The 144179-nt window shown below is 36.7% G+C and overlaps 1 pseudogene; it reads left to right on the plus strand.

The window, feature by feature from the left end:
• The first annotated feature begins 13177 nt into the window (after positions 1–13177).
• LOC133101704 (serine/threonine-protein phosphatase 4 catalytic subunit-like) lies at positions 13178–103117 on the plus strand (annotated as a pseudogene).
• The last annotated feature ends 41062 nt before the right edge of the window (positions 103118–144179 follow it).

The raw sequence follows: 144179 nt of genomic DNA on the forward strand, positions 1-144179 counted from the left end.
GCTTGTATCCAATGGAAACTGTCCTCAACATCATCTGCTCTTCTGTTAAATCATTTATTCATTCATTCCTTTATTAAGTGTGGGCTGCAAGACAGGCACTGCCCAGAATGCTGGCGATAATATAACTATAAAGAGACACCATTTCCACTTTCATGCAGTTTACAGGCTTGTGGGAACATAGTCATAAATCAAATAATCATGATAATGAATCTGTCATTACAAATTGAGATAAATGCTCTGAAGGAAAGGAACAAGGTTCTAGGAGAACATAAAACAGGAGGTTTAGATTGGGGATGGAGGGAGGGTTTCCCCAGTAAAGTGACCCTTGAGCTGGAGTTAACTGGGAGAAGAGTGGAAGAAGGGAGAGCGTTCCACACAGGGGGAAACACTAGTGTATAAAGGCCATTTGTCCAGAGGAAGCCCAAAGCCATTCCTCCAGAGCTGGTGGATTACAGCCACAGGAGAGTGCTCTGCCAATGCTAATGCTGCTTCTACTTGAGGATTCAAGGTTGAATCCAGGACAAGGAAATTTCTAGTTGAAGTGAGACAAGTGGCCTGGCCATGTACTTGTGCTCTTCTCCTACATTCGCCAGGAAACCCCTGACCTTTGGCCCTTCTTTGATAAAAACAATTCTTTCTTATTTATTTATTTAGTTAAATTGGGGTATAGTTGCTTTACAATTTTGTGTTAGTTTCTGCTTTACAATGAAGTGAAACAGCTATATGTATACATATATCCCTTCCCTCTTGGACCTCAAAAAAAAAACTTCTTATTTAAATGACAACAGCTAAACAACATGTAATCCCTCAAGCAGAATTGTTGAAACAAATGGAACAAAAATTTTAAATAAGTATAATAAACATGCATAAAAAGAACATTAATAATCTGAAGGAGACCTTGATTCCTTCATGCTTTTTATAGACTTTCCTTCTTATAAGCTCCCCTCCTTTTTCTAAGCCTTTCCCCACCACTCATATGACCCTTATCTATGTTAGAACAGGAGGACTAATCTCACTATGGTGTGTAACTTCTTTATAGCAGCCACTATATTAAATCCCAGGTCATTCTATATCTCCTATAATTTATATCTCTTTATGCTTCCTTCTCTGACCCATCTCCCACCCTTTCCTAGGTCCTGAAACCTTTCCACTGGGCCCTCCAGATGTCACAATCAGTCCTCAGCAAATCACTCATATCCTTGGCCTTTTTGCTACACCCTCTCTTTACCTTCAGGTTCTACAAAAACCTGGATTTCCCCTGAGGACACCATTTCCCCTCAGTCTTCTCAGTGGGTGACTATTTTCTCTCTCACACCCCTCTTACTTTGGAACCCAGAGACACTGCAGATGTCTTCCTAGCATCTTCTTGTTGCTTCTAGTGCAGTCCCTGTCCCATTCCCCGACACTTCCAGCTGTGGTTCTCAGGTCAATCCTCTGTTTCTTTTTGCTGTAATCATCTACTACCCCTGCCATTCCTTGAAGATCTAGCTCCTGGCTCCTGTCATTCTATCCAACACTTCTCCTGTCTTAAGTCTTAGGTGACTTCCTTATCCATAGGGATGATGTTCATGGCCTTCCATAACCATGACCTCTCTCTTCAGATGAGGAAGGTGTCCTCACTCTACCTCAGTATTCATGCTGGAGGCTTTCCCTAGACCTTGTCATTACTGGTAACTGAAACCACTTCATAACCACCTTGTAATCTCAGTTGCAAGCTCCATATTTTAAGCTCTTTCCAGCTCAATCTCATTCCCAAATTCCTTTAATTCACCAACCCTACAGGGAGCTACAATCCATTTTCTACCACCTTTTCAACTACCATCTATATGCCCTCATTGGTCTACTTAACTAGCTTAAGTCTTAAAGAAAGGAAAAAAGAAGATTAGATAAAACCATATAAAATATAAAATTATTTAACAATACTAAACAATTCTTGAGTTCAAAAAGGAAAACATAGAAAAAGTTACAAAATGTTTAAACTTAAATAACAATACTTATAATACATTCCTAAGTGTGTTGGATTAAAATTAAAGCTCTATTTCCATTTAAATACACTATTGCATTTAAATATATTTATCAGGAAATAAAAGTTAAAAGTAAGTAAGTGAATCATTCAACTCAAGAGGTTGTAAAGAAAGCAGTAGTACAAACATAAATAATACAGACATAGGACAAAATAAATGAGATGAAAAGTAAAACTAAAATAGAGAAGATTAATATAACCAAATGCTGGTTCTTTGAAAAGTTTAGTGAGATAGATCTCTGGTGAAACTGATAAAGAAAAAATAAGATAAACTAACAATACAGAATGAAAAAGGAGAGACAACCACAGACTTAGTAGAAACTAAAAGTGGTGAGAGTATTATGAATAACTATATGCTAATAAATATGAATACCCAATGAATATAAATACCCAGATGAAACAGATAAATTTCAAAACTTAAATGAGTCCATTTGTAGAAAAGTATTAAAATCCAAACCGGCACAAGAAGTACTCCAGCTGCTGATCGAAATTAACAAAGGCATGCCTAGAGCATGATATTTCTCTAAGAAGTGTATTTGCTATTCAAAAGAATTGGTAAAAATTGCTGTAAAAGAAGAATTGGTCTTTACGAGCTAAGTAAAGTTGATGTGAGTTTACAGCAAAAGGAGGACAAAGAGGAAGAGGAGATGGAAAGAAAGGTGGGAAAGAGGGCAGAACAAAGTCCAAAGACATTTAAAGATGCTGAAACAGCAATCAAATATATCTACCTCCAAAAAGCTTCAGCCCCAGGTAGTTTTGTAGGTAAATTCTACCAAACATGTAAAGAAGATTTAGTCCTATTTTGTAAAAGTTACTTCAGATAAAAAGTAAGAGAAAGCTACCTAACTCGTTTTATCAGACTAGCATAATCTTGCACAATGGAATAAAGACAATAAAAATGACAGAAAAAGATTATAGGTTAATTTCACTAATGAACACAGATGAAATTAACTTTCAGGTTATTTAAAAATTAATACAGTTCAAATAGGAATTATAGGATAATCATCAGACATTCTATCACTGTAACCAACCACATTAACAACCACGTGAGAAAAATTATATAATTATCTCAACTATCTAAATATTGATAGAATGTAATGACTGTGGTTAAAACTCTCAGAAAACTAAGAATGAAAGGGGATTTCCTTAACTTGATAAGATTATATACAAAACACCAAGATTAAACTTTATAGTTAATGGAGAAAACACCATACTTATTCCCTGTAAGATCTGGAACAAGACAAAGTTGCCCACTATCACCACTACTGTTCAACAGAGTAGGTCCTGGCCAATACTCTAAGGAAAGAAAAAAGAAATGATAGGTATAAGCATTGAAAGGGAGGACATTAAACTGTCATTATATACAAATTATCTGATTATCTGCCTTGAAAACCCAAAAGTTTCAACAACTATTACAGTGGTAAGAGTTCAGCAAGGATTAAAAAACAAACAAACAAACAAACAAGAAACTCATAAAAAGCACTAGAATTTATCTACATGGATAGAGATCATATATCAGGATTAGATACACACACCCTCTATCATATAACTTGGCAGTGCCATCCTCCAGCCCCAATTATGGACAGAGTACTTAATGTACTTAGTATCAGGAAAATACTCAATACTTCTTTCCAAAGTGATGGTGGCCTTGACTATGCTTTGGCCAGTGGCCTGTTAGAGGACTGAATGAGAACAAAAGCTTTAAGCTTGCCTGCATGGTTCAGTTTGGAAACCATCACCCCCACCACCTAGTCTGTGGAAAATTGTCTTCCATGAAACCAGTTCCTGGTGCCAAAAAGGTTGGAGACCGCTGTCCTAGAGAACACTGAACACTAAGAAGAAACTATTGTCATATAACATACTTATACAGAACAATACAGTATTTATAAAGTGAGAGAGAAATTAAGTTTTCTTTTTGATCAATTACATATTTTCCGAAGCAGAGACCATTAAGAAAGAAAAAAAAAGTAGTATCTCATTTTGTTTTTTTTCTCCTTAAATTTTCTCATTCTATCTTTCTATGCATGACTATTCATGGCTGGCTTTTCAGACACCTGGCTCTCTTCAAGTAAGAAGCACCGATAATTTCTACATCTGTACATGTCAACAATCATCCTCATAATCAGTCAAATCCATGTGAATGATCTTTGAGGACCGCAATGCCTACTTTCTACTTAGAGTTGGATTGCACTATCTATAAATGCCCCACACAGCTGCTTAGTGGGAAGAAATATGTGCTAATTACTTTTGAAGTTGAAAAAGGATGTGGAGATAGGCCAGTCAGGAGGAGTACGGGGCGATCTCCTTCTAATTCATGCCTCCCCACCATTTGCTCACTCCTGGATCTGGACCTTCAGGATGGAGTGGGTCCCTGGAACAGAAATGAGAGGTGGGCAGGGACGTGAGGTGGGCCCTGGAACCCTGGTCACACCACTCTTGCCTTTCCCTGGGAATCAATTTGCATCTGCCTTGACTCAACAGATATGTTCTCCTTGAAAAGTTACATATTAGCAATAGGCACAATTTAATGTATACATTCTCTGTACTCAGCCCAATGCTAGGCACTCTGCTTATATTAATTCTCCTCCCAATAATCCTGTTTTTTACAGATAAAGAAACTGAAGCTTACAGAAATTAAAACAATTGATCTGAGGTCAGCAATTAATTAAGAACTCAGTTCTGTCTGATTCCAAAGATCCAGCTCTTTTAGCTAGAGGATCCCGTCTCAGACTACATAACTGGTAAATGGCAGAAACCAGATTTAAAGTGAGGTCTTGACTCCGCATTTTGGTTTCATCACTCAATGAATTGCTGTTAAGCTTATGGACTAATGAGTGAAATGATCAAGCAATCGGTATTGTTTAAAGTGAGATGATGAATTTTGGGAATGAAAGTTAAGAAATATGCTAATATCATACATCTTTATTAGATTTGAGTAATAGTTGTTATTTTTGCTAGGGGTTAAAGGCAATTGTCTTAAAACAATTGACTCAGAGTGGGAGTTGAAGTCAGTAAGGTAGGACCCACAGTCGAGACGGAAAGCAGGACACCAGAGGCAGGTTACAACGTAATCCTAACATATAACCACTCTGTTCTAGGAATTATGTTAGCTGGAGTTAGAAAGATGAAGAGGAATACTCTAATATTAACTATACTTCCTGTGCCTCAGTTTCCTTATCTGTACAATGGAAATAACAATAATACCTATTTCAGAGTGGTTTTGTGAGGATTAAATGAGATAATACAGGCAAAGTGCATGGAACACATTAAGAGTTAGCACCTAATAAATAATAGCTGTAATTATTATTAATATTGTCTGAGTTCCTGCTTTTAACGAACCAGCCGGGGCCAGGGACGTGCACCAGCTGATAGTGCTCCCCCAAATGGTGGTGGATGAGTCACATCCAATTAAGAAAAGAAAAGCAGAATTGTATCAACTCCAAAAAATGTATATTTTTCCAAAATTAAATGTGTACACCAAAGATCTGTCTCTAAGAAACTAGTTTTAAAATACCTAACAAAAACCTAAAATGTGTCTCTATTATTTAAATTCAAACCTCTTAAGCAAGGAGAGGAGTGGCTGTATCCAGTCTCTGTGGGGACAGTGGGTCTTAATGACAGTTCTTTTTAAGGTTCTGTTCCACATTACCTTTCTGTGACCGGAAAAATGTCACTTGGTGCCATTTTTCTCAATCAGATCAACTGCCAAACTGGGTAAAATCAGCTCCTTACAGAAACCCAGATGCTGCCTCTAACCTAAACTGTGCTCGGTGAGTACATCTTCACCTCCTGCTCCCTCTCTGCAATCAAGGAAATAGCAGTTGATGTCTTAACTGCTGCTACCTGGCAGAAAAAGCATACACCTGTTGACAGATTGGCTCAAAACAACTTTAAAGGGAAACTTCAAAAGTATGCCAAGATTCTTCTCCGGCCAATGCCACCTCAGACAGGCTACTGGAGGGAAGGTCCAGAGCCCCAATTTGATAGGATGGTGTTTCCAAGGAGCACAGGTGCAAGTCACCATCCTTTCTGACTGACATGTGGTCATCACCTACTCAGACGATGTTAGAACAGGAAAAACAGGAAATCCCGCAGATACCTGCCAGAAATCCTCTCACCAGGATGAGTTCCAGTTTTTTAATAATGCCTGGATAACATATTTATAAAACATGTTGGAGATTTTCAACCTTGGCAAATGATATATGTTTATAAAATCATTCTTAAGTGTTCACGTATTGTAAACAGGCAGGTTAGCTTAACAGGGATCGCCTGTGAAGTGTCTTTAATAAATATACAATTAAAGAATCAGGCTTGACGGCTTTGCTAGATGGAATTTTGTTGTAAATATCTTGAAATCTTATAGCTCAGGTTGTATGTTGAAGCTTCTTCTGACCTCAGGAGAATGACTGTATCCCCTGACTCTAACCTCAAGCATTTATCTCATTCTGTTTTCTTTCTTGGTTTTCCTAAAGTCTAATTTGGCCAGCTCTACCTACATGTGTTCAGCTTTGCAGTGATTTATTTCATATGTTCCCTCTTATTTTGATTTGGCATGTGTTCCTATCATTCCCATATGTCAACAGGTTACTTTGAATTCCACTGTCTTATGTAGTCCCCCAAGATGACCATGATTTTCATACCACGGACAATGGTTATAGGAAAATAACCTCTGTGTTTGAATGAGCTAGTTAATTCCAAAATGCTCATTTCCCGTGGATTCTTAACTCCTGTACAAATGAAACTTAAGAAACCTCTGTCCTCATCTAGGCGCTACTGGGATCAACTCCTGCTCCTCAGGCAAACCTTCTGCTTTCTTTTCTGACCAACCCTAACTCTCCTCTGAAGTGTGATGATACTGAGTGCTTCATTAAACACCATCAGCCCAAAGTGGAAGCATATGCTACTCAGAAGCATTTATCACCAAATTATATAGATCCGCTTCTCGACCCAGTTCTCCTCTGTTTATGGATCCCAGAGCCAGCTGCACTCATTCATCTCCTTCTTATTAAATGCTACTGTTCATTCAACTGTTTGAACAAATGAAGGAATGCTTTGAAATGCCCCTTTAAGAAAATGATACGAAGTGAGAGAGTGGCATTGACACATATACACTACCAAATGTAAAATAGATAGCTAGTGCGAAGCGGCCACATAGCACAGGGAGATCAGCTCGGTGCTTTGTGACCACCTAGAGGGGTGGGATAGGGAGGGTGGGAGGGAGATGCAAGAGGGAGGGTAATGGAGATATATGTATACATATAGCTGATTCACTTTGTTATACAACAGCAACTAACAACAATGTGAAGCAATTATACTCCAATAAAGATGTTAAAAAAAAAAGAAAATGATATACTGTTATTTTTTTAAAAGACACATCATATTTCATACTTAGCATGAAAATGTATTAATTTTGCCAAAAATTCCCTGGAGAAATGATGACTGATCTTCAAAAGACGTCGTTCTTACCAAAGACAGAAAGCTAGCACCCTTGTGGGCGCTCAATCAATGATGCATTTGGCTGATACAAAGTACCAAGGCTGTGTCAACACAGAGTAAGAACATCTGGAGGAAAAGTGAAAAAGTCAAGCGTGATGCTTCAGTAGCTGACACTGAGTAATCACGTTTCCATAGAAATGTTTCTCTCTTAACTAAACATTTTGTTATCCTAGTATCTATATAGGTAAGTTTATACGTTTGGTATAAAGCACTTTCTAAATCCTTTAGTTTCCCCTAATAGGTTTCCTGACAAGGTGACATAATACTACTTCCATTTGACAGGTACAACCAATACCTATAGAGACAGCTACCTTTGATTGCCTCAGATTCAAGACCAAAGAGCTATATGGCTTTAGCCTGATTTGTCACTGTAGCATTTCAATTTAATTGCAGTTTTACAAACAATGGCTATTTTGTACAGGATTGTTTTGGTGGCCTCTTCTTAAACAGGCATTTTGGCAGTATACTTTAGAACGAAGTCATTTTTTTCTGTGGCCAGGGAAGCTTTGCAATCATTTTGATTTCATCCTGTTAGGTTTTTAGTTCTTTGAAAACAGCAGACAAACACTGCATTTGGGTTTTCTGTGTTGCTGGTGAGCAGTTACTGAAACGGACCTGCTTTTTAATGCAAACATTATGCATACTGCAGCCAGACAATGGAAAGTCTGTTTGCAACCTGAGCAGGGCTGGATGCAATCTTTCCCAGTGGGTATCTATCATTTCAGGTGCTGCCGAAGAATTCGTTATAGAATTTTCATTTTTCAACTGTTTGTTCGAATCACATACCAAGTCAAATTTAATTAGTTATATTCATCCAGCAGATGGTACATTATTCTATACTAAAATATAAATTCCTTTACTTAATTGAGTAATGCATTTCATATGATCTCTTTTACAAATTTCAAAACCAATTCTCTTCAAACAGGCTTGCACATTATTTGGATGCAGGCCCAAACAGGTTAAAATTGATTTAATGCTCTCCCCCCAACCCACCCCCGCAAGAACATTATGTAAATGAAAGCAAGTCTGCCCTGAGTGTCTTATTTTAATGTCCTCTTCTACATAAATTACACTGGCATTTGGGAGAAAAGAGGTGGCATTAAACTTAAATTATGTGGGAATGAGTTTCTTAAACTTCAAAGGCTAACATGTCACAAAGATGGTCATATTGAAATGAATTCAATTTGTTTCACACTGGAAAAACCGAACATCCATGATCAGTTTGTTAAAACCAAGTCTTTGATAATATTAAATAGATTCCTCATAGATACATGGATATTCCTTCCAGGATAGCCAGTTAACCTAAACATTAGAATTGAGACAGAAGGGCTATCTATCTCTATATGTTAGTTATATACTGTTATAGGCATCTGTAGCACTCAAACACAGTTTTTGGACAACAAAGTGTGCAGTGGAAAATTGCATCCTTGGTAGATCTTGGATTGCTGCTTCTCTGACCACCCAAGACTCAAATAGGATTTCATTTCTCCCCTAAACATTGTATCATTGCTTCAGGCATCTGCCTATTTTTTTCTTCTGGTGGAATTTGAAACATGCTGAATTTTCCCAACCTGTGTCAACAACCTATTAAAGGGTACAAACCGATTCATTGAATGCTGGAAGTAAAAGAATTTTTATCCATTTTTTTATTCCATAGATGACATATATTCTGCATATATACAGAAACAGCCAACTCCAGTGCCTATTGTAGATGTTAGCAGTTAATAATGACACGTGTGTCTTCTAAATCTTTGACCAAACCCTCCAGTTATGAAGTGAATACTCTTGATATTTGCCATCTTCTTCTAGTCTGACCCTTTTATTATGCTGATAAGGAAATTAAGGCACAAAGACTTGTAATAGAATCTTTTTTAACTTAGTCACAGAGGTAACTAAAGTTCAGGTCAAGACTGATAAGTATCTCAATTCCTAGGCAGATATTTCTCCCACCACATTATGTTACCTCTTGAGTGAAAAAAATCTAGGGTATAGACTGAGGCAGAGGAAAAATAATTTTCCTTTACTCTTGTTACTGAACCAAACTTCCGTCTGCGCAGTAAAGCCAATCTTTGGACACAGGGTTGTGGTGAAGGAAAGCACAGCATTTATTGTAAGGTGACAGACAAGGAGTCTGAGGCAGCTAATGCTCAAAAGACCCAAACTCCCTGATGTGTTTCAGGGAGGCATTTTTAAAGGCAAGGTGAGGGAGGGGAGTTGCAGGGTATGTGTTCAACTCGTGCACAATCCTCTGATTGGTTGATGGTGAGGTAAGAGGGCAGTGTCACAGGGGTTAACATTATCAATCCATCTGGGAAGACCCCACAGGGGAATAAATATAATGGAAGGCAACGGTTATTTTAGTAAGGTTTTTTTCATACAGATTTATCTCTGTGTGACTCTGTCTCTGCTGATAAGTCAGTCTCCTCTTCCTGGGCACATTCCACAAAGGAAAATTTATGCCCTCATTTTAGGCAGAGCAGAGAACTCTTCGTGTATGTGTTGATTCTCAGTTGCCTTCAGCTCAAAATAATCCTTATGCCCAAGTGGCATATTTGGGGGTGGCATATCCTGGTCCCCTTCAAACTGTCAAGAGTGAAGATATTACAACTATGGTTTCCCATTGGGTAGCTAATTTGATGAAGGCACTAAGCAACTCCCCCAGGCAGTTCGCCAGCCACCCTCCCCCATTTAATATCTGGGTGTTCTTTCTAGGACCTGCCACTTGAAGTTTCTGCATTACAGCTTTACCAGTCTTCTTTAAATTATCCAATATTTTCAGCAGCTCTTTTAGTTTCTAGATAGAAGAGATTCTACTTGTCTGAGCCTTATGCAGGTCTCTTATGGGTGCCATCAAGTTCAAGAAATTAAGTGGTTCCCTTATTTCCAGTTTACTGGATTAAAATGTATCAACAAATCTCTGAGAAACCCTAGTGAAGGGAAAGAGTGTATCTTTTGAATCCAGTTCTTGCTGTGCTAGCTACTATCAGCAAGACCTTAAAGACCTTTCATTATGGAAACTAGATTTCAATGCATGTAGGTCACCCAGGACAGAGTTGAAGCTCAATAAACAGTAGTTCTGATGATGATAAGGATGATGATGACTGGTGGGAATATACTCCTCTGTTTTGTATAGTTTTCTTCAAAAGAACCTAGTTAATTCTCTACAGATTTCTACCCTCCTCCTCCTCCTTTACCCCCATCCTTCTCCCTTACACATACATCAGACACAATCATACTTAAAGATTTGCAATGTTCATTTACTTGGAAAAGACAACAATATACTGGCTTAGAGAGACTCCATTAACTTCATTACATGCTAAGATTTAACACTTAAAAATCTTAGACAAAAGTCAGGTTAGATGTCTCTTCCTTCAGGCATTGGTCCCTGACGAGGTAGATCCACCATCAACTGGTACTGAAAGGCTGTACTGATCTCTGTTGCCTATTGATTCATACCTCTTTCCTCTAGACTATAAACTCCTTTGGGGGAGAGTTAGTGTTTAGTTTAGTGTGTCTTGTATCATAGTAGGTAATTATTTCTGAAAAGATAAATGAATTACTGTTATCTGGGATGGAAAGTAGGGAAAAATAAGGAGGTCAATTTCCCAGTCCTTATGATTTGGGGATAATAAATATTTGGAAATTATCTGGACAAAGAGATAGAAGTTACTTAATTTACAGTGATTAAATTGAAGCTATTTAATTAACCCTTTTCCCTTTGAAACACAAATAGCTGATATAACAGGTTCACATTCAGATGCTGTAAAGCAGAAAGATTCATTTTCTTTTTCTTCTTCTTCTTTTTTTTTTAATGAGAAGCCAAAGCACTGGATGATTCATATATCTAGGAAAATATTCCTATAGGCATTTTCATCTCTGAATATACATTCACCTTTAAAAGTATGTTTTTAATAAAAAGTAAGACTGTGCATTTATTTTATGATGTTTCTTGGTGAATGATCTGCAGATTTTTTTTTTTTTATTAATTCTATCTGCAGGGCCCACTCTAAGCAAACACATGTCATACAGAAGCTGGTCTGTCCTTTTCTATAACAGGTTCTAATCAATCCCAGCAATAAGCAAAGGAGAGATCATGATTATGCTATGACTGAAGAGATATCAGGATGGGATACAATGAACTTCCTGACATACTGAACTGCTAATGGAAATTCTACCATTAGACCTTCATCCTTTTGACAAGCCATTTATGTCCCTGTTACAATGCAAGCAGCCTTGTCCTGGGAGGGAAATATTTATTATGTCTTTCTTAGTAAACAACATTTTGATTGAGCGAAAGTTCAAAAAGCATGCCACAGAGTGAAAGAGGATATTTCTTATATATTCAATAAATGGCTCATATGTAGAATGAATACATATCCTAAAAATGATTAAGAAAACAGTAGATAACCCAACAGAAAAACAGACGAATGACTTGGATAGACATTTACAATACAGGCTGCTCTCATCATGCCCATCACAGCTTAGCAGGAAACCTTCAAAAGGATTAAACTTGTTTCTGAGTGAATAACTGAGTCCCAGGAAAAAAACCCCAAAATAATTAGAGAAATGCAAAAATATCCAGCACTTAACAAGTTAAAATTCACACTACCTAGCATTCAATAATAATAAAAAAAAGATTACCAAGTGTGCAAAGAAGCAGAAAAATATCCAGAATGCAGACAAAATTAGTCAATAGAAACAGACCCCCAAATTACTCAGATGATAGAATTAGTAAAAACCAATATTAAAACTACTCTTATAACTACATTTCATGGTTATGAAGGTAGAAAAAGACATGAGTATGTTAATAAGAGATATGGAAAATAAAATAAAAATGAACAAAATAGAAATTACAAAATTCTAAACAGAAAAAATTTCAGGGAACAAAAATAAACCAGATGGAATTAACAGGAAATTAGATGTTGCAGAAGAAACAGAAAACGTGAAGATGTAGCAATAAACTGTGCAGTATTAAACACAGAAAGAAATAAGAAAAAAAAAATAGATCATCAGTGAGCTATGGGGCAACTTCAGACAGCTTAACATATATGTAATCAGAGTCCCTGAGGGAGAAGAGAGAGAGGGAAGCCAGAAAAAATATTTAATGAAATAGTGGCCAAAATTTCTCAAATTAAATAAAAATAATGAACCCACAGTTCATGAAGTACAACAAAGTCCACCACAAGAAATATGAAGAAATAGAACCAAGACACATCAAATGACTTAAAACCAGAGAAACAGAAAAATCTTAGAAGCAGCTAAAGGAGAAAAAAAGGAACATGTACATGGGAACAAAGATATCAGTGGTTGTTCTGGGGGAAGGGGAGAAAAGGAGGGACAGAATGGAGCAGGTAAAAAGGGGTATGAGGAAACTTTTAGGGGTGATGGATATGTTAATTACCTTGATCGCAATGATGGTTTCACAGGCATATACATTTATCAAAATGTATCAAATTATATATTTCAAATATGTGCAGTTTATTGTATGTCAATAATACCTTAATAAGGCTGTTCATAACTTCATAATGACATACTGCTATGGCCACAAAAATAGATAAAATCAAAAAGCAGGCAGTACCAAGTATTAGCAAAAGTGAAATTTTCACACACAGTTATGAGAGGATAATGCGATAAACAACTTTGGAAAATTCTTTGACGATGCCTCCTAAAGCTGAACTTGTACACGATGTGCCAGCAGTTATATTCCTAAGTATGTAGACAGGAGAAATACCTGCATGCTTACCAAATTATATGCACAAGTAACATTGCTAGTAATAACCCGCTCTGGAAAATCTCAAAGTCCAACAAGATTAGAGTGAAGTATGGTATATTCATAAGATAGAAAACTATAAAAAAGAAGGAAAAACTGCTAAACAACCACGTGGATGAATCTCAGAGGCATAATGTTTAGCAGTCCCAAAGAGTATATATCACATGATCCCAACCATATAAAGTTCAAAATAGGCAAAACTAATTAGGTATTAGAAGTCATGATGCACAGGACTTCCCTGGTGGTCCAGTGGCAAAGAATCCACCTTCCAATGCAGGGGACCTGGGTTCGATCCCTGGTCGGGGAAAAGATCCCACATGCCTCAGGACAACTAAGCCTGCTCACCACAACTACCAAACTCGGGTGCCTCAATGAGAGAGCCCGTGTGCTGCAAACTACAGAGCCCACACGCTCTGGAGCCCGAGTGCCACAACTAGAGAAGAGAAAATCCACAGGCCACAACTAGAGAGAAGCCAGTGCGCCACAATGAAGACCTGACGCAGCCAAAAAAAATAAATAAATAAATATTAAGAAAAAAAGAAGTCATGCTGTGGGTTCCCTTGATGGGAGGAAGTGACTGGGAGGGGACATTAGGGGGCAGTTGTGGTGCTAATAATGTTATATTTCTTGATCTGGATGCTGGTAACTCACGTGTTCGTTTGTAAACATTCTTCAAGTTGTACATCTTGCATGTTTCTCTGTATATATATCATAGTTCAAAATATATATACTTTCATAAATATAGTTTGGGGTAAAAGAGAAACAATGATATATGTATAAATGTAAATATATATAAATATACAACATTGTTTATGTGAATGAAAATACATGCATACAAAAAAGTAATATACATTTATAAAAGAGCCCCAATACATTAAACATTTAAAAATTTTTGTCTATGGTGGGGAGATGAAAGAGAGTGGGGAATGGAGATAAAAAGGGGTGGAGGGAAGGAAGGAAGGATAGAAGGAAGGGATTTAACTATGGTTTGTCTCCTTATGAAAAATAATTGCTTATATTTATAAAATGCACTGCTGAGTATGAAGTCATATGTGCCAGCCATTCTTAGTTTTTTGGGCTCAAATCTATCTTTACCTAAACCTCTATGCCTGCTACACTCCTCCCATCCAATCTTTTTACTAACATCCTTCCTATTAACAATAACAAAAAAAGTCAACATTAATTAATTATTTGGTGGTAAATTAGATAATAGGTATAGTTTCCAACACACTTTAAAGGAGTCCTCCAACTAAGACGGCAGTATCCCTAGAATTTCCATATATTTAATTATATCACTGTGCTCAAAACCCATGCTTTCATACCCATTTTTAATAAAATGCTGGAGCTACCACAAGTCTCTCAACTTAGTATTTCTTTTAATAGGCAGCCCACTAATTAGGAAAACCTAAAGAGAATTTCAAATTCCTGAAGAAAGTTTAACTGTGAGCCACTTAAAATCTATAAAATGTACAATGAGAAAAAGGGCTCATAAATCCTAAATCTAAATGGAAATTTCCAAATGAGGAGAATGGAAATATTTATAACCCCTTACATCTCTAAAATATTCTTAAATGTTCAGACGTGGAAGATTTAGTTGTAATTTCTACTTTATTCTCTCCTTTCCCTACGATTCAGCTTCAGGAATGAATGGATAAAGGAGATGTAAGATTTCAGCCATGACAGAGAAGGAAATCCTGCCATGTAAGACATCATGGATGGACCTTGAGGGCATTATGCTAAATGAAACAAGTCAGACAGACAAAGACAAATACTGTATGATCTCACATGTGGAATATAAAAACGCGAACTCATAGAAACAAGTGTAGAAAGGTGGTTACCAAGGGTTAGGTGATGGGGGGCAGGGGGGATGGTGAGATGTTGGTCAAATGGTACAAACTTCCAGTTATAAGACACATAAGTCCTGGGGATCTAATGTACAGCATGGTGACTATAATTAACAACATTGTATTATATGTTTAAGAGAATAGATCTTAAATATCCTCACCCAAAAAAGATATGATAATTATGTGGCATGATGGAGGTGTCAGAGCTAATGCTATGGTGGGAATCATTTTATAATATATAAGTGTATCAAATCAACACATTGTACACCCTAAATTTATACAATGTTGTATGTCAATTATATCTCCATAAAGCTGGAAAAAATTAGGAAAACCTAGATACAAATAGATAAATAGATAATATGTGATACATTTATATGATGGCAGATTATACAGCCCTTAAAAAGATTAAACTGTAAAAAATAAAATATTATGGATTATCAACTAGAACAGTGAACAGGAAGCTAGAGTCAAATAATGATAGAAATTTTTGCTACGTAGAAATTCAGCTGTGAATTTTTTTTTTTTTAAATTGCTGCATTTTGTTGACCCTCTAAAGGTGTTCTTTCTTTTTTTTTTTTTTTTTTTATAAATTTATTTATTTATTTTTGGCTGTGTTGGGTCTTCGTTTCTGTGCGAGGGCTTTCTCCAGTTGCGGCGAGTGGGGGCCACTCTTCATCGCGGTGCGCGGGCCTCTCACTGTCGCGGCCTCTCTTGTTGCGGAGCACAGGCTCCAGACGCGCAGGCTCAGTAGTTATGGTTCACAGGCCTAGCCGCTCCGCGGCATGTGGGATCTTTCCGGACCGGGGCACGAACCCGTGTCCCCTGCATTGGCAGGCGGATTCCTAACCACTGCGCCACCAGGGAAGCCCTGTGAATTTTTTTATTATGAGCATCATATTAGAGTAAAAATGCTTACAAGAAGAAACTATTATATCAAAGTTTGAAACAAGTGAGAGCAGGCTGATACACTCTGACAGAATCAGATTACGTATTACAATATCTTTACTCCCCTAAGGAAAGACGAGAAGTAATTTTAAAGTGTTTGTGCAGAGTTCAATGGGAAATTTAACTCTCTAGTAATAGATTTTTATAATGGAAAAACATTTTATTAAACTACTTGCAGTGTTTACTGCCAGGCATGTAATATATGTTTAATAGTATAAAATCAGCTTAAATTTGTGTAGTACAACATTCCAGTATGTAGAAAATATAGATGTTTCTGCCTTTGAATCTAATCCCCCTGTATAGATATCTGCCATCTACTCAGGCTTTAGATGTCAAGTGTAACTATTTCAAATTTGTTAAAATGAAAGTTTACCTAGTGGTGAAGGAGGCAATTTTGTCACTTTTCTTCCTTGTCACTGATAATTAAAAGCTAAACTTCTTGCAAAATGATACTTTAAAAATGACTTCCTTACCCCCACACGTAACACTTATTAATTCATCTCAGGACAATTCATAATTTTATATGAGCTCCAAACCCTAGCTGTTACAGATGTAATAACAGCATAAAAACCTATGCTTTAAGCAGTGTGTAGCAAAGCACAATTGTTCTCTCTTTGGCATTTGCTCCTTACCTTATACATCTCCTAATCCTTGGTGTGCACATTGAAAATGTCACCGTGAAACTAATCATGTTTTCACATTTGAACCAGACAAATCTTGTTTATTTGCCTGAATCTCACATCTTTGGGAAATTCCAAACTTCAGAAAGTTTCTTAGATTTGTATTGTGTCTAGAAAAATAAGACAAAAACACATAAACTCATCCTGGTAGAAACAGCTTTCTATTAGAAAGTCAGAATATTTTCTGGTAGTCTAGCAAGAATTCTTTAAAGTAAACATACTTTCCCCACATATTGCAAAAAATTATTAGACTTTGGTTAGGTTGTTCTTTTGTTGGAGTGTGATAACATATCAAGGAATTAAGGTCTCTGAAGGCAGAGCAATAAGAAAACTCATTAGTAAAGAAAGATCGATACATACTGACACTCTCCTATGAGGACGTTATGAGAATGAAGATGGAAAAACAAATTTAGGATCTAACCATCAATCTCCTTCATCATTGCACATTCAGATCTAGCCAAGACGACAAGAGAAGGGCTGTGTTCATCTTCTCTTACTTCTGATGTTATGAGCATAGTTCACTTTTACGCTGTAATGTATAGTTGAGTGCTAATTTATTCCCTCTCTAAAGAACCTAATTTACATCATGATTATTTGTTATGCTCTAAAGATAGATAATTGTTCTCACCTTTTCCCTCCCTTAACTCAGCTTTTTAATACCTTTTCTAGAGTCTGCATATATGATTTTGTCATTGAAAAAAATACTCTTTCAGGAAATCGTCTATATAATTTGCAAGTTAAAGTACATAAAACCTGTGTTACTATTAGAATTTATAGAATTATTTTGCCTGTATTTGACTGGCATAAATTTTGCCAACATTTATTGACATTGAATGTAGACCATCCCAGAAAAATGGCAAGTGCCCCCTTGGGTCCAGGGCATTGCAGATGATAGATGCCTGCACATGCACACATACACCCTGTTGAAAAAGTTAATCACAATTGTATAAAATTACTTTCCAGAATCAATTTCAAATCTCTGAAATTTTTAATTACCTATTAAACCCTCTTCCTTGCAAACTAGTAATTAGGAAAAGAAGAATGTATATACAATGTGTCATACTTTCTATTTTTAACATTCATTGAAAAACATGGCCAAACTCATTAATTTAAATGAAAGGAAAATTTCCATGCCATTGTTTATTTTCAAAAGAATTCAAAGCCTTCATTTAAATTCAAAAGACAATACAAAATGAAGTTTCACCAATTACATTCACATTTTTACTATAATTTTACTACCTTATTACCCACTTAGGATCATCTATGTGCTTTTTGTTTTCTTGTTACTTACATGAAGCCATTTATCATGGAATATAGTCCTCCACAGTATTTGCTTTGAGACAAGGTATTACATGTGTTCCTGAGATTTAATAGTGGTAGTTTCCACGTGTTTTGGGTGCATTATATTGTAAAGTTAAGAGCATAAGTTCTGAAGTAAAAATGTCAGAGTTTGAATCTTGGCTCCAATACTTATTGGTTATATAGATTTTGGGCAATATCTCTGGGCTTCCATTTCCTTATTTATAAACTGGATAAAATACTGTCTAGATCAAGGTATTTTTTAAGAGGATTAAATGAGTGCATTCGTGTAAAGCACATAGAAAACTATTTAGCATATAGTAAGTTCTCAGTAAAAGTTATATTTTTATCATTTATATATAACATTACATTTTTATTAAATATAATTTTCCTATGTAGGTAGGCATTCCTATGTAGGTAAACAGTTTTTAGAGAGTTAACTTTTTATTGGGGGGAATATTTTGAACAAGAGGTGCAATGTAGGACAGTGAATGTGAACTAATAACAGAACAAAAAAAGAAAAAAGAAATCGCCAAAAAAATTCTGAAGAAGAAATGAATGGAAATCAAGAGAAATGGGGAAGGCTACAGATAAGAAGGGAGAAAAGCTACAAAAAAGACCCAGGATGAAAGACTGAGTAGCAGAGCAAGGGGCCAAAGCAGAGGGAAGGAGGAAGGCAGGGACCCTGAGAGCTGGAGCCAGAGTGGGAGGGGCGCAGACCTGTGTGCACCGCAGCCCACACTGACCTGTGGGGTGGGGAGGGGTGGACCACAGCAAAGGTCTGCAGCCTGGACCAGCAGATCCAGCCGCTGCCATGCTGCAAGATCATCAAGGGGAGAGAAGTCAAGGCCCTGCGCACTAAGGCTGGAGAGCAAAGTGCAGAACCAGGACCTGCCAGTCACAGCACGTGGCTGCAGCCAGGGACAATGCTATGACCTCAGGGAGCTGTTCAGAGAGGGTGGCCACAGCCCTGAGACCAACTACTTCTTCATGGGAGACTTCATGGATCATAGTTTCTATGGCACTGATACAATCCTGCTGCTGGCATTTAAGGTTGGCCATCCTGACCGTATCACCCTGATCCCAGACAACCATGTAGCCTCCAGATTGCCCAGGTCTATGGCTTCTCTACTGAGTGCTGGTGCAATGGCTCCGTCACCATGTAGCACTACTGCTCCGAGATCTTTGACTACCTCAGCCTGTTGGCCATCACTGATGACAAGATCTTTTGTGTGCACAGGGCCTCTCCACCTCCATCTAGGCCCTGGACTAGATGCAGAAGATTGACCAAAAGCAAGACGTGCCCCTTGATGGACTGTGTGTGACCTGCTCTGGTCCGACCCTCAAGACACAACAGGATGGCGTGTGAGCCCTGTGGGAGCGGCTACGTATTTTGCAGTAATGTGGTGACCCAGTTCCATGCAGCCAAGGACACTGACATGATCTGGGCCCACCAACTGGTGACAGGTTATGAATGGCACTTCAGTGAAACTGTGCTCACTCTTCAGTTGTCACCCAACTATTGCTACAACTGTGGGAATGTGGCAGCCATCTTGGAGCTGGATGAGCATCTTCAGGAAGATTTCAGTATATTTGAGGCTGCTCCTGAGGGACATGGGGCATCCCCTTCAAGAAGCCAGTGGCTGGGCTTCCCTGGTGGCGCAGTGGTTGAGAATCTGCCTGCCAATGCAGGGGACACGGGTTCGAGCCCTGGTCTGGGAAGATCCCACATGCCGCGGAGCAACTAGGCCCGTGAGCCACAACTACTGAGCCTGCGCGTCTGGAGCCTGTGCTCCGCAACAAGAGAGGCCGGGATAGTGAGAGGCCCGTGCACCACGATGAAGAGTGGCCCCCGCTTGCCACAACTAGAGAAAGATCTCGCACAGAAACGAAGACCCAACACAGCCAAAAATAAAAAATAAATAAATTAATTAAATAAGTTTAGAAGACTTTAAAAAAAAAAAGAAGTCAGTGGCTGAATACTTCTTGTGAGCCTTTGGGCCCCTGCCCCTTCCAGGCCCTCTGGCCCTCAGACCACTATTGAATCTGCCCTCTTCTCCAGATGGAGGCTGGGTATAGCGCTCCTTTCAAGGGAGCACTTCAAGCACGAGGATTTTCTCTGGAGGGCCTCTGAGCCTCAGATCCAGGCTCCTCCTCTCCTTTCTCCCCACTGGAACCATGAAGTTTCCAATAACGTTTTTGTTTTACTTTTTTTCTTTTTTGTTTGTTTTTAGATCAAAATTTTGAGAAAAATGTGTTGATTGATTAAATTAAAAACAGACAATTTAAAGGAAAATATTAGGTAAATAATAGCTCAGGAGTTATTTAGATACAGAAAATCATAAAAATGTGGCTCTAATGATTACAGTTTAGAAAACACCCTTCTATTCCATACTTCTTTCTTCCTTTTTTTTTTTTAAATTAATTAATTAATTAATTAAAAAAAAATTTTTGGCTGTGTTGGGTCTTCGTTTCTGTGCGAGGACTCTCTCTAGTTGTGGCAAGCGGGGGTCACTCTTCATCGCGGTGCATGGGCCTCTCACTGTCGCGGCCTCTCTTGTTGGGAGCACAGGCTCCAGATGCGCAGACTCAGTAGTTGTGGCTCACAGACCTAGTTGCTCCGTGGCATGTGGGATCTTCCCAGACCAGGGCTCAAACCCGTGTCCCCTGCATTAGCAGGCAGATTCTCAACCACTGTGCCACCAGGGAAGTCCCCATACTTCTTTCTGATCAGGGTCCCTGCTTTAAGTTTCCCTAGCATATAATTTATTCTAGAGTTATTTCTGGTAACCTATGTTATTATATCTCAATCAGTCTATCAGGTGGGTTTATTTAACATTTATGTCACATTAGGGATAAATATTTCAATTATCAGCATCATGATAAACCCTGGTAAGAAGGGGTGCCTGTTACGAGAGATGAAATAAGAGGATCTATACAGTGCTTACATCGACTTACTCGTTCTCATCTTTGCAGCTCATGAAAATGTGTGCGCAATTAAAGAATGAATGATCTCCTTACTTTTGGTACATGTGTGATGTTTGAGTATACAGTTTTATAGATGACTCTGCTTATATGGTGCAGTGTTGAAGTATTTCAGAGCCCCTTCATGAGCAACAAGTTAGTTTCCAACGGCCTATTTTTAAAATCACAAGTGTAACATCAAGATTCTTCTTAAGGTAACTTCAGTACTCAAATCCAATATTCATATCCACCTGCATCCTTTCTCAAAATATAGTTTTTCTAGGCTGGGAGGCTTTGTGACTGCAACAATGCCTTTTAACTCAAGTGCATTTTGTTGGGGGAATCAATGAAATTCTGCTCTGGAGCATACACCGTGGCATACTGGAATTCAGTTTCTGACCTAATTAAGCTCTGAAGCTGGCGGCTGAAGTTTGCACTGCTTTACTGTGATGTTCACTAGTTTGCAGACCTTTGAGATCTATGCTAGAGAATAATTGCATAAAAAATAAGAGAAAGACCATATCCTTACCAAAAAAGAGTTTACCAAGGCTGGCAGGGTGACATGCATATAAATGTTGTAGAAATCGTGTGTACATAGAGAATCCTACGCTTAGGTTATGGATTCAAGAGGAAAATTCTTTATTACTCTACACAAATATAAAGACAATTCTGAGAAAGGACAGCCAGCATAAACCAAAGGAAAGAACAAGAGCCTTGGAATAACACAACCCTAGGCTCACATCTTAACTGGAATTTTAATTTTTCCTAGGATCCTTGTTTTTTCTTCTTTTACAACAAACACTTGATAGAGATAAACTATTACATCTCTGCTTATCCAGAGTGCTGTACGGCATTTCCTCTACTCTCTTATTAGGGCCAGGACAGCTCTGTAAGGCTCTAGGGTTTCTGGAAGGGATTCAGTTCCAACTTCTGCCTCCACATGTTAGAAGAACCATTTCCTACGCCCTTTTGGATGTTAAAACTCTAGTGCCCAAGATGTAGAGGAGGTCCCAACTCTCCTGTAAGCAGCTAAAATGTAAATGTCCTTACCCTTTTGGCTCAGATGTTTTTTTACTTGGTTTCTTCCTTTTGAATTAAACCATGTAATTTAAATGTTTTTCATTTAAATATTTTATTCTACTGATTTTTTTTAAAGTGTTGCGGTAAAAAGCAGAGCATCTGATTAGCTTAGTTTGCCATACTGACAAGCATCTCTGTAAGAGATAGTTTGAGGTCTCTATATTTATAGGTGTATACCTCTGCTTTTAGAATGTTACTGCTGTCTTGTGGTAAGCCTGAAATATACAGTTTCATAGTGAATGTGTGTAATAAATTGGAATCTGTCTGGTTTGAAGTGAATGAACCCATTGCTAGGAAAAGAAATTAAAGCAGTATTTAGACCCAGTTGTTTTTAACGTCACTAAATAATATTGCCTGTACAGACAGTCCCTGATTCATGATGCTTTGGCTTAATGATTTTTTTAACTTTACCGTGGTGTGAAAGTGATACACATTCAGTAGAAAACATACTTTGAATTTTGGATTTTGATTTTTTTTCCTGCACTAGCAGTATGCAGTATGATCCTTTCTTGTGATGCTGGGCAGGGCAGCAGCTGCAGTTTCCAGTTAGCCCCGCAATCACAATGGTAAACAATTGATACACTCACAAACATTCTGTACCCACAGAACCATTTTGTTTTTCACTTTCAGTATAGTATTCAATAAATTACTTGAGATAATCAACACTTTATTATGACATAGGCTTTGTGTTAGGTGATTTTGCCCAACAGTAGGCTAATTTAATTCTGAGCATGTTTGAGGTAGGCTAGGCTAACCTATGATGTTCAGTAGATTAGGTGTATAACATGCATTTTTGACTTACGATGTTTACAACTTATGATATTTTCAACTTACAATGGGCATAAAAGGATGTAACTCTATCATAAATCGAGGGAGATTTGCATTGCATTGATCAATGAGCCTAAGAAATTTACTATAGAATATTAATAAGGAAATATGTGTTCCTTAAACTAAATATTGTCTGGTACAATAAATGATAATTTTGAGGGTGAACATGAAGATGAAGGATCTTTTTTAAAAGCTTCATGAATAAACCAATTTTTGGAAAAAATTATTTTATGATGGAAACACAGATTGGGAAATGCAAAATCGAAAATATATATTTCCAATGATTTTGAAATTCAGTTTGTTACTACAGCATATAATCTATTATTTTCTGGAAAATATTATTATTTTCTGGAAACAAAAATATTATTTTCTGGGAAATTCCTTTCAACACCATAGAAATATAGAATTAGTCATTCTCTAAATAGAACATAGCATTTTTTCTGGTTGTATTTTTCTTGATATTTGTCTGAATTGTTTCACTCTTATCTGTGTTTATTCCATGTCAGTAACATCTGTTTGAAAATGGGAAGACAATCACTTCTGTTTATATCCCAAACAATAGTGAGCTGAATTTATGAACAAATTGACTAACCATTTTGGCATTCATGGGACTACCTACTTCAATATGTTGTATTAACTACCTGTGAGGCTCAGCTTTGATATTGTTAGTAACAATAGAGTTTAATGAAATCTTTACATCCTATTTTTAACTCAAACTTCACAAATTATAGAAGCTCTTTTTTGCATAACAGTTGGGGTTGTAATGACCTGATTGTCTAAATCATATCACAGGTTAGAGAAGGAGCTTTGCACATTCTTCACAAACTTGTGACACCATTTAATGTGTAACTATGCAATTATCCTGTGAATTTAGAATGTGTAGAAGATTGCTGAAGCTCTCAAATATATACTGATTTCTCTCTGCTCCAGGTTAGTTGTATGTATTGATCAAATAATTAAAAATATTTTCAAATATCCACAACATTTAACATCCCGCATGCCGCAACTAAAGATTCCACATGCCACAACGAAGATCGAAGATCCTGCGTGCCGCAACTAAGACCTGGTGCAGCCAAATAAATAAATAAATATTTTAAAAAGGAAATTATTTTTTTAAAAAACTTGACTTCAGAGTAATACATATCATTTAAAAGTAATACACTAATTGTGACTTGCATGGTTATGGTTGTGTTTTTCTAGTAATGGCAGTTGGTTGTACTAATGCCACCACATTCCTTGCTGTATTTGTGACCAATGGTGTGCATTTGTAAGGCAGAGTTGTCCTAGTTAGTAGATATGGAAGTGTTTGCTTCTTGAGATACTAACTAGCTCTTAAGGCAATTTTAACCTGCTGTGTGTATTTGTTTGCCAAAAGAGTACTCTAAAATTCACCTTACTCACCAACTGAGTCAATGAGCACATAAATCCCCATACCTTATTAACTATGGAAGATAGAAGTTTAAATTGCTCTGTTTTCAGTGTCTGCATGTACCCGGTGCAGGCATAGAAATGTATTGGAAACATAACCCAGAAATTTATATTCTCAGTTTTGTCATTGATAGTTACCTCATTCCATTTTATTTGAATTTGTGCTTGTATAAAATGGGAATCTGGTTTAGAATGTGGAATAAGGTCATCTGAATGTTAATGTTCTGGCTGCCTTGTCCCCATTTTTACTTGGGGACCATAGGAGGTCATGGATGGGACTGATGGGCTGCAGGTGTGTTATAGACTGGTTCTCTCAAGGCAAGAAGACAGTCAGGTCCAAACACAAACCAAGTTCAAGAACCAGGAAGTTCAGCCCTGAGGTTAGGTTTCCAAACAAATGGATAACCTAAAGATGCAAAATTCAAATGAAACAATGGAGAAAGAGCTTAATGTTAGAAAACGGACCAAGAGTAGATTATGGACACTTCAAAAGCTGGCAGGCATCTATCTTAAGTTTTCATTCAGATGTTGGCTTATGGAAGAGTAAGGACATATTTTGGGCCAAAAGTATCAGTGGGGAAAAGACACTGACTGTAAAATACTAAGCTTCTGATAAATAAAAAGACACTAGATTTCAAACTAAAAAGCCCCAAATGAGACATTCTTCACTACTTCTTTTAGTTATGACCATAGATAATTTTCATAGGTTATTTGTACTATAGTGTCTGTAATTCTAAAGCCAAAATAATAAAATAACTTCTTTAACATGTGACAATAAAACTAGGATAATGTAATTAGTCTATAACAGTGCTCAGCAAATTATTTTTAGCTATTTATTTGTAATATTTTTATTTCTCAAATTGTCAGGTTTTTACATACAACAATAAAGGTGTTAAGCACATATATTACTTTAATCAATTAGTGAAGTAAAATTTTTCCTGTAACCTAATGAGAATAGAATTTGACCATAATTATATTGACTTTTCCATCATTGCATCCTTTAGTTTAGGGCAGTGGTTCTCGACTTTGATGAATAGAATTACTATGTGAGCTTTTAAAAAGTATCCATGACCAAGTACTACACCAGAATAATAAATTCAGATCTTGGGATGAGACGCAGTCATTAGTATTTTTTTAAAGCTCCACAGGTGTTTTCAATAAGGGTTGACAACTACATTTAGGGACACTAACTGATTAACCCAGTTGATAATCTACTTGTCTTAGCTGGGCTGGTCTACCACAGTTTTGTCAACAATGTCTTCTGAAAAAAAATCATCTACTGAGGGATAAGAATCAGGAAAAGACAGCTCTAATCCTTTGAAATTCACTTTGGAAAATGTTATGCCAATCTGATGTTGCCAAACCTCATGAGGCATCCAAGATTGGAAAATTCTTCTGATATTAAATTAAAACTGCATTCTTTTCTCATTTTTGGAAAAGGAGCTTAGAAATTACTCATGTAGCATATAGTTTACCACAAAACTCTAGCAAAAATTCAGCCAAGCTATGCAAAGAAGAATTCTTAATCTACACACATTTTTCTAGAGACATAAAATATTTTTAGAGTACTCTTTCGGCAAACAAATACACGGCATCGATATACAGCCATCTTCTACTTTCTGTACACAGACAACATTCAAATAGATCCATTCTCTACCTTTCAATCCAGGCAGAAACTCTGTGTGATGAAGCACATGGCTGCCTATAAATTATGAGCATAGTATGCATATGCTATTGCTTAATCACCAGAAGACTTGCTCTGGTCTTTGAACACCAGCTGAGGCTGAACAATGGGCAAGGCACTAACAATTCCCCAGACAATTTGGAGTAAGTGGACCCTTCTGCATAAATCACTGAAAGAAAGTTGTTTGCAAAGCTTGAGAAAAACCAAGCTGGAAGAGGTGACTGAGGGGGCCACCCTGAGTAGACTAGTAACTGTTTTGGGTGAGAGATCAAGGCATGAAAAATTATCTATCTGCATAAATATAATCCTCTAGGTCAATGTTACTCAGAGTTGGTCTAGAGACAGTTGGTGGTCTAATAACTGTTTGTTGCCAGTTAAAGTACAGAAACTGAAAGTCAGCACTTAGAAACTTTACAGAAACTTGACAAAGTAATCTTATATCTGTTAAATCTAATAACAAAAAAATTGGCTTGTATTTCGCATGTCTTTTCTCATTTCATTTTTCTTATAATTACTTGTAATTATATTTTACATAAAATGTCAGTGAATGGCAGATTGAAAATAAAAAATAAAATGGGTCCTTCACCACAGATAGTTCCAGAAGCACTGCTGTAGTTTACCTCAAAAGGAAATTTTGTAAAATTATTTTGCTTAAACTACAATGTTATAATAAAATGAAAGATAGATTTAAAATATGTAGTTATAAATCCATCATGCTGCTCTTGAACTTTAAAGTAAAAAAAAAAAAAATCATTTATCCTGGTCATTTTCTTTACAAGTGTTAAGTGTTAATGCCTATACCATAGTATGGATATAAAGATTAAATTAGATGACATAAATTAAAGTAGTGCAGTCTTTAGCAGAACATATATGGTCTTTATGATCTGGTCCCTGGCTATCTTCACATCCTCATCTCCTGCCCTTACTCCATATGCATGTGAACTAAAACTATAGTCACCTAGAAACAGATTTTAGTTGTTTACTCTGTGCTTTCTTTTAAAAATATTATAAATAACAACATAAAAGTGTTCAAAGTTCACCAAACTTAAGAGAAATACAGTCATTTTTCAGATTCAAGCAACCATAAAGTAAAAATACACCAATCGTGCAGAAGAAGAAAGATTTTACCTGACAGTTAACACCAGAAAGCAATTTCTTCCATTATAACCTATACAGAAAATACTGTAGTGTGATTGTTAGATGTTTTGTAATGTGTCGAATGTGGAGATTTAAATAAATGGCAACAAATTCTTTGGCACCCCTGTTATGAAGAGATGGGGTTTAAGACCTGTTCCTTCCACTGGGACTGTGTCAATCAATGGAATATGAAGCAAGTGGCATTCTGTGACATTTGAGGCTAATTCGGTAAAGAGTAGGCAGCTTCCATCCAGTTCTTTGGAAAGCTTGTTCTTAGGCCTTTTCCTCTGAGGGCACTCCCTCTAGGAACCAGCCTCTACTGGGAGAAGCCCAGGAAACCTAGAGAATTCATGTACAGTCATTCTCAGTATCTGCAAGAGGATTGGGCTCCAGAAGCCCCTGCGGAGCCCCAAATCCTTGGATGTTCAAGTCCCTTATGTAAAATGGGTGGTAAAGTGGCCCTCCGTGTCCCCAGGTTCTGTCCACATCTATGGATCAACCAACCAGGTAGATGTAGATATGGAAGGCCAACTGTGTAGGTGCTCTGGCTTTAAGACCACCTCAGCCTTGGTGGTACACATGTGAGTGAAGGAGCCTCCGGGTGACTCCAACTCCCAGCTATTTAAGGCACCCCCAGCAGTTCCAATCTTCCCAAGTGAGTACCCAGTTTCATGAAGCTGAGTCAAGCCCTCCCTGCTATTCTTTGTTCAAATTCCTGGCTTACATCATTCATAAGCATAAAATGGTTGCTGCTTTATGTCTTCAGGTTTGGAGTGAGTTGTTTTGCAGCAATAGAAAACTCCAACAGGAAATTATATTTTCACAACAGCCTTACGCTTAGAGACGGTGATCATTTTTTTTCTCTTATTAAACCTTTCAGTAGACTTTATTGCTCCTGTGTGAAACAAAGCATAATCCACATCGATGAAAGTTTATGAATGCAGAGATGCTACATCTTGAAGATAAGATTCTTTTCAATGACTCCAAGCCATTGCAAATACTATCTTTCTGCCTGGACTGCCCACAACTCCACCTCCACCTTCACCTTCAAGCAGCAGATCTTTCAAGGTCCACTTTAGATGTTTCTTCTGTGTTGCCCCTTGAAAATTCAACCCTACTCCAGGCAGAATTAGTGGCTCCTTCCCCTCTGCTCCCAGAGCACTCTGTATTGTAGCACTCATAATGTTATAATAGAGTTTATACATCTACCCTCCCCCATCTCCAACTATTCTGAGGACTCCTTGAGGGTGAGGATAATACTTAACACTTTTCTTCTTTGGCTTACCTGTTTTATCAGGTTATCTGGTATATAACCAGTACTTTAAAAATGCATGTTGTATTGATTGATCATGAAATATATAAGGTTCCATAGGTTCCCTAAGGTTTTGATTCCTGGATTATACACAAGCTAACAATGTTCTATACTGTCACACAAGGAATTATAAACCATAATAAAAAGACCAGTAAACACAGATTTACCATACAGAATGCCTATTCAGTTAACCATTCTTTGCCATAATGGCTCTTGAAAAATTGACATTTTCCAAACAACTCTTTTTTTTTTTTCATATAGTGACCTGTATTTCCCAAAGCACATAAAGCAAACGAGCATAAAAATGATATTTCGACCTTGTAGTCTTTGGAAAAGGCATTCTTTTTTTTTTTTTAAGTCTTTATTGAATTTGTTACAATATTGCTTCTGTTTTATGTTTTGGTTTTTTGGCCGCAAGTCATGTGGGATCTTAGCTCCCTGACCAGGGATCGAACCCACACCTCCTGCATTGGAAGGCAAAGTGTTAACCACTGGACCACCAGAGAAGTCCCAGCCAGGAAAATCATTCTTTTTTATATGACTCAGTTGTTAGTCATCAAATATCAGATGAAACAAATTTGAACTGTGCACCATGTTTGAATAAACTAAAAGTCTTTTATTTTGCTTAAGTGTGCTTAGTCAGAAAGACGAAGCGGTAACATTTTTGGTGACTTTTCACTCTATGTACTAAATAAACTTTATTGTCTTTCCGAGTGCTCTCATCTATAGATATTATTTTGACTAAAGATATCTTTCTATGCTATAACTTTAAATTTTAAGTGCACTTTGAGTGCAAGATAAGCACGATCCTTCAAATTGTTAAAAACGTTAATACAGAAAGTTGTTCAGAGGGAAGAATGTATCTCACAAAGAACAACTACTTTCAACACTCCTCCACTAATACCCTCCATCACGTCTTTTCCTGCTTTGGTGAGTACAAAACTTCAAGTCATTACTTTTTGTGTACAAACTATTTATTTTAAATTCCATGTTACTTACTTACATAATGTCATAGCGATTGGCAATATTTTGATTGTTCAATTAAAATATTTTCCTTTCTATAAACATTTTTGGGGTATCCTGGGTTGGAATGAAATTCGTCATAATTTTTCCATTAAAACTCATGAAAAAAAAAAATTCATGAAAAAGCTTTCCCATACAATAGCTTTTCACTTAGCAGCAGGGTTTTTAGAAACAAATTAAGGTTGTTAATCAAGGGACAGGTCCGTTATGGAAGCTTGGCTAATAAACTCTGAGATTATTCTCACTAATGTATGGAGGAGAAAAGGGTAGAACAGGCAGACCCATTAGGAGACTTCTTCAGTTGCCCAGAGAAGAAATCATAATTTCTTGGATGAAGGTGGCAGCAGTGTGAGTGGTGAGTAATGGTCAGATTCTGGATATATTTTAAAGATGGCCCCATCAAGTTTTGCTGTTGAACTAGATATGTAGTGTGTGAGAAAATGAAGAGTCAAAAATAACTTCAAATTCAGAGATATCTAAAGCTTACCTCATGCCGCATAAAGGATAAACTTGAATTAGAACTAGGATCAAGGTGTTTTTTGATGTCCATTCTGGAGCTCTGTCCACCCTCTCCTGCTACCTAAAAGGAGAGCAACTTGTATTTGATGTCTCCATAGGTGCTTCGGGACAAAAGAGCAGGAAGCCTTTTTAGTTACTGTTAAAAGAAGGTCTTTTTTCAGGAATTTTTGCATGAAGAACTTCAAATATCTATTCTGGAACACTGAGGACCTGCAGCTGCTTTGAGGATTTGCTCCAAAGCATTCTAAATCCTTAACCAGTTATCACTGAGGTCAGAGGAAGAAAGAGCATTATTTTGATGTTCTTGCAGATTTGGGGGTTGACTCAAAATAACTTCTCATGGAAAGAGCATTCAACTAGGAAGCACACCAGTTTTTAGTTTTCAGCAGTACCACCAATTGGCTAAGTCACAAACTCTTTGAGATCCAGATTCCTCGTCTCTAAAGTAAGGAGCTGTGATGAGTAGAATTTTTCAACTAGTTGATATAAATCTTGTCAAGCATGCAAAGCCCTCCGTGAGAGCTGTCTTTCTTTACAGTTTCTGGGCCTACAGAAGTGCCTCAGACACTTGTCTTTCTGGTAATCTCAAGGTTCTGAGGACAGAAGTGGTAATTCCTGTTGCTCTTAAAATGGAGAAACCTTTGAATCAGTGGTTCTCAAAGTTCCTCTAGTTTTCAAACTTTGATTTGATAGTGTTAGTCACTGTGTTTGTCTTAAAACACTTTCTGAAGTAGATAAAGTGTTGATTATAATTTTGTAAAAAGGATTTTGAAATAGGAAAACTAGTGTTTTTGAACTTATATTTTGTGTCAGGCAGTAGAATAGATACTTTAATTATATAATTATATCTTCACAATAAGTAGGTTGTATTATTTCCTGTTTATTAGGCAAGGACACTGAAACTTAAGGAGGCCAAGTCACTTGTCCAAGGCCACACAGTGGTGGAGTCGGGGTTCAAACCCAGGTTTGTCTGGCTCCAAAAACTTTTATTACACCAAGCTTATCAGTAATGATAGCAGTTTTCATCATCATCATCATCATCATCATCATCATCATTATTGCAAAATACTATCAAAAAAGAAAAGGAAAATAATTTGCAATTACATATTTTTATTACTCACAGAGCACCTTCATACAATTGGTAGGTGATAGGACATGTGGACCTTGCGTTAACTCCTAGGAGATAGGCATGAAATCTGTTCTGTTCATTCCTCCAAGGCTATGCGAATTGTTCTTAAAGCCACACTCAATCTTGGCCACAGCAGTTGGGCAATGGTCCCTTTCTGAAAGCCAGATGCCTGATGTGTGACAGTTTCCAATGTGAAGCAATTGATTGGGTGGGGAAACTTTATTGCAACTTACAAGACTAAAAAAAAATTACATTTTATAAAATTGTATTTTATACAATTACATTGTATAAAATTGTATATACAATTACATTGTATAATTTTTTTTACAATGTAAAAAATACATTGTATTTTTAAAAAAACTAGGCAAAAATTTCCTATTTGTTTTTTTTTCCTTTTTGTCCTTTTTTGGCTAAGAATTGATAATTATCTACTTGTTAAAAAAAGGTAAAGAAAAATTTCCAAAACTCGAATGAAATATTAATTTAAAAGTGGAAAGTGATTTTGTTTTTAGAATTCAGTGAGAGTTGACTGCATAAGGGCATGAAAGAGACAACAGTCAGCTAAGATCCCATTAAGACATAAAATTAAAAGCCAGAAAATTTGCTTTTGAAAACAGTTTTAGGGAAAAAAGGGCAATGAAAAATGAGCCAAAACAAGGTAAAAATGAAGGAAATGGGCAGTAAAGAGAGGGGAATTTGTAGTAAAAATAAGTGTAGAATTATTTATTTGGGTAGGGAGATTGGGGCCATTTCAAAGTACAACAATGAGAGAATTTTCCCACAGTTTAGAAATAAAGGGAAAAAAAGGTATTGCTAATTGGTAAAATGGCACAAAGCCTAAAGAATTTTTATCTACATTTGACTAAGAATGGAAGTCATATTAATTTTACATTATAATTTGCTGCATAATAGTTATGTTGGCTGTACAGAGACCCAGCCCATAAAGTTTAGCAATATTATATTTGAAAATTAGTATAATCTGATTGAAAAGTATTTGAGAGGTAAGCTAGTCACTGTTCTGGACTAGAAAGAACTATTATATCATAAATAGTGGTTAATTATTCTTTATTTTACCTGGAGAAAGAAAAGAATAACTAACCTTTAATGGCGGCAGCGGGTTTTGAGTTTGGATGAGAACAGGGAGATAAGTGCAACCCAGAAACATTCATTAAGGCAGGTATGAAAATCTTCCTCCTTGGAGAACAAGCTAGACATTCATATGGAATGGTTTAGGCGACAGCATTAGAGACCCTGTCAGGACTTTCAGGCACAGTGCTATGGCAGACCGTCCAGAGGACTTGGTCATATATGCTATTCCTCTTTAATTCCTCATTCCTTCACTGTACCTTTTTATTTGCTTTCCCCAAGTCAGTTTTTTTTTGGATCAAAGACTTACTTCCAGTCCTCCTTTCCAATTCAGTGTTTGATTTTTCTTTTGTTCCCACCTTATGTTAACTCTTACTGGGGGAAAAGGAGAGGGGGGAACAGAAACTGCATCCTGGCATCAAGAATGTTCTTCCAGGCTAAGTGCAACATAGGGAAGAGAAATGCTTCCCACAAGCTGGGAAATTTCCAGCTCACCAAAGCAGATGTTGGATGTGCATTTGCTCACCAATGAAATGTTATTTATTGCTTACTAAGAAATTAAGCTGGAACTAAATTATTTGGAACGTGTTTCAACTTAAAAAGATATTGAGGGGATTCATTACTTTGAGACTTGAAAAAAACTGAATGTTGAACTTTTTCCAACGACTTTAGTGAAAAAGGGATGAACCTAATCTGTTGTGGAAAGAGATGTTCGACAAGAAGCAGATTTCCAGCTTTCTAAGGGCTATAAAAGTCTTTTGAGATGGAATGCAAACCAGACCCCACCCTTTCAATTATGCATTTTTGCAAGAAGAATGTAATACTCTGGTCACCAAAATAACACCAACACTTCTGCTTTTTAGTTAGTAGTTAGGCAAGATTATTTAGAATGTTAACCATCTCTTTTATTACTTGGCAGCTTTGGGGTATCTGATTTAAGCCATGAATAATCCCCTTTGAAAACAAAACATCTCCTCCAGTGGGATAATTAGACTATTACTAAGGACAGACTATCCAACATCAAAAGCCTAGACCCTAAGAAGTCAGGCAACAGGCGGTCTTCTCCCCAAATTAAAAGCATGCTTAGCATTAGAGGTCACTGCAATAAATAAAGGGATGTAAAATAATTACTTACAAGTTTCAGTCAAAGAACTACAGCACGAACTATAATAAAAAGTGACTGGCTTCTGAAAAACGAATATGTTAATTATATTCAGTGTTTGAATCGGTGCTTGGAAGCCTGTCCCCCATTCTCTGATTGAGTCATTAATCATTCCTGTGAGGCCACTATTATTCCAAGGGATCCTCAGTAACAGAATCAAGGATATTGTTGCTAACAGTATTAGAAATGGAAGTGGGGGGAGTCAATGGAAGGCCCAGATGGTAATAATTACATTAAGACTACCACCCAAATTATAAGACTATTTTCTCTCAAGGTCTAGATGTGCAATTTTTTTTTTGTACACAAAGCTCATAACCAAGTGACCTATTATTAATCACAACACCAAGTCCACATCCACTTTATTCATCAGTTGAATGATGATAAAATAATTGGCTCTGCTCATGGCATTTTTTTAAGTTGGCTGCTAAGTTATCTACAATGCTCCATTCTTTTAAAAATTACTAATGAATGATCAGAGCGTGGTAATTTTTAATTGAGTATTTCCAAGCTCACCCGACTCAAGGAGTCTTTTATAGCATCAACATTAAATTATTTGTGACAATGGAAGACGGTCACTTAGTAAATATTTTAGCTTTCCTGAGGATTTTATTTAAACTACTATTTGCATCCAACCATTTTGGGGATCTGATAGTGCATGAATGCTTACTGAATTTCTTCTCTCTTTTCCTTTTATCTACTGGAGGAGATGCTAAATTATAGTGAAATCCTCAAAAGGAAGATATTTGAAGAGAGGAGTAATTATAAAAGGCCCTGGTCAAGGAAACACTGATTGCAATACTTCCTAAAAAACTATTCAGGCAAAATTATAGACACAGAGAACTGAACAGTGATTGCCAGGGAGGAGGGGGTGGGGATGGCTATAAAAGGGCAGTGGGAGGGATCCAGTGGTGATGGAATGTTCTGTATCTTGACAGTATCAATGCCATCCTCTGGTTGTGATATTACACTCGAGTTTTGCATGATGTTGCCATGAGGGGAAACTGGGTAGCTCTGTATGGTTTCTTAGAACCACATGTGAATTTACAGTTATCTCAAAATAAAAAGTTTAATTTAAAAAAAGCTATTCAACTGAAAATTGTTCTTATAAATTAATTGTTATCCATAATGTTGTTATGAACCCTAAAACTGAGTCAACTATTTGAAAAGTAATAGAATTAAAATGTATTCCTCATTCAGTGGAATGTATTTGCTCTACCAAACTTTGTCATATTAAGGCCCAGAAATTTTATGAACAAGACTTATTGGGCAGCTACACCCAACTCCACCCAACTCCACTTGTACCCTCTTTGCTTCAGTTCACTTATCTATAAAATAGAAATAACAATAGGGCATTTCTTACAGGTCTTTTTTTGAGCATTAGAAGAGATAACATAAATCAAACACTTAAAACCTGGAATATAGTAAGCAGCAAATAAATAGATGTTCTTGGTGGTTATGCAAAATTTAAGAGTAGAGATTATCTGATGTGTGTATTGACCTCAGTTTTTGTGCCACCCCAGATCAGTTCAACCTTGCCAACTTCCTGGTGAGAGTGACTCTGGAGATGGCTCATCCCATCCCCCTTAGTCATAAAGTTTCTGCCACCCACTGAGAAACTCCTCACACTCAGCTGTCCCCAGGAGCTGCCTAGAACCACTCAATAATACAAGGCCAATGTTCAGAGGTGATAATATTCCTCAGGCTGACCAGTGAGACATATGAGACTGGAAATAACCAGCAGATAAATGGTTTACCCCTTCTTCTCCTATAATGGACTGTTCTGAGGTACAATATATGGCCTCTCAGTTGCCCCATCAGACAAAAGCAGTCAGCTGTGTCTTTCGTGACACTCTGGTCACCCTGGTAACAGATTCTCTCTCTCTCTCTCTCTCACACACACACACACACACACACACACACACACACAGTCCTCAACTACATCCAGAAACTCACTGCAGTGCTCCGCTGTCTCATTTCTCCACGGTCTTGCCTTTTGGGGGCTATTATGGACCTCTCTGAAGACCTACTCTCAGCCGGTGATTGGCAAAGAAGTTGTCACTGTATAAATAGGGTTATCATATGAAGATGAGAAGTTAATTTGATTTCATTTTCTGTTCAACATAGACACAGATAAGAGCCATTGCTCTGGAAATTTCCACACTCCTCATGAATTTTACTTTTAAAATCATTCTTGTTTTCTTATTTGTACTTGTTTAAGTGTAGTCCCAAATGCAATTTTATGCATTATTAATTTTACTACTAAGCAGTTGATAGTTGAACATTTGTTAAATAGATGATAGTTTAAATATTTTTTCTCTTCCCCTCTAATTCAGTTACTCTATACTGATTTGGCATAGTGTACAAAAACATTACAAATAAGGTTTTGATTTTATGGTTTGTAAAGAAACGCAAATGCCAGATACCAAGCAGTAAAATTCCTTTACTGAGTAAATGAGTGCAAACAGCATCCTTTGTAATATTAATTATCCCTCCTCCGCTGTGTTTAATGAAGATATAGCCTGTGTTCATTTTCTTTTCCTGCAAAAATGTATTCAATATAAGCACAAATATAGGCAAAGGAAGTCCCCAGCTCACAAATTTTGCTCAGAAAATTTGCTAATAAGGCTATTTGGAACTTGCATAGAAATGATGTTAGAAAATTATGATTAGATATTCAGATAAGCTCAAAAATTGTACTTACTTTTATATGTGTCTAAAATATGTGTGTGTGTGTGTGCATGTATGTATGTGTTCACCATTTTTCCTAGTCCCCAAACTTGCTAACTCTCTGAGGCTGCATATTGCTTAATACAAGGGTATCTCTCTCCAGGAGTCCTCTATAGGCATAGCTATTTCTTTCTTTTTACAAAACAAGAAAGCTATTCTACCAGAGGTTTTATGTTCAAATCTAGAAGCAGCTACCTTAATCCCAGGGTAGGTGAAAAAATAGGCCAACAGGTCCCCAGCAGCTGTTCATTTGAATTTTTTATTAATTTGTACCCCATTATTATTCTCAAAATGGTTTAAAGCTTGTCATGGATTTGGATTCACTTCGACATAGCAGGATAATCTGTTTTTAAAATAAAGAAAAAAAATGGGCAAAAGAAAAATAGGATAAAAAGAGTTTAGTAGGACGAGGAATTATATCAGTGCAGATCATCTGATGACACGAAGTCTCTTATGATTGTTAGAGTTGGGCCACTGTCTATAAACTTACTATCCGCCATCAGAAAAAAGAAATTTGATCAGTTATATGATTCACGGTCTTCACAATATTAAAACAAAAAACAAAAAAACAGACACTTAAGGCATACAACCAATACTGATACTGAAACTAAAGAGGAATTTTTTGTTTGATATGTGTAGTGAGAACTTTGTGTAACATAACCCACATCTTATTCTGTTGCAGGGAGTTTTGTAAGATTGTCTCTGCGATAGGCACGTCTGTCAGAATTCAATACGATGCATTCTAAAATGTGTAATTCCAAGATTGACTTGACCAAGAGGGAGAGCTGTGAGTTTCTAGATGATGGGATGGGTGTTTTCTAGGATGTCCTCCACAAATATTATTTCTTTCAGCTGAGCTTTCATAGGTATTCACCTTGCAAGTAGCCGGAAAGCAGCTGTATTCCCTTGCCAGTTGAGTTTAGGCGTTAGCAGCTGAGCTGCGGGTGGGATTGACATTCTCCCTTAAAGACTGAGAAAACAAACAAGTAGAAGTCCCTGAGTGGAAGACCACAACTGAGGCACTTTATGGTGAGTTAAGGAATAAATAAGCAGGGCAAGGCTACGCTCAGAAAGTCATATTCGGACCATTCTAACAGAAACAAATGAACCAACAAGAGGGCACACTGGACTCCATAAAGTATTACTGCAATACTTTTAACCAGGAAATATGTAAAAATCAAATACTCCTAAAAGTACACCTTAAAATTCCTATGTATAGACAGTGGGAGATTATCTCTGACATTTTTTCCTGAATTTTAATGAAAATACTTATGAAATGTGCCACCTATCTCCAGGTTATTCAACAGAATGCATAACACATATATTAAACTTTTAGGTTAATTTTTAGGAAACTTGTAAAGAAAACTTATAATAGTGAAACTGATCTCAAAGATTACTGAGATTCCTTTCCTTATTTCTATTCTAAACTTTAGAAATATATAGCTAGAGATGCAAATGTAGATGATTTGGGACGTTGGGTGGAAGAGGTGCCAATCCTAGAAGACGTCACGAAATATATAAACATTCCTGACATCAATTTACTTATCAATTTACTTAACCTCTTTCTTGAAAAACAAAGGTTGGATCCAAATATCTGTGGTACACTAAAAACGGCCAAAAATTCTTTGCTTTTCCTCCCACTAAGTGGTAGAATCTAATGATCCTTCCTTTGAATCTCAGCTAGCCTTAGCTATTTGGTTGACAACAAAATGCAAAGGACGTGAATCTTACAGCTTCTGCCTCGGTATTTTGTAGCACTTGCTTTTAAAGCCCTGGGCTCCCTGTCAGTCCAACTACTGTGAGACCACCCTGCTGTGAGGAAGACCAAGGAAACCATGTGGAGAGATGAAGTGATGCTGGCCAATCCCCCGCTGTTCCAGCCAACTCAGCGCAGGAGCCAAGTATGTGAATGAAGTTCTTGTGGACCCTCCAGACAAGGCCCGCTCCCTCTGGCCCCAGTTGATACTATGTAGAAAAAAAGAACTACTCAGCTGAACCCTGCCTGGATTCCTAGCTCACAAAAATCACATGATATAATAAAATGGTTCACTGTCTGGCTTACTTCACTTAGTGTGATAATCTCTATGTACACCCACGTTGCTGCAAATGGCATTATTTCATTCTTTTTATGGCTGAATAATATTCCATTGTATATATGTACCACATCTTCTTTATCCATTCATCCGTTGATAGGCATTTAGGTTGCTTCTATGTCTTGGCTATTGTAAATAGTGCTGCAGTGAACATTGGGGTGCATGTATCTTCTCCAGTTAGAGTTTTCTCCAGATATATGCCGACATCTTTATTCCTGCCCTGCAACTAGGTTCATCAGTACCATTCTTTTTTTTTTTTTTTTTAGATTCCATGTATATGCGTTAGCATACAGTATTTGTTTTTCTCTTTCTGACTTACTTCACTCTGTATGACAGAATCTAGGTCCATCCACCTCACTACAAATAGCTCAATTTCATTTCTTTTTATGGCTGAGTAATATTCCATTGTATATATGTACCACATCTTCCTTAACCATTCATCTGCCGATGGACATTTAGGTTGCTTCCATGTCCTGGCCATTGTAAATAGTGCTGCAGTGAACATTGTGGTACATGACTCTTTTTGAATTATGGTTTTCTCAGGGTATATGCCCAGTAGTGGGATTGCTGGGTCATATGGTAGTTCTATTTTTAATTTTTTAAGGAACCTCCATACTGTTCTCCATAGTGGCTGTACCAATTTACATTTCCACCAATAGTGTAGGAGAGTTCCTTTTTCTTCATGCCCTGTCTAGTATTTATTATTTGTAGACTTTGATTATGGCCATTCTGACTGGTGTGAGGTGATATTGTACCTTTGATTTGCATTTCTCTAATAATTAGTGTTGTTGAGCATCTCTTCATGTGCCTTTTGGCCATCTGGATGTCTTCCTTGGAGAAATGTCTATTTAGGTCTTCTGTCCATTTTTTGATTGGGTTTTTTGTTTCTTTGATATTGAGCTATATAAGCTGTTTGTATATTTTGGAGATTAATCCCTTGTCAGTTGTATCACTTGCAAATATTTTCTCCCATTCTGTAAGTTGTCTTTTTGTTTTCTTTATGGTTTCCTTTGTTGTGCAAAAGCTTTTAAGTGTATCATATGATATAACTTATATGTGGAATCTAAAAAACATGATACAAATGAACTTATTTACAAAACAGAAATACATTCACAGACATAGGAAGCAAACTTACGGTTACCAAAGGGGAAAGGGGGTGGGGGAGGGATAAATTAGGAGGTTGGGATTAACACATAAACACACTACTATATACAAAATAGATAACCAACAAGGAGTATAGCACAGGGAACTAAACTATACTTAATATTTTGTAATAAACTATAAGTGAAAATAATCTGAAAAGGAATATATATATATTTATATATATATAACTAAATCGCTGTGCTGTACACCTGAAACTAACATGATATTGTAAATCAACTATACTTCAATTTAAAAAAGAAATAAAAAATAATTTAAAAAAATTTTTTTAATTTAAAAAATTTAAAAAATAAAATGGCTCATATTTTAAGCCACTAATTTTGGGGCTAACAAATAAAGATAATTGGAACATCTGAATCACATGGTACATTGTACAGCATGACTGCTTCCCATATTTCATGAATCAGTTTATTCATTTGCACAATAAAAACTTCTTTAGCACTAGTGTCATGCCAGGAAGCTTGGTAGAGATAGGGATGCAATATTGAGCCTGACATGATTCTCATCCTCAGGTAGCTTTCTCTCTGGTGGGGCAAACAAACAACTAAGTTAATAGTTATGGTTTAATGATATAAGCAGGGCCACACTCCAGGGGTATATTTGCATTGCAGCCTCTGCAAATGATGCCCACTGGAGCTGAATACACACAGCTATTCACAAGACCACAGTGTGAACGTTTCCCTAACGCTGGGTAGCATGGTGGCTCCGGGGATAAGCATTAGGCTAGAAGTATGCACAGAGTACTAGAGTAGCACAGAAGAGAGAAGGAAAATGATGGATTTACCTGGAGATTTTTAATTTTCACTATTAACACATAGGGAACTAATGAGCCTTGTGATGTTATTGATTTTGATAATGTAGTTTAGGAATAGTAACATTTATCCTAATGTGTATAATATAGTGGGGCTTAAATAATTAATTTAGATTATTGCTATACACACATTTTCATACTCACTTTAACATACATGGAAACCTCTATCGAGTAATAAAATAAAAGAGAGCTTAAAAATTTGTTTGAAGAAAAATCTTGGAAAAAGTAAGATCATACCTTTATAGTGGTTGTTTTCATGATTCCAGGTGATCATTCTTAGTGAAAAATGTATTGAAAATGGGCAAAATATTACATTACACTAAATTGTGAAGAAAACCCACTAAAAATTGAAGAGGTTGGTATCAGTTTGAATTCTGACAGATGAAAATAACAATTCAATTGACTCAATTAGGGAGCTGGATTAATATCTGGTTGGTCAGGGCCTAGTTATTTTCAATGAGTTCATATATTTTTCCTTCATTTATTTCTTCTCCCTCTCAATAAATATCAGGGGAGGGAAGAAAGATGGGCACCTTGTTAGTTTTTTAGTGTAAACCAACAAATGATGAGTTCTAAGACTAGGTCTATAAGCTTATTCAAATATCTTAATACAACTTTAAAACAAAAATATTTGGAAGTGGATTGCAATATTTTTCCTTGTGATTATATTCATTTTAGTATTGCTTTAATTCTAAATGGTTAAACAAAGCATATTTGCAAATTTGAGAGAAGCCTCTGGGTCACATACTAAGGAAACCAAGAAATTCCTATCTTTCCTATTTTTTTTTTTTTTGAGATGAGAAGTTTATTCAGTTTATGTTTCAAGGCAATTATATAACTGTTTATTTTGGTTAGCATAATATTTTGTTGCACAATTAGTGCTATTAGTTTATACCACCTCTATACAATCTGTGGGGGGTTTTTGTTTGTTTTTAATTTTCAACTTTTTATACAATTTTGAAAAGTTACTTTCCATATTGGCTATATTGTCCATGTTGTACAATATGTCCTTGAACCTCTCTTATACCCAATAGTTTGTACCTCCCACACCCCCACACCTATATTCCACCCTTCCCAACCTGGTAACCACTAGTTTGTTCTCTATATCTGTGAGTCTGCTTCTATTTTGTTATATTCACTTGTTTGTTGTATTTTTTAGATTCCACATATAAATGATATCATACAGTATTTGTCTTTCTCTGTCTGACTTATTTCACTTAGCATAATACCTTCCAAGTAAGTCCATTCATGTTGTTGCAAATGGCAAAATTTCATTCTTTTTTATGGCTGAATAAGTCCCATTTTGTGTATATGTGTGTGTGTATATATTTCACATCTTCTTTATCCGTTTATCTCTTGATGGACACTTAGGTTATTTCCATATCTTGGCAATTGTAAATAATGCTACTATTAACATTGAGGTGCATGTATCTTTTTGATTTTAGTATTTTTGTTTTCTTTTTCAAATATATACCCAGGAGTGGCAATGCTGGGTCATATGGTAGTTCTATTTTTAGTTTTTTGAGGAACCTCCATACTGTTTCCACAGTGGCTGCACCAATTTATATTCCCACATACAGTGTAGGAGGGTTCCCTTTTCTCCACATCCTCACCAACGTTGGTTATTTGTGTTCTTTTTGGTGATAGCCATTCTGACAGGTGTGAGATGACATCTCATTGTGGTTTAGATTTTCATTTCCCTGATGATTAGTGATGCTGAGCATCTTTTCATATGCCTGTTGACCATCTGCATTTCCTCTTTGGAAAAATGTCTATTCAATTCTTCTGCCCATTGCACAGCAAAGGAAACCATTGACAAAATGAAAAGACAGCCTACTGAATGGGAGAAAATATTTGCAAATGACATGACTGAAAAGGGGTTAATATCCAACATATATAAAAGACCTCATACAACTCAACATCAAAAAACCAATCTGATTAAAAAATGGGCAGAAGAATTTTTTTTTCATATTTTGAGTAAAACAACATTCCTTTAAGTCTTTTTCCTTAAAGTGAGTTGTTAATATTCATAATATATGGAGGAGCAGTAGTTTCACCAGTTGTCTATCTTATTCTACTGTTTAATCATATAGGGTCACCAATGGTTCATATTAAAATGTATCTGTGTGTATAATATTGTTGTGATATTTATATTTTTGTCCAATTACCTCTCCTTTCATCTCAAAACACAAGAGACATATAGGAGAAGGAAATAAAGTCAGATTGCCCATTGCTATTAATATATTCAAAGATGTTATAGGAATCCATATTCACTAAACTATTTAAGTCAGCTAGTACACCATTTGGAAGAGAGGATTAGATACTTAGTTCAAAAGAACTAAAGTGTAGTCACTTCTCTGTCATCCACACCAATGAAACTGAGTCATGGTTCAAATAAATAAATAAACTTTTCAATACAATTTAATCAACTACCACATACATTTAAAACTTCCCAGATTTTTATCACAGTATATTCTTAATACAAGACTAATAATATCAGTAGCTTATCATCTCTTTACCTCTGATGCTGTAGAGTCACCTCAAACTCAACAACTTTCTTGTTTTTATTTCTCTCAGCTGCCCAAGACAGAAATGTCATGGCTTCTACTGACTTGTCCCTTTTCTTCATATCCTGTAGTTAAGTAGTTTCCATGACTGGTGAGTTCTGTCTCTGAAGTCAGTGGTTCCTAAATTTGCTTGCATATGAGAAAACATATAAGCTTTTAAAATGCTTATTCCTGGTATTGAAACCTGGAGATTCAGTGGTGTTGAACCTGTATTCTGTGTAATACTCCCAGATAATTCTGATACACAGTCCAGTTTGAGAAACATCACCCTCAAATTTCAAGTTCTTTTTATTCTCTCCATCCCTATTGGAATTACTTTCCTTGATTTTTCTATCTCCTTCCTAGACTGTGTAATGGTTTGCTAAATTTTTTTGCCCTACTCCATTAATCCCTTTCTATTTTGGTTGATCCTCTACACTGATTGTCTCATTCTCTTTTTAAGCCTTTTAATAGGACTGGGGTGACTTTTGCAGGGAGGTAGTATCTGGAGGGGCAGAGGAGGATTTCTGGGTTGTTGGTAACATTCAGTTTTTTATTCTGTCTTTTGGCGACATAGGCCTGCTCTCTTTGTGAAAATCCACCGGCAGCCTCCTTTAGATTTGTGCCTTTGTTCTATTTTTATGTTCTATTTTAATAATATGAAACTCATAGGGCCTCTTCAGGTACTTCCCCACTATACTTTTCCAACATGATTCTGTGCTTTAGCACATGCTGGTCCCTCTCTTTAGAGCACCTTTTCTGCCTTCTCTCTCTAGCTTACTAATCTGTTTTTATTGTTAAGTTTTTGTGTAATGTTTCTACCTTAGTATCCCAGGTTGTAGAGTGTCTGTCCTACTCATATTTGTGGTCCCACATAGAGACCAGCAGTTGCAGAGCCCAGAAATTGGTAGATAGTATGGGTTCAACAGTGCTGTTTAAATAAAATGAATGAATGCATGAATGTATGCTGTAGTTTCATTGACAAATCGGAAAACTTGGCATCAAAAAATAAAGGAGTGAAGATCAAATCCTGTTGTGAGGGTGTGAAGCTATGCCTCTTAGGCACAGGTATTTTGATTTTGGATGAATCCAAGAAGAAAAAAATAATGAGTTGAATGTCATGTATCACAACCACAATCATAATCTGAACTAAGTCCCAGCCTAGGAAACGAAAGACCTGGGTTATAGTTGAGGCTCCAACACCACAGGGCTTTGGGCAAATCACTTTATCTTGCAAGGCCTAGTGCTTTCCATATCTAATTTTTTAAAAAGTTTGGGGGAGGGGGAGTAGATGATCTCTAAGTTCCTCTGAATCTTAAGCATTCCATTGTGTCTGAATAATCTACAAGAAAAAGAAGCCTTCAGTATTTCACAATTCTTCATGTAAACCACCAGCTAAGAAGCATAAATGTGGTTCTTTTGATCCTTGTTTTTTCCCATTTCTGCTCTATTACAGTATATCAGTCATGAGATGAAGAAATTCTATCAATATATGCTAACAGAAAAGACGTCAAGTAATTTTAAAAAATGTAATGTTTTAGCAGCTACCCTTCCTAAGGATTTTTAAAACAGCTTTATTCACATGTAATTCACACAGCATACAATTCACCCATTTAAAATATATAATTCAATGGTTTTTAATATATTCACAAAGTTGTGCAACCACATCACAACAATCTTCACAATTTCAGAACATTCATCACTTGCCACTCTAAAATCCTGTACTATTAGCAGTCAATCTCCCAATTCCACCTCCTTCCACTTCTACCAGGCTTAGGCAACCACTAACATGTTTTCTGTTTCTATAGTTTTGCCAATTCTGGATATTTCATAATACAAGTGGAATCATACAATATGTGGTCCTTTGTGACTGGCCTCTTTCACTGAACATAATATTTTCAAGGTTCATCCATGTTGTGGCTCCAATTTTTTTAATGGAAAATAATATTCCATTGTGTGGATAAGCTACATTTATTCATTCATCCACTAAATGAATTTATCAGTTGGCTATTATGAATAATGCTTCTATGAACATTTGTGTACAAGATCGTGTGTGGACATATGTTTTCCTTTCTTTTAAGTATATAACTAGTAGTGAAAATTCTGTCATATGTTGGCTCTGTTTAACCTTTGAGAAAGTGCTAGACTATTTTCTAAAGCAGCTGCACTGTTTTACATTTCTATCAGCAACGTATGAGAGTTCCAATTTCTCAGCACCATTGCCATCACTTTTTATTAACTGTCTTTTTTATTTTAGCCATCATAGTAGATGTAAAGGGGTATCTCACTATGGTTTTGACCTGCCTAAAGGCTAATGTGTTCAATACCTGTTCATGCATTTATAGGCCATTTATATCTCTTCTTTGGGGAAATGTTTATGTAGATCCTTTGCCCATTTTCAATTGGGTATTTATATTTGTTTATTAAGTTGTAAGAGTCCTTTATATATTCTAAATTAAAATCCCTTATCAGATATATCATGGACGTGCCACCCATATAGAATGAGTCAGAAAGTATTCCCTCCTCATCTATTTTTTGGAAAAGTTTGTGAAGAATTGGTATTGCTTCTTTAAATGTTTGGTAGATTCCACCAGTAAAGCCATCCAGGCTGGGCTTTTCTTTGTAGAAAGTATTTTTTTTTAATTGAATTATAGTTTATTTACAATATTGTGTTAGTTTCAGGAGTACAGCATAGTGATTTAGTATTTTTGCAGATTATATTCCATTATAGGTTATCACAAGATATTGGGTATAATTCCCTGTGCTATACAGTAAATCCTTGTTGCTTATCTATTATATGTATAGTTGTTCATATCTGTTTATCCCATACCCTTAATTTGTCCCTCCCTCCTCCCCTTTGGTAACCTCAAGTTTGTTTTCTATGTCTCTGTGTCTGTTTCTGTTTCGTGTACACATTTATTTGTATTATTTTTAAGATTCCACACATATAAGTTATATTTGTCTTTCTAGTTCTGACTTATTTCTTAAGCATAGTATTCTCTAGGTCAGGGGTCCCCAACCCCCGGGCTGCAGACCAGTACCGGTCTGTGCCCTGTTAGGAACCGGGCCACACAGCAGGAGGTGAGTGGCAGGCGAGCGAGTGAAGCTTCATCTGCCGCTCCCCATCGCTCCCCATCACTCACATTACCATCTGAACCATCCCCCCACCACGAGAAAAATTGTCTTCCACAAAACTGGTCCCCAGTGCCAAAAAGGTTGGGGGCCGCTGCTCTAGGTCCATCCACATTGCTGCAAATGGCAGAATTTCACTCTCTTTTATGACTAATATTCCATAGTATATATATATATATATATATATATATATATATATATATATATATCTATCTCACATCTTCTTAAGCCAATCATCTGTTGATGGACACTTGGTTTACTTCCATTTCTTTGCTATTGTAAATCGTACTGCTGTGAACATTGGGTTGCAGGTATCTTTTTGATTTTAGTGTTTTGGGTAGAATTGCTGCATATGTATGATAGTTCTACTTTTAGTTTTTTAAGGAACCTCCATACTGTTTTCCATAGTGGCTGAACCAATTTACATACTTTGTAGGAAATTTTAAAATTACTAATCAAATCTCTTTATTTGTTATATTTATTCAGATTTTCTATTTTTGAGCCAGTTTTAATAGTTTGTGTCTTTCTAGTAATTTGTTCAGTTCATCTAAGTTATCTAATTTATTGACATATGGTTCCTTACAGTATTCCCTTATAATTAATTTTATTTCTGAAAGGTCAGTAGTGATGTTCCTTCTTTCATTATTTTAGTAATTTTTGTCTTCTCTCTTTTTCTTGGTAAATTTACCTAAAATTTGCCAATTTTGCTGATCTTTTCAAAGAACCAACTTTTGGTTTCATTGATTTTTCTATTGTAGTTTAAACTTCAAATTAATTTATGTCCTAATATTTATTATTTCCCTTCTTCTACTGTCCTTAGGTTCAGTTTGCTATTCTTTTCCAATGTCTTAAAGTGGAAACTAGATAATTGATTTGAGATCTTTCTTTTTTAATATAGGCATTAAGAGTTATAAATTCCCCTCTAAGCATTGTTTTAGCTGTATCCCATGCTTTGGTATCTTATGTTTTCATTTTTATTCATTTCCTAGTATTTTCTAATTTCCTTTGTGATTTCTTCTTTGATTAATTAGTTATTTAAGAGTCTGTTTTTTAACTTCAACATTACTGTGAATTTTCCAACTTTTCTTCTATTATTGGTTTCTAATTTTATTCCACTTTCATTGGAGACATTCTTTATATGATTGAAATTCTTTTAAAAGTATTGAATCTTGTTTTATGACCTAATATGGTCTGTCCTGGAAAATTTTCATGTGTGCTTAAGAAGACTGTGTATTCTGCTGTTGCTGGGTGGAATGTTCCAGACATTTCTATTAGGTCTAGTTGGTTTATAGTGTTGTTTAAGTCTTCTATATCTTCGTTGATCTTTTGCCTAGTTGTTCTATCCATCATTGGAAGCGTGGTATTGAAGTCTTCAACTATTATTTTCAATATTCTATTTCTCTTTTTAATTCTATCAGATTTTCTTTCATGTATTTTGGGATACTGTTGTTGGATGCATATATATTTATAATTATTGTATAATACCTGACAGATTGACAATTTTATCATTATAAAATGTCCCTTTTTTATCTCTAGCAACATTTTTTTTGTATATGAGTCTGTTTGCCCAGTAATAGTATAGCCACTCCAGCTTTCTTATGATTGCTGTTTTTATGGTACATTTTTTTCAAACTTTAACTTTCAACCTATTTGTATCTTTAAATCTAAAATATGCCTTCTGTAGACAACATATAATTGGACTTAAAAAAATCTAGTCTCACAATCTTTGGCTTTTGATTGGGTTATTTGACTCATTTGCACTTAATGTTAATATTGATATGTTTGGATTTACATTTGCTATTTTATTTTTTGTTTTATATATGTTTCATGTCTTTTTTGTTCTTCTGTCCCTACTTTCTTTCTTTCTTTTTCATTAATTTTATTAATATTTCATTCATAATTTTGGTGTATCATTTTAATTCCTTTGTTATTTTGCTATATTTTTAAGTTATTTTCTTAGTGGTTGTTCTAGGCTTACAATAGATGTATTAACTTACTTTAAGAATCTATATCAAACTTACACTAGTTTAATTTTACTGAGATATAGAAATGTACTTCTATATAGAACTATTCCCTTTTCCCTCTTTTCATGCTATTCCTGTTACATATATTATGACTATGTTATGAACACAGTATTGTAATTATTCTAAAGTTCTAATTATTACTTTATATAATTGTTATGTCTCTTAAGAAGTTGAAAGAAGAGAGGAGAGCAATTATTTATTTTAATTTCTGTAACAATATTTTCACTATACTTTTTTGAGTTACTTTCCTAGTGGTTGTTTTAGAAATTACACTATGCATCTTAATTTATCAGAGTATACCTCAGATTTATAAGATGTAGTTCCACTGAGATATAGAAATGTGACTGTTATAAATGTTATATTTCTTTTTCTCCTCTTCTGTGCTACCAATGTTTTACATTGTTATACATATTACATATACACTATTATATTTTTATTTTGTATAATTTTATGTCTTTTAAAGCAGCTAAAAGAAGAAAGGAGAGCAATTATATATTTATAAACTTTGTTATATTAACCTTCTTATTTACCATTTCTATTTTTTTCATCTTCCTGTAGATTTGAGTTACGATCTGGTACCACTTTATCACTACAATACAGCTTTGCTCTCACCCACTTCTTTTGTGAATATATTGTATTTCTGTATGTTATAAGCACAACAAAATAATTACATACATATTGTTTTATACAACCGCTTTTTAAATAAGTTAACAGAAGGGAGAAAATATCCAATTATAGTGTCTTTTGTAATTACTTACATAATTACCTTTACAAACACTCTTTGTTTCTTCATGTGGATTTGAATTACAATCTGAGATTATTTGTCTTCAGCCTGAAGAACTTTCTTTAGTATGCCTTGTAAGACAATTTAGCTAACAAAAAATTATCACAGTTTTGTGTATATGGGAAAGTTTTACTATGCCTTCATTTTTGAAAGATACTTTTGATTGACATAAGAACTTTGATCTATAATAGTTTCTTTCACCACTTTGAATATTCACTGTCTTCCAGCCTCCTTTGTTTTGAATAAATCAACTGTTGGTTTTATTGGGGTAATCCCAAGTCCTTGGCAAGTCATTTTTCTCTTGCTACTTTCACAATTTTCCTTTTGTTTTTGGCTTTCAACCTTTTGACCATGATGTGTTTGGATGTGGATATCTTTGTGTTTATTCCAGGTGGAGTTCAGTAAGCTTCTTGAATATGTAACTTCATTTTTTTCCATCAAATTTGGGAGGTTTCAGCCATTGCTTTTTGAATAATTTTTATGCTCCTTTCTTTTAAAAATGTTTTCCTGTATTTCAGTCATACTTAATAGTATCTCACATTTTTCCTAGGCTCTGTTGATTTTTCTTCATACATTTTTCTGTTTTTCAGATTACATAACCTCTAATCATCTATCTTCAAGTTCATTGAGTCTTTCTTCTGCCGATTCAAAACTACCATTGATCCCCTCTAGTGAGTTTTCATTCTTCATATTGCTCATCATACTTTTCACATTCAAAATTTCATTTAGTTCTTTTTTTATAACTTCTATTTCTCTTTGCCGATGTTCTCTATTTGATAAGATATTGTCATCATGTCTTTCTTTCATTCTTTAAGGATGTTTTTTTTTAGTTCTTTGAACATATTAATTATAGCTATTTTGAAGTCTTTGCTAAATCCACTATTTGGGTCCTTTCAAACTTAGTGTCTGTTGCTTGTGTATGTATCACACTTCCCTGTTTCTTTGCATTTCTTGCAAATTTTTGTAGTTATTGTTGAAAACTTGATGTAACAACTCTGGATACTGGTCCTCCTGCCAACCTAGGGCTTACTGTAGTTGTTGCTTGTTTAGTTGCTTAGTGACCTTGGGGAGTATTTCAATGAATCTATTTCTGCTTTAGTGTAAGACCTTTAATGTCACTGCTCAGATAGCATAGCCTTGGGCAAGTGCAGTCACCCTGATATCCATTTTGCCCAGGGATGACAGTGGTTTTAGCTGAGCTGTCTTTGATTTTCTCTTTTCCTGATCTTCATACTAAAATTTTCTAGTGTTATCATTAGTGTTCTCTAGTGTCTTCATACTAGTCTTCTCTAGTGTTATTATTCCCCAGCTGTTAAACTGTAATAAATGTTAGCTGATTGATTTTTTTCTTTTTTCTTGGAAATGCCCAAGAGCATAAATCACTCTGCATTCTGAACCAATTAAAGTCAGGTTTTCTGCAGGGGTAGTCTTTTAGGCCAGTCTCTGTGACTTGGTCATACCCCAGGAGAGCTCTTCTTAGCTTCTCTTTCCTTCTTTTTTTTTTTTTTTAAACTAGACTACTAGCTAATCTACCATTTCACTTGTTGCTATCATGGAGCTACTAGCTGTTCCTTAACTGCTCACACCAAAAAGTCTCCTTTTTTCTTTTAATATAGAATCTTTAGGCTTGAAATTCCTCACTCTGTTCCAAATAAACCCAGTTTCCTTGGGATGAGCTATAGAACTCTCAGTGTTTACAGCCTGCTTCCCTCTCTAAGCAAAACCTATGTAATTGTCTGCTTGTCTCCAAGGGACATCCCTACTCTCTGAGTATGGTACTGAGTGGGGGCAGTAGCCCTTGGTCTTCTTGGCTTTTCTCTCCCAGTGTGGAATCTCTGCCCTATGAGCAAACTGGGGTTAATGCAATCCCTCAGTCTATGATTGAGGGTTTGGTGGAATAAGAGAATCCCAGACTTCCGTGCTTGGCTGACTAGAGCTTCTGCAACACAGATTGGAGAGAATGAGAAATGCTGGTGGCCTGTCCCTCACTGAGAGAAAATATAATCCTAGACAATGAGCTGGGGGAAGAGGCAGATTTAGTTGAGGGCTTGGTGGTGGGAGAATAGGTCATGACTCAAATGAAACAGACTCTCACTCTTCTGAGATTTAATAGATTTTCCTAAATAAGTGTTTCTCCATTTGCTGTGTGCTCTTAGGGCAATTTCCAGAGACTTTAAATGGTGTTTTTTTTTAATGATTTTCACTAGTCATGATTGTTTCACCAGGGAGAAGGTAAGCAGAGCTCCTCATTCTGTCACTCCAGAAGTACTTTTCCCCCCAGCTTTTTTTATTACTGAAATCACAGAAAATTTTAGTATTGTATTCCTGCCAAATGGACCAGAAAACAGATTAGTCTATATGAAAAGAGTAATTATTTGAGTTACTATGAACTTTAGTTAATTTTTTCAAACAAGTATGCAAAGTGTTGATTTAATTAAGAGTTCAAATTTTAAAGGATTAAAGAGGCTTCATTTTTTCGGCAAAAATAGTGATTTGATACTCTGAGATCTTCGAATACATAACATCTAAAAATGTGGGCTTAAATGTAAAAATCATCTTTTTAAAATGCATCAATAACCTGCCAAGGATGTAATGAAAATTGTCAGAGCAATGTCTTTTTTTCTTTACAGATGTTTCTCTACAATGATTTTACCAAATAAGGGCTTATTTTTTCCATTAACCAGAAGTACAGAGATTAGCAGTCATAGCCAATACAGCAGCTCCATCAATGGCCCTGCATCCTTTTATCTTTCTGTTACATCATTGTTATTGTAGGTTTTTCACCCTCATACTAATATTTCATGGACTCAAGATCACTGTTCCATCTCTAACCTCATATCTGTACTTCAGGGCAGTTCAAAAGCAGGGAAACATCCAAAGAAGGGCTGGGACCTATAAGACAGATGAAAAACTTTAGAATCATCCAACAGATTTTGATTACATCTCCTTGGCCAGAACTAAATCAAACAGCTACCTCTAGTTAGCAAAGGAGGCTGGGAAATATACTTTCAGAAGTTAGACATGTTACCACCAAAAGAAATCTGGCTTCTATTTAGTAAGAAAAAAATGGCAAATGGGTATTAGATAGAAAACTAGTAGTGTCTGCCACAGCAAGGTTGTGGAAAATGGGAATACTCATACACTTCTGTTGGGAGTATGATTTGTCACGACTTTGAAGAATAGTTTTGCTATAGCTACAAAAGTTGGAGAAAAAAATGAATGAAGTAGGACTATTGATAATAACATGGTCAACACTCATAAACAATTTTTAAACCAAAAATATCAAGTTCTAAAACAACGTGTAGAATAAGATGCTTTTTGTATGCACTTTTATATACTACAGTAAGTCCCCTACATACAAACCTTCAAGTTGCGAACTTTTAAAGATGTGAGCATGCATTGCATGTCCGATCACACAAGTTAGTTCACGTGTCTGGCGTACATTGTCACGTGCGTGCATCCTCTACAGGTGGTTGTGCTTTTGTGTACTTTACTGTACGGTACTGTATAGACTACAGTAGTACAGCATCTTTATTTCAAAGGCAGGATGTCTGGAAGCAAGCATAAAAGCAGTGGTGATGTAGCTGGTACTGCTAAGAAGCGCCAAGGAATAACGATGGAAACAAAAGTGAAAATAATTGAGAAAATGGAGCGACAAGAGGAAGAAGAAGTAACTGAAGAACAGAAGAGATTCACGATGCAGGTAATGGAGAGGGGATTTTCTTTATTTGAGGTGGCACTGTTAGTTTTTGAGGCACAGGACCCTCACGTAGAACAGTACACAAAGGTTGCAGCAGCCTTTCAAAATGCAATCCAATGCTACCATGTCAACTATGATGAGAAAAAAGAGCTACTACCCAGACGTCACTGGATCATTTTTTCAAGAAGGCAGATAGAACTGAATCCAGCAAGGAACCAGAACCTCTGCAATCAACATCAGGCGTGAGTGAAATTGCAGCCTGCCCTCTGTCTCCTATTGCCGACAATCCTTCAGCTCTACCATCTTCCACCTCCTCTCCCTCCTCCAGTCAGTAACTCTTCTTTCCTGTTCACTCAATGCCAGCCCCTGTATGCCAGCTGTTGTACTGTACTACTGTACTTTTCAAGGTACTGTACTGTAAGATCAAAAATGTTTTCTTTATTTTTGTGTTTGTTTTTATGTATTATTTGTGTGAAAAGTATTATAAACCTATTACAGTACAGTATATACTTACTGTACATATAGTATAGTACTGTATGTGTACTGTATGTGTGTGTGTATATATATATATGTGTATATATATAGCCAATTGTGTTAGTTGGGTACCTAAGCTAACTTTGTTGGACTTATGAAAGCAGTCTCAGAATGGAGCTCGTTCCTATGTAGGGAACTTACTGTATATGAGGACTATTTTCACCAAGAAAAGACTTTATTTTATTTATTTTTTAATTGAAGTATAGTTTATGTACAATGTTATGAAAGTTACAGGTGTACAATTTAGTGATTCATAATTTTTAATTGTTATAAAAATTATAACAATTAGACTCCATTTATAGTTATTATAAAATATAGGCTATATTTTCCATGTTGTATAATACATCCTTGTAGTTTATTTTATACAAAATAGTTTGTACCTCTTAATCCCCTACTCTTCCTGCCTTCCCTGTCCCCACTGGCAACCACTAGTTTGTTCTCTATATCTGTGAGTCTGTTACGTTTTTGTTATATCCACCAGTTTGTTGTATTTTTTAGGTTCCACATATAAGTGATTTTTTAAAATGAGAAGAGTTTAGTTACATTATTTAAATGCATAGGTGGCCCACAGGTGAGCAAGAGAGATCCATGGGGAAACAGCAAGTGGAATCACAGGGGTGGGTGGGGGCAAGGTTGGGGCTGCAAGAAGAGCTGTGGGGCTGGCTTTCCAAGGCACTTGGAGTTAATGAGCTGCAGAGACAGCAGAGCCCAGAGTCCACCTAAAACCAAACACTGAAGGACAGTATTAGTCCTTCTCTGTCTGACTTACTGAACTTAGCATAATATCCTCCAAGCCCACCCTTGTTGCTGAAAATGGCAAAATTTCATTCTTTTTTATGGCTGAGTAGTATTCCATTGTGTGTGTGTATGTGTGTGGTGTGTGTGTCTGAGATAGATAGACAGATAGATAGATATCATTCATTTATATATATATAAAGATGTGATATATATATATCTCACATCTTCTTTATCCATTCATCTGTTTATTGACACTTAGATTGTTTACAGTGTTTCACTGAGATTCTGGAACATTGTCCCAGATAGCATTATTTTAAAATTTATTCCAGAAATTACAGCATATAAAAATTAAAGCAGATCCCATTTTTGGAAGAACCAAACACTATTTCAGGGGCACATCTTGCTTAATCCTAAGGTTTAATGGCAAAAACATGGGTTTGGGAGCCAAGAGTCCAAGCTTTAAATCACTGTTCTAAAACCTGGGAACTCTGTACCCTTAAGCCAGTTGCTTTAATTCTCTACCTGTTTCCCCTTGTAAAATCACAGCAAGAATTCTTACCCTCCAGGATTGTTGTGAAGATTAGAGACAACAATGTGTCTCATCTAGGTCTGATCCTTATTATGTGCATAGTAAATTGTTGCTCTGGTGCATAACTTAGTTCCTCAGTTTCCACGCCCTGCATGATCTCATACACAGACTGTGGTATCACTTGAAACTACTATCAGAAACCCCCAAATTGCTTGACCGAGCTTTTTGCATTCCCATTACTGTTAAGTGCTAAACTATTCTTCTCAATGACACACCCAGGACCAAATAAAACAGAAAATAGAAACTGAGTAGCTTGTTGAATAAACTTAAATCAAAGGGGACATGATTTTTAAGGCATTTAAACAACATTTAAAAAGTTTACCTTTTTTCAAGAGAGAGAAAATACTGCAAGTGTTTGAGTGTTTGTTGTAGCTTTTACCTTACTTAGTTTATGTTCTTGAAATTATAAGAGTTTTTGTAAATCTAAGACTCTTACCAAATTACAGGAAAAAGAATGTTCTTTATATGTATTATAAGCAATGTTATTATGGCTCATAGTTCTTTTAGAAGATGTTAAGAGAAAAGTTATGGTGAGAGGTCAATTGTTTATAAAAAAATTTTTCAAAAAGAGGTGCCAATATAAACACACACGTTGGACAAGGGCCACTTGGACCAAGAGTTAATGCTGAGATCTTATGTATTATGTGATAAAATACCATATTTCAATCTAAATTCCTCATTCTTTCCCTAATGTAAGGGCAACATATTCCTCTATGGTTACTTTAGGGGTTACATTTTGATTGAAATGTTTCATTGTTTGTGCAAAAAAAAATTTTGGGGGCATTAATAGATGCTATCTGATAATAGATTCTTTAAAATTGACGATATTTTCCAGTTCTAAAAAAAAAGAACAAAAATCCAATGCAGAAACATGTTGATGAATACTTTTCATCAACATGATAAAAGTTGATTAGTACTTTTCAGTCTTAAAAGAGAGACAAGGATAAATCATCTGAGGACTAAGGTATTTGAGTGGCAGGTCTAGACCCATGATGGTACAGAAGAGGCCATCTCTGGAGGTGAAGACATGATTGCCCTGCTGCTTGGCTGCTTCTTTTTAGAAGATCCTTCTCTTCCACTTATGAGAGTGTGTCAACATCTCATATTACTTACTCCTTTAGGATTAAGCAATTTTAATATATTATCAGCCATCAATAATGTATTTTAAATTATTTGACAAATGAACTTCTCTTGAACTTGAGAGAGTGAGATTACTAGCCACACTGCATCTGATGATGATGATGGGGAAAGAAAGGCCCAGTGTCCCTGAGGATTGTCAGAGTGGGGACATTTTGAAGGAAGGGAAGGTGAAGGAAGAAAGGAGGGAAGAGAGAGCTGGCAACAGAATTGATATAATTTTTAGTCATGTCTGAACTTTCGAAAGAGAAAGAAGACAGGTAGGAGAAGTAATACTAAAGGCTTCAAGAGTGTAGGGTCCTGTCAGACTGTGTGCCCTCTTGAGCCTGTGTACTGAAGACTTGAACCCAAACATTGGGGAAGAAAGAAAAGATTATATTCTTGGGAAGAATATAAATACACACATGCCCTCTGCATTAGTCAGGTTTTCTCCAGATAAACAGAATCAATAAGATGTATCCTATAGGATAATTTATATATATATATATGATTTATTACAAGACATTGGCTCATGTAACTATGGAGGAAGAAATCCAGCTATCTGCCATCTGCAAACTGGTGACCCAGGAAGACTGTGATATAAATTCTAATCCAAGTCCAAAGGCCTGATAACCAAGAAAGACAAAGTATAAGTACCAGTTGGAGGACAGGAGAAGACTGGTGTCTCAGCTCATGTAGTCAGACAGTGAGAGTAAATTTATTCTTCCTCCACCTTTTTGTACTATTCAGGCCCTCAGTGGATTGGATGATGCCCACCCACTCTGGGGAGAACAAACCACTTTACTCAGTCCACCAATTCAAATGTTAATCTCTTCTGGAAACACCTTCACAGGCATACCCAGAAATAATGTTTAATCTGGGCAACCCATGTCCCGATCAAGTTGACACAAAAAATTAACCGTCACATCGTCCGTCATCCAATCAGTGTTATGTGGCGCCTCCCACTGGGGCTCTGAAACTTGGGGCTATATTTCTCAGCAGAGGAAAGTTGAGAATGTCTGAGTGCAAGAAAGACAGAGAAAAGAATGACTTTTGGAAAGATAGAAAATCTTAGGGATGAGAAAATGGGACTAAATCACCCTTTAGCTAACATACTGGGAAAATCACTAAAGAAAGCAAGCCTTTAACTGGCAGATTAAAACATAGATTTTTATCTTTCTTTACACCTCTTTATTTAAACATTTTAGTGGAAGAATTACTCAAAATTGGAAATATATGGAGCCCCATGAAAAGAGGTTAGAGTTGTTTTTATCTTTTTTAGGAAAAACAAAACATAGACATTATAAGCAACCCAAGTTATCAGTATGATTGCCCTATATACATTTTCTTCCAAACATAAAGCTCATCTGGCTACCATTATTTTCCTGTCTTGATGGGATATCCTCCATCTATTCTTCCATTCATTTTTGTTTAGAGTGAACATTGGGTGTGTTGGTATAATCACTTGAGCCCAGTAACAAGCTCTACATTATAAGCTCTCACATTACAGTCTCAGGCAGGGAGAAAGTTCTGACAACCTGAATGCTGCTATTCAGACAGTCTCCCTGGAAGGAAAAAATGCCAAGGGCATGTCTAACCACAAAGAGAGCAGAAACCTTCCAAGAACCACAGGAGAAGAGACAAGCTTCCCTCTCTCAATTCAATTTAAGGCAGCTTCAGTTAAGAGGTATTTTCAAAAGATTTTAGAGTGATGTATTGGGTTTTTTCAGCAATTCCGAATCAGAAGGTCCTGATCTATTAAAGTGATATAAAACATAATGTTAGTTAAATTTTTGGTCAAATGTTTCCTAATAATATCTAATAATCTTAGATCAAATATCATCAAATGAAGAAAAAAAGTCTGCCCTTTTTGTGTGTGTGTAAACTTTTTGCATTAATCTAAATAGAAGTTCTTTCCTGTTTATTTGTTACCTAGCTCTGGAAGTGCTATGGTATACTAGAGTTTGAAGCCAGCAAAACGAGGTCCAAACCCTGCCTCCGCCCTTATTATCTGAACATGGGCACATTATTTCACAATTCTGACACTAGCGTTTCCATATATAAAGTGAGGATAATAGAACCTACTTGATGAGGTTGTTTTATGTATTAAATAATACACATGCCAAGATGTAGCACAGGGCTTAGCACCTGGATACCACTCAATCAAGTGAGGGTTGTCCATTTTTCTTTTTTTTTTTTTTTAACATCTTTATTGGAGTATAATTGCTTTACAATGGTGTGTTAGTTTCCCCTTTATAACAAAGTGAATCAGTTATACATATACATATGTTCCTATATCTCTTCCCTCTTGCATCTCCGTCCCTCTCACCCTCCCTATCCCACCCCTCTAGGTGGTCACAAACCACCGAGTTGATCTCCCTGTGCTATGCGGCTGCTTCCCACTAGCTATCTATTTTACATTTGGTAATGTATATATGTCCATGCCACTCTCTCACTTTGTCACAGCTTACCCTTCCCCCTCCCCATATCCTCAAGTCCATTCTCTAGTAGGTCTGTGTCTTTATTCCTGTCTTACCCCTCGGTTCTTCATGACCTTTTTTTTTTTTTTTTCTTAGATTCCATATATATGTGTTAGCATACGGTATTTGTTTTTCTCTTTCTGACTTACTTCACTCTGTATGACAGACTCTGGGTCGATCCACCTCACTACAAATAATTCAATTTCGTTTCTTTTTATGGCTGAGTAATATTCCATTGTATATATGTGCCACATCTTCTTTATCCATTCATCTGTTGATGGACACTTAGGTTGCTTCCATGTCCTGGCTATTGTAAATAGAGCTGCAATGAACATTTTTCTTAATTGATTTGTGTTGCCTGAAGTATTTTTCACTCTATAAGACATGAAACAATGGATGAAGGAATATTTGACATTATTTTCTATACACAAAATTTTGAGCCAATTTTACATGATTAATTAAAACCTGTGATATCTAAAATTTAAAATCTCTCTTTTTTTTTTTTTTAATAACAACAAAATATACAGAGCTAGAGAATCTACCCAGACAACACTTACTATACTAAGCATTTACTCGCTGGTAGGTCTGTGTTATATTTGGGTGCTAGAAAGATGATTAAGGAATGGCTAATCTCCCCATAATTTGGTGAAAGGTATTTGGATTAAGGGTTTCATGGGACTTGCTGACATCTGTGATCCTTCATTATCAGGCCCCTGCCTCTCTCTCCAGTCTTAGCCATCCCTCAGCATCCTTGCCTCACCCTTAACTCCAGTGCACCAAAACCTCGTTCTCTGCTATTTCTTTTATGGGTTCCTTTGCCCAAGCTGACTTCTAGGTCTGGTTTTCATCTAGATATCCTTGGAGGTTCAACCCAAGTATCATCACCTCCTCAATTTACCTTGCCTTCTTCTCCTCACCCATCCCATGACCACCCCCCCCACTAAAATGGGTTAGGTGCCACTCCTTGGGGTTCACATAATACTTTTGTTTATTTCTATCACTATAATTCCACATTGTTTGACAACTGTAAACTCTTTAGACCGTAACTTACTCACTTCTGAATTTCTTCTTCCCAGCACAGAACCTGGCATCTAGTAGATACCCAAAAAAGATTAGTGGGATAAATAAGTGGATTAATGATGTCATGTTAGAAAAAATTTAATAGTAGTTGCTATAGACTGAATGTGTTCCCCAAAATTCACATGCTGAAACCTAATCCCCAGTGTGAGGGTATTTAGAGATGGGGACTTTGGGAGATGATTAGGTCATGAGGACAGACCTCTTGTGAATGGGATTAGTGTCCTTATAAAAGAGGCCCCAGAGAGATCCCTTACCTTTCTTCCAGGTACGAACACAGTGCAAAGACAACTATCTATGAACTAAAAAGCAGGTCCTCACCAGAAACAGAATCTGCCAGCCCCTTGATCTTGGACTTTGCAGCTTCCAGAAATGTGAGCAATAAATTTCTGTTATTTATAAACCACTCAGTCTGTGGCATTTTGTTATAGGAAGCTGAATGAACTAAGACAGTAGCATTAGGGACAAAAACAAGGTCCCTGGGTTAAGATCTACGCTCATCAGATCACCCAGTGTTGCAATTCCTTGGGGAGTTCTGGACACTGTTAATGTATTGTTCTGTTTTTCAAATGGAAAGATTTAGAAATAAAATGCATGATTCATCATGAGTCAAGAATCTGGCTTGAAATAAAGTCCATATCTCTAATTTCTCAACTTGGGTTCCTGTAATTCAACTGTGCACCCTTTTCCAGAATAAAAATTCTAATAAAACTTCCTTGGCATCATTATTCAGTAGCAGGAAATTGTGACATGATACCCTAAAATAAACGAATCTAAGCACACCAGGTTTCAGTTGAGTTTGGATGATTTTAACAGAAAACCAAAATTCCTCAGACATTTTTTCTGTGACCTTGCAGGCTACCTCAAGTCTGAGGCTATATATGTCCAGAGATTTGACAGAACTGTTTACAAATTCTTATGATTTTATTGATTACACGATGGAAAAAATTTGGAGTTGGTCTTATATTGTCATTGGCATTAGTGAGGTTGAAAGTTTTTGTTTGATCTCCATTCAAGCTTTTTAGAAGCATGGAAACTGCAAAGTGAAGCAATTCAAATTTATGCAGAGTTTGACAGTGAGTTAATTAACAGAACTATGCAAAATTGAATTTTGAGAAAACAATTCTGGCATTTTTGAATAGTTGTATGTTATGAATGTACTTCTCCATAAGCATATGCAAGCTATCTGTCAACTAGCTGGCTCATTTTGAAGACATGTCCACTTAAGAGAAAATATTATGTTTCAAAGAGTCTTATGAAGCATAGAGAAAAGAGAGAAAAGACTACAAGTACTTTGCCCTTTAACTTTGAAATGTATGAAGAACCCCAAACTAGAGTTGAACTCATAATAACTGAACTCCCAGGCACCATACTTGTTAAAATAGATACAGACACTAATCCAAACAGGCAGGGTGGTCTCTTCTCAAATATTCACATTCCACACCCTGTCACAGACATACTCAAATCAGAGCAAGCCTTAACACAGAAACAGAGGAGACAGCCAGCTCTGCAGTGTGATTTCAAACATGTTCAGGTTGCCTCCAAAATACATTCCTTTACCAGCTGAAATTTCCCAATTCGAGATTTATTTTGTGCCATAACAGTTTGAATACTGTAAAAGGGAACTTCTCTGGAATATATGGATGAATAATGAAAGATGGAAAACAGTTTTAAAATTACTTTTCCCTTTGTGTAAATAAATGTATAAGGTGCTTTCCTGAAATTGGTTATGATAAGGAGAAAGATGAGCACATGAGTGCCTAGGCACCAAAAAAGAAGATTGTACCTCTATAAGTTAGGGAATAGATAAAAGGAAAGAACAAGAGCCTCAAAGGCAAACTTCTGATTTTGATGTCTGCCTAGTAGGGGGCTTGGGCCCTACAATTTATATGGAAAAGGATAACAAAAGCAGGAGTGGGGGTGGAGGGGATGATGTTTTTCTTGCTTGTCACCCTATCTCTTCAATGAGCCACATTTTCCATCTGAAAGTTTACATGTTTGTTTTCGAATTCTCAACATGGTACAGAGAATGAGCCAGGAATCATTTGGTTGCAAGAAACATACACCCACTTACACTATGCAAATTAGCAAGTTTATTGAACTAGAGAATCTCAAGGAAATAAAGCGCTTGCAGGATACCTGGTTCCAGTTGATCCGAAAGTCATCAGGCAGCCATCTTGCCTCTTTCCCTCTGTAGCCACATCCTGGTGTGCTTCTCTCTGCATGTCTGCCTTGTTCTTAGCCTGTTTCCTGGGAAAGGCTCTTTAGTTTTGGCTTTTCCATAAATGTAGCCTTTATTGTCCTTGACCAGCTCAAAGTCCAGCTCTAGCTAATTGTCCAGCTCAATATTCACAACATACTGACTCAATATAGGAGAGGGAGACAGAGAGAGAGACAGAGAGACACAGAGAAAGAGAGAGAGAGACAGAACGAGAGAGATTCCAACTTGAATGAAGTTTCTACCTCAGATCCTATAATGGCCAATAGAGAGTTCCCTGGTGTTTATCTGCACACCAGGTTTAAGTTTTTCAGCAGACATTTAATGGGAGATAAAGTATCTTAGAGCAATGTGTGAGAACAGAGATATTGACTAGGCATTTCTAGTAAACAAGTGTTGCAGAGATAGACGGATAAATAAAAAGGGATTAGTAAAACTGTGTAAATCAGTTTTCCTCATCTCTTACGCAGGTAATTTGAGTTCTGAACCATCTAAAATACAATGTGCATGACCCTATTAGCAGTAATAGAGTGAATGATTCCAAAGATAAGTCCCAAAATGTGTAAGCCAGGTATTTTCCAAAACAGAAGTTTTATACTTATACCCAGTTTAGGTATAAAAATTTGTTTATTTGACATACATAAGTGGAATGATTAAGTGGTGCTTTGCCAATAAGTAAAGAAACACACAGCAGGAAAAGGAAGTGAATTCTAAAAATTAGGAACTTCTGAATAATTTTAGTAAATAGAACATTTTGGAATACCCAAGGCAGAGATTGAATAAGAGATAAGAGAAATGTGCAGAAGCAACTGAGCTCACAAATAAAATCTTTTTTATGAATTGTGGAAATTTTCCAAGAGCCTTTTCAGTACCCAGAAAAAAGAAAGTCCTTTTCATATGATTTCTTCTCCTTCCTTCTATATTATGCAGTCCCCATCTCCCTGGACCTAAAACTCAGGCTATAATAACATGGTATTTGTTCAACTTCCATGTTAATGAGGACTTTTTGCAGAATTTTGTGAAGCTTATCCATTTCTTATCTTGAGCGACAAAATATGTTTTAGGTTCCAACTTGACAAGCTTACAAATAAACTTCAACAAACATTTTTTTCAAATTGTGAGCTGCCTCTAGATTTCATAGAAACTCTAAGACTTCCACTTAACCAGCTCACAGATGAACAAATGTTGCCCATCTCTGTCCTCATGGCTAGCAAGTTATTTCTGTCCTCATGGGTTCAGCTATGTGTCAAGCAAGAGTCAAGGTTTTATTCTTAAGCTTCTTTATGCCAGTTTCACTTGTATTTGTAACTATGTAATTAAATTAAATATTATATAGACTGATGATACATGAGTGGAAAAGGAAAAATGTGTTATTTCTCTGATAACTAAGTTAAATACTTTGGAAGGGCTAAATAAATGTGAGTTGCAAAAAATTTCAGTGTAATTAGAAGTTATTCACACCTGTCATTCATTCAACATTCAATGAATATTTATTGAATCCTTTCTATGTGTCAGCCTTGATTCCAGACATTGAAAATAGAAAGATGAATAAAGCAATATTTCCCCTCTCAATTTGCTTATAGTCCTTTGTGTGAGACAGACAAACAAGTGACCAAATACTCTCTTACTGTCCTTCCGTAGCTATATAGGTATCCAGTAGGAGGGACACACAATATAATCTTGGGAGTTAAGGAGAGCTTTCTGGGGAAAGTTACAGCTGAGCAGAGACCTAGAGGACAAGAAGGGTTATCCAGAGTTTGGGAAGCAGATGAAGAAGGGAATTTTAGCTAGAGGAAGTAATGCTAGCAGATGCCCAGGGGTAGGGTGAACCTAGCATATTCTGGGAATTGAAATAAAAGGAAAAATATATATATATATTTTCAGTTTTATATATACATAACTGAATCACTTTGCTCTATACCCGAAACTAACACAACATTGTAAATCAACTATACTTCACTAAAAACATTTTTTTCTAAAACGAGAGAAAGTTAATTGATGTAATTTTAAAAATAATGAAGAGACTCATGACTCATACGTTTTGTAAGGAGTTTGTGGTTTACAATATCTTGAGAGAAATGGAGAATTGTTGAGGTGTCTTCAGAGAAGTAAGTTAATTAGAATAACAACTTTGAGAGATCACACTGACATTACTATGAAAAGAATAAACTGGAACTGAGTAAGACCAGTTAGAAACCAGTTGTAAACAGCCTAGTGGAAAACCAGTGGTCACCTAAGCTGGGACAATATGAATTACCAAAACTGACACAAAATAAGACATAAAACCTAAGCAGAATATAACCAGAAATAATTGATAATTTTGCCAAAGGAATGTGTGCTCCTCTAAATCACAAAGCTCAGATGGTTTTACAATAACGCTACCTGAAAATTTCTTATGCTGGTGAAGTTGTTTCCAAACAACATAACTTTGGTAATGATATAGCTGACAATTACTTACATCAATGAACTCAAAGAAATAAATAACAACCAAAAATATCTTAAAAACCAATTTATTGATATATTTACAAAATCTCAAATAAGTCAAAGTCCAGCTAAATGAAAAAATATATTGATAAAAAAATCATGACCCCGTGAGACTTATTCTTGGAATAAGTCACATAATTTATCACACTCCTATGTAAAGAAGAAAAACCATATGATCACCTCAAAATGCAATTGTGGGTCCTATTGGTAACATGCTAAATTTGTTCCTATTTTAAAAAACTCTTCTTAGTAAACTAAGCATAAAAGTTTACTTTCTTAATATAAGAAAGGTTTCAAACTATCATCTAAAATTATATGTAAACATTTATTAAGCACTTAGTATATGCTCTATATGCCTTCCATTATACAAAGTAATCTCAATCTGTAATCTCATTTAATGTTCTTATAGTAATTAACTTCCCACTCCACTTACTCATTCCTACCTTTACATCTTGACCTGATTTTTCTATAATTCTGCCTTCATTTTTATGTTTTAACTTAAATGACACTTTTCAGAGAGGAATTCCTTCAGCCTCCAATCTAAATTAGGGTTCCAATTATTTTCTCTCATAGCATCCCCCTTTTTTTCATTCCTAACACTTATCACAAGTTATAACTGTGAGACCATATCTCTATAACCTTTTAAAATCTTTATGTCTCCACTAGACTTTAAATTATATGACATCCAAAATGGTGCCAAATTATTTCACCACAGTACCTAACACAATGACTACACGAGATAGTTGCTCAATAAATATTTATGGGCCAAATGAATCCTAATAAATGGCGAAATACCAAGGGCTTTCCCATTAAATTCAGGAGCAAGAAAATGATTATTTCTGTAACCTTTGTTATTCATCATTATTCAGAAGTTGTAGTAACTGAATAGAAGAGGGAAAAGAATGAGAAATATATTCCAGAAAGGAGGGATGAGATGGTCATTATTTGCAGAGGTATTTTTTATCTGAACCACTGCAGATAACAAATTTCAGCACGGAGGCCAGAAATCAATACAGAAAATTTAAATAGATTTAATTTATGTTGGCAATAACTAGTTGGAAAATATTATGGAAAAAAATCTCCTAATAAGAATAAAAGAAATACCTAAGAAAAAACTAACAAGAAATATGGAAATGTGTATATGTTAAGAAGCAGAAAGAGGAAGGGTAGATGAAGAGGACCACAGTCCTTTTGAGGTCTTCGACCTTAATCATGCCCTTGACTGTTACGCTTTTTTGGTCAATATGGTCACACATTCTCCAGAGTCATTTCAAACTGTTCCACAATTCTTAACCCTCCCTCCTTTCTCTCAGCAGATGAACTTGACTGCTGTTTCATAGAGAAAATAAAGCCATCAGGTTAAAACTCTTTTAAATTTCTATTATCTGCAAATAAACAGATCTGTTTCTAAATCTTCCTTCCTTCCTGTTACAATGAATTAAATGACTTTCCTCCCACCTAAACATAGTCTCCTTGGAGAACCTCACTGTATTGATATTCTTCTCCCTTGATTCCATATCTTCCTCCAGCTACCATCCTCTTTTTCTCTTCTTCACAACAAACTTTTTGAAAAAGTGATCTGCTCACACTATCTTCATTTCCTCGCCTTTTGTGTACTTTTTATCTCACTCTTGTTTCTTCACTGAGTCCACAAAACTGCTCTCTTCAAGGCCATTGAGAACTTTACTGAAACAAAATTTTAAAAATATCTTTTTAGTCCTTATTTTACTTTACTCTGCAGCATTTAATACCATTAACCCTTCGCTTCTACTTGAAACTCTTAGTTTGGCTTGAATGATCCCAGGCTCTCCTGGCTTTTCTTCTACCTCCCTATATCTTTCTTCACTCTTCTTTCTCTTCCCACCATTAAAGGTAGTTGTTTCTCAGCTGCAGAATACTGGTCTTTCTTCTCTTCTTATTCTTCACACTCTTCCCATTAGAACTTGCCAATTTCAGTTGTTTCAGTTACTAACTGATAATGCCAGCTGCTCATACATCTATGTATTTCTAGCCCAGATAAATTTACTGAGCTCTGGTCCTAAATATCTAACTTCCCCCCGGCATTTCCGTTTGATTTCTCTACCTATACTGGCATTTTTAACACATATAAAGTTTATTGGATCATCTTCTCTATGGAATCAGTTTCTCTTTATGTTCTTTATCTGAGAATGGTACCTCCATTTACCTTTTTACTTTGATTTAGTCATTGACTTTGATTCTTCCATCTTCTTTATCCCCCACATCCAATCAATCACCAAGTCCTATTGACTCTACTTTAAATACCTTCCAAATGTGACTTCTCCATGTCACTGGTATTATTCTTTTGTAGAGCTCTATAGCTAGATCATATTGTATCAGTTAGAATTCTATTTTGCTGCATATAGTGAAAAGCCAAAATATTAATGGCTTGCCCCAAACAGAAATTTACTTCTCCCATGTAAAAGAATTTAGGAGATAAGGGTCCCAGAGGCTGAGGTATCTTACTCATCCAGGTTCTTTCTATATTCCGACTCTGTCATCTTAGCTCATGCTTCCATCCTTGAGATCAGCTCATGGTCCAAGATGGCTGCATTCCATACAGAAAGAAAGAGAAGGGATCAAGGACTAAAAGCCTTCCTCCCATATGTCAGCTATCTTAAACAGCTTTCACTGAAGATGCATCAAGCACTTCCACTCAACACATCCACTTATATATCTCTGGTCAGAATATATGGCCATTAGTACCAAAGAAGGCTGGGACATGTTACCTTTTAGCTGAGTTCTTTGCAGTCCAAAATAAAATCATCATTCTTTTAAAAATGAAGAAAGAAAAAGTGGATATCGAGTGACAAGAGGGTGTCTTGTTAACATGTTAGATTACATTGCATGATCATAGATGTGTAGATATTTATTTACATGTCCAGGCATTAGCTGCCAATTGCACACCCTCTGATGGGGATAAAAGAGAAAACCATTACCGTAATCAACAGTGTTTGATGTTAGCAAACAAAATTTTATTTGGTGCGTTTTTCCAGTCAAAAACCACTTGTAGGTCTAGCCTTAAATGTAACTTGTTTAATTCAATTGAGTTCCTCCTTAGAACTATACAGTTTTATAGTGGAAAGTGATCTTTGCTATTGCCTAAACTCCCCTACTTGAGAGAGCAGGAGAAGTCCACAGGGTGAATTATTGTCACTATAGCACAGTGATTAAACACAAAACTCTGGAGTCAGACCACTTGGACTAGAATCCTGGTTCCCCCTCTTGCTAGCTGTGAGTTAACCCTACTGGGCCTGCTTTCATAAGCCGCATGTAAACATAGGCCTGTTTTTAAGAATTGAATGAGTTATCACATGACAGGGGCTAAAAAGAGTGCTTGGCACAGATGAGCACACCACAAGTCTTGACCAGAGCTGTGACCCCAGTCTCTTATTTCCAGCCCAATGCTCTTTCTAGTCCTACCATACTGCCCCCCTGCCTACTGGCTAGGAGTAGAAAGCTGGGAGAATGAGAACCAAGATGGTTAAGGTTCGATGGATACAAAGAAAGAAGGATAACTTTGGAGGCAAGAAAGGAAGGTCCAGATTTAGTGCCTATGACAAGAGTTCAGGACAACCAGGGAGCAATACAGGAGGCCTCAGCTCCTAGAAGATGGCACTGAAAGAGAGGTGGGGGGATACGATTGACAAGTTCCTCCTATTTCAAAAATTGCCAAAGGATCGCCCTACCTGATCATAACAAAAGGTAATAGTTTTTGTTTTTAAAATTCAGGATACCATGGGAGATTACATAATGTCCTTTATTCTAGATTCCAATGGATATAGAATTTTCCTCTCAGCCTTCTTAAAACAGTTTGCAGAACAATATTAAGAAGCCAAAACATCAAATGCCAAGAAAGGACAGAAAAGGCTAATGCTTTGAGAAGCAAAATATATACAGGATTTAGGCATGCAAATTGCTTGTGAGATCTAGATTCATAATTTTCATCCTGTCTATAAACATCCCTTGAGAAGTATATAAACAGGACTTTTATATCATTAACGGTTTGTTTAAAGATTTAGAGCTATGCCTAATCTGTTTCCACATAATAGCTTTGAGGTGTATTTCTCTAGTTTTTGTTAGGAATTTGAAACACTGAGTGAGATTTGTATGAGCCAGGATCAGACAAAGGATGACAATGCTGTGTTATTGTAGAATGTTAATGCTTAGGAGATTCTATTATGCTTCTGTCACTCAAAATAAGCTGAAGCACCAAGTGCTTTCACATGTGGATTATCTTTCCATCATCACAGATAAAAGAATGTTGGTGCTGTTACTTTCGCTAAACCTTTCACATGGAGGATTTTCTATCATTTTCTGTGGATAAACAATGCACACACGAGAAAGAGCAGAATGCTGACATAGGAAAATAAATAGTACTTTTCTAAACTGAGTTTAAAATATGAATAGATGAACAAGTAATGATTAAGAAGAAAAAGTTGAAGAACATATTGGTTTCTTTTTTAACTCAGAGGAAATAACATTTCCTTTAGTTTATGAGATGCCATGAACTTGTTCAAAGAAAGCCCATGAAATCTTAAATAGAAAAGTATTGATTATTTTTCCACCTCAAGGCCCAACTTTAAGTCTATGTATGAACTTGCCTGCATATCCAATAGATAGTAGTTTTGTTCAGGGAGTGTTCTCATAGTTACTTTTCTTTAAAAAAAGGAAGAATTTTCTGGAAAATAATTTTCATTCAAGATGGACTGCTGAAATTTCCTTGAAATTTTATGACTCCATTTGTCATTCCATCATGGACAGGAAAAACATGGTTAAAAAGGCCAGATGGCAACATAAATGACAAACTTAGTAGAGTTTTCAAGGAATCCTTATTCATAAGAATAGTAACAACAATAATAATAATTACTGCCATCGACTGTGATAGATTTCTTACAAGGACTATTACATTTAATTCAACAATCGTATGGGGAGCAATATTATCCTACTTAACAGATAAGGTAATTGAGTCTCAGAGAGGCCCAGCAACTAATACACAGTCACTCAAATTATAAACAGGTGTGTCCAGGATTTGAATGCAGATCTGTCCAAACTTTCCTGGGACAATCCTGCTGTGTTCTTCTCATTCTTCATGCTACCCTTCTTTCCTTTATTGTGAAGATACAGATGACCATGACTCCATAGTCCAATATCAACCACTTCCTCCTTATGTTCTGGCCTAGAACATTTCCACATAGAACTCCCTCCTTCATAAGATGAGCCAGGCTCATGAATTGGGAACCAATGGGTGCATGTATGGGCAGACAGTGACAGACTCTGTATTACCCTGTCATACTCAGTCTTTCCTCAACCCTGTTGTAAAGGCATTATTTTCCCTATTTGCAGATTCAAGAGCTGAAGCTCTATGTTAAATAATTTGCTCAAAGCTAGACACATAGTAAACATATATTATCATTTAATACAGCGCCTTGCACATAATAAGTGTTCAGTAAATATTTGCTAATGGATGAAGGAATACAAGTAATATCATATCTGGAATGCTTAACCCAGTTCTTTTTATTTTATTTTATTTTTTATTAAAGTATAGTTGATTTACAATGTTGTGTTATTTTCTGCTGTACAGCAAAGTGATTCAGTTATACGTATGTATGCATACATTCCTTTTTATGTTCTTTTCCATTATGGTTTATCACAGGATATTGAATATAGTTCCCTGTGCTATACAGTAGGACCTTGTTGTTTATCCATTCTATATATAATAGTTTGCATCTGCTAACCCCAAACTCCCAATCCACCCCTCCCCTAGCCCACCTCCCCCTTGGCAACCACAAGTCTGTTCTCTATGTCTGTGACTTTGTTTTTGTTTTGTAGATAGTTTCATTTGTGTTATATTTTAGATTCCACATATAAGTGATGTCATATTAACCCAGATCTTTTGACTTAAAAATCTCTGATTTTTTTTCTTATATCTCACTGATTCAGGCCTGGAGTAAACTAAATAAGGTATTGGATATTAGTAAAAATTAAACCGTTGAGTTCTCTGATTATCCTTTCTTAGATTCCTGATTATAAACATTTTTCTAGATACCACAGATCTCTCCAGAAAAGAATTTGTATATATATCACACACACACATATATATAAGAAAAGACTTGGACTTACTCTATTATTCCCATAAAAATATTGGACAATTCTCAGGAATCTTTCTAGATTTATGAAACAGATGTGCTCTAGTCCATGGAAACATCATGAGCTTAATGATTTGATTACTAAAATTCTTGGACAAAAAAGTAAGAAATTACAAACATAAAATTTAAATGATGACTTGGCCTCTGTGTTCCCCACAAAGAATATGCTTAAAGTTAATAACTACATAATTTTGCAAAGATTTTTGTAAGAGATTAAAGATCTGCAATAAAGAGTATATGTGTAATTACCAAAAAAGATGGAATGTATCGATTCATTTAAAACCTTAAAATTTCTGTCACTTTATTAGGAACACCTAAATTTGTCATAAAAGTTTGGTTTCTTTTTTTTGTAATGAGGAGACTAGTAAAAGAGAAATGACAGAATCTTATCTGCGGTAGACAAAAACTTTCTGCTTTCCAGTCTTGTGGGTTTCATTGTATATTTATTTCTGAAAGTATCATACAAAAAGAATCCTTCCAGGAAAAACTGTCCAAACTGAATTGCTTTAGAACAAAATGGTAGAAAAGCATATACTAAAAGGCAGCCATGAGAGGAGGATGGAAGCCTCAGCACGCTTGCATTCCAGGCACCTAGCATTGGTCTATGAACAATTCTACCTGTTTGTGTACACCATTGTGGTCTGATTCAAGAAGTAGTCAATGATCTTCTGTCTCATGAAATAGCTTTTTAAAATTGATCCAAGGGGTGTGAACTATCGTCTTTGAAATCCCTCCTTTGTGCAAAGCCATCCTCTTCCCTGTGTTTCTTTGTGCACTGGCATCCATACACATGTTCACAAGAATTCATTTATAGTTTTAGCTAGCTCTTACCTGCTGAGAATGAGGCTAGGAGAAATGAGTCCACTGGGCTGCTAGAAAATGAAAAGCCAGAGAAATATATATATATTTAATGCGGAAAATGATTTCCAAATAGGTTTCAATCAAGAAGCGAATGACTCACATGCTTTTAGCTATGCAAGAATTAGTCTTATAGAGTTGGGATGTTTTCCAGTGAGAAAAAGGTACAAACAGATGCCTACAGCTTGCTATGTCAAATACCGCAGGTGGTTAGAGTATGGGAACAAGAGGACATTAGGAAGACACAGTTCACTATAAAAAAAATTCCTTATTCATAGTATTGCCTGGTTAGATCAGATCTTTAACTTTTACTTTTTAATGATAATTTTTAGACACATCCTTAGAACTTTTTCTTTTAATGGCAGCAAAGTTTTGTCCCTTGTTCTTTACCCAGATGCTAGAAAAAATAGAAGTCACACATGGATAGGAAAGTCTCTTATTCTATAAAAAGACTCTAGTCATAATTGAAATATTTTTTTAAAAAATCCAAAAAGTCTTAGAAAGCAGACTTTTTTTAAATTAGAGAAATTCAAGGAAATTTATACGTTTAAAAAATTAACACTCTAAATATTCTGTAATGATAATATAGAAGTGACATCATTTAAAAGACTCATATGCATGATTATAACTGAGTGACAGAAGCCAAGAGCTTCTGTCTTTCAATGGCTCTGTGTTTCTTTGGCATATGTCATATGACTGCTTAACAAAAGGATTTGAGGTTGAAGGGGGCAATGTTGACAGAGCAATCCAGCACTCCCCAGTCAGATAGGATAACTTTACTGTGACTTGGAAGACAGAGAAGGTGGGTTTGGAATAGATTGGGATTTGGGGAGCAATAGAATTGATGGAGTGATAGTGTGCTGTAAATAGTTCCAAATGGATGTTTAATCAATGATTTTCTTTCCAGTGACATCTCGTGAGGCTATTATTTCTTTCCATTTTAGTTGATGCTCCCTGCTCATGTAATGGAGCCCAGTATTCCTACATATTCCTGTCATCTGTGCTTTAAGAAAGAAAGTGCACTCAATATAGTCCTATAATTCTGGGCCAGATTTCTTTAGGTCAAGTGGTTTTGGAGACAAAGGTGTGTCTTTAGTAAAGGGGCTAGTCTCTTGGAAACAATTAAATTTTATATGAATTAATGACAGATGGACAAAGAAATATTATTAAATTATACCAAAGAGACTATTCTAAGGTAATTTTTATTTTGAAAGAAAAACATTTTTTGTATATATGATACGGATTAGGAATGGTAATTAGGTAGGGATCCAAAAGGATCCCTAACTCAATATGAGACTTCATCCATTCTCAAACTTCAGTTGCCATCTCTGTGTTGACAATTCCCAAGTCCATTTCTGTTCCAAACCTTTCTTCTAAGCAGCAGATCCTCATTTCCAACTCTGCAGAACAAGCCGTACACTACTTGACCGAAACTGAACTCATGATTTATTGTTATTCACCTCTCACTCTTCTATATTTGTTCTCATTTTGTCTAGTCTTCTAAACTAGAAAAAATCAACATATACTCCTCAATTTCCTCATTAATAGCCCTAAACAATTGCTCACCAAATTTGATTGATTACATGCCAGGAAATCTCTCTCAAATCTGACCCCTCCACTCTATTCTCACTGCCACTATTAATTCAGACCTTCCTCATCTCGTCCGTGGATCACTTCAATAGACTTCATATCATACTGGTCTCTGTACTAGTCTCTTTTCTTCCCATTACATCCTTGATACTTTTGCCAGTTATACTCCTACTTATTCTTTCCAAATTCTCTTGGAACCTCATTCTTCTGTTTGAAAGCTCACCTTCTCTGTATCTCCTGAAGGATAGATTCTAACATTGCACTTGTGATCTTCATCCCTGACCCTAGCTTACTTCTCCAGCCCTATCACTTGCAACAACCCTCCATCCCGCCCTTCCATTCAGAATGCACCTGGCTTTTCATGTTCCTTAAACTGCCGTATTTACTTGTATTTCAGCACCTTTACACATGTTCTTTCTTCTGTCTGGAATGCCCTTCCTCACATTTTCCACCTAGCAAACATCTACTTGTCCTTAATTATGCCATTTAAATATTACTTCCTATGTGTTTCCTGGAGTTTCCACAAGTAGGCTTATTAACAGCTTGCTCCTCTGTCCTCCCATGAAATTTTGTTCATAATTTTATTGTAGAGCTTATTTTATTGTCCTGTAATGACCAGTTTTCAAATATGTTTTACTTATTTATGTATTCTTTTATTTATTAATTCAGTCAGTAAATAAAGTTGTCTGCTATATGAAAGGCTCTGGAATATAATAACAACAAACTGCTATCATACTGTTCATATGTATTTCTTATTTAAACTTTGCCACCCCTTGTGAGACAGAAATTGCCATTATGTTCATTTTTTTTTTTTTTTTTTAAATAAATGGCTGCCTACTTTTTTTTTTTTTTTTAAATGAAGGTCTTTTTTTTTTTTTTTAAACACTATTTTATTTATTTGTGGCTGTGTTGGGTCTTCGTTTCTGTGCGAGGGCTTCCTCTAGTTGTGGCAAGCGGGGGCCACTCCTCATCGCGGTGCGCGGGCCTCTCACTGTCACGGACTCTCTTGTTGCGGAGCACAGGCTCCAGACGCACAGGCTCAGTAATTGTGGCTCACGGGCCTAGTTGCTCCGCGGCATGTGGGATCTTCCCAGACCAGGGCTCGAACCCGTGTCCCCTGCATTGGCAGGCAGACTCTCAACCACTGCGCCACCAGGGAAGCCCGCCATTATGTTCATTTTAAAAGTGAGGAAAGTAAGGTTTAAAGAAAGTAAGCATGTGCTGATGATTTGCAGCTAGTAAATGGTGGACCACAATTTCCACACAGATCTGATTTATTCCAAAGGCCAAACTATTTATCCTGTCTCTCTGGGCTGTGTACTCTTCAAGGTATGGCGCCAAGTTGGGCAAGATATGGTATTCATTTTTCTATCCCCAGTGGTTATCAGAATATACTGGGCATTTGACAAATGTTCTTGAATAAATGAAATAATGAATGAGTTAATGAATAGATAGATGTGTATTTCATCTCACATCATGTTCTCAGCAAAGTCGTAGAGACATAGGTTTTGAAAAACAAATCCTATTTGAAATATATTAGAGTATTTTTCTAGAAGTTCTCATATGGTGAATCTTATTGCAAAGTTTATTTTAAAATTCTATCTGGGTTGTCACATAGTGGGATTGCATAAAGCGAGATGTAGCCACATGGGTAGAATGACATCAAGCTCATGTTATGTGCCTCCAGGGAAGTAACTTCCCGTTTAGTCAGCACTGCTTAGGAGTCTATACTGCAACACTCTGACCACGGGGGGCCCACCCAAGGAAGGAGAATTTGGAGCAGATCCAAAGAAGAGCAATGAAAATGATTAAATGGTTGGAAAATTGTCTCTCTGAAGAAAGGTCACAGGAACTAGGTCTATTTAGTGCAGAAATATGAAGGGGCAAACCTACCAACATATTTCAAGGATGTGAAAAGGAATGGCAGAGGTAAGCAGCTGTTTTTGATTTTTATTTATGATGGTAAAAGCACAGGACAGTGACGTCCAATGCAGCATAAAGTATAGGTTAGTCCTTATAAAGTATTTATAAAACAATAGACTTAATTAACCCCAAAAGTTATGGTATTTCTTTCTTTGGGAACTTTTGGGAAAAGAGTCAACTTCCATAGAAAAGAAATATACTGTGCTTAGACTGGACTAGATAGAAGAGAGAGATATTTAGGAGTGTGGTTAGAAAGAAAGGGCCCAGCTAAGATTCATGCATCTGTGTAATACACTTGGAAAAAAAAATTGTATCCAGCAAACTTGGTTGTTATGTAAAGTCTTAATTTTTTTCTCTTTATGCTTTTTCCTATCATTTTGAAGATTTGAAATCCAAGTATCTTATGAGTAAACTATTTTGGAAAATCTATCAGATATTCAGTGAAAGACTTTTTGGCAAGAAACATTGGAGTCATGAGCAATTTAAGCAACAATTTATGAACAATTATCCAGAGAATGACAAACTAATAATGCTAAAGAGGAGAGTGCTTAGGGTTATAAAAAAGGCACAGCTCACAGAGTAACTAGTCTGAGTGTCTGCTTTCCTTATCTCCGGACAGCAGTGTTGGTGTTGATAACAAGACAGTTTATACAACTCAGAGGCACCAAGAACACTGTCTATTTTGCCTTTACACAGACATAAGGTCTGTGAGCTGGAGTTGACAGTAATGGTTTTGGTCCTGTGGAGCCATGTGAAAGTCTTAGGGGGTGAGCAATGTTTCTGTTGGATCATATTACTGCTGCATTGTTCTAATGTAGTATTAATGTGATACAGATGTATTAATTTATCATGGCTTTATAGATATTGAAATATATTGGCAAAAGAAATGTGTGAGAAGAGTTATCCAGGTCTGCTGAGACTTCTTCAATGATCCAAAGAAATCAATTCCCAGAAAGAAGCCTAGTTACCAGAGAGCAACCACACTGTCTAGACTGCCAAAATTGGTGGTATGGGAAAAAAATGCTGAAAGCAGATCATTGAATCAAAATGGCATATACCTGCCATTTGGGTCGCCAGGAAAAATAAAAATCCTATTAATTGTAAATGCCAGTGATCGAAAGTGTGGTTTGACTCTCTTTTCTCCCCCAGAGACTATTGTCTTCAATTCAGTTCTTTAATGGAAAAATAAATTCAAAAGGCATCCTCACCATACAAGGAATTCCTTTGTTCAGACTGGTTACTGACATTCCAAACAAACTTACACTCAAGATAAGGTTATCGTCTCTGAGAACTCAGACACTTTTTTCTTCCCCATCATCAGGTTGCCAATATTAAAGGCAGTCTCCACTTTTAGACACAGAGTTTGCTGTAAATGCAACTTACAGAGGATGGCGGCAAGGCCAAGGCTGGCTGGTCTTGTGTTACATCAAATTATGCATGAGCTGTCGGATGTGAGGGGAAGCCACCAAATGAGTAGCTCAGGTTGGTGAAAAGTGAAATATGAGTCTTTATGATTCAATGTCCAATAAGAGGTATGGTGACAAGCAGGTCCCCCAAAATGAACTGATGAAAAGTGAAAACTATATGCATCTTCCCATAAAATAAGCAGAGACTTTTCTTCAGAACATTGTAAGTAGTCGCTTTTTATAATTGCTACTTAAACTGTGAAACAGAGGGCATCTTTAGATCATCTTTAATTTCAAAGCAGACTCACTTCTCCACTCTCTTTACAAGTTTCCCATTCTCATTAACAGAATATGTGGCAGTTAGGTTCATGCCTTGAGGGACCATTTATGAAGTTATTGAATTATAAAAAACATGTAGTTGTTCATCGGGCCTCAATTTAAGACCTGAATTTGGAGCTGTTTTTCCTGAAATGGCAGGAGGAAAAAGGAAAGTAAGAGAAGTTTCATGGAAACTACTTCCCAGAAAGTTGTTATTTAACAGCATTTTTGGTCACATCAAAAATATGGAACACCAGTTCTCCAGAAAGAAAGATTCTCTTGAGTTTTCTCCCAAATTTTGTGGAGTCAGCTGCTTATCTATTTCATAAAAGCCTAAATAACTTCAAAACTCTTTCCTCCACACAGTGTGGGCAAGGAGGTGAGTATGGATGACATGGAGATTATTTAGATGCACATTTTGCCATCTCCCTTCATTTTATAATAAATATTCCATGGTTCTTTGTTAGAAGGAAGAAAAAGATATTCCATCCTTATGTTATGTTAATCCCTTATGCCACCAAAAAACCTATAGTGAAATAAATGTTACCCTATATCTATGAATATGGCAGAGTGATTCTGACCATGTATTTATCTACCTATATCTATTATCTATCTATCTATCTATCTATCTATCTATCTATCTATCTATCTATCTATCTATGTAATTTCTCCCAATTACGTATTAATCAACTACTTACTTTGAACCCAGTGGTGATATGTCTCAGATAGATAGGTAGATATAGATACTCGTAACACATCCTTTTCCTCCATAAATTTTTAATAATTTTACAAATATTTTCAGGAAAACCCAAAGTCACAACACAGAATGTGGCCATTTCTTAGTCACAAATACTAAGAAAGCTAAACTCTCTAGTAGCAAGATGCTTTTGTAGTTCAGAGAAAAAATATTAGAAGAGAAATAGAATGGAAGGTCCAGGTTTGAGAGATACTTTCTGGCATAAAATTAATCAAATTTGGTGAGCAACTGTTTTAAGTTATCAGTGAGAAAAGTAAAGAAGTATTTGTTGACCTCTTTTCTAGTTTAGAAGATTGGAGAAAATGATCATGAATTTAAGAGGAGGTATATGTTTGGGGAATGAGAAGTGGATAAAAATAAAGCATGAGTTCAGTTTTAGGCAAGTAATTTAAGGTAAGGTACAAGAGGAGATGATGCTAAGAGCCCAGATAGGAGCCAGTTCATGAAGGGTCTTTAAGTTGTACTAAGAAACTTAGGTTGATTCAGTAAACGATGAAGAACCATGGCAACATTAGAAGCAGGAAAGTGACTTGGGCAGATGTGGATTTCAGATACAGCACCCAGACTGTTCAAAGGGCAATGTAATGTGGAGAAGCCAGTCAGCAATCAGGGAGAGCAGGGGTTTGCTTAGGGGAATATTCCAGGTGCACAATTATGATGGACTGAACTGGGAGAGTATAAGAGATTGAGAAATAATCATAAGATAAAATTAGTAAGGTTGGCTGGTTGATTTTATGTGGGGGATAAAGGAGAGGAAGTGGCTTAGGTTGACTTTAAATTTCTGGCTGGAGTGATGAGTGAATAATGTTGCAATTAATTAACGTAGGAAACATCGGAAGAAAGAGTGGGTGTGGAGAGAGGGAGAAAATTCAGATCCACTTTGAACATGTTGTATTTGAACATGATGAGTAAGACACCTAAATGGATTTCACTGGAAGGTAGTTAAATATATGAGTCTAAAGCTCAAGGGAGTTACCAGAACTGTAAACCTAGATTACAAAAAACAGGATATAGCGGTAGTTAAAATTAAGAAAGTGAATGAATTTATCCAAGGAAAGTGAAGATAGAATGTCAGAAGACCAAAGACAGAATCCAAGGAAACAACCAAGATTTGAGAGTACAAAAAGAGTAGTAGTGCATAAGGAAGACTAAGAAGAAATATTCAGGAAAATATAGAAGAGTCAAAAAAGAGTCTCCTCATTGATGTTAGCACAGTAGAGACTGTGTGTGTATGGTTGATAGTGTCAGTACTGAAGAGATGTCCAGTAAGAAAGGAATTGCAATAGCACAGGTAATTTATCAACAGTTTGGCTCTTCCCATATACGTATCAGAAGGTGACCCTGTATCCCATGTTGTCATTCAGCTAAAAGACACCTGTCCTCTGATCCCTTCTCTTTCTTCCCAGCACCATGGAGTCTGATTGTCACCATCTATATAACTAGATTTTTGCCTTGATCATCAGTCTATATGTAGTCTGTTCTGTGACCTTGCTTTTTATTCTAGGACCGTCCCAGGAATTTTACCTAATAACTGCATCCAAAATGCCTTCCATGTCTCTTGCTTATCCATTTGTCTATATTTGTTTTATATTTTCCATGTATCCAACTAGGAACCAAGGGCTTGTTAAGTATAAACAGCTTCCTACACTTCTACCCTTTTCCCCAAATCCCTGGAACCATGCTTGTAATAATGTTTTAGACCTACTGGTTTGCCTGAACTGTGCATAAAATGACCATGTCCACTGGACTCGTGCCTTTGGGACATTTCCCACTGATGTGGCTGGGGCTGACTCTACAGACATGTTAACTTTCTGTGTGCCCTCACCCCAGTTAGAGTTCCCGTCCTTCCAGAATTCAACGTGTCCCAGATCTATATGATAGCTGGGATCATGTTGAATTTGAGGTGTGGCAGGGGATTCAAATAGAAGCACTGGATAGGCCATTTGAAATATGGGCTGCAGAAGAGGTACAAGGCCAGAGTTGAGATATGACTTTAGGAGCAGGACAAAAGGATGACAGTGAGAAATCTTTAAAATCTAATTATTTCTTGATAGAGTGACTAAAGAGAAAATATTACAGGATTTATGACAACACTTCAAAGGACAACCAGAGAGGAGAGAAGAAGTCTGAGACACGAAAGGAGAACCAGAAAAGTGGAAAACAGAACATAAGACAAAGTGAAGTAAACAAAGAGAATGAGGACAGAGAAAAGATCTAATAAAACAAAAAAGCCATCATTTTATCTTAATCCTTGAGAGAATGGCATCAATGGAAGCAAAGCCAGATGTAAGCGACTTCTAAGGGAATGGTTAGAATAAAAGGAGAGCAAGTGAGTTTAGCACCACACTTGAAAAGTTTTCAAAGAAAGTAAAGAGTTTAACTGGTATATAGAAAAGATAGCAAGCACACAAAAGTCTTTGTACATTGAATCTTATTTCCTTGCATCCCAGACACCTACAAAAGTGCCTAAATAGAGCAGCAGTTCAATAAATATTTGCTGAATGAATGAGCTTTGGTTTTGCTTTTGTTTTTATTTAAAATGCATGTGTCTACAGATTGGGTTAGAGTGAAGATGTTAGAGAAAAAGTAGATACTTGTGATACTAATATCCTGAAAACACTGGTCATGTTTGGAGTCCAGAAGATTGAGAGAGAGGTGAAGTTTAAATTGGAGAAAAGTGGAGGAGAAAGGAACATAGGGGAATAAAGATTAGAGTTGGCAAAAGTAGGTAAACCTGATGTGTTTTTCGCCCTAAAATAGTGGGGTCTCATGATGGTGTTGGGAGATAAAAGGAAACAATATTTCTAAATTGATTGCTAAAGCTCAATTAAGATGCAAATTTTCAATGTTAGGGAATATTGAAAACATTCTGTAGACTCAAGAATAGAATAAAATTAAATTTAAAAGACAGGGAAAGCAACTGGTGGAGGTCATCCAAGGTTGAGAGTTGATGAGTCGGGCAGAAAGAAGAATCAGAGAGGCCAACTGAAAAAATTGGCTGTGGATACAAGGCTGGCTCAAAAAGGAGAGACAAGAGTCACCATTTGAGCATGTACTGGTGCCAAAGAGAACAGAGAATAAATGTTGAATTAAATGGGTAAAGAGGCAGGTAAAAAACTGGTAGAAGCAGGTAAGTGCTGAATTAAAGATCTCAGAAAGAAAAATGTTGACTTAGGCTGATAAAGTTCACTCTGTGTCTCAGGAAGAAAGGAGCTACTGGTCCACAGAGTCAGGAATGGAACGGAATCAGATCAAGGACTCTTCAGGGTCAAAAGTGTAAGTTTTGAAGTTATTGAAAAAGATTGCAGGGAGCACATGGAAAGGGAAGTTTTGTGCCAAACAGTTTATATAACCTGAAATAAATTGCAGGGTGTGGAAGAAAATAGCAGCGATGTTTTAAGGAAGGTCACATAGCGGGAAATAATGGCCTTAAAGTGATAAAAATAAGAGGTGTTTCAAAGGGCAGTTTCCTTCCACTCCAACTGTTATGTTATCACGTGAAAGTAGAAACATGTAAAAATAAAGTAAAATAAAATAAAATGTTCCTCTCTTTAGTTTACACCATACTTGCTCACACAGCTTGTTCATTGATCAAGAAATGGTGTACAAAGGAAAGACAATTCTCATACAAGCCTACCTAATCAAGGCCAGTGGGAGATGAGACCTCCAGGGAAAATGATAATGGGAACTAAGATTCTTAGTGAGAGATCAATGTTTACATTAGATGAAAAATAGGCATGAAAAAAGATAATTTGTCTTACAGAGAGAAGAGGTAGGTGCATTCCACTAGGTACAATGGAGCAGAATAGTTAAAGGAAAAACAGTTCAAGTTCACAATGCAAAGAAGTAGGCACAGATGCAGACATAAAAGTACATTGCACAATGCCAAGCCCAAACCCTACCTTGTGAATGGAGTGTCTTTGCGGTAGAGTTTCTATAGACTATCTCATTTAGCCAACTATTTGGAATGTACTGGTGTTGATGTTCTTCCAATAAGGTCTGCCTGGGAAGCATCGAGGAACAGGACCAAATGGAGAAAGGACTCTCTTAACAGTCCTTTTTTTCAGCTTTGTAGACGTCTGTACTACCCAGCTTGCAAGAGAGTTATGGCTATACTAGTGCTTGGAAGAATTCTGCTATCAAGCATTCAGAAGAAGTTTAGTTTTAGCCAAAGAGAAGCTATAATTAAAAAAGAATCTGGCTGGATATGTTTTAACATATCTTAGAAGATACCTTGTGGATTTTATGTCCTTAACCCAGACAAAAAAAAAATATATATATATATATATATAATTAATTATATGATATAACATCATATAATTAATTTCCTCCTCCTTATCATATGATTAATTTCAAGCTGATCTGACAAACTATGAGAGCAGTCAGAAAAAAATATATTTTAAAGTAAAGGAAAAAGGATCCTACTGCATATTTAATCATATATAACTGTATTGTCTTCTTGTTTGCTTGAATTAATCAAGAGTTAAAATGGTTGTTTCACTGCTCGGATATGACAGAGTAAGTTATTCGTATGCATCTTCCACTCTAGGGCTTTGTGGTAGAGGTGGTTTTCTGTATGGCTTTTGAAGGAGGGGAAAGGGGGTAATTCAGCACATGGGGACTGTAAGATTTTTCGTTCATGTCTCATATACAATATGAAGTGAACTATGAGATTAACCAGCCACAATTCTTTGCAAAGGTCAGCTGGTCTCAACTGATTTCATGTTCTTGCCACAAAGTACTCTTGATCTAAAATAGATTATGTGGAAAAAAATCAGATGCAAATTAATTCATTTCAAATATCTGCTTCAGTTCCAGGATAATAAACACAACCTTGACTAAGTCATTCTTTCCCAGTTGTAATCCATACTCAATTATCTATGTTGACCTTATAAATGCATTATTTTTATTCATTTCATGAACATTTGAATTTTTTGGTGTGTTTTTCTTGTTATGTTTTTGGGGTTTTTGTTGTTGTTGTTGTTTGTGTTTTTTTCCTCTTTTGGGAACTTTTTTTTGTTCATTTGTTTTTGTTTGTTTTGGCCAGAACAGTGAATAAAGGATAGATTTCAACCTGGCAGGACACAAATATGAGTTTGCCAAGTAAATTGTGAGCATGAATAAACCCACTTCTTCTTTTCCAGTACTGTACATAAATATATATTAAAAAAAAAAACCAGTACAATGACATGTATATTTTTCTGATCATGCAGACGGAAAACAGTCAATCAAACAGTATTTATTAAATACCTAGAATTTATTTGAAAAACAGTTATCTGGGGATTCTATATGCTCAACATTGTTATAATTATCCTGGTAAATACAGAGAAATAAATAGGGATATGGTTTCAGCCTTCCAAGTATCTCTCCCCTTGCTCAGCTGAGAAGATTAAATAATACTTGAAATAACAAGGAACAATTTAAGATAGTGGGCAACTAAGTATTAATCCCAAAACAGGAGGTCAATGTAGGTTAGGATTAGAGAAAGCTCAGTGAAGGAGGTAGAACTTAAAAACTAGAGAAATGACCATAATGGTTGGGTAAGACCTATATAGCTGCAGTGGGAAGTAAAGGCAGGAGGAAGTAATGAGAATAAGTAACACAAGAAGCAGTAAAAATAGTAAGAAGGAGGAGAAGGAGGAAGAAGGGAGAGGAGGAAAGAGGACTTTCACTGAATGTTTATTATGCTCTAGGAACAAGGATGGGTGTATTATAGAATCTATTATATGTGTGATATTGCATTCTAAACACTTTCATCTTACATTTCTTGACCTACAGTGAAACATCTTTCAGTATTTCTCCATTGCGATGATACTCTTTGAGCCACCCATATCCCTTCCTGGGTCCTGTTTCCAGCCAGCACCACTCATTGACAAGAATAACAGACAAAAGGAAAGGAGAGCAGAACTGGGCATCTCTCCCCTTGGCACTCTTCTGTGCTCTGTTTTGTATTATTTGCATCTTTCTGTAATCAGGAAAACCAAGTCCTCACTGCTTCTCCCAGCCCCATAAGATAACCACTGTTTCTCTCTTTTGAGACTGTACTATATTTGTTCCTGCCTTCTTGCCCTTCACCACAGCTTACTTCTCCAGAGTTGCATTCCCTCACATTTCTGTATGTTGGGAAAATTTGAGGGTTGGTGGTATCCTAATATTTGATGGCTTCTAAATTATGTTTACACTTTAAGAGGAAATCTCTTACTTAAATCCAAAAGAAAGAGTAAGGTGAGGCTGTCAGCAACAAGAATAAAGACAATGTTGCTTATACCTTTCTTAGAACGGAATAGAAAGAGAACATTCCTATGCCTCTCAAATCAACGAGATAGAGTCACACAATTACCTCATCATAAAGCCAGTTAGGCCATGGAAAAGGTTATCTCCATGTTGTTAAAGATAACTGGACGTCAGTGGGGATTGAACCTATGACCCAGATGCTTTAGCCCTCAATTTTAATGACGAAAAAAAACTATAACCAGGGGTCAGCTAAATCTCGTATCTATATACTGACTGCACAACTCTCTCTAGAGAGCAGCAGACATGATTACCATTTGGATTACATCTCTTTCTCTTTTTGAGAAGGATGTGAAGGTAGGAGTTGGGGGTAAAACAATGAGTTAATATGTGGGATAGTATTATGGGCTCTGTTCTACTTACAGATCCAGTACTAATTGATTCATGACTTGGGTCATACAGCTATGTTGGTCTAGGTGAGGATTTTTACCCAAGTATTGGGATATAGTAGACAAGCCTAAGACAAACTGTACAGAAGGGAAAAGTGGATGTTCCACTTCAGATATGTTACTGAAACAGGAGGGAAGGAGGCAGAGCACCACTTTTGAAAGAATGACATAGCCTGAGGACATGACATAAACTGATTAGAACCAAATGGGTCCAAGATGGCAGACAAGTCGACTTCCTCCACCACACCTTGATCCTCAGTATACGCTCACTGTAACACATCAGCAAGCTAAATGACACACCCACAGGTGCCATGACAGTTCCAAGACCAAACATAAGGATCAAAAAGTGGGTGGTGGCCCAATTCCTGGAAATCTCTGCCCCCTCCTGAAATAGCTAGAATACTCCTCCCACTCACTAGCCTATGAAATTACCCACCCCTATAAAAACTGACAACCCAATATCCTGGTGCCTTTCTCACCTTCTGAGATGGCCCACACTCTGTCCATGGAGTGTGTATCTGTCTAAATGAATCCACTTCTTACCTATCACTTTGTCTCTCACTGAATTCTTTCTGCCATGAGACATCAAGAACCTGAGCTTCATTAAGTCCTGAAACCAGGTGTGTGATCTCAGTTGGAAGACTGGGTTTTGGCCAGGTTCGAGCTCCAGCCGCGTGGGTTCAAGTCCCAATCTGAGATGCACGGTTTCAGCTGATGACCATGAAGGGACAGTAATAAGATAAGACAATGTTGAGGGTTAAGTCTTGGTCCTAAAGAGGCCCATGGGATGCCGCAAGCCAGACATACTGGGGAAGACGCTCTGCCAATGTCTGCTCATTTTTGACTGGCGGGTCAACTCCATATACTTATGCACATCCAACAGCAGGTCCAGGACAGAGGATATTTTAACTGACCCACCCTATAGGGCCATGGATCCCAAATGAACGTGGATTTCTCCTCCCAGGAGGCACAGGCCCTTTTGGCTATGCATTTCATAGCCTAATCTGCCCCAGACATCAGGTGCAAAATTCAGAAAGCATCTGCTGGTCCTCAGACTCCAATGAATGATTTGTTCCAATTAGCTTATTAGGTTTTCAGTAATAGGGATATGGCCAAAAAGCCTGAATGCACCCAGAGAAATATGCAAGAGGTGCAAATGATTGCAGTGGCTTTGTCCGCTCAAAGACACCAAAGGGAGAAGTTAGCTTTTCTGGGCCAATCTGGCCCTGGTAGACCACAAGGCCCACGGGTACCCATACAAGGCCATTGCAACCTGTGCAGACAAAAGGCACTGGAGGGAAGATTGTGATCAATGTGCCCTTTGCAAACAGCCAGGGCATTGGAAGAGAGAATGCCCCAGATGCCAGAGAGCGATGGGGGCCCCTCGGCCATTGATGGTTTTGCAATCAGAAGACTGAAGGGGCCCAAGGCCAAAAGTGGCTCTGCCTAGAGATACCATCTACATAACTAATGTCGAGCCTTGGGTGGTCACTGATGTGGTGGGCCACTTGATAGAATTTCTTATAGACACTGGTGCAGCCTTCTTGGTCTTAACCCAAAGGACTGGAAACCTTAACAATCATAAGGAATACATAATGGGGTTGTCAGGGAAGAGACGGGGGCACGCTTTCTTAGAACCCGTTTGTGCAGGATCAAGGGCCAGCTGTTTTTACATTCTTTTCTGTTTGTGCCTGACTGTCCCATCCCTTTAATGGGAAGAGATTTATTAACTAAGTTAGGGACCACTCTGTTTCTCAAGGGGCAAGGGAACCACCCTCATCACCAAGTGGTTCTAACAAAAAGCAAAAAGGAACAGATAAAATCTGAAGCTAAAATAAAAGACTTAGTAGACCCTAGAATGTGGAATATCAAGGTTCCTGGCTTGGCCAAAGATATCCAGCCAGTGATTATTAAGTAAAAAGGGTATATAGTATCTAAATATAAGGTACAAATTTCTTAAACCTAGAGAAGATCCTCAAAAATGTTTGTAAGTAGATTACCAAAATAGGAGGCCACTGGTCTGACTAAACTGACCATAGCTGATAATCAGAGCCTGATAGGAATTTTGGAAGAGGCCTTCTCCCCTAAGCTAAATGAGGAAAAGTAAAACTTTCCAACATAGGTGAATGGGTATGTCAATCCCTCAATATCATTGAGGTAACCACCCAATTCTTTGAAAAAGAAAACAAAACTGTCCTTGTTTTACAAATATAGTCTTTACAGGACCAGAGGTGTGGCTCCAAAAATAATCCAAAACCCACCAATCCTTCTATCGCTCCCCAAACCTTCCCTATTTATCTTAAGAGGCCTGTAAATATTAAACAAAGGGGAAACAAAGTCATCCTAGGAGGAACTTGCCTGTACCTTTGAGATGTAATTGTCCTATCTGGTCTTCTCAGGAACCCTTATCTCTGCCATCTTTTTAAATGCAAATTTTAAAAAGAGGGTAAAGTCATTTAGAACTTGACTTGTCAAGGATAAATAGAAATCTTAAGTGTCTTTTCTGTAAACAGTAGTAAAAAGGGTTTAGCCATCTAGGTAGGTGACCTTGATTTGTTCCATCTGCTAGAAACCCAATTTGAGTCCAACCCCTTGTGGCTTTTATGTGGTACCTGACTCAGGGCTGAAATTTTGGAATGGGAACTATGAGGCCTCTGTGTTTGTGTGTTCATACGTATCCATATGTGCGTTGTAGGTGTATGGTATTGCCAAAAATTAATTCGTAAAAGAGCTCTACTTAATTGGCTTTTTAAAAATTTAAGCACTTATATAAATACTCAGAAATAAAAAACAATCTGGCCAGAATGAATTTCAGGTTCATGTCATCTGAAAAATATTCAGTACTAAACTGACATCTGGTACTGAAGGTGGCTTTAAGCTTGTTGGTTTGATTAATACAGACATGTTAGAGTCATCAGTGATCAATGTCAAGTATAATACTTCTGTTGTACCTAGGTTTATTAGAGGTCAAACAAGACCTTACTCTGTTACAAATTTGTCAACAAGAAAAGTAACTCAATGTGAAAAAAAACTTTTAAGAAAAGTAAAATATGTGTTTTTAGTAAAAGAAGGTGTGAAGAATGAAAAATACTGAAAAGAGTTATGCATGATCAGGATTTTCTAAGATTGGATTGAATTTAGTTGGGTAAATGGATTTTGTTAGGAATGGGCTAGAACAAGATTGGATTTGGTTTCTCCCTCCAAAGTAGTCTTGAAATGCTCCTTTTTTTTTTTTTAAATAAGATTTTTTTTAAATTAATTAATTAATTTATGGCTGTGTTGGGTCTTCATTTCTGTGCGAGGGCTTTCTCTAGTTGCGGCAAGTGGGGGCCACTCTTCATCGCGGTGAGCGGGTCTCTCACTACCGCGGCCTCTCTTGTTGCGGAGCACAGGCTCCAGACGCGCAGGCTCAGCAATTGTGGCTCATGGGCCTACTCGCTCCGCGGCATGTGGGATCTTCCCAGACCAGGGCTCGAACCCGTGTCCCCTGCATTGGCAGGCAGATTCTCAACCACTGCGCCACCAGGGAAGCCCCATGAAATGCTGCTTTTGACAACAGATTGTGTGAGTTTCTTTGCCTTTAAGTGACTTGTATTTGCTTTCGAGATCTTTTGTAACTTTGGTTAAGGAATAAGTATTGTCTCACAGTGACCTCCGATCTTATTTGACCAAGTGTTTTAAAACTTTTTGACAAACTTCCCAAATATCAAATTTTAATTAAGTTTCTTTCGATTTTCAGCTAACTTTGGGGTACTTTAGAGGTCCTCTGAGGTTTTTTTTTTTTTTTTTTTAATTTATTTATTTATGGCTGTGTTGGGTCTTTGCTTCTGTGCGAGGGCTTTCTTTAGTTGTGGCAAGCGGGGGCCACTCTTCATCGCGGTGCGCGGGTCTCTCACTATCGTGGCCTCTCTTGTTGCGGAGCACAGGCTCCAGACGCGCAGGCTCAGTAATTGTGGCTCACGGGCCCAGTTGCTCCGCGGCATGTGGGATCTTCCCAGACCAGGGCTCGAACCCGTGTCCCCTGCATTGGCAAGCAGATTCTCACCCACTGCACCACCAGGGAAGCCCCGGGAATCCCCCTCTGGGGTATCTTAAAGAGAAATACTTAACTAAGATTATTTAGTATGTTAAGTTAAATGTAATCTTTCGTAATTCTGGTATTGTAACCAAGTTTCTTTATCAATTATACTCTAATCAGATGTTTACCCATGCCTTTTAAGTCTTTTGTCATTTATAGATATTTTTGTACTCTGATGCTGTTACAAAAAAGTGCTTCATCATCAAGGAGATTCATAGAAAGGCTATGGAAACAATTACAACAGTTCCACACCAAGATGATGGCTATGGGAGGATTCCAGCCCATACTGACTTAAAACAAGGAGCTGCCCTGCCCCTTGGGCCCCTAGATCAGGCACCCAGAGATTTTTACTCCCTGACAGGCAGGGTTGATGCCCTTACTCAGCCTTGAAGCAGCTACAGAAGACAGACCATCACCCTTCTGCTTCCCATAAGAATATGGGAGTAGGGCTTCTCTGGTGCCGCAGTGGTTAAGAATCTGCCTGCCAATGCAGGGGACATGGGTTTGAACCCTGGTCTGGGAAGAGCCCACATGCCGCGGAGCAACTAAGCCTGTGTGCCACAACTACTGAGCCTGCGCTCTAGAGCCCGTGTGCCACAACTACTGAGCCCGCGAGCCACAACTGCTAAAGCCTGCACGCCTAGAGCCTGTGCTCCACGACAGGAGAGGCTACCACAATGAGAAGCCCACACACCACAACGAAGCGTAGCCCCTTCTCGCCACAACTAGAGAAAGCCCGCACGCAGCAACAAAGACCCAACTCAGCCAAAAATAAAAATAAATTAAAAAAAAAAAAAAGAATATGGGAGTAAAATCTCTGAGGGGGGAATGAAACAGGAGGGAAGGAGGCAGGGCACAACCTTTGAAAGAGTGACATAGCCTGAGGACATGACGTAAACTGATTAGAACAAAATGGGTCCAAGATGGCAGACAAGTCAACTTCCACTAGACCTTGAGCCTCAGTATACGCTCACTGTAACACATCAGCAAGCTAAATGACGCACCTACAGGCACCATGACAGTTCCAAGATGGAACATAAGGATCAAAAAGTGGGCGATGGCCCAATTCCTGGAAATCCCCGCCCCTTCCTGAAATAGCTCCCACTCATTAGCCTATGAAATTATCCACCCCTATAAAAACTGACAACCCCATACCCTGGTACCTTTCTCACCTTCTGAGATGGCCCACACTCTGTCTGTTTCTCTCTAAATAAATCCACTTCTATCACTTTGTCTCCCACTGAATTCCTTCTGCGATGAGACATCAAGCACCTGAGCTTCATTAAGTCCTGAAACCAGGTGTGTGATCTCAGTTGGAAGACTCTGGGTTTTGGCCGGGTTCAAGTCCCAGCTGCAGGGGTTCAAGTCCCAATCTGGGTTTTGGCCAGGTTCGAGTCCCAGCCGCATGGGTTCAAGTCCCAATCTGAGGTGCACGTTTTCATTGTCAAGCTACATATTTTCTTTTGAAAGATGTGCCTACCTCATGGATTCAATTTATCAATAGCTACTAAAATACCTTACAAACATTTTAGAGTCGAAGAAAATAATATTCTTTGTACAAACGAATGATCTATAATGAAAAAGAATTTTTTGAGAGCCCCCAAGAATGAACTGCAAAGAGGGTTAAAGTCACTGTTTTTGTTTAGACTTTGGGAAACTAAAGGAAAATCTTTAGGGAATCGATAATACATACCAACAGTTACATACTGAAGACCCTGTCTGAGAGCCAGACTTAGAATCCCTGATTTCAACTATTGTGGATATTTAATGATTGGTTAGAGATATTTTAGTGGTGTTTTGTCATATTTCTGGTTCTTTTTATCCTCTATTTTTGTGTTCTTGCCTTGCCAAATTCAGCTGTTCTAATTCCAGAACAGGTGTGGGATGGCTTGGTCTTTCATGGCAGCACCCCCTGAGGATCCTCACTGCCTTTGCCTCAGCAGTAATATCATTAAAAAGACAGACTGAGAGGAAATGAAAGGCAGGAGATTTTTCTCCTCTGTAGCTATTGTTGTTCTTGGCAGGGTGTTACCAAGGCGCCTAGATATATAACACTTAAAGCTTCAATACTACAGCTCACTATACCAGAGAGCAGTTTAAACACAAAAGCTCAAGTAGATTATGCTCCTTCATGAGGTGACTCATCTCGTGATAAATAGGGTGTGCCTCCCCCCCACAAAACCAGACGTGGCAGATATGTCACCTATAGATGCAGTGCTTAACAAAAGCTTCGAGGCTACAGAGATTTGGTTCCTAAAATAATGCTTCACATTTCCACAGCATTTTCTTCCCAAGTGTTCACAGCATTTGGGATGGGAGTGAGGGGAGGACATATCATTCCAAGTAAATGATCTGAGGCTCAGCTGAAAGAAAAATGTCCACCAAGTGTACAGCCAAAAACAACTGCAGTGGAGAACCTGAAGATTCGTCCACCCAGGGTGGCTTCATTCAGGCCTGCCAACAAGAGGCAGGATGTATCAGGTGATTCTTGAGGCTATTTTCATTCATCAGATGAAAGGAGACATTTGTAATGAATACCCACAAAAAAATTGTTTACCCAGTTAGTTTCACCAAAACTTATAAAAGCTCTAGAATCTGAGGAAAAGGAAAAACTTATATCCATTATATTTTTCTTTTTACGTTACTCATTTTTATATTTATATTTAGACTTTTCAGGAGAAAAGAAATGCTTATCTATCTAAGCTGACTTAAGTCTTTACGGTGGCTTTGGAGAAGCTGTGATCTCCCCAAGAAGCTCCACCTGCCACTGTGTAGCAACTGCTTCTACTAGTTGATTTGCTGCCATAGTTAAAACATGGTTAGATATTCCCAGGCATCCAGGCTCAAGCTCTGAATCCCACATCCCAAAGTGAAATCTACAATCTTTGGCAGGCATATTCCATTCTCGGGAATCAGCCCTTACCTGAGAATAGGAGGATATTCAGGACAGCTTTTACTGAGCAGTGGAGAGTTCAGAACAATGGCTTCTATTACTTACAAACCTATCAGAATTCTGTTCCAGGCACCTCCCCTCCCCTACATGCACTGTGAACTCTCTGCCATGCTTTTCAAATAACCAGGTCTAAACGATGATTAAAAAAAGTGCTTTATAAGTTTCCATTTCGAAAGTTCCTGGATGTTTGCATGGTAAGCTTCTACCTAGTTTTTAAGTCAATATTTTAAAAATTTTCTAGAAGAGTGCTCCAAACTATTTCAATAATGACCCCAGTAGATGTATATTAATTTATTTATAAATTGTATGTGTAATATGCACAAACTAGAAAATTTGAAAGGATGAGATAAAGATGAAACAAACATACTTGATGTTTTGCTAACCATGGTGGCTTTATAGTTTAGTATATCAAGGAATACTATATTAGGACAAGGCTCATTGTTAACTAAAGTGGACATAAATCTTTATTTTAAATAGCTTTTCTGGTAATTTTATTTTTTTACCTAGTTTCTTGGATATTATTAAGCTGCCATTTTCTTTATCTACCTGGGAAATAGCTCACATTTGGAGAAGAACTGTCAGATCCTTCACTTTCTTGTAGCGCCCAAATCCTCTCTCTATTAACGTGATTTTCAATTTAAACTTGCTTTGCAAGAATATTTTAAAGACATTTATCCATTTTTGTGGAGATTAGTTTGATAAAAACTGGATAATAATCATTCAATTTATTTAATCATGCACACATTAAACAATAATGCATAACAATATCTTGAAAGTAAAGGTCAAGTGTGTGCACTGCAGTAAAGCACACCATCCAGCTCTCCCTCCCAATCCTCTCTCCACACACACATTTTCCGTACATGGTAAGTGACCATCTGACATGTACGTGCGGTGAGGATGCCAATGCCGTTCCATAAGACAAATTAATAGTGCTTCACCATTAAGAGAGTGAAAAGACCAGCCACAGAGATGGAGAAGATATTAGTAACACATATATCAGCAAAAGATCAGTGCAAAGAATTCTTACAAAACATTAAGGAGAGGAGCCAACAACCTAACCAAAAACAAAAAACAAAACAAAACAAAAAAATCAACCACCATCAACAACAACAAAAAATTTGAACTAGAAAAGTATATCTAAATGGTCATTAAGCATTTAAAAAAATGCTAAAAGTCATTAGTCATGAGGGAAGTAGAAGTTAAAACCACAGTGCAGTGTCACTACACACAAAAGAATTGCTGTAAAAAATTAACTAGATCATGTGTTACTGAAGGTATGAAGCAACTGGAACTCTCATACAATGGCTGTTGGGAGTATAAACTGGTACAACCACTTTGGAAAACTATTTAGCACTATCTGCTAAAGCCTAATATATTCATACCCTAAAAAAGAGGAATTCCATTCCTAGGTATTTATCCAACCAAAATGTTGGTAGATAATACAATTTATTGCAGCACTATTTGTGAGAGCCAAAAACTGACAATAACAAAACCCAAATGTTCACCAATAGTAGAATGGATAGATTGTGATACATTCATGTAACAAGGTAATAGGCAACACTGTGAAAATGAATGCACTACACCTACATGTAACAATAGAGATGACTCTTATAAACATACTGATGAGTATAAAAATGCCAGATACAAAATAAGACACAAAAAGATTCTCTTTATGTAAAATCTTTTAAAAGGCAAAACTAGTATATGGCATTAGAAGTCAAGATATAGATTACGGTAGAGGGGTAGTCAACGGGCAGGAGGTACAAGGTGGGTCTTCTGTGGTGTTGCTGATGCCTATTTCTTGATCTGTGCTGATTACCTGAGTGTGTTAACTTTATGAAATTAATCTAACTGTATACCTATCATTGTTCACTTTTCTGTATGTATGTTATACTCCACAAATTTACAGAAAAAATCCAAAGAATGAGAAGAGCTTAACTCAGTTTCTTAAATTATTAGATAAAAATAAAAATAAATGACAATTTTGTTTCTTTTTACAGCCTACTCAAAGATGTGGTGAAGTTACTCTAAAGCGTGCTCTGGAGCCAGACGCCCTTCCAGCCAACCAGCCAATAGTTCCTTTTTTTTTTTTTTTTTTAATTTTTCTCTATACTATATTCCACATTTCTTTTTTTCAATGTTTATTTTATACTGGAGCATAGTTGATTAACTATGTTGTGTTGGTTTCAGGTGTACAGCAAAGTGATTCAGTTATACATATACATGTATCTACTCTTTTTCAAATTCTTTTCCCATTTAGATTATTACAGAATATTGAGCAGAGTTCCCTGTGCTGTACAATAGGTCCTTGTTGGTTACCTATTTTAAATATAGCAGTGTGTACAACAGTTCTAAAGTTTAAAAATTCTAATCCAGAGGGGAAAAATTGCTGAGTCAGGGAATATGGAAACTGTTGCCCCTTCCCTACTGACCGCTTTGTGTTGGTCAGTTTAGGAATATCAGGAAAAGGAAACAAATAAACAACTTCTCATCTTCCTATCCCAAATTTTTTCTAGTCCCAGTATTGACTAATCAGAAACTGTCATTTTAATTAAATCTCTGCTTTCTTCTATTTAAGTAAGACCAACCCTCCTCTTTTCTCTCCAGGGCACAAAATAGGCATTGCATATAAATCAAGGTTTCTCTCTGCAGTCCTCCCACAATTACTGAAATTCCTCACATGCTTCAAATACAAAAATGACCTTTGCATTCCTCTCTGATGATTTCATCACTAAACAAATTTTATCCTATAACATTTGTTGATGCATTCATCAATTAATCCATATTCAATATTTATTGAGTGTCTGTTTTGTTCCAGGCATTCTGCTAGGTCCTCATAATATAACCATGAATAAGAAATCACGGTCCCTGTTCTTAAAGAACACGTTGCAGTTTTTTGTGTTGTTTAATTTTCCATAAGTTTGTTTATAAAATAACAGTACCACCTATCAGACATCATTTACTAAAGATAGTGAATGAAATTTTTTCATTTCTTCAGCCAAAATTGGTATTGGTGGCAATTGTACTACTGTCAGACCATATAACTGGTTAAGTTTGTTGAATGTCAGGAAAAAAAATGTCTTAGGGAGCTTAAAATAATAAAGAGTAAAGCCAAGAAAGAGGCCCCTCTTATCCATTACCAAATATCCTTTTAATGACTCAAGTGTAAATGAATGAAACAGAATAATTACATTTCTCTTAAATACACATACATTCACATAATAACAGGAAAATCTGGGTGGAATACAGTTTCATTTTTAATGAAACTAAAACATTTGTTCAGAAGATGAACTTCATACCCAGCAGGCTTTTCAGCTACCATCCTACTTACTCACCCACTGTGAGTGCTAATCTTGGCCTTTGAGAGAGTATATTATTTACCAATAAGCATACTTGATCACCTCAATGACGCAACAAACCCTCTATTTTTTTTTCCTAAGAATAAATTCTAATTTAAACTATTTGTAAATACAAATGAATTTTAAAAGTCTAACCATTAGTTATTGTTTTATACAATCAACCAGACATCAACTCTTGCTTTAAAAATGAGAGAATTGCAATTGAAACCCAAAACCACACCTGTGGATTCCAAGATTGCAACGCAGTACGATTTACAATGATTTGGTACCGCTCAAGCTTTGATTACAGCTATCACTATTGTGGAATTGTGCAAAATGAGTTGAGAAGACTGTTAAACACTGCAGTTTTTGAGAAAGGACTACATAACATTGAAGGAGTAATAAGATGGGTGTTGCTTTTTGCACTCAGTGATATGACTGCCAAATAAATCAGAGATGACAATAATTTACATTCGTTCATTAATCCCCTCCCTTTTTTCTTTCAGCATTTATTATTTGCCTATCATGTGCCAGACACTGACAGGCTGTGAGTATACCAAGTGAATTAAATAAAACGCTGTCTCAGTTTTTGAAGAGCTCAGAGCCTGGTGAGGGAGACAGACATGTAAACAAATAATTACAATGCAATTTGAGAAGTGCTATAAGAGAAGAGGAATGCCCTGTTAGCAGAGAAGTTAGCAGAGATGTAATCCTCCCGGAGGGGGAGGGTGGAGGGGAGAAGGAAGGAAAGTCAGAGGAAGTTTCAAAGAAGAGATAATGTTTGAGTCTGAATCTCAGGGCTTGAGGGAAATTGAATTTAACCATTAAAATATTTGAAACAGACTTTATAATATAATACATATAATAATTATAAGAAACAGTTTCTTTTCTTCTATTACAGGACCATGTTCCCTCATAAAATTGTTCAAAGCAATGTGACACTTCCCTGTCTCTCACTGAATGTCGTGCATCAGCTAAACCTCCTAAAATTGGGTACATAGTAAATATCATAGATGATTCTTTCATCTAATTTTCAGTTTAGAAAACCCTGTCTATTGCAATATTGTTGTTAGATTGAGCCAATTCCATTTCTAACACCTATAAATATCTCTAATCCCAAGAGTTACAGGCAAATAGAAATGTAATTACCTTATTAAGGACAAGAAAGCTATAAACATAAACCCAAAAGAGTCAACCCACTTATTTCATGCTAACATCAAATTTATTCACATAGGCCTTGTGCCCTTCCAGGCTGCCCAGGGCCTAAAAATCTTTTAGCACAAAAATCGACAAGGGACTATTACTTTTTACCAATGTTTTCACATTGTATTATTACTATTGCCACCACTCAGAGATTCTCATCACTTTTTTCTCTTCCTGTTGAAAGGCAATTTTAAATCTCTCTCTAAACCTTCCCCCAAGTCATCATCTTAAAGACATTAACAATCATTTGTTCACAATAAAAGGAAATAGCAGCCGTTAATCATCATTTAGCAATTCATGCTAAAAGAAAAAACAAGAGTTTGTAATATAATATTTAAATATGTAATCAGTAATCTTTTTTGCAAATCCATATAGACTTCCAATAAATCAAGCTATCGAAGGTATCTTCGAAGTGTCAGTTGTGTGCTGGGAACTATATCAGCTACATTAGGAAGTGCTTAGAAGTGCTTACAATCAAATGTGAGGCTTACATTATATAATATACTTAAGAGAATCATAAAGCAAAATAAAGGTAAACCCTTGGGACACATGATATGAACACATGGTCCTCTCATCAATTCCTTGAAAAAGAAGATCTATCACTTAAATCAAGTTTACAGATAACACCATCCTCTCCAAGTTCCCTCACCCCATTCCTGATCTGACCTACACAAAAGTAGCTAGATTTAATTTACCCTTTTATGCCATGGTAAATAAATCAAGGGTATACTATAAAGCTTTCAGATCAAATGTGGTCTGGGTGGAAATATTGAAAGCAGGCTTCAAAACAACCAGAAATGTGTTAAAAAGGGAGTGGGGGGCAATGTAACGGGTTCTCTGATGCAGGTGAAGTCTTGTTATAATTAAGCTTGTTAAAGCCCCAATTCCACTTCAATAAAACAGTATGAGGCTCCAGCTGGTAGCCAGCTGCTTCCCAGACCTTTTCCACGCCAAAAAAAAAAAATTTTTTTTAAAGGCCTCAAGGTATAAGACCCTATAGGTTTGTTTTAACCACATTTCACTTGTCTAGGTAAATCAAACAATGTTAGATATTGAGTTATCTGAGTATTCTAAAGCTAATGTCTTTCATCAGTCAGTAAGTATACCTAGATCATTTTATAAATATCTTACTCTATTCAGATGTATCAATGTGAAGAGAAACATATGGCAAGACTTTATGTAGCTCACTCATGGAAAATTGGGACATAGTTCAAGAAAGAGAACCTCTGAGAAGCTTTTATTCCTTTGGATTAAAAAATCCCTACTAGTGTATGCTCAAGCTTTCAAAGTCACTTGTCAGGACTGCGAAATCTAAGAAAGACATGCAAGAACACATTACTAACCGTATGGATGGAAAATCTTAAGGGAAATGATTTCAGCAAGGTCTAAGATTCCAATATATTCAGACCAAGAATTCAAATTACCTTTTCTGCATAATGGGAAACTCCTAAAAATTTGCTTTTGTATTGTTATTTTGACCTATGAGTTAGCTCTGTATAGGTAACAAATCATTCGCAGAAAATATTCACAAATCTTGATGGATGGACTAAAAATAGAACCTATTGGAATTCAAGGCTGAAAAGTAGGTAGTGGGAAAAAGTGGAAGCAGAAAAGTAGCAAAGTGGGATTTTTTCATTTACTCTGTCTCCTCACTCAAAGTGGTGTCTGTTTTTCCCATTACTCTCAGAAGATTACTGAGTGACTAAAGAGGCTTCATATTTATAAAGGTAGGACACACCTTTAAGTCAAATTAACCGTTATTCTTAGTGTGCTAAAACATTTGAGAAAATAGTAAGGGTGACTTGGAAACTGACTGGAAGAAAGAGTATATTCAAATAAAAAAATATTTGCCCATTCATTCATTGATCCTTTCAGTTCATCAGTCAAAAGAATAAATATTTAGCACCTACTATGAGCCAGACACTGAATAAAATAGATAGGATCTTCTGTTCTCGCATAGTTCATAGACCAGCGGGTGATAAAATTACAACACGGAACATTATGAGGATGCAGTGCAAGCTAGGCCCTATGGAGGGGACTACAGAGGTGGCTGGCCAGTAAAGGTTCCCTGGATGTGATGACACATGCAGTGAAACGTGAAGATTGACTGAGTTAATTACACAAAGTTGTGGCCAAAGTGTTAAAGGCAGAAGCAAAGAACACTCAAGTAAATACTCAGAAGTGAGAGGAGCTGGGGCAAAAGTGAGGACCTGGAAGATGTTCAGCATGACCGAACTATGGATCCCAAAATGAGAAGGTGATAAGATACAAGACTTGAGAAGGAAAGAAGATCCTGATCGTCAGGAGACGTAGAGGCTGGCAAAGAGCATATGATGAATCAGTTATGAGGTTTAGAAAAAAATGACCCAAAATTGAGACTTACTAGTTGTAAGGCATTCAAAATATAGTCATAAGCCATCTGAGCCTTACTTTCCTGATTTATAAACTGATGCTACCACCTACTTCATATGTCTATGGTAAGGATAGAATGAGATAATGCATGAGAAATTATACATATAAAAGTATACTATGAATACAGAAGCATGCACTGGAGTAGGTCAAGGAGAATCCAGTTTGCAGAGAGACAAAGCAAGAGTAGAGAAGGAGTCTGATTTAATGATGTCCTTCAGGTCGAAGAAAGGAAATGTATTTTAAATGAACTAAGTCTTTGCCCTTGCTTGCAATAGCCATAGAGTTACATCCTTCTCCAAATCTCTCCTTACAAACGGGCACTCCTACATTTATTTCTACACTCTGCTTTCCAGAATTACTGGCCCAATGCCCACTTCCCTTCATTCCCCATCTAAGAATCCCTTTATATATGCACAGCCACCACATGGTGGCAGGTAACTCGGAAGACTGTAAGGGGAGAATGGTGGTTTCCTGACAACTTCTCCTCCCCCCCCACCCCCCACCCTCCTGCCATGGGTCTCCCTCTGGAGATCTCTGCTAGAAAACTTCCCCTGATCTATTTTCACTTACTCCCTAAGACTTATCCAGATCTCAATTTTCATTCATCTAATTAGGGATTTATTCCTGAGGGTTAACATTTTCTAAAACATTTGAAAGGAAGTCAGTTTGTTACTTTAAGTCTTATTCTAACATAACCAACACATGTTCTCACAAGAGACTATAACAGTAACATCCGTATGAGGAAAATGTGTTAAAGGATTTGAAATGAATCTTGTGTATACGGATGCCCTGAAAAGTAACTACAGAACCTAAAATATATTCTAAGCAGCCCACAGTGCTCAATGTAAGAGACAGTAGATAAGTTCTTCCAGGCCATCCACATGACCTTGACAGGAACTGCTGACCTCAAGACCTTTGCACAAAGTGGGTGGTTTTGACCTTGGGAAGTACAAGTACATTTTAACAATATGCTCATTAATAGTAAAAAAAAATTATTAGGTTTTATTCAATTATTCAATTTAAGTATTTTTATCAGTATCTTGGAGGCAGATCTAATGCTTTCTTTAATTTTATTAAGCTTGTCAAGTTATGTCTTGTATTTTTTTTAAACTTTTAACTAATAAAATATAAAGCTACAAAAATATGTAATCCCTGTCCTCAATTAGCTTAAAATCAAATCTTCCAAATCTTCTTCGGTCCCTCTAATGAAGACAATACAATTTTGCACACAGTTCAAAGGTAATGAATGGTTATATCAGTGATAGTAGCATGGAACCCAAATTTATCAAGTGGCAGAGAAAGACTGGGGAAGTCTCATGGTTACTTCCAGCTGCCTTATCCAGCTTTCACTGAATTCTTTTCTACTCTCTGACTTGTAGCCATTCCCTAAACGTAGTTCTTTACTTGGTATTTGTCAACAATAGATGCATACACACATGAACAAGCAAATCAACAGAAAACACTCCCTTGAGGCCTCCCTGTGAGCATAGTGTAAGCTACTGATGACTTGGGTGGCAGAGGGCTTTTGCATTGCAGAAGTGCAATCAAGTGAATAAATAAAGATCAAAGACATGAGGAGGTGCCATCTCCCTTCCCAAGTCCTAGCGGGTGTGGGTGGGGCTTAGTGGGGCAGATGACATCCTATTTGAGAAAGGAGGAGAAAGTGTTTGCTTTTCCAGTTTTACTTAAGAACAGTAATACTTTAAGCTGAATATCTGTCATTTACAACTCAATATATTTGAGAGATTTCAAATCCCTCAAATGGAAAAAGTTTCAAAGTCTCTTCTCTCAAACGGACTTGTAACAATCTCTCTCCGGCTCATTACACTCTAGTCTGCTCCCCACTTTACCCACTCCTTCACGTGCCACATTTCTTCTCATACTTTGAGTCTTAAATCAAATATTACTCTTCAGAAATGCCTTTCCTGACCATACTACTTGAAGTATATCCCTCCCTGTCTATGAATCACATTATATTGTTTTATTTTCTTCACAGCCTTTATCAATCTCTAAAACTACCTTCATTATTTATGTTTTTTACTCATTTTTAAATCTCACTTCTATAGAAGGAGCTCCTTGAGGGCAAGAATCATGTCTGTCAGTAATGCTAGCACTTAAATTGGTTTCTTGTTCCATAAAAGTAGCTAATAAGTATTTGAACATAAACATAGTCCCTAGCCTCTAGAAGCTTCAGTTAGTGAGGACAGACGGGCGCATCAACAGGTAGTCATTAAACTATAAATTAAGTGCAGTGTTAGAGGCAGATTTTGAATGCTGTTCAGTCAAGAAAGAAAGATACCTAACACATGAGGGAGAGAATGGAGAGGATAGTAGACTGAGAAAACATGGTACCTAAGCTAAGCATACTAATAAGTTGTTAAGCTGGTCATCTGAAGGAAGGAGAGGACAGCAAAGAAGGTGTAAGGTGAAACTCAGAACAACAAGCAGTGGAACTGTTGATTCAATGTCACGTTTGAGGTAGGGAGTAACTGGAGGAAAAGCTGAATAGTTTTAAAGGGAGTAGGTTAGAGGGGGCACTGTGTGCATGCCAAGGAGTTTGGGTTTAATCCTGGAGTAGTGGGTGAAATTAAAGAATTTTAGGCAGCCGTGTGCTGTGGTCTGACCCATGATTTAGATGGAACACTAAAGCAGCTCTGTGGAGGAAGTATTCACAACAAACAAACTAGAATAGGGACCAAGATACTAGGTAGAAGACTATGAAGATAGAGGGAGATGATCCATCCCATTAGGTCATGGTAGTTGAGATAAATAAGATGGATAAGGAGGTAAAATTACCAGGATTTAGTCATTAATCAGCTACATGGAATGAGGAGGAATCAGTGATAAGAATCAGTGGTAAGGGAAAACACCCAAATTCTAGCTTAAGCAACTGAGTGTAGGCATGAGAGGATTCTCCAGCAGACTGCCTTCAGACTCCATCTGCACCAGAGGCTCTCCTGAATCTCCAGCCTGCCAGCTCACCCTGCAGATTTGGTCTTGACAGTCTCCATAATTATATGAGCCAATTCCTCATCAAAATCTGCTTCTATATATACACATCTTATTGGTTCTGTTTCTCTGGAAAACGCTGACTAACACAAGTATGGAAGTGGAGCATGAAGTTTTGATGGAGAGCCAAAGCCCACATTTCCAGCCACCAAATTCGTGGGCATATCCTATACACCATTTACCTCTTCAAGGAAGACACCATATGGTCCAATACGGTCACTTCATCCAGCTCAAGATTCACTGAGTGACGAGGAACCTTCTCCATCAAGTTCAAATATTGTTCCTTATCGTCCAGCAAATGAACTTGAAGACAAGTTACCTCCTCTTTCCCTTGCCCTACCTCAACAGATAATATCTGCACAGGGACCAGAAGATATTATAAAAGCCTTCATTCAGAAAAAAGAATCAGAGACACATAGCATTCATCGCTCCATAGCAATATTTTCCTGCTGGGCAGGCATTATGGGCCCACCCACCCTGGCAGTGGGAGAGTTCCTTCATTAGATTCTGATTCTACTCTCTAGGAAGAATATCCTTGATCATTGTTCTTAGGGTTCCTGGCTCCACCTCTGCAAGATTTTTTCTTGTTCTTTATCCTCCATGGTCACATGTGAAATGCGTTTGGGAACATGTCTCCTTAGTGCCTTCACAGCTTTTACAGCCCTTTCCTGCTGGTGCCTGTTTGGGAGTTCAGTGATAGTTTCAGAATAACACGATTTGGTTATTTTGACACTGTATTTCTTCAAAAAACTAAATATACATCTTATTTAGCTTATTTGTTTTAAGTAAAAGTCAGTGTAATTGTGGTAGCAAATATGCCCCCAAGATTTTTCCTAGGTATATGCTACTTAGCTCCATTTCTATGCCTTCTTGCCCTTATACGAATCTCTCTCAACTTAAAGATGGGTATTGTGAGGGCATCTAAAGCAATAAGCATGGGTGAGGCAAGGACCACCAGGCTGTGTTCCTTTGTTTTGTAAGAAGTTTTAATGAGACTATTGCTCTCAAAGCTTCTTTTTAACAAATCAGGACCAGAAATTTTTATTTATTACCATTTTAATAGACTATTATTTTACAGCAGTTTTAGGTTCACAGCAAAATTGAGCAGGAAGTACAGAGTTCCCATATAGCTCTGTCCACACTCACACAGCAGCATCTACTAACAACATCCCACACTAGAGTGGTACCTTTGTAACAATGGATGAACTTACACTGACACATTATTATCAGCCTAAGTCCATAGTTCATTCTTGGTGTTGTACACCCTTTGAGTTTTGACAAAGTATAATGACATATATCTACTGTTATAAAATCATACAGAATAGTTTTATTGCTCTAAACGTCCTCTGTACTCTGCCTATTCATCTCTCCCCCAATACCTAACCCCTAGCAACCACTGACCTTTTTACCATTTCCATAGTTTTGCGTTTTCCAGGATGTCATATACTTGGAATCATACAGTATGTAGACTTTTCTGATTGGCTTTGTTCAGTTAGCAATATGCATATAAGTTTCCCACATTTCTTTTTTTTTCTTCCCAGCTTTACTGAGGTATGACTGATAAAAAAATTGTACATATTTATGTTGTACAATATGATGATTAAATATGCATATACATTGTGAAATGATTACCACAATCAAGTTAATTAACTCATCTATCACCTCACATAGCTATCTTTTTTTTATTGATTTTTTAAAATTTATTTTAATTTTATTGAAGTGTAGATGATTTACAGTGTTGTGTTAATTTCTGCTATACAACAAAGTGACTCAGTTATACGTATACGTGTGTGTGTGTGTGTGTGTGTGTGTGTGTAGATATACATTCTTTTCCATATTCTTTTCCATTATGGTTTATTACAGGATGTTGAATATAGTTCCCCATGCTATACAGTAGGACCTTGTTGTTTATCCATCCTATATATAATGGTTTGCATCTGCTAACCCAGACTCCCACTCCATCCCTCCCCCTTGGCAACCACAAGTCTGTTCTCTATGTCTGTGAGTCTGTTTCACAGATAAGTTCATTTGTGTCATACTTTAGATTCCACATATAAGTGATATCATATGGTATTTGCCTTTCTTTGCCTGACTTCACTTAGTATGATAATCTCTAGGTCCATCCATGTTGCTGCAAATGGCATTATTTCATTCTTTTTTAGGGCTGAGTAATCTAGCTCTGTTGATTGAGATGCTTATCTAGCCTCAGAGAGAAATACCGACCAGTCAAATTACTTAACCCCTCTGAGTTTCCGTTTCCACCTCCTCATTTAAAAATGATAATAATTAATGCTGCGTTGAGTAGTTGTGAAGCTCACAGAAGACACTGCATGTGAAGCCTCTGGAAGTGCTGGGTGGCCAGGAAGGGTCCCCCAGGGCACATGGAGCCCCCTCCTCGCTCTTTCCAGTGGAGGAACCAGGGGCCCAGGGAGGGGACATCACTAACACTCTAGTCACATAGTTCCGGCTGAAGGACAGAACTGACCTTCCTGAGGCTCTTGCTGCACTTGACCATTGCAGGCCCAGAGTGGGCAGGAATAGAGCTGGGACGGCTTTTCTACAGGGAGCGAAGCCCCAGTGTGGGGTGGGAGGCCGAGAAGGCCCCTCACACAGAGCAAACCTCAGCGAGCCAGGAGTGCTGGTTCCCAGGCCTCTGCCAGCCCAGGAGGTGCTGCCCTCAGCAGAGGGGGCCCTGTGGGTACCCGACCGGACAAGTCAGAGCAGGGGCTGGGTGTCAATGCACCAGCTGTACAGCAGCCCCGGGAGATGGCGCCTGTTGGGGTAGTTCACGGCAGCCTTTGAGAACTTGTTCAAAACTGGTTCCTTTCCCTTTCTCTTTGGCTCCTTGAGGGCAGAGAGCGGGTCTGTCTTGCTCACCATGTGTTCTCAGCATCTCTCAAGCAGTAGAGATGCAGCGAATAGATAAATGGCACGTGGGTGAACGGCCTTTGCAGAGGTGAGAGGCGTGACGTCTGTTGCAGGAGCGTGTTTGGTTTCTCATCTTTGCGTTTTCTGGTCCCCAGTGATGCCCAAAGCTCAGCTTCTCTGTGCACCGGTGCTGAATCGAATCTCGGAGACATAGTTTTGGGTGAAGTAGAAAAGGATAGCTTTATTGCTTTGCCAGGCAAAAGGGGACACAGCGGGCTCCTGCCTTCGAAAACTATGTGTCCCCTCACATAGCTATATTTTCGTGTGTGTGTGGTGAGAACTCAACAAATTTCAAGCTTTCAATACAGTATTATTAACTATAGTTACCATGCTGTACATTAGATCTCCATAACTTATTCATCTTATAACTGAAAGTTTGTACCCTTTGACCAACATCTCCCCATCTTCCAATCTCCATTGGCTTGGCAACGACTATTCTACTCTCTGGTTCTACAAGTTTGACTTTTTTAGATTCTACGTGTAAAGTAAGATCATAAAGTATTTGTTTTTCTGTAGTTTGACTTATTTCATGTAGCATAATGTCCTGCATCTTGTCATAAATGGTAGGATTTCCTTCCTTTTATGATCAAATAATATTGCATCATATACCTCTCTCTCTCACTCCATATATATATTATATATATATATATATAACATTTTCTTTATCCATTTATCTGTCAATGAAAACCTAAAACGTATGGGCTTCCCTGGTGGAGCAGTGGTTGAGAATCTGCCTGCTAATTCAGGGGACACGGGTTCGAGCCCTGGTCTGGGAAGATCCCACATGCCGTGGAGCAACTAAGCCCGTGGGCTACAACTACTGAGCCTGCACGTCTGGAGCCTGTGCTCCGCAACAAGAGAGGCCGCGATAGTGAGAGGCCGGCGCACCACGATGAAGAGTGGCCCCCGCTTGCCGCAACTAGAGAAAGCCCTCGCACAGAAATGAAGACCGAACACAACCAAAAATAAATTAAAAAAAAAAAAACAAAAACCTAAAACGTAGGTTTTAGGTTGTTTCTAATCTTTGCTATTATGAATACTGTTGCAATGAATATAAGAGTGCAGATACCTCTTTAAGATATTGATTTCATTTCCCTTGCATATATACCCAGAAGTGGGATTACTGGATCATATGGTCATTCTATTCTTAATTTTCTGAAGAACCTCCATTCTGTTTTACATAATATGCACCTATTTGCATTCCCACCAAGAGTGTACAAGGGTTCCCTTTTCTCCATACTTATCTCTTGTCTTTTAACTAAGACCATTCTAACAGGTATAAGGTAATATCTCATTGTGGTTTTAATTTGCATTTCCCTCATAATTTATGATATTCAGCACCTTTCATGTACCTATTGACCATTTATTTGTCTTCTTTGCAAAATGTCTATTCAGGTCATTTGCCCACTTTTTAATTGGGCTATTTGGTTTGTGTGTGTGCTTTTTGCTTTGTTTTGTTTTGTTTTTGCTATTGGGTAGTGTGAGGTCCTTATTTATTTTGGATATTAATTCCTTATCAGATATATGGTTTGCAAATATTTTCTCCTATTCTATTTTTTTTTCTTTTTTCACCGCACCTCATGGCTTACGGGATCTTAGTTCCCTGGCCAGGGATCAAACCTGTGCCCTCAGGGCAGTGAAAGCTAAGTCCTAACCACTGGACCGCCGGGGAATTCCCTCTCCCATCTTATAGGTTTTTTCATTTTGTTGACTGTTTCTTTAGCTGTACAGAAGCTTTTTAGTTTGATATAGTTCCATTTGTTTATTTTGCTTTTGTAGCCTGTGTTTTGGTGTCATATTCAAAAAAGTCACTTCCAAGAAAAGTGTCAAGAAGTTTTTCCCTGTTTTCTATTAGAGTTTTATAGTTTCAGGTATGGTATTTAAGTCATTAATCCATTTTGAGTTAATTTTTTATGTATGGTGTAAGATAAGGGTCCAGTTTCCTTCTTTTGCATGTGAATATCTAGTTTTCCCAATACTACTTATTGAAGAGACTATCCTTTCTCCCATTGTATATTCTTGGTAAATTCATCAAAGATTAGTTGACCATATATGTATGAGTTTATTTCTAGGCTCTTAATTGTGTTCCATTGGTCTATGTGTCTGTTTTTATGCCAATAGTATACCGTTTTTCTTACTATAGATTTATAGTGGCATTTAAATCAGGATGTGTGATGGGGATAAGGCATCTTGCTTGCTTCCAAGTTTTAGCAACTATAAAGGAAGCTGCTATAAACATCTGTGTACAGGAATTTTTGTGGACATAAGTTTTCAACTTGTTTGTGTAAATACCAATGAACAATATTACTGGGTTGTATGGTAAGAGTATATATATTTTTGTAAGAGACTGCCAACTTATCTTCCAAAATGGCTGTGCCATTTTTCAATCCCACCAGCAATTAATGAGGGTTCCTATTGCTCCACACCCTCTCCAGCATTTGGTGTTGTCAATATTTTGGATTTTCACCATTTTAATAAGTGTGTAGTGATATCTCATTATTTTATTTATTTATTTTTAATTTATTGGGTATATTTGATTTACAATGTTGTGTTAGTTTCAGGGGTACAGTAAAGTGATTCAGTTATACATATACATATATTCATTCTTTTTTTAGGTTCCTTTCTCATGCAGGTTATCACAGAATATTGAGTAGAGTTCCCTGTGGTATACAGTTGGGCCTTGTTGGTTATCTATTTTATATATAGTAGTGTGTGTATGTTCATCCCAAGCTCCTGATTTATCCCTCCCCCACCACATTTCCCCTTTGGTATCCATAGTTTTTGATATCTGTAAGTCTGCTTCTGTTTTGTAAATCAGTTCATTTGTATCATTTTGGAAATTAGACATATGTGGACATATGAGTGTTATCATATGAGCAAGTAGGATTTATCCCAGAGATGCAAGGATCCTTTAATATCTGCAAGTCAATCAGTGTGATATACCAAATTAACAAACTGAAGAAAAAAAAACATATGATCGTCTCAATAGATGCAGAAAAAGCCTTTAACAAAATTCAATGCCCATTTATGATAAAACTCTCTAGAAAGTGGGAATAGAGGGAACTTACCTCAACATAATAAAGACCATATATGACAAACCCACAGCTAACATCATTCTCAATGGTGAAAAGCTGAAAGCATTCCCGCTAAGATCAGGAACAAGGCAAGGATGTCCACTGTTGCCACTTTTATTCAACATAGTTGTAGAAGTTCTAGGCACAGTAATCAGAGAAGAAAAAGAAATAGAAGGAATCCAAATTGGAAAAGAAGTAAAACTGTCCCTATTTTCAGATGATATGATACTATACATAGAAAACCCTAAAGACACTACTGGAAAATTACTAGAGCTCATCAATGAATTCGGTTAAGTTACAGGATACAAAATTAATACACAGAAATCTCTTGTATTCCTATACACTAACAATGAAAGATCAGAAAGAGAAATTAAGGAAAGAATCCCATTTACTATCACATCAAAAAGAATAAAATACCTAGGAATAAACCTACTTAAGGAGAAAAAAGACCTGTACTCTGAAAACTATAAGACGCTGATGAAAGAAATTAGAGATGACACAAACAGATGGAAAGATATACAATGTTCTTGGATTGAAAGAATCAATATTGTCAAAAAGACTATACTACCCAAGGCAATCTACAGATTCAGTACAATCCCTATCCAATTACCAATGGCATGTTTCACAGAACTAGAATAAAAAAATTTTAAATTTATATGGAAACACAAAAGACCCCCAAATAGCCAAAGCAATTCTGAGAAAGAAGAACAGAGCTGGAGGAATCAGACTCCCTGACTGCAGACTATACTACAAAGCTACAGTAATCAAAAAAGTATGGTATTGACACAAAAAACAGAAATATAGATCAATGGAACAGGAAGCCCAGAAATAAACCCTATGCACCTATGGTCAATTAATCTACAACAAAGGAGGCAAGAATATACAATGGATTAAAGAGTCTCTTCAAAAAGGGGTGTTGGGAAAACAGGACAACTACATGTAAAAGAATGAAATTAGAACATTCTCTAACACCATACACAAAAATAAACTCAAAATGGACCAAAGACCTAAATGCAAGGCCAGATACTATAAAACTCTCAGAGAAAAATGTAGGCAGAACACACTTTGACATAAATCACAGCAAGATCTTTTTTGACCCACCTCCTAGAGCAATGAAAATAAAAACAAAAATAAACAAATGGAACCTAATTAACCTTACTTCTGCACAACAAAGGAAACCATAAACAAAACAAAAAGACAACCTACAGAGTGGGAGAAAATATTTGCAAACGAAGTGACGGAAAGGGATTAATCTCCAAAATATACAAACAGCTCATGCAGCTCTATGTCAAAAAAAAAAAAAAAGACCTAATCAAAAAATGGGCAGAAGATCTAAATAGACATTTCTCCAAAGAAGACATACAGATGGCTAAAAAGCCCATGAAAAAAGGTTCAACATCACTAATTATCAGAGAAATGCAAATCAAAACTACAATGAGGTATCACCTCACACCAGTTAGAATGGGCATCATCAGAAAATCTACAAACAACAAATGCTGGAGAGGGTGTGGAGAAAAGGGAACCCTCCTACACTGTTGGTGGGAATGTAAATTGATACAACCACTATGGAGAACAGTATGGAGGTTCCTTAAAAACCTAAAAAAAGAGCTACCGTATGATCCAGCAATCCCACTCCTGGGCATATATCCAGAGAAAACCATAATTCAAAAAGAGTCATGTACCACAATGTTCATTGCAGCACTATTTACAATAGACAAGACATGGAATCAACCTAGATGTCCATCAACAAAGGAATGGATAAAGAAGATGTGGTACATATATACAATGGAGTATTACTCAGTCATAAAAAAAAATGAAATAATGCCACTTGCAGCAACATGGATGGACCTAGAGATTATCATACTAAGTGAAGTAAGTCAGACAGAGAAAGATAACTAATCACTTTAATTTACAATTCCCTAATGATGTATGATGTTGAGCATCTTTTCTTACACTTATTTTCCATCTGTGTATCTTCTTTGATAAGTTATCTTTTAAGATCTTTTGCTCACTTTTTCATCAGGTTGTTCATTTACTTATTGTTGAGTTTGTTTTTTTTTTTAAGGAATTCATTTTTATTATTTATTTATTTATTTATTTATTTTTGGCTGTGTTGGGTCTTCGTCTCTGTGCAAGGGCCCTTCCCAGTTGCGGCAAGCGGGGGCCACTCCTCATCGCGGTGCGCAGGCCTCTCACTATCGCAGCCTCTCCCGTTGCGGAGCACAAGCTCCAGACGTGCAGGCTCAGCAGTTGTGGCCCACGGGCCCAGCCGCTCCGCGGCACACAGGATCCTCCCAGACCAGGGCCTGAACCCGCGTCCCCCACACCAGCAGGCAGACTCCCAACCACTGCGCCACCAGGGAAACCCCGTATTGTTGAGTTTTTAAGAGTTCTTTGATATTTTGGATAACTCCTTTATCAGATAATCCTTTGCAAATATTTTCACTCAGTCTGTGGCTTATCTTCTCATTCTTTTGACAGTGTCTTTCAAAGAGCATAAGTTTTTAATTTAGTGAAGTGTAGCTTATCAATTATTTCTTTTGTTAATTGTGCCTTTGGTGTTGTATCTCCTCAAAACCTGTTTAAGTCTTATTTCTTTTTGACTTGGGTCTAAAAGCAGTAATGTTTCCTCACCTTCAGAGGTTCCATATTTCAGCACTTTCTCTACTTCTTTCACTTATTGCTCGTATAATGATTCTTTCTTGTCTGACCTCATCTTTTTCTACTCATAACTTGTTAAACTCAACCAGTAAAAATCAACAAATGATACTAACATTCTGTTTTCCAATCTTTGCTCCTACAACTACAGACAGGAGTCTTGGATGCCTTCCAAGTTATTACAAGTGATAGTTTTACCAAATATTCTAGTACTGTGTGACTTTGTCATCATCTTCCCACACTCTGATATTGGTTTCCTATTGCCTGCTACCCAAATGCTAAACCAGTTCCACGTATTCCAGGTTTTTAAATTACAGCACTACATTTCAAGTTTCTAACTTATATATTAGAGTAAGATTAGCTACTGCAATAAATAAATCCCCAAATTTCAGTGCTTTAATACTATATAAATTTATTTTTGATTCACATAAGTGTCCATTATAAATGTTCCTGGCTTATGGTTAGTTACATACTGATTATGAATTCCAGGTTACTTTCAGTGTGTAGTTCCACTTTCTGCTAGGAAAGCAGATCGGAAACATCAGAAGAGGTTTTTTTTAAAGCTCCTTGGCCCAGAAATGACATGTCATTTCTCCTCATAGTCTATTGTCATGAATTGGTCTTGTGCCCTCTCCTGAATCCAAGGGTGCTTGGTTTGAGAAATACATTCTTAACTGGAAAATCTCTCTACATAATAGAAGAGAGAATATAAATATTTTGTAGGAGACATAAGTTATTTGTATAAAAAGTCACAGAATGAAAGATTGCAGCCAGGAGAAATGTGATGAGAGAAATAATTGGAAGAGCCAAGGATGAATTCCTAGAGCACAGCAACATTTAAGAGACTGGCTAGGGAAGAGAACCTTGGGAAGAAGACCTAGAAGAAATCACCAACCAGAATGCAAAATCTAGCATACTAAGCAGGGGCAACAGTTTCAAGGAAAAAGAAATTAAGATCTAAATGCATAAGATGTGAAAAGTAATAGAAGGACTCAAAATAATTTGTTGTATTTGGTATTAATAGAACATACAGTGAAGTGGTGGATGTAGAAGTCAGTTTGTAGATGATTGTAAAATGGATGAGTTTTGGACAAGGATTGGGAAAAAGGAGCTAAAGACTCTTCCTTTTAAGAACTTTGCATTAGCAGAGGAGACGAAATCTGGAAAAATTCCTAGAGGGAGACAGAGGAAGGGGTTTATTATTGGATTTGTAGTAAAAAGTTTTGTAACAAAAAGACTAAGTTTTGTTGCAAAATATCATTGTATTTTGAGATGGAAGAGACATAACCATGGTAATATGCTTTTAAGGGCATTTATTTCCTGCTAATATAAATAACTTCCCTCCTCTGAACTCCATAGTATTTAACTGGGTTACAATTATATGCACAGGTATTCTTGACAGATTTCCTCTACCAGACTGTAAGATTCCTGAGGTAGAATCCAGGACTAATTTATGTTTGCATTTGCAATGTTTTAGGAACACTCAAGTGCCTACCTTCTGTATATATGAAAGGTGTTGAGAAATGTTCTTTGCATAAATGTTGTCAGAAGTCTTCCAATCCCAAGACTGTTTATTTATTGAAGTGATTATTGTTCCCTGGAAAGATAGATGATGGTTCTAAGACTACCAACCTTCTTTGTGTTCCATAATTTTCTTCTCCTCTTTTCATATTCTCACTCAGTTTTCTCCCGTGTACTACTAGACAACAGACACCGCCATTGTAATTATAATAAAATCCAACACGAGCTACTTCATAAAGAAACATTTGTGATTAATGTAATAAGATTAAAGAATCATAACAGCCCTAGGAGCCACCCACAACCTCCTTTTCTGTGATAGCTGCATAATATATCAATCATATCTGTAATACTTTATTCACTTTGGTTGGTGAAATCCCTACTCCCTTTTGTTAAATTGTTAATGGCTTCCCCAGTTGTTTGCTATTTGCTTTTGCCTTGATGGTTTTTACAAGCTTGTTTAGAGCCTTTTATTTAGTTTCCTAAATTGATAACTTCATAGGAATACTACTTATGAACAGGAATCCCTTTGAAAAACTATTTATATCGAAGTTCTCAAATTCAGTGTACTTGCTAAATCTAATCTTCCCTACTCACTCAACAGGTATGAATTAAAATATAATACAGCTTTCTCGTCTAGACTGAATCCAAGACCTGAGATTTCACTTGCCATTATGACTCCCTAGTTGTAAATAGAAACTAGATCTACAACTTCCCTGATTAAAAGAGTCCATCCATCAGTGCCTAATTCAATCCCTACTTTCTCCAAGAAATTCACAAAGATCCATTTTTCCTATGAATTTATAGATCTTGCTTGAGATATACCTTTTATTCTGATGATTTAAATTAAAAATTATTCTATTTATTTAAACTAAAAAAATAATCACCCATTTCTACCACTCTCCACCCCCAGCCACTTGCAACAACCAATATGTTCTCTATCTATGAGCTTGGTTTTGGTTTTGGTTTTTTAGATTCCACATATAAGAGAGATCATACAGTATTTGCCTTCTCTGACTTATTTCACTTAACATAATGCCCTTGAGGTCCATCCATGTTGTCACAAATGGCAAGATTTCATATTTTATGACTGAATAACATTCCATTATATAGGTATACCACATCTTTATTCATTCATCCACCAGTGGAAACTTAGGTTGTTTCCATATCTTGGCTATTGTAAATAATGTTGCAAAGAAAATGGTGGTGTGGGGGGGATGCATGTGTCTTCTCAAATTAGTGTTTTCATGTTCTTATATAAATACCCAGAAGTAGAATTGCTGGATCATGTGGTATTTCTATTTTTAAATTTTTGAGGAACTTTCATACTGTTTCCATAGTGTCTGCACCAATTTACATTCCCACCAACAGTGAATGAGGGTTCCCTTTTTTCCACATCTTCACCAATACTTATTTGTTGTCTTTTTGATAACAGCCATTATGACAGATATGAGGTGCTATCCCACTGTGGTTTTTTTTTTTTTTTTTAAATTTTACTTAATTTTTATACAGTAGGTTCTTATTAGTTATCCATTTTATACATATTGGTGTATATATGTCAATGCCAATCTCCCAATTCATCACACCACCAACCCCCCCAGCCCCACTGTGGTTTTGATTTGCATTTCCCTGATGATTAATGATGTAGAGCATCTTTTCATATATCTGTTGACCATTGGTATGTCTTCTTTGGGAAAATGTCTATTCAGACCTTCTGCCCACTTTTTAATCAGATTTTTCACTTTTCTGCTTTTGAGTTGTATGAGTTCTTTGTGTATTTTGAATATGAACCCCTTGACAAATATATTATTTGCTATTATCTTTTTCCATTTAGTAGGTTGCCTTTTTGTTTTGTTAGTTAATGGTTCCCTTTACTGTGCAGAAGCCTTTTAGTTTAACGTAGTTCCAGTAGTTTATTTTTGCTTTTGCTATTGGTGTCAGATTCAAAAAATTATTGCCATGACCTATGCCATGTAGCTTACCACCTATGTTTTCTGCTCTGATTTTATGGCTTTGGGTCTAACATTCAAGTTTTTAATTCATTTTGAGTTAATTTTTGTGTATGGTGTAAGACAGTGTTCAGTTTCATCCTTTTGCATGTGGCTGTCCTATTTTTCCCACACCATATATTGAAGAGACTATCCTTTCTCCTGTTGTATATTCTTTGCTCCTTTGTCATAAATTAGTTGACCACATGCATGTGGGCTTATTTCTTCACTCTCTGTCTGTTCCATTGATCTCTGAGTTTGTTTTTAAGCCAGTACCATACTGTTTTAATTACTATAGCTTTGTAATATAGTTTGAAATCACATCACATTTCTCTGACTTTGTTCTTTTTCTCAAGATTGCTTTGACTATTCAGGGTTTTTTGTGCTTCCATGCAAATTTTAGGATTATTTGTTTTGTTTCTGTGAAACGCACTATTAATATTTTGATAGGGATTGCACTGAATCTATAGATTGCTTTGGGTAGTATGAACATTTTAATAATATAAATTCTTCCAATCCATGTGCAAGGTATACCTTTTTACTTATTTGTGTGCTTTTCGGTTTCTTTAATTAATGTCTTGTAGTTTTCATTATACAGGTCTTTCACCACCTTGGTTAGATTTACTCCTAGGTATTTTATTCTTTTTGATACCATTGTATATGGGATTGTTTTCTTAATTTCTCTTTCTGATTGTTCATTACTAGTGTAAAGAAACTGATTTTTGTGTATTGATTTTGCATCCTGGAAATTTGCTGAATTCATTTATTAGTTTTAATAGTTTTTTGTTGGAGTCTTTAGGGCTTTCTATATATAATATCATGTCATCTGCAAATAGTGACAGTTTTTCTTCTTCCTTTCCAATTTGAATGCCTTTTATTTATTTTTCTTGCCTAATTGTTCTGCCTAGGACTTTTGATACTACTATGTTGAATAAAGTGGTGAGAGTGGACATTCTTATCTTCTTCCTGATCTTAGAGGAAAAGTTTTCAGCTTTTCATTGTTGAATATATTAGCTATGGGCTTGTCATATTTGGCCTTTATTATGTTGACATAGGCACATACTCAGTGTCCTATGGTAAATGTCTTTCCACAGAGCTAACCCAGTGCCATGTTAGTGGTACTGGGCTCACAGTTTAATTGGCAGAGGGAAGAAGTGAGTCAATGACATCCATCACGTCTACCAGGCAGGCCACGCAAACTTGGATAGCCCTTTTAATGTATTGTTGAATTCAGTTTACTAATATTTTGTTGAGGATTTTCTCACCAATGTCATCAGGAATACTAGCCTGTAATTTTCTTCTTCTGTGGGATACTTGTCTGGTTTTAGTATCAGTGTCATACTGACCTCATAAAATGTGTTTGTAAGAGTTCCCCCTGATTATTTAACTTTTCAGGTGGGTCCCTCTCCCTGAAAAACAGTGACTGTATATTTTGCTTCTTTGAATGTTTGGGCATAATAGATTTTCAATGAAATAATGAAATGTATTGGTGATGAATCATCTCAACTAGAGGGTGAAATGTCTTAGTAATAAGTAATTAAGGTAAGAAAGAAATTAAAGTGTTTATTGTGGTGGGAGGATTATATGGGATGCTTGTTAACAACAGCAGATTTTCAGAAGAGGGAAAACTAGGTAAGGAGACCAAACTGTTGATGTGAGGTAAAGTGAAGGCTTTTTCACAAATTCTTGGGTAGAAAGTGCATCAAGAGGATAGACTGGCAACTGTGGCAAGTGCTGGTGAGCAGTCATGTGATAATTATGTTTGACAAGACAGGAATCATTGCAGAATTTGATAAGAGCTATTTCAATGGAGTGCTGGGTCTAGGGATCTGCATCTTTAACAAGAACCTCAGATAATTTGTATGCAAGATAACTTCAGACAACCCTGAGCAACTATTTTTACAAACTTAAGTTGGAGAAAACTTGATACTGGACACAAATCAAATGACTTGATTTTCTGCCCAAATAGATTATTTATTTAGATTATTATAGATTATTCTGCCTAAGTAAGCGGTCTCATTGTAACTGGAAATAACCTGCTATCTAGGTGTTTTCTTTTTAAGTGAAAAGGATTTCAATTAAAACATTAGTAATAAATATTCTAAGTTCCAAAATGTGGCTTTCTATACTCACTTCATGAACACCAGATGTAAGGGAGTTTTTATTGTTGTTGTTTATGAAAAAAAGAATTATAATAAGATAAAAACTTCTCATAATGTTTTCCAAATAAGACAAAGAATGAAATATTTTAAGTACAAGAATAGAAAGAAGTGTCAGGTATATGCATAAGAATGAATTTCCAAAGGATAAACATTATAGGAAGAAAATTTTATGCAGATCTCACTGCGTTGAAATTATATATGTATATATATATTTCATATATATATATTTCCCACTAGAAATTATGCTGAAAAGGTTGTTTTACAAAGATTTAATGCAAAAATAAGGGTATTAAAATAATCTGAAGAAATGTTTGTAATATTTATTTCATGCTTTCCACAGGAAATAAAGATTTGGTAATAATTAAATACAAATAACATCAACTGAAAGAGGCTTATAAATGGTTTTACATAATACCAGATTTAGAATTGGAAGTTTCCTGCACTCAGCTCTACTTTTGAGAATAATAGTAGAAAAAAAAAACATAACAAGAGACCATTACTTAGAAAAGATAATTGTGTTTGTGTGTGCATTCACATGGATTACAGAGAGACATACTGTGTAGGAATATAATTTTTATTATGTAAGGTAATGGGTTCAAGAAAGTCAGTTGGTAATTAATGACCCTCAGGGGGTTTTAATTGTTATTTTCCATTTTTATGAACTTGTTTCTGAAGCCCAATAAATAGCTGATGAATCATGCAACAGCTAATGGAAAAAAAATCTTACCAACCAGTGCCTTTTGTACACTGATTGAAACACTGATGTTTCCTGGTGTCCAAGAAACAGTACCCAAAGCAATTTTAACAGTTTACTAATGGAAATGTATATATTCAATAGACTAAAATGTGATTTTGAAATTCTCAAAGGGAAAGTGGATGATTATTTTAGAACAGATCATCAAGAAAGGCATCCTAATATATTTGAAAATTATTCATCAATAAATGCTTAAATGTTTTTCTTAAAAATACAAGGAATGAAATTATTTAACAAAATGTACAGTAACTGAATTTCCAAATTCACTTAAAGAGTTGTACATCACAATTCCCAAAGCAAAAGTTATATAGTTTCCACCGAACAGCACATATTCATTCATCTTCTTCCCTTCTCTTCTTAATATTCCAAATCATTTCAAATCTCCTGTTTTGGTTGCCATGTGTTCTAGCCATTTGCCGTACCCTTCCCCAGAAAACCTGGTCAATTTAAAAGGGTGAAAAATTGCACTTTCTGGTTTGCAACTTTAACATCTCATGAACCTCATTCTAATGACAATGGACATGGATGTGAGGGTTTCTATATGGTAATAATCAGTTTGGAATGAAGAGTTTATAGAGAAAAGGAAGCACTATTTGTAAGACATATAGTTGGAGATAAGTATTAAAATCAGTTAAAAAGGAGACAATGAATTTCCTCACCTTAGTAAACTCACTCTTATTCAGAGAAACCTTAGGCAAAGCAAGAATTTCACAAGCTAATGTAACAAACATAACCTTAATCTTTAAGTTCCATGGAAGCAAGGCAGTCAGGCCTGGAAAATCTCCCCTAGGTTATGGAGGCAGAATCACCATAATTGGTGAGTATCCCACCACATACGGGAACCTAGAATCTGAGCTTCCCCAGGTTTACAGCAGGCTTCCCCATCTGTGGAGGCCCAGCTTCTTAGCTTTGGCTTCACAATGATCTTTAGACCTTTGAATTTTCAGAGTGAATTTTTTTTTACCTCGGAGGAATTCTTTCAGAACTGTCAAGCATAATCCTCTCAGACTTCTCTCAAAAGTATATTTTCATATATAAGAGCCAAATGAAATTTTGTATGGGAGGATAGCTCAGAGCCAAAGTGATAAAGTCACTGCCTTGTGAGGGAGGAACTCACAAGGAGGAAGCATATATAACCTGAAAGTTCAGGTGTCCCCATTTTATGCGTGGTCGTTAATTCGGATGTAGTAATCAACATGACTACTTAAGTCCTACAACCGGCAGTATCCCAACTGCATGCATAGATTTTTTTAAACTTATTTATATTTTTAAATACACTTTATTTTTTAGAGCAGTTTTAGGTTCATAGGAAAAATGAGCAGAAAGTATTCCCATATATCCCCTGTTCCCACACGCATACAGCCTCCTCATCATCTACATCCCCCACCACAGTGGTACATTTGTTACAAGGGACGAATGTACATTGACACATCATTATCACCTAAAGTCCAATTTCTTTCTTCTTTTTCTGTCTCTCTTCCTGCTTTTTAAAAAATCCTTTCTATTCCCTTGAGGACTACTTTTATTTCAATGTTTCCGAAGTTTCCAGTTATTTAAAGAATAGGTTTTGACAGCAGGATGAAATATTATATGTCCCTTAGCCTTGATCTCATTATCCACATTTCTTCAAACTAACAAGTGCAGAGAATTATGGGTAAGTTAGTTCAGGGTACAGAAAATGCCTGTTAATGTGCTATTTCCCAACAAACATGACCAGCCAAGAAACAGAGTACAATCGATATATGTCTATGATCTTTATATAGTTTGATGAAAAAGAATGTATTAATGCATTTCAAGTGTCAGAATTGCATCCTGAAGCCCAAGTGGTTCTTATGGTTCCTTATACGATGGGATAGAGTCACTCTATCTGGCATTTCAAACCCCACCTATGCACAGTTACTTCTTACCATGTTACTGAGTCCAAACTCATTCTGCTTGCCACACAACAGGCCAATAAATCTGGAGAAAAGTTGTTGGGACAAGGGATTGAGCAACTTTATTCAGAAAGCCAGCAGACTAAGAAGATGGCAGACTAATGTCCTAGAGAACCATCTTACCCCAGTCAGAATTCAGGCCTCTTTTATACTAAAAAGGGGAGGGGCGTGGTTGGTTGTTGCAGACTTCTTGGTGCAAGAATCCTTTGTTCTTGCAGCTGTGCATGTAGGTCAGGTCACAATGTTCCTGCAAACCTCCAACAGAACAAATGTTATTCTTTGTTCTGCAACTTTTTCTCTCTGTATGAATAGACTCTTAAAGGTCAGAGCCCTGAGAATAGGCTGTCCTGTATATTTCAGGCTATAGGCAACACTCTTTCACACAAGGTACAGAGACAGCATGACTAAGTACAGGCAGCAGAGCACAAATGTTAAAGAAAAAGAAACAGATCCAATATGGAGCCAGATTTGTTCTTCCCTATTACAATCACAAGCAATTTACCTCTGAATTTTCTCCTCTCTTCACACATTGGGGTGTGTGAGGGGGAGAAGGGAAGGAGGTGGTAAATCTCTTTCTAATGTGACTCTTTGCAGTGGCTTTTGACTGTAAGTTGCGTACATTTTACCCTCTTGGATGGCCTCTCTGAACACAGATTCTCTCCCATTGATGATGCTATGCACCGTGCAGGGCTGCCCACTGATTGATACAAGTTGCCGTTTGCGTGGCCCACCTGGTAGACATGATGGATGTCACTGACTCACTTCTTCCCTCTGCCAATTAAACTGTGAGCCCAGTACCACTAACATGGACCATGGCACTGGGTTAGCTCTGTGGAAAGACATTTACCATAGGACACTGAGTATGTGCCTTTTGACCCTCTAAGGGGTCAAATTCAAAATAGTAAAAAGATAAAGAAGACTATTTCTCCAAAGCAAAGAAACACCGATAAGAAAGGTCTAAATCTGCCAAATGCTAAGAGTGTGCTTTATGCCTGAATTACCTGCATGATAGTTCAAATCTCTGCTCCTCTCCTTTTTCCTCTCTGCCTTCTCTCCTGCTCTGACAGCACCTTCTTAGTGAGGCCTACCCTGACCTTTCAAGTGCTGTAGAGAGGACTAAACAAAATAAGGAAAAATGAAATGTAGCACAAGGTCTGGCCTATAATACTAGTTTAATAAATGAAAGTGGCTGCAGTAGCAAATCTGCCTGTTGGATTTCTGTTGTTGCTATTTGGTTTTCATCACTCAGCCTGCAGCCACTAATGGGTATAAAATTCCACATTCAATATGCTGGGATCCCATCAGAAGTGACCCAGGTGAATTCCCCTGCTGGAATCTCATTCTACACTTCTTCCTCAGTCATTAATTCATGTACACATCCACTCACTCATACATTAATTCCATCTCCAGATACTTTTTAAGCACCCACTATCTGCCAAGCATTGAACCATGATCACTGAGCAAACATTGATAAATAAGACAGACGTGATCCCTGCCCTTGCAGAGATTTCATTCTTGTGGGGTAAAGCATAACCCAAACAAATAAACAAAATTATTGCCAGAACAAGGAGAAGAGAGGCTAATTTTTATGAGATGGTCAAGAAAAGACTCCTTCAAGAGGAGAGTCTTAATCCTACATACCTTCAGAAGACCTGAAACTAGAAAGGACTTTCAAAGTAAGTACATCCACAGGAGGGGGAACTACGCACTTTCACGAAGAAGAAAAACACTTTAGGAGCATGGGGATGGTGGTTTCTTGCAAACAACTTGTTTCTGAATTTATTTGAATATGCACTAATATCAGAAATTGTTATGAAAATGATACGGTTAACAAACTTGTTTCCCCAAAAGTATACATTATAAATGGTAAAAAGGGAGAAAGTTTTACATACTGGTTGGTTAAAAAATTGAAAAACTCCCTTTACTTTTCTGGTCCTCAAATCCTTCTAAAAAATAATGAAGACGATAAAAATATCTACCACATTAAGTCCTAGAGTTATAGTCACAAATGAAACCATGGCACACTAGTCCAAAATATCTAGTAATACATTTAAAAAACATTTTGTGAGAAATATCTAGCCTGGTGATATTAGCCTGATGATAATAGAATTTACAATATAAAAGTGTCAAAGACTAAAAGTTTCAGAGAGTTTATTGTCACATATGATTCAATAAAAATGAAAATGCAGGTTAGGTTCCAATTGTATATCAATGCAATCTTATGCTCTCTGCCTGTGAAGAGGAGGCGTAAGAAAGGAGATGTGCTGCTATTCATTTATTGGCCACCAAAGCTGCTCTTTAAGAATATATTTTGAAGAGCTTTGGAGTTATAGCAAAATCAAGACATACTTGTGGTTGTCAACAGTACATGTGGTTGCAATGGTGCTAATATTATATGTAATCATTGACGCTAGGAAAGGGCAAAACAAAGAGAAAGCAAACACTTTTCCTAGTTGAGTCACTATGTGTTCACTGGTCATCGTCAGCCTCCCTAAGCAATTTTCTGGCTTACCTTTTTTTATTTTTTATCATGGTCATATGTCACTGGTCAAGAGGTTAGCCTCTAGCACAAGGTTTAATCAAGATTTAGTAATTAGGTTTTTCTTTCCTGTGATAAGGAATATTTTAAATGTAATTACCTAATGAGAACAGGCAAAATGCTGCTGAATCCTAATTGATAAATACCCAGGAGTACATGACAGCACTGCAGACCATCTGCCCTGAATCTTGAATGACGACCAATTTCAGGCCTACAGGACAACCAAATCAATTCAGAGCATTCTGGGTTCTTTCTTAAAGAACCCCTCATCTTCGTTATCAGCAAACCCTATTTATTTCAGCATTGCAAGCTGCTGCTATGACAACAATTCAAATGCTCTGATGACCTGTTTTTGAAAGTCAGTGAAATAGTAAATGTCTCCTAGAACTGACCAGTATAATTGGTCTTTTTTTTTTTTTTATGGAACAAGTCACTATCAAGTTGGATGAGTAAGCTCAAAATGTACAAGACCAGGTTCAGTAATGAAAAAAGTAACAAAAGTACAACAAAAACAAAGCAGGGTTTGGAAACAGAGCCAGATTCCAATTCTACATCTGAACTTCTTTAGTCTTAGATAGGTAACTCTTAAACTAGTTGTCTTATTTGTGAAATAGGAGTACTAAGCTTACCTTGTAGATTTGTCGGGAGGTCTGCTGCAAGCATGTGTGTCCTATGGTCTGGCATGAGATAAAATGTGCAGTTAATATTATTACCTCCCCAGGTTGGCCGGGGTTAGCCAGCCCCACCCCCTGTGCAATCTGCCCTGGCCTCTGAATCCAGCATTGGCTGATCCGCTTACTGTGCCTCAGAGACGGTTCTGAGTAGTCACAGGAAGACTAAGTATCGGGGTGTTTTGTACTCTGGAGGTCCAAATTTAAAACTGTGAGAGGAAAGAAAGGCCACGTCTTTCTAGCCGCAGCAAAGTAGACAAGTGAAGATTAAATGGGCCAAATACTAACAGCACATTTTACACCTGATTTACTGAAGTAACACCCCATATCTACCCTTACTTTTGACCGTGACTCAAATTCATCTCTAACATCTAAGAGCCACACGCTTCAGTTTGTTCAGGAGACCCAAGCCCTAGGCACAGGAGACTTCACGAATCAGAACTGAAGTTCTGAGTGAAAGTCCTCTATGGAATCATTTCCCAATTCATAAATGTCCACCACTAGGATTCTCTGCAGTTTTATACATATGAAACTTCTCTGTATTCAAAACATAATAATATTAAGCATCTGTAGGAGAGTAAGTTGATACCAACATCAAAATGTAAACACATAAAGTAACAGGATGTTATAAGATCTGCTTTTTACATTTTTTTCATATTCTATAAAAGAATATAGGATAAGCAAAATGGTTGTCTACATCTAACTGCAGACACAGTTTTAGCTCTTTTAGCTAAAGATCCTCTCTTTAATCCTTCAAGATCCTCTCTCATAGTTTATAATATCATTCAAATTTTACATTTACCCTTTCCATATGTTCCGAGCAGGAAACGTGACTGAAAACAGAAATTCAGAGAGACATGTGATATTCAATAATATAAAACATTTTTGAGAAGAACAAAAGGAACACCCTAATGAAAATACTTGTTGGATTTGGTTTTACTCCAATGTTACCCAAGTATCATTCCTTTGGTAATCATTGTTTTACTTCTAAGGGTTTATTTTTTCTGAGATTTTTTGAATGTTCTTCTATGAAGATGTTTTTATAACAAAGGTTGTTATTTTAAGTCTTATTTCAAATCTCATCTAACTAAAAAGTATAGCTGAAGCCACTTCTCAAATGAGACTTTCCCGCTCGGTTTTCTGAAACTGTAGGCCTTATGATACAATAGTACAATTGTTTGGGCTGTGGCACGTCGCATTAGATAAGATGAGACACTGATGAAGTCACCAGAAGTTTAAGATGTGTCATATCACTTAAAAGATTAAAACTAACATAATAGATGAAGGAAATCCATCAAATGATGATTAAATTTTTTTTGACAGTTACACTTTAATCTTGAGACTATAAGTGGTGGTTAGTTTCTGAAAAATCCAGACAGTAATTTCTCTAAGTAAGGGTATAAAAGTATTACCAGTGGAGAACTCTCTACAGCATAGACGGGTGAGTGAGGGATGCATAGCGAATGTGGTCTGAAATTTTGAATTATATAATGGGATGGAACAAGATAGGAAGGATTTTAAACACCTTCTTAGAAAATCATGCAACAATAAAGTAAAATGTACATTTATTGAAATCTCTCTTCATGAGATGTAAAGTCTATGTCTTCCCGCCTTTCAAATTAAAAAAATCTTTAGAACTTAAGTTATTTCATTTTATGCAATAATATTCTTGAAGTTTTGCCAATAAAAGGGATCTTCTTACACTAAAGGAAGATTTAAATAAAACCAGGATAAGGATGGCAAACACATGGCAGGAATAATGCTTCTCAGCCCTCCTCAACATGCTGCAAGCCTTTGTTGTGAAATCGAGTGGGGCCTGTGCATGAAGGCCTCTTTTTTTTCCCCATTTCGTGTAGGCAAGACTCCAGCCTCCATGACCTTCCCTGAGTTCCAAAGGGCAGATTATTGAACTGTTGCTAGTCAAGGAAGGAGCAGCCAAGAAACCACCTGAGGCAAGATTAAAGGGACCAGGGAAGCTCATTAAGATTAAGAGACCACCTGAGACCCTGCACACACTCTAATCTTGTCAGCAACCTCACCCTTGAAGTATTGTTAAAAACTCATCAAATCCTCCCGGGTTGGGACACATAGTTTTTTGAAGCAGGAGCCTGCTGCGTCCCCCTCTGCCTGGCAAAATAATAAAGCTATCCTTTTCTACTTCACCCAAAGCTCTGTCTCTGAGATTCGATTCGGCACTGGCATACAGAGAAGCTGAGCTTTCAGTAACAGTTGCCCTCTTCCTCAATGTGATAGCTAATTTTATGTGTCAACTTGGCTAGGCTAGAGTGCCTAGTTGTTTGGTCATACAGTCTAGATGTCGCTGTGAAGATATTGCCTCTGTGTGATTAACATTTACAATCAGTAGATTTGAGTAAAGCAGATTACCCTCCATAATATGGGTGGGCTCACCCAATGAGTTGAAGACCTTAAGAGCAAAGACTGAGGTTTCTGAAAGAAGAAGCAAGTCTGTCTCAAGACTGTACCATCAATTCTTACCTGAATTTCCAACCTGCTGGACTGCCCTACAGATTCCACACTTTGCCAGCTCCCACAATCACAAGAGTCAATTCCTTAAAATGAATCTCTTTCTGTATATAAATATACACATTGATTCTGGAGAGCTCTAACTAATATGCCCAGTAAGTCCAGTCATGGCCTTTTCTCAATGCTTGCTCCAAGCAGCCACTACCAATTAGAGGTGACACACATAATTAAACCTATTTGCCATTTCAGCACTAGGAGATCTTATGTTTAAGGAAATAGCATGTAGGATACTTGCATAAAGTAAAAAAAATCCTTTTGTAATGTGTTTAATCATTTTTGTCATTTAGGTATAGTTTGTTTGTTATATAATCAGCTTGCTTAAATCAAAACACATCTCACAACTTTTTTTTATATTGTAGAAAAGTTTCCTGCAGCCTACCAGTAATTACAAACAGCACACAGATGTTTTAAAAATCAAAGCTTATATTATAAAACGGTCTACTTGAGCTTTTCCAAACTTCATGCACGCTAAACCTGATGTCTGAAATGCATATTTCTCATAGAGCATAAAGCCATCTCTGGAGACATGTCATCAAAATGTGTCTTTATAGGAACTACGTGAAGAGTCTTGAGAGAGAATTTCGAAGACCTTTCTGAGACTATGAACAAGCCCTTCAGCATCTCTGAGTTTCAGTTTCTCCATCAGAAAATGATGTGATGGATTAGAAGGCTTTACAACCCCTTCCTGCCGTGGGACCAGTGGCTTACAGCAAATGGAGAACATGAGTTGAAGGCAGTTTCATTTCAGAGACTTGACTTTTAAGGTCACTTTAAAATTTCTCTAGTAGGTGACCCTACATAGTACGCTTTATTATCTACATCATTTAGCATTATAAGAACCTCAGTGTTGTCAATTCCAACATTTATAGTGATAGTTTGTTTGTCATTAACTAATAAAGAAATGTGAGTTTGTGAAGTTTGTGTCATTTATCATGTTATGAATGACTATTGCAAAGCATTCCATAATTTAAAATCTTTTAGGTTAAGCAGATTTTAAACATATTAAAAAACTATAGAACATAAGAGAATAGAAATCTATGCATCTGTCATCCAGATTTATCAATACACTTTGCAATTTTTGCTCAAGACACCTTAAGGATAAAATATTACAGATAAAGCTACTTTCAACTGTCGAATCTCCTTTGTGAGCTTCTCCATCTCTACTCAACCTTTAAATGTTGGTGTTCTCGACCTTGATCTCGAACTGACCTTTCCTCTTTCTCTGTAAATGATTTCATCCATTTCCGCAGAGTTAAAGGCATAGTTAAGATGAAGGCACATATATTGTTGGAGGGCCTTAGCCATAGGGCCTTTCCCCAGCACCAAAAGAGTCTACCAGCCTCCCCTGCCAGACCGTCTACTCAGAGCCCAGATCCATTGTATTCAACTGACTACTTAACGGCACCACTGCTATCCATCCCACCAACTCATATGTCTCCCACCTCTCAGTACATATTACCATCAGCAGCTTGGTTGCTTAGTCAGACATTTAAGTCATTCTTGATTTTTCTTTTATTTACTCCCTACATCCAAGCATCACCTTATACATTTGTTCCCACCTAAAAGACACATCTCATTTTGCCTACTATTCTTCATTTCCCTTGCTATCATCCTACTCCACGATGCCAATATGTCTGACCTGGACAATTTCAACTGCCTTTATGTGGTCTCCATTCCCCCCTCAATTCATTCTTCACACTGGGTGACGAGTAAACTTAACATGGAAGTTGGACCATGTTACCATGTTGATTAATCATTCACAGGTTTCACATTACTCTAAGAACAAAGCCCACATTGCTAATCCCAGCCGACAAGTCTGCCTTATCCCGTCTCTCAATCTGATCCTGTCACTTCAATCTCTTCATGCCATTTACCCTCTGCTCACTGTCTGAGGCTCACTCCTCCCCACCCCCACTCCTAGTTTTTCAAATCAGCTCTTCTCCACCTCAGAGCTTTATCTCATGTGTTCCCACTGCCTGAAAGCTTTCCCCACACAATCTGACTCCTTGCAATCAGAGGACCAATATGGAATTCACCAACCTCTCACTAAACAGACATTCCCAATCTGTGATGTTTTTTTAAAAAAAATTCCTTCCTGGATGTCTTATAATTCAAAAATATTTTATTTGTCTAATTATCTGTTTTTAGTTTCTTCCCTCCACTGGAATATAAATTCTAATAGTTGATGTGTATGTGAATTTTTGTGATTCCAGCAAAGTCTCAATTTCTAAAACATAGTAAGCATTCAAAAATGTACTTTAGGGGCTTCCCTGGTGGTGCAGTGGTTAGGAATCTGCCTGCCAATGCAGGGGACACGGGTTCGTGCCCCGGTCTGGGAAGATCCCACATGCCACGGAGCGGCTAGGCCCGTGAGCCACAACTACTGAGCCTGCGCGTCTGGAGCCTGTGCTCCGCAACGGGAGAGGCCGCGATAGTGAGAGGCCCGCGCACCGCAATGAAGAGTGGCCCCCACTCGCCGCAACTGGAGAAAGCCCTTGCACAGAAACGAAGACCCAACACAGCCAAAAATAAATAAATTAATTAATTAATTTTTAAAAAATGTACTTTAAAGGAAATAAAGTATTCCATCCATCTGGGAAAAAAAAAGAGTCCTTAGCCACAAGCTCTTTTCCTGCTATTCCCCATGTCGTTAAATCAATAGCCCATTATTTTCTGACAAAACATTTTTCATTTTGCCACAGACCTCTAAACAAAATTGTTAGAAGAAAATAGAGAGAATGTTATATTTCATTTAGGTAGCCTGAACGATTTATTTTGGATTTCGGATAGATGTTTAGCTAATTAGCTAGATGATAGATGGATAGATGATAGGCAAATTTATATATTTATTTTAATGTATATTACATAAATAATAAATTTAATTTCCATTTATATTATATATAGTATATATGGCATATATGTATATATGTGTATAATATGCATACATTATAACACAATGCCATAATAGAAAAATACACTTTTCTAAAAATTGTAATAATGAAGAACATGCTGAAACATGATGAAAGGTTATGATATGGTGTTCAGCCAAAAAGTATAATGTAAAATGTAATTTCAATACAATTACAGGTATACAAAATGTGTATACATATATATATAAGAAAAGTCACTAGGCAAAATGAAAATCATTGTATTAGGGTTTCTATTATTACTTAATATGTTTTCAAAATATTTGCTTTTATATCATCATCTTTTACATCAAAAATAAAAATAAGGACAAATGGAGCAATAACAACCTTTCATGAAACATTTGTAAAGCTGATCTTAAAAGCTGAATTGTATCATGTTACAGGTAACATATATTTTACTGTTGATTGTTACAATTGCTTTGAGCAGTAGTGTATCTGGAGCCATAAACAAGAGATGATTCTTAAGCAAAATTGGAGACAATAGAGCAATTTTAGCAAATTAAATAGGCATTATTGTTCATAAATATTGTTGATATTTAGCCATTTGGTCTTTAACCTATTCAAAAACAAGTACAGAGAGAGAAACAAAATAAAGGCCTTTCAGCCTGGATCCCATCACTTGAACCATGAAGATAATAAATGTTTATTTCTTTGAAGTAAAATTTTTATTTCCTTGAGTTAGTAGGAAAATAATGGTATTTTCATTTGAAACATATTTAAAGACTGTCAACTTATATTATGTTTCACTATTTAAGTCAAACACTCTTGTGTGACAGGTACTGAATCACCCACTGGGCCCCAAAGGAGGTGAAGTGCCAGACCACCTTCATTAAAAACCACAGCAGGACTTCCCTGGTGGTGCAGTGTTTAAGAATCTGCCTGCCAGTGCAGGGGACACGGGTTTGATCCCTGGTCTGGGAAGAACCCACATGCTGTGGAGCAACTAAGCCTGTGCACCACAACTACTGAGCCTGCACTCTAGAGCCCACCAGCCACAACTACTGAGCCTGCGTGCCACAACTACTGAAGCTGGCACTCCTAGAGCCTGTGCTCTGCAACAAGAGAAGCCACTGCAATGAGAAGCCCGTGCACCGCAATGAAGAGTAGCCCCTGCTCGCCACAAGTAGAGGAAGCCCATGCACAGCAACGAAGACCCAACGCAGCCAAAAATAAATAAATAAATAAATAAAAACCACAGCAGACAGCGTATCTTTGTCATAGGTGCTGCCCAGCCCAGTGGCCCAGGGCAAAAGGAGCACATGAGAAGGCAAGTTGATTCTTTCCGTTAAGAGTCCTTTGGGGAAGATGACATTTGTACAGGCCTTTGAAGGATGGGTAGGGTTTCACCAAATTTAGAGTAGAAGGAAAGGGCAATCAACATTGAAATCAGGATGAGTAAGGTCATGGGAAGCAGTTTTTAAAATCGCATCATCATTCTTGACTAGAGGAGAAGGCAAAAGATGAAAGAACTAATATTTTCTTTTATATACAGCACTGGCCTGTCCTTCAATAAGAATCTAGTTCATTTTTTTAGTTATATACACTTCATAATAGGAAATGAATCAAATGTACTATCTTTGTTATAAAATTATATTTTTGATTAAATACTCCAAGGCAAATATATTAGTGGAAGAGATAATCACATACTTATACTGAAAGAAAAAATATTTACTAGTATTTAATGAAATTTAAAAAATATATATGTTAGGTTCATGGCAATTCATATCCCACCCACAGAGTGACAGAAAATAGTTTTTAAAATCTAATTTTAGCAAATTATTTTTCATATGGGTAATTGACTTGCTTTCCTTTTTAAATGCTAATGCTATCATTATAGGAGACAATAAATGTTAGTTAACAATATAAGTAACTTCAATACAGAATAGCATCTGTCACAACGCAGTCAGAGCCCCCTGTAACAAATCTCCCATCTTTAAATTGTAGATACATGCTTTTGTTATTCTTTCCCTTATACAATATGGAAGAATCACAGAAATTAATGGCCTTTTAATTTGGTGTCTTGAAATAAACAAGATGAAAGACACACGTGAACTTCATAGCCATTAACAAGTTTACAGAACAGACACATATATGTGATCAAAAAATGTTTATATTTTTGGGACACTATATAAGAAATTTCACTGCCCAATCCTTACCTTCTTTTTATTGTGCCTATTGCACGTGGACAACGTAATGTCAGGCATTCCTCTGAGTCATCAGGCCAAACTGTGCTAGGGCAAATACCACCACGTTCCTAGACAGTGTTCCATGCTTCATTTAAACAGAGAGCCTATGACATGTGTTTTTCATTTTAAGTTCTGCCTCCTTGAATGCTGTTTCCTCTCTTTTGGCTTTCACCAAGGTCAAAGGAATCTCCCGCAAACAAAAAGTGTAAATGTCCAGTCTTGTACTGGAAACCTGTCCATCCAGTGTCTTAAACAACCCTAACCTCAAAGTTCACGAGTTCATTTAGTACACTACCACGTCAACATCAAGATTCTAATGGTCAAGGGCAATAACATGATCTATTAAAGATATTAACTGTTATGACTTTAGCTAATGTTTCTCCTTTTTGTTCAGTCTTTGAGCATACATGCAAGGCTAATCATCACAAGGATGATCAATTCTAAACCCCAATCTCTAAACAGTATCCAGGCTAAAGAGTTTCTAATTCACCTCCCAACATGCCCCATCATCCCCCAACTATAGAGCGTCTCAACATTACGGCGTTCATCCCAATTGGCAGAATAGAACCTCCAAGAGTCTCATGACAACCGGGGGAAATCTAGACAGACCTGTGGTGTGAACACAACCTCAAGAAGCAATTCTACTCTTCCACAAATGACCCTTCATGAGTAATCTTTTCTTCTTCTCATTTCTTAAAGGCCTGTAGTATTCGATGGCCAGAGGCTGAATATGAGATGTGAATGCTGCGTTCCAGAAGCTTTCAGCAAGATCTTTAAAAGTAGTGCCCTGGGAAAGTGAAGCATCCAGTTACTAATTACAGATAAAGGAATTACCAGGATTCAATTTTCAAAAGAGCTACCCAATTACTCACACTCTTTGTTGCCTCATTATCAACACATGTATGTTGAACAGTTAGAATTTTATCACTAAACTCAAGCTGAACTTACTTCTACAAATTAGAATACATTAAACAGACTCTCTTTCCATGAATTTTATGAGTAGATTTCAAAGATGTTTGGAAATGTAGTTCTTGCATCCCCAAAAGCAAATAATATATGAAATTTCATTACAGCAAACTTCAGTTTATATACTGCTTCATTTTGATGTTTTCTGACTTAAAATGTTTTTATGTTAAATCTCAGCCAAAAGCTCTTATGACTAAATTACTCACTGTGTAACATTTTCTCACATAAAATGTGGAGAAATAGCCTCCTGGAAGTCATTAAAAAGACATTTCTAAGTATACATTTTTGATATAGATGTTCCCAAAAACAATTCAGTGTAAAAAATATTGGTCTCATTTGGTTTGCTAAAACAAGTTGTGTGCTAATAACATGAAGGATATTTTTTAACTCTATAACTTCTGTTGTCTCTTAATGTTTCTCAATTTTCTGAAATTAATTTAATTATTTAGTCAAGAAATATTCTGAGCACTTCCTATGTCCCTGGCACTGTGCAAAGCACAGGGGACATTCAGGTGAGTGAGGGAATATAGTCCCTTTGGGGGCATCAGGCTGCAGTTGTGATTTGGAAGATGTTCAGGCAGCATTTCACCAGGACTTGGTGGTTGTTTGGATGGAGACAGGCACAGAGAGGAGTCAAAAGAAGACTCCTCGGTTTTTGGAGTTGACAAGAAGCCATCTGGTGGCACCATTCTCAAAAGTAGAAAAAACAAAAGAAGGAACAGGTCCAGGGGAGAAAGACCAAGATGGAAAGCTGCTGAGGTGACATGCTTGCAAGATAGCTAGACATCCATGTCTGATAGGCAACTGAGATGAGGAGAGTTATCAGGCTAGAGATATAATTTTAGTAATGAACGAGACGGCACAGAATGTGTGTACAGGATGAAAAGAGGGAGTGGGACCAAACCCTGAGAAATGCTAGCTTTTAAGGGAAAGATGGAGTTAGAAGAGCTTGAAGAAGAAGCTGAGAAGGAGAGGTCAGAAAGAGAATAAGAAAAAATTCCAGTAGCATGTGGTGCCAGGGACTCCATGGGAACAGCACATTCTGAGAAAGAAGCAGTGAGAACTAAGTCAGTAAGGCTGAGAAGTATGGCATGGATTGACCACTGAGGAAATCAGGCTGACTTTCAAGGGGACAGCTCCACGGCTAGGGAAGTGAAAGGGAAGTAGTGGAGACAGTGATTGCCAACTTTTTTCAACATGGAGAGAAAGAGAAGGCAGAGGCTGGAGGGGATCTGGAGCTTTCATTTTAAAACCCCAAAGGAAGGATTTTAGTTTTGTAAGGTGAGACTTGAAACCGTTCAGTCACTCTTGGAAGGGGACTTGTGGCAAAGAGCATAGAGATAAAAGCATGAAAGAGATAGTATCAGCAACCTCACATGAAAAAGAAATACTTCCATCAATAAATAGTCCTGGATAGGACTTAGTTATAAATAAATAAAAATAAATAAATAAAAAGTTTTCCCCGAACCTCTGTTACTATCTCTCTGTTGATTATTTACTTAAATATATATATTTAAGTACCACCTCCTTCCCCAAAGGACTTGAGGTCGATAACAACAAAACAATAAACAAAAACTAAAATTGTATTACAAAATTGCAAGCTAGATGTGGAGGTTTGGGTAAAAAGGAAGAATAAGATAGAAAATATAATAAATGTATGAATAAATATAGAAGTATATATAATTATAAATTGTAAATATATAAATTATAAAATAATGGGCTTCCCTGGTGGCGCAGTGGTTGAGAATCTGCCTGCCAATGCAGAGAACACGGGTTCGAGCCCTGGTCTGGGAAGATCCCACATGCCACGGAGCAACTAGGCCCGTGAGCCACAACTACTGAGCCTGCGCATCTGGAGCCTGTGCTCCGCAACAAGAGAGGCCGCGACAGTGAGAGGCCCGCGCACTGCGATGAAGAGTGGCCCCCGCTCGCCACAACTAGAGAAAGCCCTCGCACAGAAACAAAGACCCAACACAGCCAAAAATAAATAAATTAATTAAAAAAATATATAAAATAAAATAAAATAAAATAATAAATATAGAATCTTTAAAGTGTTCCTACCATTTAACTTAACAATGTCTCATCTGAGGAATTTATCTAAGCAAATAATCTGTTATATGCTGAAAAATTATGTACAGAAATATTCATCAAAGAATTATTCGTAGTAACAAAAAATGCAAACAATCTAATTTTGCAGTTATATGACATTGGCTAAGTTATTTATGATACATCCAGATGATTGAATAATATTGGGGAATTAAAAATAATATTCTTAAATGATACAGAATGTAATACACAAACTTGTATATATCCTTTGAATTAAATTTATATATATAAATAATTTATACTCATAAATAATATTTTCAAAATAAAAGCAGTGATTACCTATGGATTGTAAGATTATGAGACTTTTATTTTTCTTCATATTTTATGTTCACATTTTCCAAAATTTATATAATAATGACCATATATTACTTTTATAATCAGAAATATATTATTGTTGTTATTATTAAGGCCAGATAACTTGTCTTTTTCAAAATATTTTCCTCAAGTTTAACAGGCGTTAATACTGCTTAGGATGCTGTACATCTTACCACTAAAAAGGCTGATTCTCTTGGTCATTATTCAGCCTAGAAGTGGTTTAATACCCTCATCAAACTTGTCTTGATGTTTACTAGCTATTCAATGAGGTTTTCTGACACTATACGTATTGGTGCGCCATTAGGGCTAGATTAACAAGTTAGTGAAACTCTCTGGTGATTTAGCATTTGGCAGACCGCTATTACCAGCAGTCTGTGGTTATCATTTCTCTGGAACACTAAAATAATGAAAATTTAAATTTATGGGTGGAATTGGTTTATATGACATTCTACTACCTACACACTGTATAAACTAAAACCTTTGCATTTTTAGAGTATAACTGGTAACCACAATAAAACTGCAGCAAAATCTTTAATACTCTGTTGCCAACAACAAAATTAAATAGTGCCTGATTATGTTAAATATAATTTATTAAACTGATTCTCTGAAAATATTTATTTATTTATTTAATTCAATAGATGGATGTTAAAATTCACTCCAATCCTGAGAGTCTATGATTGCAAGAATTTATCATATTTGGCATAGGATAAATCTCCTTTAACTAGAATATTCAGAATAATTGCAACAGAGATTTTTCTGTATAAATCTATTCTTATTGAATATATATGTGAGCACAGTTCCAGAAATCACAGTAATTTACAGAAGCAAATTGTGGAGCCTTGTTTTTAAAAAGTTCAAAGATACCTCAAACATCTATTCATTGTCAAATTATTCTTCCAACATAGTTTAAAATGTTTGTCATTGAGGCTTTAAAAAAATGACCCATACAATTTTTTTAAAAGTCTAAAAATTAGCATAATTTGGTTCTTGGAAATTTTGGAGTCCATGTTTTGTGAAATACTGAATTGTCTTCATTGTTTAAGCCAGGTTCAATTAGACATGCAGTCACTTGAATCTAAAATTATCCTAACTGGCACAGTAGATATATTTAGCAAAGCCAATGTTTTCATGGTTGATTTGGGAGAGGTTTGTGTTTGAGAACATATTTGTTTATGTTTTATTACCATCTCATACCTAAATATGCTTTAGCTTACAAAACTGCAGTGGGAAATCATTCATGTTTAATTACATTTTAACTAGTCATTCTCTTGCCATTGATATTCATGAAACTGGCACTAAACCAGGTGATTTGATGTGAGTCCAGAAACATCAAATGCATTTGATGAAATTGCCTGAATCATAGAACTAGTGCTTAATTCAGTGGCTCAGCATTTAGACAATTTAATTAGATTCCTTTTACATTAATGTGGAAATTAAAACAAATGGCACTTTAGAGTTTTCCTATTCTACTCTAAGAGCACTATGGCAAACATCTGCATAAAAGGTTAAAAGCTTCATGAATCATTTTTGTATTTTATCTACAAAATGTCAGAACTCTAAAATATTGAAAGTATCAAAATGTTTAACACTATGTACTCAAATATCAGATGATGATTGATTTCCTCAGTATTCATCTAGATGTTTTGGTGACATCATCAGCAAGACTACCTCCTACTGAACATCATCTTACCTGGAAACAAACTATGAGTATAAAATATTGGTACGTGTCCCATTATCATTTTTATAACTCATTCAGAGTCATAGAGTTAAATGTTAACATCACTTTAACCAGTCCGTTTCAAAATATTTCCAGGTTCATGGTCTAGCAAACAAAAATTGTGTTTGTCTACTTATTTACAAATATGGCATCAATAAGTTTTAAGCATAATGATTATAATAAAATATTAGGTCCCCAAGATTTATGGCAATTAATGTTGAAGGAATGAAAATAAGGAAATAATAATGATCACTTGATCACATACTATTTTTGTCTGAGTTCAGTTAGGGAAACTGAAACATCACATGTGTTGAAAATAAAGTGATAAATAACATAGGAATTAGAGGTTTTATGAATGTGGGAAGAACTAAGCTGCAAATACCTGGAAGTCTGTAGCTAGAACATCAGAGAAGCAATTACTCATGACTTCAGTCCACAGCACTGGAGAAAGTGGCCAAGTCAGAGTCACCGAGAAGGCCAAGAATCTACCACAGTGGCTGCCATGACTGTGGAAGAGGGGCTCATGGAAAGATCTGTGACGCTACCATGTCTGGCTATGAAGTGAGGCTCCTGGAGAACTACCACATATGTCCAACATGTTCCCACCACGTCCTCCCAAGACTACTGGTGTCTTCTTTATTTCCAAATTCCAAATCTCCCAGTAGTTCTTCTTGTTGGCAAACTCTATGCCAGAACCATACAGGGAAGCAAATCCTTAGAAATATAGTTATCACTTTAAAAGTATTGGTGGTTGGATCAACTCAACATTCATAAACATCCCTTTACCCGTATTTAATTTCCAAATAAAGACAAAAACATTATATTTCCACCTAATATGTTGCAACTATTCTTCATTCAACTGAAGACAAGCTCACCTCCACAAAAGATGAAACACAAAGCTCTGTATCATTTTATGCATCTCTGGGTGATCTTTGTTTCTTTTCTAGATGATTCACACTCCTTCTTTGATACCATGTAGTTTAATATTGAGGTTACAGGGTTAATCATTGATTACACACCTTAGATTGTAAGAGAATTGAGCAGAGGAAAAGATTAGTTAATGTAAAGGAATATATTAATAGCAAAGCAAGGAAAAAATACATATGACTTCTGTGGCCCTTGTTTGTGAAACCACTCACAGGGCTGTAGTTAGTATTTATAATATCCTTCTTCCATTAGTGTTCTAAATTCTCTCTAACCTCATCAAGCACCTAACTAGTCTTGGCTCTTGCAATGGGACACTGCAATGGCAAATATTGCAGTCCCACAAGGAAGAGAACATTCCTTCCTTGTGAACTAAAATCTCTAAACATGTGGAGATTAAAGTACAGGAAAAGTGTTTTGAGAGTAGATCAGTAAGATACATATTGAGAAGTCACTCTTATTTTCCTTACATTTTGTCTTTTTGGTTATTAACACATTCACCTTGGCAATGCCCTCAACCCCTATGGTGAGAGTAAATTTGCCTGGGTGGGACCCTCCCAGCCTGAGGGACCTCATGCAGCACTTTAATTGCTTCAGTTTATTTCTACCACTACCTGCACACTGCATTGACTCCATGTCAAGTGCTGGCGAACAAAGGGCACCTTTTCCATTGACCCTCCTGCTCTACTTTCCTTTATCTTACTTTTAGCTTCAAATGTTAAAATGGGAAACTAACCAAGTCAACAGCAGCAAACAACAAACCATTGATTATTACCCCTGAATTCTTTAAATCATTTTCCTGGAGTTGAGTGTAAGCAAGAAAACAAATACTGAGTTTAGAGGAAAACTTTCTAAAATAATGGCAGCATCCCTCTATCTATAATCAGAACTGCTGCATACTTAATAAATAAGAACCTGTTGAATGAAAATTCATGTGAATGAATTTCAGGAGATAGCAGTGAATAAGAAGAAAAGAGTTAAAGAAAATTTAAAAGCCATAGAATAATAGTCTAGAGAAGACAAAGTTATGGGGTGACAATAATCTTCCAGTATTTTTCTCATTTTCATCCAAAGTAATTAATGAGGAAAATTTAGTTTAGCAAAGGGGGAAGAAAGACTTCTTGAGTAAAAAGATCAAAGGGCTGGACTAGATTATTGAAAGGAAACTTTATGAGTCTTGTCTGTGGTCCCAGAAAAACGGTCCTGTGTTAAGAGAGGGGTAAAGTAGGTGACCATAAGGTCCTTATAACTTCTAGCTTTTTCATATTGTATCTTATTTACAGAGATGAAAAGTGGCCCCAAAAGTCTGTCAATATAATATAAATGTAGCAGAACAAGGTGTAGCAATCATTATGTCGTGTGCATTCCAGGGATAGGAATAGGGTTTGGGGAGGCTGCCTGGCAAGTTTATGTTGCACAAAGCTCTACCTCCCACAAAGCCTTCTCCTAGCCCCTTAACAGCCCTATGAGATTTGTATCATTAAATGCATGTTACATAAGTGGCTATTTAAGGTTACACAACCAGAAGAGAGAGTAGAGGGTATGTGGAATACTTATTGACCACTAATGAATAAAAGCTCCTATGAATAAAGTTTGTTCTACATACTTTAATCAATATTAAAATAATTTGACAAATAAGCACTTGCACAAGCATAAATCTTAAATAAGGACATTTGTGATTAATAAAAAAAGTATCTCCAAAATCAATTGTTACTGTTTGGTTTTCTCAAACGTTGTCAGTACAGGAAAAGCATTATAATGAGGAGATAGAGTTTGTGCTTTGGAGTTTGTTAGACCTCTTGAATCCTGACAAGCATGAACTGGATTACTTTGGAAAAGTTACTTAACCTCTCTGAGCTGCCATTTCTTCACCTATGAAAACAGAGAAAATAACATACATCCCACAAAGATGTTTTGAGTAGAAACTTCCCAATATAGTGTATTTTTCTTTCCTTCCTTTTTGTCCATCTGTCTTTATTTATTTTCTACCTAATTTGGTCCCTTCAGCTTTTATTAAAACCAAATAGAAGTCACCTAGCACTAGCATCAGATTCTCAGGACAATTACAAATTACAAGACAAATATAAATAGAGATAATCAGCTCCCATGAACAGTGAGTTTATATGTACAACCAAAGGGTGTTCAGCAAAATAATCAAGAATTACCAAATGCTTTGAACCTAGGAGAATCTGGGAGACCAATGGCATTCTTCTGCAGCAGCACATTCGCACAGAACTGCAATGGGAGCCACATATGTACCTTACATTCTCTAGTAGCCACATTAGAATAAGTAAAAAAGAAACCAGTGAAATTAATTTTATATTATCATTTCAAAATGTAATCGATATAAAAAATTGAGATATTTTCATTCTTTTTTTTATACTACGCCTCTGAAATCCGGTGTATTTTACACTCACAGTGCATGTCAATTCTAGCCACATTTTAAGTACTTAGCAGCCACATGTGGTTCATGGCTCCCACATTGAACAGAGTAGCACTAGACCTCAGTCTTCTGGGAAATATTGAACATACAAAACAGAAGCCACTGGAAGGAGGCCCACTCACTATCTCTTGTAGGTAATGACAGGTTGCTAAGAGTTACTCCAGCCCAGATCTCAGGTCTGTACTGAGTTTCTGGGCCAGAAACCAAATGCCCCTTGGCAAGCCTCTGACCTCCTCATGAGCTTCTTTGTGACTTTTTAGAGGTTTTGGTCACTGACTTGTGAAACAGACAAACAAAAAAAATGTTAGTCTTGGGACCAATAGGATATACTTCTAAATACCCAAAGCTCTGGTGGGAACAAAGGGACTTGGTGAATATCCTCAGAACTGCAAAAGCATTTTATGGTCCAGCTGTGAGGCCTTATCGCCTTGAATTGGCTGGGAACACCCAAATCAGTCCTATAACCTGGCTTTGAAAAAAGGGCAATTTGGGGCAATTTATTGTCTTTTATTTGTTTGCAAAAATCAATGGAGCCTCATTAAGGAAAGGAAGGGGTTGGTCTTTCTGCTAGTTAATTTGATCCTTGTTGCTGTTTAGACAGGTGTGAAGGGTAGAATTATCAGGTGTATTTACAGAATTTTTTGACTGGAACAAACCATTGTAAATTTGGTCATCAAACTTTTTAAACCTAGACACTCAACAGGGAAAAGCTTTAATTTTTGGACAATTAAAAACCACACATTTCACATTTAATTTCTCACCTATTGAAGGTTGTAAAATGTTTGACCCCTGACATCAGCAGAATTGACACCCCAAGTCAAGCCCTCACTGTACCTCATTAGGACCTCTTGCCAAATAGGTTCCAACTTGCTTTGTGAACTTCAACTTGACTCCCTTCTCCAGGTATTCTACCTCCCTTCACCGCCCCACCCCCCACTGCCTGTTGTCAGTTCACCCCATCATAACCTTCCTGAGGTTCACCTTTAATCACATCCTAGCTATGACTAATAATTATTTTCTAGTGCTATGTTTCAGGTATATGTACTTTGCCCATTTAAAGCCTCACAACAACCCTTACGTGTAATGACTCTTATGTACATTTTACTGTTGAGAAAATTGAGGTTTAAAGTCCGAGACCAAACAATTTATAAGTGCTTTGAACTGAGATTTAAACCTCAGTAGAACAAATCTCATTTCATGAACAAGAAACTATCTCAAAAATACTTGGTGGCTCCCCATCTTCTTATGCAAGACCCTCCATCATCCAACATCCGAATTTTCATAAATCCATGCTTTTATTTAACATCATTTCAACTGTCAGAAATGCCAAATCTTTGTACTTTAATCCATTTTCAAGGCCCATTTTATTTTACCCAGCTGAAACTGGTATCTTCATTTCCCCAGCTGCAGCCGGTCTTTCTTTTGTCAGGGTCCCCATAAAAACCCTTTACAGCCATTATTAATTTAAGACACTGCCCTGCCAAACTAGCTGTTTGACCTTGCACAAGGCAGCTACTTTCTCTGTTGTTGTTTCCTCTTCTGTGTCCAAAAAGATTGATAATGATAGCTATCAGGTGTACGTCCCTGGGTGGTTGAAAGATAAAAATGAATAATAAATATTAAAGTGTGCAGTAAGCTGCAAGTGCAACACAATGTAGGAATTTCGTGGTGTCCACCTTCATATTTTCTGTGGTGCTTGGCACCATGTCTCACACTGAAATGGATCTATTTCTTTCTCTTTTTTTTTGAATTTTTGAATTTTATTTAATTTTTTTTTATACAGCAGGTTCTTATTAATCATCAATTTTATACACATCAGTGTATACATGTCAGTCCCAATCGCCCAATTCAGCACACCACCACACCCACCCCCCCACGGCTTTCCCCCCTTTGTGTCCACACGTTTGTCCTCTACATCTGTGTCTCAATTTCTGCCCTGCAAACTGGTTCATCTGTACCATTTTTCTAGGTTTCACATATATGCGTTAATATACGATATTTGTTTTTCTCTTTCTGACTTACTTCACTCTGTATGACAGTCTCTAGAGCCACCCACGTCTCCACAAATGACCCAATTTCGTTCCTTTTCATGGCTGAGTAATATTCCATTGTATATATGTATCACATCTTCTTTATCCATTCGTCTGTCGATGGGCATTTAGGTTGCTTCCATGCCCTGGCTCTTGTAAATAGTGCTACAATGAACATTGTGGTGCATGTGTCTTTTGGAATTATGGTTTTCCCTGGGTATATGCCAGTAGTGGGATTGCTGGATCATATGGTAATACTATTTTTAGTTTTTTAAGGAACCTCCATACTGTTCTCCATAGTGGCTGTATCAATTTACATTCCCACCAACACTGCAAGAGGGTTCCCTTTTCTCCACATCCTCTCCAGCATTTATTGTTTGTAGATTTTCTGATGATGCCCATTCTAACTGGTGTGAGGTGATACCTCATTGTAGTTTTGATTTGCATTTCTCTAATAATTAGCGATGTTGAGCAGCTTTTCATGTGTTTTTTGGCCATCTGTATGTCTTCTTTGGAGAAATGTCTATTTAGGGCTTCTGCCCATTTTCTGATTGGGTTGTTTCTTTTTTTAATATTGAGCTGCATGAGCTGTTTATATATTTTGGAGATGAATCCTTTGTCTGTTGATTTGTTCGCAAATATTTTCTCCCATTCTGAGGGTTGTCTTTTCATCTTGTTTATGGTTTCCTTTGCTGTGCAAAAGCTTTGAAGTTTCATTAGGTCCTATTTGTTTATTTTTGTTTTTATTTCCATTACTCTAGGAGGTGGGTCAAAAAAGATCTTGCTGTGATTTATGTCAAAGAGTGTTCTTCCTATGTTTTCCTCTAAGAGTTTTATAGTGTCTGGTCTTACATTTAGGTCTCTAATCCATTTTGAGTTTATTTTTGTGTATGGTGTTAAGGAGTGTTCTAATTTCATTCTTTTACATGTAGCTGTCCAGGTTTCCCAGCACCACTTATTGAAGAGACTGTCTTTTCTCTGTTGTATATCCCTGCCTCCTTTGTCATAGATTAGTTGACCATAGGTGTGTGGGTTTATCTCTGGGCTTTGTATCTTGTTCCATTCATCTATGTTTCTGTTTTTGTGCCAGTACCATATTGTCTTGATTACTGTAGCTTTGTAGTATAGTCTGAAGTCAGGGAGTCTGATTCTTCCAGCTCCGTTTTTTTCCCTCAAGACTGCTTTGGCTATTCGGGGTCTTTTGTGTCTCCATACAAATTTTAAGATGATTTGTTCTAGTTCCGTAAAAAATGCCATTGGTAATTTGATAGGGATTGCATTGAATCTGTAGATTGCTTTGGGTAGTTTGGTCACTTTCACAATATTGATTCCTCCAATCCAAGAACATGGTATATCTCTCCATCTGTTGGTATCATCTTTAATTTCTTTCATCAGTGTCTCATAGTTTTCTGCCTACAGGTCTTTTGTCTCCCTAGGTAGGTTTATTCCTAGGTATTTTATTCTTTTTTTTGCAATGGTAAATGGGAGTGTTTCCTTAATTTCTCTTTCAGATTTTTCATCATTAGTGTATAGGACTACAAGAGATTTCTGTGCATTAATTTTCTATCCTGCAACTTCACCAAATTCATTGATTAGCTCTAGTAGTTTTCTGGTGGGATCTTTAGTATTCTCTATATATAGTATCATGTTATCTGAAAACAGTGACAGTTTTACTTCTTCTTTTCCAATTTGTATTCCTTTTATTTCTTTTTCTTCTCTGAATGCCGTGGCTAGGACTTCCAAAACTATGTTGAATAATAGCAGTGAGAGTAGACATCCTTGTCTTGTTCCTGATCTTAGAGGAAACGCTTTCAGTTTTTCACCATTGAGAATGATGTTTGCTGTGGGTTTGTCATATATGGTCTTTATTATGTTGAGGTAGCTTCCCTCTATGCCCATTTTCTGGAAACTTTTTATCATAAATGGCTGTTGAATTTTGTCAAAAGCTTTTTCAGCATCTATTGAGATGATCATATGGTTTTTATTCTTCAATTTGTTAATATGGTGTATCACATTGATTGATTTGCATATATTGAAGAATCCTTGCATCCCTGGGATAAATCCCACTTGATCGTGGTGTATGATCCTTTTAATGTTGTTGGATTCTGTTTGCTAGTATTTTGTTGAGGATTTTTGCATCTATATTCATCAGTGATATCAGTCTTTAATTTCCTTTTTTTGTAGTATCTTTGTCTGGTTTTGTTATCAGGGTGATGGTGGCATCATAGAATGAGTTTGGGAGTGTTCCTTCCTCTGCAATTTTTTGGAAGAGTTTGAGAAGGATGGGTGTTAGCTCTTCTCTAAATGTTTGATAGAATTCACCTGTGAAGCCATCCGGTCCTGGAGTTTTGTTTGTTGGAAGATTTTTAATCACAGTTTCAATTTCATTACTTGTGATTGGTGTGTTCGTATTTTCTATTTCTTCCTGGTTCAGTCTTGAAATGTTATACCTTTCTAAGAATTTGTCCATTTCTTCCAGGTTGTTCACTTTATTGGCATAGAGTTGCTTGTAGTAGTCTCTTAGGATGCTTTGTATTTCTGCAGTGTCTGTTGTAACTTCTCCTTTTTCATTTCTAATTTTATTGACTGGAGTCCTCTCTGTCTTCTTCTTGGTGAGTCTGGCTAATGGTTTATCAATTTTGTTTATCTTCTCAAAGAACCAGCTTTTAGTTTGATTGATCTTTGCTATTGTTTTCTTTGTTTCTATTTCATTGGTTTCTGCTCTGATCTTTATGATTTCTTTCCTTCTGCCACTTTGGGTTTTGTTTGTTCTTCTTTCTCTAGTTCCTTTAGGTGTAAGGTTAGATTGTTTATTTGAGATTTTTCTTGTTTCTTGAGGTAGGCTTGTATAGCTGTAAACTTCTCTCTTAGAACTGCTTTTGCTGCATCCCATAGGTTTTGGATCGTCGTGTTTTCATTGTCATTTGCTCTAGGTATTTTTTGATTTCTTCAGTGATCTCTTGGTTATTTAGTAACGTATTGTTTAGCCTCCATGTGTTTGTGTTTTTTACGTTTTTTTCTCTGTAATTGATTTCTAATCTCATAGCATTGTGGTCAGAAAAGATGCTTGATGTGATTTCAATTTCCTTAAATTTACTGAGGCTTGATTTGTGACCCAATATGTGATCTATCCTGGAGAATATTCCGTGCACACTTGAGAAGAAAGTGTAATCTGTTGTTTTTGGATGGAATGTCCTATTAATATCAATTAAATCTATCTGGTCTATTGTGTCATTTAAAGCTTCTGTTTCCTTATTAATTTCATGTCTGGATGATCTGTCCATTGGTGTAAGTGAGGTGTTAAAGTCCCCCACTATGATTGTGTTACTGTCGATTTCTTCTTTTATAGCTGTTAGCAGTTGCCTTATGTATTGAGGTGCTCCTATGTTGGGTGCATATATATTTATAATTGTTATATCTTCTTCCTGGATTGATCCCTTGATCATTATGTAGTGTCCTTCCTTGTCTCTTGTAACGTTCTTTATTTTAAAGTCTATTTTGTCTGATATGAGTATTGCTACTCCAGCTTTCTTTTGATTTCCATTGGCATGGAATATCTTTTTCCATCCCCTCACTTTCAGTCTGTATGTGTCCCTAGGTCTGAAGTGGGTCTCTTGTAGACAGCATATATATGGGTCTTGTTTTTGTATCCATTCACAAGCCTGTGTCTTTTGGTTGGACCATTTAATCCATTCACGTTTAAGGTAATTATCTATATGTATGTTGCTATGACAATTTTCTTAATTGTTTTGGGTTTGTTTTTGTAGGTCCTTTTCTCCTCTTGTGTTTCCCACTTAGAGAAGTTCCTTTAGCATTTGTTGTAGAGCTGGTTTGGTGGTGCTGAATTCTCTTAGTTTTTGCTCATCGGTAAAGCTTTTGATTTCTCCATCGAATCTGAATGAGATCCTTGCTGGGTAGAGTAATCTTGGTTGTAGGTTCTTCCCTTTCATCACTTTAAGTATATCATGCCACTCCCTTCTGGCTTGTAGAGTTTCTGCTGAGAAATCAGCTGTTAACCTTATGGGAGTTCCCTTGTATGTTATTTGTCGTTTTTCCCTTGCTGTTTTCAATAATTTTTCTTTGCCTTTAATTTTTGCCAATTTGATTACTATGTGTCTTGGCGTGTTTCTCCTTGGGTTTCTCCTTGAAATGGACCTATTTCTTAGCCTGGCACATTTACCACTAAATTGTGAAAGTAATCAAACAAAAAAGAACACACGAAAACTTTCCCTAATTATCCTTTGGTAGTTTAATTTTTTATTTAAAAAATATGTAAACATTACTAGATGAATTTCCCTGGATAATTCATTTATCTTCCAAACAACTTTTGCTTTTTATATGTGTCCAGAAAAAATTATAATCTTTCTGGCCAGAGTGAAGGCAGAGAAAATCATTTTTATCAAAGAAAATTAAAATACCAGGACTTCCTTGGTGGCACAGTGTTTATGAATCTGCCTGCCAATGCAGTGGACACAGTTTCGAGCCCTGGTCAGGGAAGATCCCACATGAGTGGAGTGACTAAGCCCGTGTGCCACAACTACTGAGCCTGCGCTCTAGAGCCCATGAGTCACAACTACTGAGCCCATGTGCCACAACTACTGAAGCCTGTGCTCCTAGAGCCCCTGCTCCGCAACAAGAGAAGCCACCTCAATGAGAAGCCACGCATTGCAATGAAAAGTAGCCCTTGCTTGCTGTGACTAGAGAAAGCCCGCACACATCAACAAAGACCCAACACAGCCAAAAATAAATTAATTAATTAAAAAAAAGAAAATTAAAATACCAATTAATTATTGATCAAAACATTCTTTCTTAATACAAACATCAGAGTTATTGCCATCTACCCACTTACATCCAAACCCATTGATGCCCAATTATGCCATTGAGTTTATTCTAAGCAAAATTCATCTGAAGCTGTACTTGCTATGACTTTTTTTCCTTATAGGTCTACATTAAGATTTATCTCTTACAAGATATCTTGGACCTAAAATTTTGGTTTCAGGTATAGCAAAGACTAACCAATGTAAGAGATTATATTCTTCTACCTTCTCATTTAATCATATTACAAATGTAAATTTATAGTTATGGCAAGGTCCTCTTGAATACTCCAGCTTGAACTAATAATCAGGGGCTTTCTTAAAACAAAAAATATGGCTTTACCAGTGAGTGATTTGTGGGCCAGTAAGAGTGTTCCAGGATGTATTCTCTTAACATCACACAGAACATACATGCTTCTTGTCATTTTCCCATTCCCTTCAAAGGAAACAAAATTCTAAAAACAAGTATAAGTATATAACTACCTATTGCTTGTATATTCTTCTATGCTTGTATAATCTTCTTTTGGTCATAGGACTTTATAAGGTTGAGAAAAGGGCAAGATACATATGAAAAGCTGACCTGCTGAAAAAGTTCAAGTGGTCCCCTCACCCAGACTTTCCAGAAAGAATAAAAAATGAACTTCAGTCCTAATCCATAACATAAAA

This window comes from Eubalaena glacialis, chromosome 11 (genome assembly GCF_028564815.1).
Source record: "Eubalaena glacialis isolate mEubGla1 chromosome 11, mEubGla1.1.hap2.+ XY, whole genome shotgun sequence".
NCBI classification, from domain to species: Eukaryota; Metazoa; Chordata; class Mammalia; order Artiodactyla; family Balaenidae; genus Eubalaena; species Eubalaena glacialis.